The following is a 121,896-nucleotide window of genomic DNA, read 5'->3' as shown; positions in this document are numbered from 1 at the left end:
GTTGTAGAGAGCCTGATAGAAATTATAAATGCTTTTTTGAGGGAAGGCAGGATACCTTGTCTTAAGGAGGCAATGATTAGACCACTTCTGAAGAAGCCTACCTTGGATCCTGCAGAGTTGAGCAAATACAGGCCTGTCTCCAGCCTTCCGTGGCTCAGCAAGGTAATTGAGAGAGTGGTGGCTTCCCAGCTCGAGTCTTGGAGGAAACTGATTATCTTGACCCATTTCAGACTGGCTTTCAGGCGGGCTATGAGGTGGAGACTGCCTTGGTCAGCCTGATGGATGATCTCCAATTGGGAATGGACAGAGGAAGTGTGACTCTGTTGGTCCTTTTGGACCTCTCGGCGGCTTTTGATACTATTGACCATAGTATCCTTCTGGAGCGTCTGAGGGGGTTGGGAGTGGGAGGCACTGCTTTGCAGTGGTTCCACTCCTAACTCTCAGGCAGGTTCCAGATGGTGTCCCTTGGAGACTGGTCTTCTGCAAAATCTGAACTTTTAAATGTTGTGCTCAGGGCTCCATATTGTCTCCAATGTCATTTAACATCTACATGAAACTGCTGGGAGAGATCATCAGGAGATTTGGTGCAGGGTGCTATCAGTATGCTGATGACACCCAAATCTATTTCTCCATGTCAGCATCATGAAGAGAAGACATAACCTCTCTAAATGCCTGCCTGGAGTCAGTGATAGGCTGGATGAGGGATAACAAACTGAGACTGAATCCAGATAAGACGGAGGTACTCATTGTGCAGGGTCGAAACTCAAGAGACAATTTTGATCTGCCTATTCTGGATGGGGTCACACTTCCCCAGAAAGAACAGGTACGCAGTCTAGGGGTGCTTTTGGATCCCAGCCTCTCCCTGGTGTCACAGGCTGAGGCAGTAGCCAGAAGTGCCTTCAATCAGCTACGGCCGATACGCCAGCTGCATCCGTTTCTTGAGATGAACGACCTCAAAACAGTGGTACATCTGCTGGTAACCTCCAGACTGGATTACTGCAATGCGCTCTATGTGGGCCTGCCCTTGTATGTTTTCCAGAAACTACATTTGGTCCACAATGCAGCAGCCAATGCATCTCAGAGAGACCATATTACTCCCGTGGCTGCCCATAAGTTTCCGGGCAAAATGCAATGTATTGGTTATAACCTATAAAGCCCTAAACAGCTTGAGCCTTGGGTATTTAAGAAAACGTTTTCTTCATCATGAATCCCACCAACCTTTGGAGAGGTCCGTCTGCAGTTGCCACCGACTTATTTGGTGGCTACTTGCGGACGGGCCTTCTCCGCTGCTGCCCTGAGGCTTTGGAATGCACTTCCTACTGAAATAAGAGCCTCCCCATCTCTGACAGCTTTTAAAAAATCTTTAAAGACACATCTGTTCACCAAGGCTTTTAATTAAATATTGTTTTAATGGTTTTAATGCTGTTTTAAAATATTATTTTTAAAAATGTAGATTGTTGTAACATTTTAAACTTCTTGTTTTTGTTTTAACTAATGTTTTACTTTTTCTGTTTTTACTTTGTTGTAAACCGCCCAGAGACATAAGTTTTGGGTGGTATTAAAAAATGTTAAATAAATAAATATGAAGGAGAAATAAAAGTGGAGAATTATGGAGGATTCTGGGAGTGAAAGAAAGAGCATAAATGGGGAGAAGGATCCCACCTGCAGTTATGTCTTTTCACATACATTGTTCTATAAGTGACTGGAAAATCAGCTCAGCACAGAGCAATGGATCTGGGATAAATGGATCTACTGATAAAGACTCTGGTAGATCAATTAAGGTTCTGTTGCCAATGGGAAAAAGCTCTATCCTCATAAGTAACCTTCGCCATGTTTTCGATGTTCAGAACAGACCAGAGGATGAGAATGTGCAGGGAGTTTAGAGTTTCTTGGCCTGTCTCTCTGCATCAATGCTACGCATGGTGGTTTTGTCTCAAATTGTCTTGCATTGAATGGAAACAGCAAGATGCCATGTGGCTGAGACAGGGCCTCACCTATGAGCAGCCAATCTTCTTCTCTAGAGCTCTGCATACTTTTTCATTCACTTCTGGAGACTTGCACACATAGGCATGAAGCAGACAGATCCAATATGGTTTGTTTATTGTTTCCTTTTGCCTTCTGCCTCTCTCTAGAAGCAGAGATGTTAACATTAGAAGTATGGGATTGGGGCAGGAGTGGGTTCATGCTCTGTGTAGTGTTGCACAGCTGTGCTTTGGAGAGGTCACTGTGAGTGTGAGCCACCACTTCTTTCCACCTCCAGCATGGGAAGCTTCGCACCTGATGTAGGCCGGAGTACAAGGGCGTTTTCTTGCCCTTGCATTTGGTCTTGGAGGCGCTTGATTTCCAGACACTGCATTTCAATTATCCTCTCAGCTTCTTCCTCTGGATTCAGCCGGAGAATGCCAGGACTCTGTCGATCAGCTGAGGGAGCTAGAATAAATGGAAAGTCAACCTGCTTGATAGAAACTGCAGAGAATACCCCTTGGAATAATAGCCTGGATGGGGGATATTCAAGAATACAAGAGAAAGGACAAAAAGATATTCAAGAATACAAGAGAAAGGACAAAAAGACAGCTGCTCTCACATACTTTGTAATAACAACAGTGTCCATAGCATCATATAGACTAACATATTAATTGAAGCACACATTTTTGTAGACTATAGTCCACTTCAGAAGCATGAAGTACAATTTTCAGTAGGCAAGTGTATATATACACATACAAGGCTGAAGAGAAAACAATTAAAAACAGAGGTGTTGTATGGCAGGAAACGCAAGGGTCCTAGTCTTGTGATAAGTTTAAAAGCATACAACATAAGCACAGTGAAAATTCACAGTAGCATTGGTTAATGATGATAACATTATCCTATCAGTATTAAGTCTGCAGTGCAATAAAAACTAACTCTGTAATGCAATAATTAAAAAAAACCAACTACTATTCATTCAGTCCAGAGACAAAAGAATCAAACACTGTAATAAATACTACTTCATCTGTTTGTAGTCTAGTTTTCCTTTGAGGTTCTGTTTACCACTTTCATGTCTGTTGCAGTGTGTCTTGGAAGGTTAAGATGTTCTCCTTCTGGTTTCTGAATGTTGCCATTTCCAATGTTAGATTTGTGTTCATGAATTCTTGTGCTCAGGGACACTGTAATGTTCCAGAACACTCTGCTGAAAAGCTGAAAGTGGCATTTCCAGTAGAAGTACTTCAAAAGAAGACTAGAACGCAAAATAGCTGAATTAGAATTAACCACAGTATTTGGTTCTATTATCTCTGGTCCAAATAAGGACAATTTTTTTCTATTGGCAAATAGAAAAATGATCTCCAATTGGCAATTGACAGAGGAAGTGTGACTCTGTTGGTCCTCTTGGATCTCTCGGTGGCTTTCGATACTATCAACCATAGTATCCTTCTGGAACGTCTGAGGGGGTTGCAGGTGGAAGGCACTGTTTTACAGTGGTTCTGCTCCTACCTCTCGGACAGATTCCAGATGGTGTCGATTGGAGATTGTTGCTCTTCGAAATCTGAGCTTCAGTACGGTGTCCCTCAAGGCTTCGTACTGTCTCCAATGCTTTTTAATATCTACATGAAACCGCGGGGAGAGATTATCAGGGGATTTGGAGCTGGGTGTTACCAGTATGCTTATGACACCCAGATCTACTTCTCTATGTCAACCTCTTCAGGAGTTGGCATATCCTCCCTAAATGCCTGCCTGGAAGCAGTAATGGGCTAGATGAGGGAGAATAAACTGAAGCTGAATCCAGATAAGACGGAGGTACTTATTATGTGGGGGTCAGAACTCCAGAGACAATTTTGATCTCCCTGTTCCAGATGGGGTCACACTTCCCCAAAAGGAACAGGTTCGCAGTCTGGTAGTACTTCTGGATTCACACCTCTCCCTGGTTTCTCAGGTTGAGGCGGTGGCCAGGGGTGCTTTCTATCAGCTTCAGCTGATACACCAGCTGCGCCCGTTTCTCGAGATCAATGACCTCAAAACAGTGGTACATTTGTTAGTAACCTCCTCACTTGACTTCTGTAATGCACTCTACATGGGGCTGCCTTTGTACGTAGTCCTGAAACTCCAGTTGGTTCAGAATGTGGCAGCCAGGTTGGTCTCTGGGTCATCTCGGAGTGACCACGTTACACCTCTGCTGATGGAGTTACACTGGCTGCCCATAGGTTTCCGGGCAAAATACAATGTGCTAGTTATAACTTACAAAGCCCTAAACGGCTTAGGCCCTGGGTATTTGAGAGAACGTCTTCTTCATTATGAGCCCCACCATCCACTGCGGTCGTCTCTGGAGGTCTGTCTCCATTTTCCACCAGTTCGTCTGGTGGCCACACGGAGACAGGCCTTCTCGGTTGCTGCCCCGGGACTATGGAATGCGCTCCTATTGAGATACGATCCTCCCCATCTCTAACAATTTTTAAAAAATATTTTCAAACCCATCTTTTTTTACTCAGGCCTTTTCAGCTTCTTAATAATGTATAGGTTTTAATTCTGTGATTTTTAAATTTTTAGTTATAAATTGTTAGTTTTTAATTGTTTTTATGTGGTTTTATATGTGTTTTAACTGTTTTATCATTGTGAACCGCCCAGAGACACGTGTGTGGGGCGGTCTAAAAGCGTAATAAATAAATAAATAAATAAATAAATAAATAAATAAATAAAATATTGCAGTACAGAGTTAATTATAACTTAGCATCACTAAGATGACATTATTATAACCATGCTTATCTTGTGAACTTTCAAGCTTGTCACAAGACTAGGTCCCTTGCATTTAAATATGCCTGTTCTTTTATTTTCAAATTTCTATATACCCACGCACAGATATACCTGCCTACTGAGGCTTACACTTGATGTATCTGATAAATTGGGTTGTACTCCACAAAAGCTTGTGCTACAAAACATTTGTTCATTTTTAAGGTGCCACAAGATTCCTATTTTTGCTGCTACTGTTAGTTCAAATGAAAGGCTGAAGCACTTGCTAAAAAGGTTCAGCTATCACTCAACACATCTTTCTAAATAGTAATGAAAATAAGGCAAGAAGAGGAAGAGATGGAAAAATTTTTAATGAAAGAGCAGAAGAAAAGGAGAGCTGGAGAACCACAGTAATCACCTAAGAATTGTCCTGATTGCTTCTTGCGTTTCTGAAGGAGCCCCAGTGTTGACTGGAGGTCGTGGACTTGAGTGCGGGTAATCTTCAGTTCCCGCCGCAACTCATTGATTTCTTTAATGAGGCTCACATTTTCCTGTAGCATCAAGATACAACACAGTCTGAAATGGCATCATGTTATACAGCATCCCTATAGATCCCAAAAGGAGATAGCTGGCATGCTGGGCATAAGTGTGGCAATAGTATGATAAGAAATGTGTAACCAGCAGATGCGTTGGAGTATGAAGGAATGAAGCATTTGTCTGTGCTCTTGTGGACTCAACACCTGTCAGGTGTTATCCCCCTGGCCTAGTGCAGGGATATATTGAGGGCATATCCCTCAATATACCCCATCTACCCCTTGCATAGCCCTGCCTACTGGAGCAAGTGGCAAGTAAAACCTGTTCAGTGGTCACCTTCCCCACTCTAGGAGACTGGCTTCTCTGGACTTTCTCAAAATGTGTAGAAGGAATTTACATTGAGTGAGCTGAATTCTCCCCACACACATTTGGCTGGAAGTCTGGATATGCCCCCTTTCCCATCCTGTCTTAGTACCTGCATGATGCGCACATAGTCTCCACGATGGACTTCACCTTCTTTTACTACCTTCTTCTTCAGTGTTGCCAGATTGCGCTCAAGATGCTCTCGTTGCCGGGTGTACTCCTGATGCAGATCTGTGTCAACACCAACAATTTCCACCTGGAGAAGCAAAGGAAGTGAACTCAAAGGAGGCAGAGAGGGGGCCCACTGTGGAGAGGGGAGACCGCTCACATACCATGTCTGCCTTCTGTACATACTTCTCGTAGATATCTCTGATGCTTTCCTTTAGTTTCTTGGGCTCCTGGATTAGGCCTACACAGTCATGAAGGTCTATTTTAAATCGCTTGACAAGTGCTTCCATGTCTCGCTCCTGCAGTCAGAGAGACATTAAAGCTTGACTCACCAAAATACATTGCTTGTGGGTAGGGGTCAAATGGTGTTAATATTGTTTGTGGGACACATACCGGCCAGAAGGTTCGCAATTCAGAGATAATGACCCTATAAGCCATTTCCAGCTCTCATTCTTAATGGGCTAACACTGGGCCAATTTGTAGACATGTGTTCATTGCATTTCTGGATGAATTATTATTTGATTACTTACAGATGAAAGTGTGAATTGCCTCCAAAGGAAAACAGAGCATTGTGTTTGAGGGGATATGAACCAGTACAGAAGCCTACAGTGTCTGAAATATGATGGCCATGTCATATATGCAAATCATCATTTGATTTTGCAGTCATTCGGTCATCAATATACATATATGAAACTACCCATGAGAGTTATGCATGTGCCACTCATTACACTGTTTACATTAGAGCAGCCACAAATTCACCTGGGAAATGCAAACACCAGGTTGAGTAAATTTATTATTTTACTATTACTATTATTATTATTAACATTTTATATCCTATTCTTCCTCCAAGGAGCCCAGAGCGGTGTACTACATACTTAGGTTTCTCGTCACAACAACCCTGTGAAGTAGGTTAGGCTGAGAGAGAAGTGACTGGCCCAGAGCTACCCAGCAAGTATAATGGCTGGGGATTTGAACTCGGGTCTCAGTCCAGCACTCTAACCACTACACCACGCTGGCTCCTATTAGAATGACAGAATCATAAAGATGGAAGGTAACTTCAGAGGTCATTTAGTTTATGTGTGAAATCCAAAAGAAGGAGCAATTTTAGCTTTTCTGCCTCTGTTGATAATTCGCATACGTATTTTTGAAACCCAAGACTGCTTTGATACTTGCACTACTAAAAGTTATCTGTTATAAAAATATGTCAATGTACTTGATAAAAGAAACAAATTTACAACATAGAAATGCGCAACTGACATATAACTGCTTTGACATACTTGATGCCAATAGTAGAGTTGGGTTAAGACAACATTAGCCACATGCTTAGTGAATGGGTACATGCAGATCTCTCTTTTTCAGACCAGTATCTTTTGGCTAAACACTATAAAGTATTTCACATTTCCCAGAACTCTCCCTGCAACAAACACAAGTCACTTTGCCTATTTTGGACACGCCATCAAGAAAGATACATCACCAATACCATCCTTTACATGCTAGGCACACCTTCTGCATCTCTTTGTGCATCTCACGGTCTGTGGCTCTCAGCTTTAGCCGCAATTCTGACATGTTCAGCTCTAACTGTGTGTTCTGCTTGTGGAAACGCTCCAGTTCTCCCTCCATCTGCATAGATGTATGAAAAAAGATGGAACTGTGAAGAAGGCCTATGCCCTGATGTGCTCTTCAAGCAGATCCAGCCTTATTGTGGGAAGTAGGCCATCTGATCTACTACTCACCTCCTCAATCTGCTCCTTCATGGCTTTGATATCATTCTCACGTGGCTCTATTTGCTTCTTCAACTCCTTTATTTTGTAATCTAGTACAAATTTAAATTTCTCCAGCTCCTGGTTTTTCTTCTTCAGATCGTAAATTCGCTTTTCCTGGGACAAATTAAAATGCTACATGAATAAGTAGTACCTAAAGAGACTAGATTCAGCAGAGTCAGAGAGAAGCAGTTTGTGTGAAGCAATGATATAGCAGGAGGGAGGAGTGTGTGGAGAAGGAGAACGGAGTCACAGTTATCAGAGCAGGAGTAGAGTACTCCAAGCTCTGGCCCTCAGACTGGGAAGCAAATTGATGAGGTGTCTCAAACAAGGTGAAGGAGCACAGACCAAATCTCCCCAGGTGCCTCACCTTATCTTGAATTGTCTCATCTCTTTCCTGAATTTCTTTCTTCAGTCCCTGGATGTCCTTCTCTAAGGCCTTAATGATCCCTTGCAATTTTTGCTGCTCTACCTTCATTGCCTCAATGTCACTGCTGCGCTCTTCAATCTCTTTCTGGAGACTGTTGAACTAGCAAGACAAGCTTAGGGTTATTTGCTAGGCTGGAGACTCAATCAGCAGCCAGCAATACAGCTACTCACAAAAACCAATCAAAATTGCCAACAAACTGGCTTGCTCCATATCCCTGTAGACAGTAACAGCACTAACAGATGACCACATTATACTGAAAGGCAGATTCCTTTATTTTATACATTTATACACTGCCCTAAACTCAAGTCTCTAGGCAATTTACATGATATACATTTTTATTAAGGATATGTTAGAAGTATAAACTTATATATTAAACATAAAAATGAATATAAATATATCCAAAATTAGATATTAACATACAGAGGTCAGTCAGAGATTATTCCTAAATGCAGCCTGATATAAGTGTTAACATAATACCATGTGTTTATATACCTCTCACAAATTTTATTCTGTCAAATCATCTGTTATAGAATAGTAAGTACTTCTGGTTTTACATTTTTCTGGGGGTTAAGTCTGCTTCAGCAAAAACCAAAATGAAACAGAACTTGAAAGGCAGATTCTCATCAAGTATATTCAGTGATCAAAAGTCAGAGTTGGAAACTGGGAGACAGAAATCATACTCCAAAACCAGGGAAGCCTGACTGTGAAAGCAATCAGGAAAGGTGAATGCCTGAGAGATGCTATGGCTATTCACATGATAGCCGTAGGGGCAGGAAGGCAGAATTCCACTTACTTCCCCCTCCCCTCCCCCTGCCCCAGATAATCTCTAGTCTTCTCATGGGTGCCCAGTTGCATGCCCACATGATCCACACTGCTCTGTGCAGCATGGATTGCTGGAAGCCGGGACTTGTTTTCCCAGCCTCTGGGAATCCTTCGACGCACCGCACAATGAGCACCTGATTCTACGTGTGCTCTGGCTGTGTGCAGCTAATGCTCTTAACCCTGGCTAAAGGACGGGGTTAAAAGTTGGGCTACCTGCGAGGACAGAGCTGGGATCAGGCTCGATCCCGGCAGTGCACACAGGCTGCCCTAGCCTGGATTTGGCTGCTTGTGTGCATAGCCTTGCTCTCTGCTCCAGTCAGGGCTGTCCTTAGGGCAGGGCGATCGCCCTCAGCTCCGCACTAGAACAGGACCCACACTGGCCAAGCAGCCTGCTTTGCTCTCTCTATTCCAGAAGTTTATCTCCAACCCCCCAGCCCACCGCGCAGGCTTGCCTGCTATTCAAAGGCTCCTCCCTGCTTGACGTAGGCTGCTACAGCACCCTCTCCACCACCATCAACTCTCAGCTGTTCGGTGGGTGGGCGGGCAGGGCTTCCAGAGGCCTCTCTCTGCTGGCCTCCCTGAAGCTCTCCAGTGCTGGAAGAAAGGTGGGAAGAAAGGAAGGAGGCAGAGTGGCCAACCCACCACAGTGCTGTGATCACCCTCTGCCCTGAGCCTGGGCCTGCCTCGGACAGTCAGACTCCTCCCCAGACCTAGTAATGGAGGGATGTGATTTCCTTTTTGTGGTTATCCACCCCACTTTGAATATTTATGGGTTTGCCATAGGGCTGTGCTATCTAGCACAGATATGGGGCAGGTTTGGAAAGCTCTTAATATTTAATTTGAAATTGATTGGGTATTCTGTTGATTTTTAATAATTTTTTTTGAATTTAAAAAAAAAAGTCCAAAGAAGTGGCTTGTTTAATGGCAGAAAACTACAAACACTTCTGGAACTGAAGCCCCCACTTGAACCATTATTCCACCCTGATGTGGAAGAATCTGCCCTCTGCATTTTAAAAAAGGAAAGAAAGGAAAAGATAAATCACCCCCCTTTCTGTTCCACCCTTTAGATCACCTGGAATGGCTTGGCATAGGACTTTAATATTGAGCACAGATGTAGGGCAGGGTAGGAGGGCTATGCATATTTAATTTGAAGAGGATTGGACATGGTGGTTTTAAATAATTTTTTGGATTTTTTTTTAAACCCATCAAAAAAGTCCTATAACTGACTTGTTTCATGGCAGGAAATTACAAATACTTCTGGAGCTGAAGCCCACGCTTGGGACCATCATTCCACCCCAATGTGGAGGAATTTGCCCCTTGCCTTCATAAAAAGGATAAAGCACACACCCCTTTTTGGTCTACCTTTTAGATCACCTGGAATGGCTTGGCATGGGGCTTTGATATTTGAGCAGGGTGAGGTATCTGTGCTCTCTGTATATTTAATTTGAAGCCGATCGGTCAATCTATTGGTTTTTAATACTTTTATTAAAATCTTTTTTTAAAACCCATTTTAAAAGTCCTATAAGTGGCTTGTTTCATGGCAGAAAATTACAAAAACCTCTGTAATATACAAATAATATCTGTATGCATGTATGTATGTGTGTGTGTGTGTGTGTGTGTGTGTGTGTGTGTATATATATGCGGTGTGTGTGTGTGTGTGTGTGTGTGTGTGTGTAAGTAAATACACTATGCTCAAGTTGGTTTGCAATCCAGAAGGTCTAAGTGAGAACTGTGAAGCATGGAGTATGTATTGTGCTTTTATTCCTGCCTCACCTTACAAATGCACTATATGTCCAAGCTGGTTGGACATGTCCAAAAACTTCACTCACTCACACTATTTACACAGTATGTCATCAGTCAGTATGATTCTGTAATCATATGAAATGTTAAGGTGGCCCTGCACATGCTGATTCACCCCCAGCCCCACACACTTCTAGGAACAGCCCTGGCTCCAGTACCTCAAAGAAATGCAAAGTATATACTTGCTCAAGTCATCAGAGTGTGCACAAGAGTTCTCACACAAATGATGAAAGAATAATGGGAAAGAATGACTGAAGTTATGTGGAAAATCAATACAGGATCATCAAGTCTGTTAACACTCAAGGATGGTGGTAGCAATTTAATTAGTTTTAATTTAGTTGCACAACTTTAATTTCACCCACCTCTCATACAAGTAACTCTAAGCAGCTTAGAGTACAAGAAATTTTAAAACAATAAAATATAGCAAATGACAGCAGACCAGCAGCAAATAATCAGAAATCTCCTATCAAATGCCAGCAAAAACAGACAAATCACTAGAAAGTAAAATCAATCAAGTCTGAAAGCTTGTGCAAATAGCCATGCCTTGGCAGATCCCTGAAAGTGTACAATGAGCAGGCCATACAGGCTTCCCTGGAAAGGGCATTCCACAAGACTGGTGTCACAACAGAAAAGATCCTGCTCTGAATAGAAAACCATCACCAGTGGTGGAACAGGCCTAAGATGTTGAATGGAGCAGGGCCTTTTCCGTACAAGGAAAATGTTTTGTATGTATAAGGAGACATAGAAAACAGTCCTTATGGTTACACAGGCAATCTAAATTTTGGCACTCTCTCATTTCAAAGATGTCAATGGGCTGCCTTTGAAGATAGTTTATAAGTTCCAAGTAGTGTAGAATGCTGCAGTCCACCTCTTGGTGGGGAAAGGCCAATCTGTCAACAATGCTTTTTAATATCTACATGAAACTGCTGGGTGAGGTCATCAGGAGATTTGGTGCTGGGTGTTACCAGTATGCTGATGACACCCAAATCTACTTCTCTTTTTCATCTGCATCATCAGGATATGGCATTCATTTCCTAAATGCCTGCCTACAGGCAGTAATGGGCTGGATGAGGGATAACAAATTGAAACTGAATCCAAGCAAGACAGAGGTGCTCATTGTAGGGCCTCAGAATCTGAGAGATGAGTTAGATCTTCCTGTGCTAGATGGGGTTACACTACCCCAGAAGGAGCAGGTGCGCAGTTTGGGAATACTCCTGTACCCAGGCATCACCCTGGTATCTCAGGTGGAGGCTATGGCCAGGAGTGCTTTCTATCAGCTTCAGCTGATTCGACAGCTGTGTCCATTCCTTGAAGAGGACGACCTCAAAACAGTGGTGCATCAGCTGGGAACCTCCAGGTTTTACTATTGCAATGTGCTCTATGTGGGGCTGCCTTCGTACATAGTTCAGAAATGTCAGTTAGTTCAAAATGCGGCATCCAGATTGGTCTCTGGGGCAACCCGGAGAAACTATATTATGCCTGTTTTGAAACAGTTGCACTGGCTGCTGATATCTTTCCGGGCAAAATACAAAGTACTGGTTATTACCTTTAAAGCCCTGAACGGCTTAGGTCATAGGAAACATAGGAACATAGGAAACTGCCATATACTGAGTCAGACCATTGGTCTATCTAGGTCCAGGTTACTTTAGAGAGCGCCTTCTTCTGCATGATCCCCACCCAGAGGCGTAACTATAGGGGGGGCAGGGGGGGGCACGTGCCCCGGGCGCCATCTTTTCTGGTCATGTGGGGGGCGCCGCCATGACAAAAAAAAATTTTTTTTAATTTTTTTTGTTAATACAAATGTTTCCTGCTCAGTGCAGCAGCGCTGCAGCAGTCAAGGGAGCGCGTCGGCGCCCCCTCCCCCATGAGCGGTCCCTTCCGCGCCACCCGCACACCCCCCCCCCCATTGCTTTGCTGGCGCCTGGCAGCCAGTCAGTGGCCTGGCTTGGTGGCGGCGGCGGGCGCTTGTGAGGAAAAACCTAAGTATAATGTAGTATGTTGCGGGGATGGGGGGGCGCCATTTCAGTGCTTGCCCCGGGCGCTGTTTTCCCTAGTTACGCCTCTGTCCCCACCGCACGTTAAGGTCATCTGAGGAGGTCCGTCTCCAGTTGCCACCAGTACGTCTGGTAGAGACTCAGAGGAGGACCTTCTCTGTAGCTGCTCCTGGGCTGTGGCTGTACTCCCTGCAGAAATCCGTATCATTATTGGCCTTCAGGAGAGCCTGTTTGACCTGGCATTCCAGGGTTTTTAACTTGCTGTAACCTGGTTTTCCAGGGTTTTTAAACTGTTTTGAATGTTTTTACTGTTAATTCTTTTATGGTATTTTATAGTCTGTTTTTAACTGTTAGTTGATTTTGTTTTGTTTTTAATTGTAAACCATCCTGAGCCATTTTTGGAAGGGCGGTATAGAAATTTAATACAGAAATAATAAACAAACAAACAAATAGCTAGCAGCAAATTGCTCTAATTCTGCCTCAATTGCACAAGCTCCTTATCTGCTTCTAGTAGCAATTCAAAGTTAATTATGGGCCTGTGGGGTCCAAGTGCTGCATGTCTTAGGACTGTAAGGACATGGGGACAAGCATACTTTGGAACAACATGCTTATGAAAGTATGCTTGGCTACGCCTTTGCTGGCAGTTAGTGAAAAACTGGCATTTAGGAAAGCATTTTGAACTAGTTAAGACTGATTGAAGCTGGTTTTTATTTTGCTGCTAGAATATTGACATTTCTGACACTGGGGCTGTTCACATGAGCAGCCCTACCTAGGTAGGACTGCTTGTTTGCAGCACCTAGATCGGGCCCGATCCTGGTGCTGTCCTGCTGGGTAGCCTGCAGTTTCCCCCTGAGCTTCTACCAAAGTAGAAACGTGCGAGTGCACCCTTCCACCCTGGTCCCTGGTTGTGTGGCTGCTCTGGCTGCCTGTAGCTCAAGCAGCCACAGAGCCAGGCAGCTAGAGCACCTGGCAGCGGGGAAGTCCCCCAATGCATTGCGCTCCTTGCATGGTACATTGTGGGATTTCTGGAGGCTGGGTTGCATTTCCCCAGCCTCCAGATGCCCATGCTGCGCCTGGCAGCATGGCTCATGTGGGTTCACAAGCAGCACAGCCCAAGCAAAGGAGATGATGGCCTTGGGGCGGAAGGTAAAAGCAATCCTGCCTCCCTGCCCTGCCCTACAGGGTTGTGTGAATGACCTTACTGTGTTTTTAATATAGTTTGATAGAATGTTGGATTTTAAACTCTGGTTGTTTTTAAAAGAGCTTTATTATCATTATTTATTATTGTTGTGCCATTGTGGGCAGAGAATGGTATCTTAAATAAACTAAAATAAATACAAACCTGAAGTGTCATAACCCTAAAAGGTTGAGCATACCTTCTTCCTCATGATTCCTGTCTCCCCCTTTAACCTTAGATTGGATTCTCTCTCCTCACGAAGCCGCCTCTCATATTTAATTTTAATGTCCTGAATTTCTCGATCCTCATCTTCTTCAATCTGTTTCTTGGTTTCCTCAAATTCTCGAAGCTGCTGCCTTGCCTCATCCTGAGCCTAAAAGACAGGAAGGACAAAAGGAGTGAAAGGATCCTGAACAACACTATTGGGGATCAGGATGAAATATTAGGGGTAGCCTTGGGGTGGGGTGGTAAGCAAGACCTGGAGTAGGTTCAGCATGCAGACTGGCACCAGCCTGTGGGATGCCAAAGCACCAATATGTCACAGTGCTGGAGGTCTCGATGACATGTGTCTTCAGATACAGGGCCCAGTTCAAATCAGTGAGTTGTTATCAAAGTCTCAGTAGTTCCTGGCTTTGATCTATAGGTTAGGACACCAGGAAATCTTGATGACATTGGGGAACTCAGTACCAATTTCTAAAGAGAGCATGTGTGTGTGGAAAAGTAAGATGTGCAGGTACATTATCCTAGTTAGCTATGCTGATACCGAATTCAGTGTGGATGGAAAAATTGGAGCTGTAATCTGTAGTATTCAGGAAGGTCACATTAATGAGGTTGGACTGATATTTATTGAGAATAGCTTTGTACATGTACCATATAATGTGATTTAGGAAACACAATTATCAACTTTTGTTTGGGGAGAAGTACTTTAAGCTAGCATATCTGTAGTTGTGAAACTTGCTGGGTGCAATCACTCTCCAATCATTGCAGTCCTGTTTTTACCAGCAATTTTGTTGCTGTGGCTCTGTATTTTATGGTCTCGTTATGTATGTTTTAAAAACTTTTAATTAGATGTGTATAAGTTGATATGTTGGCAATGCAATGCACATAATAACTCTCAACTCTCAACAAAAGATTTGTATTTTTATATTCCAATTTAATATTTTCATTCTGTAACTGTTTTCATAGTTTTATATTGTTTTAAAATGTTATGTAAAACACCTTGATATTGTTTTAATGAAAGGCAGTATAAAAATCTAACAATAAATAAATAAACAAACATGTGTACACACTACTGCTTTACAAAGAATGAGGCTTGTCTCCTACAGATGAAGTACAGTGAGCTCTAAGTTGGAATGAGGCCATCCTGTGCTGCCCAGAGATTTCTGATCTGAATGGAGCATTGGTCACTTACCATGAAGGCTTCTTCTGGTTGCTGCAGTCAAGGCATCTCATTGGGTTATCCTCGTCACGTGTTCCTGGTCAGGACTATGTAACAAACTAATAGAAGCCGTTAGAGCCTGACAGAGATAACCCCACCCCAGTTCTTATAGGCCGAGTTACCCAAAGAAGGTACATGAATTCCAGAAACAACATAGATAGAAACAACAGAACAGTCAATCAACATCACGGCAGAGTAACTGCCTGTAACCCAACATGAGAAACAGGACAGGAGAGGGAACCCAACTACTTTCCCCTACCCATCTAATACGTCATTCTCCCGGAGTAGAGCAGAATTTCTAACATATCCAGTTTGTATTAATCGGGTGGGCTGACATGCCTTGACTGCAGCAACCAGAAGAAGCCTTCACGGTAAGTGACCAATGCTCCGTTCTCGGTTGCTGCAATCAAGGCATCTCATTGGGACATACCAAAGCAGTACGTCTCCGGGAGGGAACCCACATAGTGCTCTACTCCTGGGGAAGAACTCCTTGGAGAACCCGTCTCCCAAAAACCACTTGAGCGGAGGCATATAAGTCCAATTTGTAATGCCTTATAAAAGTGGACGGGTTCTTCCACACTGCCGCCTTACAGATCTCCTGAACAGGGGCATTAGTTGTGAAGGCAGCCAAAGTTGCCATGGACCTGGTAGAATGGGCCACTATGTGTTCAGGCGGATGGAGCTTTTGGACCTCATATGCTAGAGCAATTCAAGCGCTAATCCATCTGGCAATTGTCCTTGCAGAGACCGCCTCTCCCATAGAAGCCGGTAGATACGACACGAACAGTGCATCTGTTTTTCGAAAACTGGCTGATCGTGCAATATATTTCTTTAAGCACTGACGAACGTCCAGCTTATGCCACAACTTCTCTTGAGGGTGTGTTGGATGTGGACAAAAAGAAGGTAAATACACATCCTGCGCTACGTGAAAGTCAGATAATACTTTTGGCCAGCAAAACTGGTCTGGAATTAAACACACTGCATCCTCTGAGATAATACAGAAGGATTTATGCACTGATAAAGCCCTCAACTCTGACACCCTCCTTGCCGACATCATGGCTACCAAGAAGGCTAGTTTAATTGATAGTCTCAACGGTATAGATCGGATGGGCTCGAACAGTGAGTGTTGCAAAGACTTCAGCACCAAGTTCAAATTCCACGTTGGAAAACGGTGTGCTACTGGTGGTGATAAGAGCGTCGCCCCTCTCAGGAAACGCTTTAGTAATTGATGCCCCATGGATGCTTTTGTAGATCCCCCTGAGATGAGTGATACGAAGGAGGCCGCCTGTCTTCTTAGCGTGTTAGGTCTCAATCCTTTATCCAGACCTTCCTATAAAAATTGTAGAAGGTGGTTAAGGTTTGCCTGTCCCTTAGCAACCTGGTGATGAGAAGACCAGCGTAGAAACGCCCTCCAGGTGCATTGGTACACGCGATTTGTTGATGGGTGACGAGAGGCCAGGATGATAGATGCCACTTTTTCTGCCACCCCCTGCTTATTCAGCAGCCGCCGCTCAGTCTCCATGCGGCAAGCTGAAACCAAGCTGGGTTCGCATGTTGGACTGGGCCTTGCGTTAACAGATCCGGTGTTACTGGTAGATGCCACAGTTTGTCTATGTTGAGAGATATCAGGTTGGCGAACCACGGTCGTCTTGGCCAATATGGGACCACTAGAATGACTTCTGCTCATTGTTCCCTTATGTGTCGTAATACGCGAGCTATCAATGGAATTGGAGGGAACGCGTACAACACGCCTCGTGGCCATTGACTGGACAGAGCATCCGTTCCCACCACCACGTGACAGGGGAATCTGGAGATGAAGCGTGGTAATTTTGCATTGAGAGGTGTCGCAAATAGATCCAGCCAGGGGCATTCCCATTTTTGGGCCAGTTGATCGAATACATGTTGATTCAGTGCCCATTCCCCCGGAAGCAGGTCCTCCCTGCTGAGCCAATTGTTAATCGAGTTGAGATCTCCCTGTACATGGTGGGCTGCAATCGATCTCAGCTGACTTTCTGCCCAAGACATCAGAAGCACTGATTCCTAATATAGGGATCTTGATCTTGTGCCCCCCTGGCAGTTCATATGTGCCTTTGCCGTGGTGTCGTCTGTCTTTATCAGAACATCGCGGCCCTTCACGTGAGGTAGAAGGTTGAGCAAGGATAGTCGGATGGCCTCAACTCTAGCCAGTTTATTGAATGTGCTTGTTCCTCCGGAGTCCACTTTTCCTGAACCGAGTATTGATGACAGTGGGCTCCCCAACCTCTGTGGCTGACGTCTGTTGTAACAATTGTCCTTGGAAACTCTAGAAAGCTCTTTCCCTTTGACAGGTTGCTGGGTAGGTTCCACCAGCGAAGAGACATCCTGACGCCGGGTGGCATGTGCACCAATATGTTCCACTTCCTTGAAATGAATGGTTGGTACGGCAACAGGAACCACTGAAGCTCCCTGAGATGGAACCTCGCCCAGGGTACCACCTCCAAGGTGGAAACCATTAGGCCCAGAAGCCTTGCCAGGGACAGAACCGGTGTCCTCCATGCCTGGAATGCCATCTTTGCCTCCGCTACCAGTGTTTGAATTCTGTCTTCCAGAAGAAAGAGACGATCCCGCATGGTATCTATAATGACCCCTAGATGTAGAAGCCTGTTGGAGGGTATCAGATAGCTTTTCTTTTCGTTTATCAAGAAACCGTGCTGTTTCAGAGTAGACAGTGTCACCACTAGGTCGGATGTTGCTGCCTCTGGGGACCTTGATTTCACTAACAAATCGTCCAAATAGGCAAAAACATGAATGCCCTGCATTCGCAGATGTGCCATAATGGGTGCCAGAACCTTTGTAAAGACCCTGGGAGCTGAAGTCAGGCTGAATGGGCCTTGTATTGATAGTCGACTCACGCATATTTGAAGTGTAGGAGCCGCCTGCTGTTTGGATGGATAGGGATATGTAGATAGGCCTCCTTTAAGTCGATAGAACAGAGTAGGTCTCCGTGCTGAAGAGCTTCCATGATGGAACGTAGTGATTCCATGTGGAATTTCTGTGGACGTACGCTCTTGTTCAAATGTTTCAAGTCCAACACCGCTCTTTTGGACCCGTCTCTTTTGGGGATGGTGAACAGAATAGAATAAACCCCCCTCCCCGCCTGAGGAGGTGGAACTCTTTCTACTGCCCCTATTGCCAGAAGATGTTGAATGGCCAAATTTACGTCTGAATGTTTGGAAAAACAATGAGATCAGGGGGTAGGTAGAAACCTTGGGCGTGAAAGAGAGTTCAGTTCTATTCTGTAACCGGACTTGATCAGATCCAGTACCCATTTGTCCCCAATAGTCTGTTCCCATATGTGAAAGAACTTTGTGAGGCGTCCCCCAAGCGCAGGCATTCCTGCGTCAGAATTGCTGTTTTCCCTGTTGTTTTCCTTGGTTGAACAATTGCCGGTTTCCAAAATTCTTGGGGGGGAGGGGGAAACGCTGGCGAGACCAGGCTCCTTTCTGTGTTCTGAAGTCTCTATCCCGCCCTCTGAATGCAGGACAAAAGGAACAAAATGGCTGGAATGGTCTGTGGAACGTAGGTCTATCACCTTTCTTAGGTGCAGTTGGCATAGCTTTCCTTTTATCTTTTGATTCCACTAGCACATCTTTAAGGGCTGCATCCCCAAAGAGTTTGGAGCCGTCGTAAGGCACGGCAGAAAGGTTTGTCTTCGAAGTCACATCCGCTTGCCAGCCCTTAAGCCACAGGTGGCGTCTGCCCACGACTGCGGCCGCAGATGCCCTGGATGAAAAGCGAATAGAGTCCATAGTAGTATCTGCCACAAATGCCTGGGCTCATTGGAGCTTCACTAATTGCTGTCGTAGGCGGCCTGGGTCAGAGGGGGTCTCGTCGAGCAGGTCATTAAGCCACAACAAGCTGGCCCTTGCTGCCATAGACACCGTTGTAGTGGATCTCGTTGCTAGCGATGAATTTTTGTGCACGTGTCTTAAGGCAAATTCTGCCTTTTTCTCCGACAGGTCCTTCAAGGATGCTTCCCCATCTCGTGGGATCAAGGACCCAGTGACCAGCTGGACGATTGGCGCATCCGCGCTGGGCGTTTTTAGCAGGTCAATGCATTCTTTTTGGAATGTGTAAAAACGTGTAGTTGCTGGGACAGCCTTCTTGTTCAATGCTGGCGTAACCCACTCTCCTTTTATTATTTCTGTAAAGCAATCTGGCATGGGTAATAACATATCACATGGTATTGGTTTTGGAAACACTAAGTCCCCTTTGTGGGTTTGAGTAGGTTCAGTATCCAGTTTTGACTGAAGTCCAATGGTAGTGAGGACCTTAGTCAAAAGGGGATTGAAATCCTCTGGAGTAAATAGGTGCTGTGATACCTGAGCAGGTCTAGGTCCTCTGCCCCAGACCACTCACCATCCTCTTTATCAGGGTGCGGATCCTGATCAGGGTCCTGTCCTCCCCCACCCAGAGGGCCAATATCCCCGGTATCCTCTAAATCTCGGATGGGCACTGACTTTTCTATAGTCTCAGTTGCCTTGGGCCTAGTCTCCCTGGAGGTAGGATCCCCAGATTCCTCCCCTGAAAGGTCTGATGAATGAATAACAATGGATTTCTTAGACTGCTTCTTTTCTATTAAGTGTTTTTTCTTTTGTTTAATCTTTCTAGGTGAAGGGGTTGGGGAGCTGGAATCAGAAGAAGTCTCTGGGGACGGGGAATGGTGTCTACGCTTCTTAGACTTTTTTGCCTTGCTTGTTGGTTTAAGTTGGAACACAGTGTCTATAATGGCATTTTTCAGCCAAGCTTGCCACTCTGGTGGTACAGACTTGGGAATAGACTCTGCACCCAATTGACTAGTCCTCAATGAGGCAGTCTTTCCAGACCCCACTTCCCCCTGAACAGGGCTCACCACAGCTTGGTCTGGCTGATCTCTGCAGAACTGCTCCTCAGCTTGCACAGTTTTGGCAGGCTTTTCAGCAACCGTTTTTTTGTGGCCGCCATTTTGTCTCCCCTCAGAATCGCTCTTTTGAGCCGCCATTCCCGCATCTCTGATCATTGCCCTTATTTCAGCATGCATAGGAGGAGGTTTTGCGATCGGCTTGATAATGCCCGCCTCTAGATTAGCTTTTAAAAGGTCGAAAGTGGCTTGCTCTTCCTGGCACCACGTTGTTGCCAAAGAAAGCGCCGCAGCAGTGCTGCAAGTCAGGCACCTAGGCAGCAATTCGGCTTTGTGCTCCACGTCTACAGCTGCCCAGCCCAGACTGCTCCGCGGCGGTAAAAATGCTGGGGCCTCTCGCGCTGCCCGCTCGGACCGTCTCAAAACCGCCGAGAAAGGAACAGGGAGGTGGGAGACTCTGGCAGGGGCCGTATAATTAGCGAGTGGAGGCGGCAAACCAGGTGCCCTTTCCCCCCTCGGAAACTCTGTTTTCGCCTGCCCAGCTGGCACTAAAACGTGTCAAACCCTCCCTGTGTGCTCCATACACAGGAGACAGTTCAGGAGTAAAAAGGGGGGAGAGGAGGAGGGGTGTAGGGGACAAGGATACCACAACACGACAAATATATATAAAGACAAATATAGGTGACTTACGAGGACGACAGGTACAAAGAAATTAACATCAAGGATCACGGACAACTGTGAAGAATAGTAGGGTACAAGTGAGAGAAATATCTATCCTGCCAGGAGCAACACAGGACTATAAGAACTGGGGCAGGGTTATCCCTGTCAGGCTCTAATGGCTTCTATTAGTTTGTTACATAGTCCTGACCAGGAGCACGTGACGAGGATAACCCAATGAGATGCCTTGATTGCAGCAACCAAGAAAGGGAGATCTGTAAGGAAAAGACAAAAACACTTGGGTATCAAGGGATGAAGGCCAGAAGATCTGAGTTGGGATGGGAGAGAATCACCCACTCAGGAAGTAGCGGACACAAATGAAATCTCCACCTCAGAGCAGAAAGAATCTGGGGCACACAGAAGAATGATAAAGAGTTTGAAGTAAATCAAGTAAAATTGGGAATATATAATGCATGCTCATTATTGCTTTGCTTAAGGGACAGGCATCCCCAAGCATAGCTCTACAGATCTTTATTGGCTCAGAGAAGGTATCTTTAATAGTGAAGGATTTGCTATGGCTCATTTGATTGTATATTAAATGGAAACCCTTCCCGACTCCTTAGACAGATGCTGTCTTTCATTTAGCCCCGAGTTCAAAGACAACATGTGCACAGCTCATACCTCCTCCAGCAAAGTGGTTTTCTCAAGTAGCTTTGCTTCATAATATTCTGTCAGTTCCTCCAGTGCCTGGCTCTTGTTCTCTTCCATTTCATGCAGCTGTTTTTCATACTCCTCCTGCATGCGCTGGGATTTCATTTGCAGCTCCTGATACTTCTCATACTCGAGCAGCAGTTTCTGGTTGTTGCCAGATTCTGACCAGAAGAGAAAAAGAAAGAAAGCACTACAGAGTGCCAAGGTTTGCCTTGCCCTCTCCTTAGAAACATCCTTAGACCTCCATCTCCCAGTGCTTGCCCTTGTGAAACCCACATTGTGCTATGATGTGGGATGACCCACATCATCCCTAGATCACTACTAGCTTTGACTCTCCATTTGTCCTTATGGATATGTCTGCACAAGAATTTCCTAACTAGGTTTCTTTCTTTAAAACGAAATACATCCACCCACTTCAAAACAGAGTGATGTGGTGCTAGGAGAATCCTGTGCAGACATTTCTGTTAAGCTAACATGGACTGCCCCACTTGCTGGCTCTGCAATCACCCTAACGTGCAGATGGGCGATGAAGGAGTGCAGAGTAAAACCCTGGCTCCATATGGTTTGCAGAGATCAGATGCATTGAAAAACAGCTGCTAATCTTTAAAAATGCACTGTCTGACCATGCCTGTGTCTCAATCACCATTTGCAAATTTCTTCATCTTTGCCTTCTTTGACAGGGATATAGATCTAGTTAGACTTGGGTCTTGTGTGAGATGCCATGCAAGTTAAAAATATATATATTTCTCTCTTCATCTATTTGCATAAAGACTAAAGTCCTTTCTCACATTCTATAGGCAAGTGAAACAGAGTCCTCCTAACCTAAGTCTTGCACCTCCCTTGACTGCTTCTCCATTAATTCTGCAAGTTGATCCTGGTGCTGCATTTCCTGTTTTTCTTTCTCAGATTGTAAAACCTGAAAAAGAGAGATGAAAATTTCATCTGAAACTAGCTGTGCCAATCTTTAAATCTTCAGGTGACTGAGTGACAGAAAATGCCAGGCTTATTCATGGGAGCTACAGCAATGCTATGTCCTGGCATTTGGCATTATTGTTTGACCCACACCTGGTTTTTAGTTTTCAGCGACTCCATTTCATGGATGAATTTCTCAGTCAATTCCTTAATCTTTTCATTATAATTCATATCCTTGAGACGCAGCTGGTATTCGTTTTCCATCTTCAGTTCCTCTACACGGGTTTTCAGTTCTAACATGATCTGAGTCTGCAGGGGAAAGTATTTTAAGAATGTTAGTGAAAGAAGGCAATGAATAAACTGTCAAGTATACGAATTATCATATGAAATAAAAAAGAAAATTCTCATGGACAATATTATGCCAGAACTCTTTCTTAGTGCTGCTCCACATAATATTTTGAATGAATATACACAAAACATTGTATGTATATTGGTAAAAATGCCATTGTTAGGGTAGCATATGTGCACACAGGACACATATATCAAACAGGTGCATGCCGAAACAAACATGTGTTTGCTGCTATATTACACATAAAGCACCTCTCAGGCACGTGGAGCAATGTCACTCAGGAACTAAGCTTTAGGTCTACCATGTCTGAATCCTGCATCATAGGCTTCATTCTAAGCTGATGTAATCTTTTTGCTTGAGTCATGGCTCCTGTTGAATAGATTTTGTCCACGAGAGGCTCTAAAGCACACTAGGACTGATATTCAGACTTCTGATGGTGTTTCCATCCCCACATGAGGGGTACTGTGTAATGGCAAACTCATCTGGGAATTTGTATCATACTCTGCTGGGTTGTACTCACCTTCTCTTCCATGTCTGTTCTAGTGATCAACACCTCATCAGAGTATGGTATGTCTCTCTCCCTTTTCAGCCCCCGTCCCTCTTTGTCATATACTTTCCAGATAATCACACAGCCATCCTCTGCAGATGTTAGTAAGAACTGATCATCAGAAGTTATGGACATCTGGACATAAAATAAAAGAGGCATACTGCGCTCTGAGAAAAAACAGCTGGAGAGTCAGTGAAAAGGTAGGGCCAGCTGAATCAACAGATTTTTCTAGGTCCATAGGGACAGATATGATCAATACTATATAGGTTGAGCCACTACTTAGAACAAGGGTGTCCAACTGCAGCCCTTCAGCTGGTTTTAGCCTACTCCCAGTCCCATCATCCCCAGTCACAGTGGCCAGTAGCCAGAGATGATGGGAACTCTAGGGCAAAGACAGCTGGAGGGCTGCAGTTGGACACCCCTGACTTTGAAAACTTTCTCACCCCCAGGGATGGCTTTGACCATTACAAGTAAGTACAAAATCAAGAGTTAAGTCACATTATGTCTTCATGCACTTCCAGGGCAATGTGTAAATAGAGAGTTTGTGCATTTTTCTGATGGTGAGATGTATGAGTTCCAAATACAAGGATAATTACACATCTTATTTTGGATGAGATACCTGAGTTCTCCCTTCACACGCAAAATAAGGAACTGTTACTTATTTTTACTTCCTCATAATTTTTCAAATTGTTTTGAGTCTCCCATGCCTTCTCAAAACACATCACATGCAGCCATGAAGGCTGAAAGCACATGCAACCATGAAGGTGAAGTCTGGACCTTTCTTATTGCTGCTGCCACAATCGAAGGGAGTATGTTGATATACATGCATTATGAGGGAGTTTTTTAAAGGCCCAGTGCATACAGATTGTTCCTACTGCTTCCCTCTCACTACTATCGGAAACTAAGTTGTCTGAAATCTAATAATTCCCACTGTTACTTTAATAAATGATATGCATATGTCATTCAGATATAACTGAAGACTCATTTGAGTCTCATCTAGCAATGTTGTACATCCTGTAGTCTGAGAAAAAGAAGGAGATACAAAGGCAAGGGTAATCAAGATGTCTCAGAAACAAGGTAGAAATACACTGGGTCTTTACCTTTGTGACTGGACCAGCGTGGGCTTGATACTCATTAAATTCTTTGTGCACAGGCAGTGGATACTTCATAGAGCGGATGGTCCCTGTGGAAGTTCCAGTGAACACCATGCGCCCAGAATGAGATACCACAATGCAAGTGTAGGCAACATCAAAAGTTGACACTTCCCGAAGGATCTGAAAGACAGAAGATCCATCATGCTCTACAATACTGTAGTTGTTACCATGTGTAACAAGCTACAGAGGAAAGGATTAATTTTTAACTGGATAGTGGCTGGGTTGTCACAGAGAATGAAGACTGAAATGTGAACACCACTGGTACCGTATCAAATAGATAGACAACCTCAGATGCTGGTAGTTAAAAAGTGAATGCTGCAGGCTTCAGCACTGGGTTCAGGCAAACAGCACTTTCTCCCACACTGCTTGCTACCCTCTGGTTAACTCCATGGGAGTATGACATGAGCTCACCGAGGAATCACAAATCTCCTTGATGGTATGATCAGATCCAACAGCAAAGATGACTTTTGCATCAGGTGATATCGCTACTCCACTGTAGCTGCAGGACTTGAGCACACATTCAGATTCCCTCTTGCCATTCTGGAGATTCCATTCATACACTGCTCCATCTGAACCACAGGAGATCAATTTATAATCATCCATGCTCCAGACAACTGAACGCACCTGGTGGTGGAGACACAGAGAGAGAGGATATGTAGGATGTCCAGGCAGAGGACCATTAGTCACAGGAGGCAGTTTGTTCTATGGAAATGTGCCCATTTGCTTTGGGGTGGAGGGGATGGGGAAGATAGCTTGCACTTGTGTCCTTGAATGTAAGGAGGTGCCTGGTGTGGTTCGAGCACTTTTTGGGAGCGGTGTGGGGGAGTATTAAGAAAGAAGAGAACCAGTCCTTACCTGCTCTCCGCTGCCTCATGTAGCTTCCTGCCAAGAACCCACACACGGCGCAACAAGCACATGGTACCATGAGCAGGTACCATTTGCATGGTCAACATGATGTTGCTGACCATGCAAATGGTGCCCACGCATGCGAGGAAGCCCGGTGCATGCTGGCACCACACAGGGGTTCTTGGGTTGAGTGCCACCCCAGAAGGAAGCTGCATGGGGCAGCAGAGAAATGACCCACTATCCTCTTTCGTAAAGCTGCCCGACACTATTCCCAAAAGGTTATCGAACTGCACTTCGAACCATGCTTTGAGCACATCCCTACCTGCATGAGTGCTGGATGGCATGCATTTCTTCTGACCAAAGCCATTGCACCTAACAGATGAGAAATCTAAGGAACTAATAATTGTGCTCGTGAAAACTGGTTCAAATTCTATTTCCGCTAATAGAGAACTATGGTAAGGGCCTTAACATACTTGTTGATGTAAAGAGCACAAACCTTTGCACTTCTATAGCTTCTAATAAAGATAAGAATGTAGCTCTTGTTTCAAAGCCAACTTCCTGGGTGATCTTGTTCTTTTGTAATGTCAGATACATTCTGCTTTAACATACACTTTTACCTCTGCTGTAGGTGTTGTTCACTGACCTTCCCATTGTGTCCTTTCAAATTAATGACATTGTCAAAACTTGTGGAGGAGTAAATATGAATCACATTTCCATTTACTGCTGCAAAAAGGTGACCCCCTGTACTGAATGCACACTGTAGAGAGAAGCAGGACATACCATGAAGCAATGAGAATCCACAAGGCAAACATGCTGTGTAAATACCCAGAATTTGGAGGCCACATAGAAAGCAGCCTTTGATCATTCACATCTATCTACCTTCCCTGCAACTAGATAAAACCTACTAGTCCCAAGATGTTTTCCCCTTCCCAACAACTTCATTTTTCAATATGCTCCCAACACTTTTCTCCACATTCCTTCCTCCTGGTGCTCCCTCTACAAGCTCCCCAGTCAGTTCCTCTCTCTGTACTCTTTACCTCTTTGCATCCTCGTACAGTGAAGTCCTTAAAAACCCGAATGTCATCAATTAGCAGATTCATAAGTCGAAGTTTGTCAGCAAAACCAACCAAAACATACAGGCCACCAGGGTGAAGGGCAAGTGCATATGCCTCTTCTTGGTACTCCTTGTACAGGTCCAGGGTGCTGCAGTGAAAGCAGTCATGGTAGTCAATGCACAGCCAAGGCTTCTCCCCAGTGAAGTTGTGATTAGTGCTATTCTTGGCCATATTCTGTCTCCCTGAAGAGGCCAAATGCTGAGAAACAGACCGCAAACGTGAACAAGGACAATTTGGCAAGACCAAAGCCTTACCTGTCCAATTCAACACATACAAACAGGATAGTAAAAAAAAATAAATCAGGTAACATGTCACACAACAGAACTATATGATGTGACTGGGGTGTTCATGCTATTAAGCAAATTAATTGAGATCAATTGTCATTTGATGTTATGCCATTTTTTGGAAGGTACCCACAGAAAACTACTTTTCTTAAACATACTTAGAAAAGAATTAATCTTCTAAAATTAGTGGCTGACATCCAGAGCAGGCTTCCAGAAGCATGTCAGGAAGATGCATCAGCATGAAGGAGAACTTCCCCACTACTGTTCCAACCACGCAGCAGTGCCCTGTGTCATGCAAAAGTGTGTCCCCGAGAGTTGCACAGCCCTCAGGGGGTTTGGGTGACACAGGGCACTCCTGGAGTCAAAGCAAACTGTCAGTATTTGCTCCCCCTTGCTGCACACCCAAGGCCACACAGTCCCAGTGCAGCTAGGGTCTTCCTGGTGCACTACTGGAAGGCTGCTCTCAATGCCATCCAATCTTTCTAATTGGTCTTTTACTATATAACAGCGGTTCCCAACCTTTTCATCAAGGTTGGCACTTGCTCCTTACAGTTGTACTCTGGCACTTCAGGGAATTGGCACTCATGTTCTGTGTAGTGAGATTACACTTGTACAAATCAGAAGACACTAATGCAAAACATGGCCCCTTACTTGGTTTCATAGTTCCAGATGCGGACAGATTTGTCCAGTGAACAAGTGGCAACTAGGGGCTTGCGAATGCAGGTGTCCAAGCCAGTAATGGAAGACGAATGTAACGGGTAGTTCAGGTATTCAAAGTGAGCTGTCTCCCCCTAGTGGAATATAATACAACCATTAGTGAGAAATGTCCATGTGACTGAAGTCTGCTATAAAAATTGTTAACATCAGGCAATATTGAACTTCTCCCTACAGAGCAAAAGAAACATTTAATATGCACCAGATTTATCAAAGCATTGGAAATACCCAGGGACAACAGGGCTATCTTTATTAATATATTTTTAATTACCAGTAAGGGGGGGGGATTTGAGTGCATTTGCAGAGCAGTAACTGTGTACACCAGTGAGTTAAGAAAAGTATCCAAAAGAAGCATAAACAGCAATAGCCACTTGCTAAATAACTGCATGAAATTTGACTGTGGTTGACACCCAGAGCTCCAAGGTCTGCAGCAGAAGCTGCTCTTGATGTAGCCAGGTGCTTCCTGAGCAGTAGAGCACCCAAATGGAGAGGGGGGCCAATTATTGCTCATCTCCCCTGCCCCCAGAAGTGCTTCCTGCCTTCCAGAAATGTCCTCGAGGGCCATGCAGTCCTCAGGGACATATTCCTGGAAGGCAAAGAGCACTCCTGGAGGCAGGGGACACAGTCTCTCTCTGCAAGGATGCTGCTCCTGCTGCTCTGGATATTGTCCTTGTTGGCCTTGGGGATTTTTCTGAAATACAGATTTGAGATGGATGAGATGTGCCCTTACTGCCTTGAAGGGGATATGAAATGTTGAACTTTCTGTGAGAAGCCTCTCTCTTTACGAACAGAACTAGAGAGATTGCCTAAAAAACACAATTAGATTATTGCAAATATGGAGTCATATTGTGCACACAGAGTCTAGCTTCTTAAGACCATATATTAAAAAAAAAATTTTAACTGTAGGCTTTAAAAGATTTTTACATTCCCATTCTTCCATGTCAGTTATCAGTATACTGAAAACATTGACTGTAAACAGAGCTGGTGGAAAATGGCTCCATGTATCAACAGCAAAGTTAATTCCTGTCTCTCAGTCCCTGATATAGCATTACTAATTACTTGGTTGTCGCATCAGGACAGAGGAAGCTGCATCACAAAGGGCTGCCATAAACACACTCTAGTCAGTTTGAAGGGCGGCACTAATAAATGGCTCCTAAGTGCTGTGATTCATGATGTCGCTGCATGGTGACTGGTGCTTTTCATGTGTAGTTCCTACAGTAATTGTCCAGTAGTGACATAATGACTGGTGGGAGAACTGTGCTATGTGAATGGTTTTTACAGTTGCTTATTCTTTCTTCAACATTGTTAGCATTGTACAGTGAACAGTTTGGTGCTGATTCGCTTGCCGCAGTTATTAGCAGCAGGCTGCCAGTTTTTTGCATCAAAGGTATGTAATATATTCCTTTGAATGTTGAATGATCCTTTCACTGTTCTGACTATAGTGGTCAGAATGAACACACCTTGCTCAACTCAGCTGATGACATGGAGAGAAGATAGAGCTGATTCTTATTTGTGCTGATGAGGAGTGTCTCCTCTGCAGGGCTGAAGGCAATACACACAACCTCCTGTTTGTCTGACTGGTTTGGATCATTACTGCACTGATCTTGTGGAATCTACAGAATAAACCAACACAGTTAAACTTATTACTAGCATAGATGCTTTTTTTTAGTACAGAGAAGTAATAAATATATCTGCAGACAATCTTACCTTAATGAAGATTTCCATCTCTAAAGCATTTCACTTTTATATTTTGAAAAGAACAGTAAAATACCTTGAGCAGTGCAAAATCAGTTTTACCTTAGATGAAAATGGTTTTCCCTAAATCAAATATATTTGAAGTTTCCTGTCCAGCCTCAGGTAAGGAGAATATCAGGGTTAGGGTTATAATGGATCTCCTAGAACCATCTGGGGGTCTAAACAAAGAAGAACACTCTTCCTGCACTTTAATCCATTCCATCATTCAAAGACAGTATTTGAAAAAGCCAGTATTTCAAAAATCCAGACATTAAGTTAAGACCTTAAGTTTTGGATATAAAATGCAGGACAGATCCATCTTCAGGATACCTTTTCATAAATTTTTGCAGAGGAAGTACAGTGTAATTAGCTGGATTTATAACTTCTGTCAACTTAACCAGAGAGGCTCCATGGATCAATCCAGATGGTGGTTTATTCTAAAATGACTGCTGATTCTTAAGAGTTATGTGGGTGATCTAGATGGCATTTTGCATATCACATAACTTTCTTGGGCAAGCTGCCTGTCAGTCTAATGAAGAGACCAGTGTCTCTTCATTACACCTATTTTTCTAACTTGATCATGGAACGGAGCATTGGTTCACTTACCGTGAAGGCTTCTTGCTGGAGTCAAGGATATCTCTTTGGGTTATCCCCCGCATGAGCTCCAAGGCAGGAAGGTTTTGATTAGCTAAAAAGAAAATACACACCCCCTCGAGCTGGAGGGGGATAGCCCTGCTCCAGTTCTTTCAGGCCAAGTTATGAAAGGTGTCACAAAAAACTGTCATGCCAAAAGGACAAAAACAACACAGGGAACCATAGTAACAAATGGCCAATAATGAACAAACATGAACAAGCACAGCGAGCTTGATGTGCTATAGGAAATGCCCATCAGGAAAAGACTTGTATTCTGCTCCGCAGTATATGTGAGGGTTTTGCAGACTCTTGCTGCAAACAGAGTAAAGACTGCTGATAAGATAGTCTCCTAGAAATAGAGAAGTGCGCCAAGCTGGGTGGGCCAAGATGTCCTTGACTCCAGCAACCAGAAGAAGCCTTCATGGTAAGTGAGCCAATGCTCTGTTCTCAGTTGCTGGGGTCAAGGACATCTCCATGGGACATACCACAGCTTGTGCATCACCTGGGGAGGGAGCATCCTTGTCTATTCCTGGGGAAGCACCTGCTGTAGCACTCTTCTTCCGAATGCTGCTGAAGCGTAAGTGTCCATTTTATAATGTTGTGTAACAGCAATGAATATGCAATGGCATCTAATGAGTAATCTACTGGAGTAATCTACTATACTACTGTACATTTGTAAAGTTATTGTTGCTATATTTATGGACCTGATTTTGCCCCCCCCCCCTTCTTGCTTCTGTTCTGGTCAAAGACTGTAATAAAGTTTATCTATCAATTTATAATGTCTGGTAAGAGTTGAAGGGCATCTGCACATTGCTGCCTTACAGATTTCTTGCACCGGGGCATTTGTGGGGAAAGTGGCTGAGGTTGCTGCCGATCTTGTAGAATGAGTGCAAATGTGCACCAGAGGACAGAGATGTTGAGTCTCATATGCCAGCGCTATGCAGGCCCTAATCCATCTTGCAATGGTAGATGAAGTAACAGCTCTTCTCAAGGTACCAGGAAGGACGGACACAAACAGTGAATCTGTAGTTCTGAAGAACGCGGACCTCTTTATATATCTTTTAAGGCACCTACACACATCCAACATATGCCATCTTTTCTCCATCGGATGCATGGGGTGTGGACAAAAGGAAGGCAGAAAAACATCCTGTGATTGATGAAATGAAGAAGTCACCTTAGTATGTACAAAGGGATCTGGGATAAGGCGTATAGATTATTGTTGGAATATACAATATGATTTATGAACAGAAAGGGCCTGTAACTCTGACACCCTTCTCGCAGACGTAACAGCTATCAAGAACGCCAATTTAAAAGACAAAATCCGTATTGTGGTGTATTTTAGGGGTTCAAAAAGTGGAGACTGTAAGGCCTCCAACACTGTATGTAAATCCCAAGTGGGAGAGCAGTGTACTGTCGGTGGAGAAACAAGGGTGGCCCCTCGGAGAAACCACCTTAGGTGAGGATGTGCATGTATAGACTTTGCCAAAATGCCCGAAATGAGGCCTACTAAGGAAGCTGCTTGCCTCTTAAGTGTGTGTTTGGCTTCAGGCCCTTCTCTAAGCCTTCCTGAAGGAACTGCAGGAGGTGTTGTATAGATGCTTCACCCCGTGGAACCGAATGGAATGCCGCCCATCTTAAAAACGCTCTCCACGTACACTAGTAAATCCGATTTGTTGATGATCTATGTGACGCCAAAATAGCACCCAACACCCTATCTGAATAACCCTGCTGACTCAGTATTCTGAGAAAACTCTCAGTTTCCATGTGGCAAGCCACAACCAGCCTGGGTTGGGATGTTGCACTGGGCCCTGCATGAGTAGGTCTGTTGTTACCAACAAGAAACACAGTCCCGCTGTCGATAATGCAGTAATTCTGCAAACCACGGCCTTCTGGGCCGAAACGGTGCCACTAGAATTACACTTGCCTTTAGAAGACATATCCTACTCAACACCCTTACCAGAGGAGGAGTTGGTGAAAACGTGTAAAGAAGTCCTTTTGGTCACAGTGCTGTCAGTGCATCTACGCCCCCCTGCAAGGGAACTGGGACATGAATCTTGGGAGCTGGGTGTTCCGAGGAGTCAAGAACAAGTCCATAACTGGCATTCTCCATATCTGAGTTGACGGTAGGAAGACCTCTTGGTTTAGGGGCCATTCTCCTGGCATCAAGCCCTCCCAACTCAGCGAGTCTGCCAGCTGATTGAGAGCCCCCTTGACATGATGTGCTGATATGGACATCAGATGACTCTTCGTCCAAGTCAACAAGAGGACCGCTTTCGCGTGCAGGGATCTGGATCTTGTTCTGCCTTGCCGGTTAACATGAGCACTAGTGGTTTTGTTGTCTGTCTTTATCAAAATATGAGCGTCCTGTAACAGATGTTGAAATGCTCTCAATGCCAAGCGAATGGCCCTCAGCTCCAGCCAATTGATGCTGTGGATTCTTTCCTGCTCTGACCACCTTCCTTGTGCTGAGAGCTGTTGGCAGTGTGCACCCCTGGTCCTGGCCATCCCCTGGTGCTGGCGTCTGTTGTGATTATCACCTTTGGTGGATCCAAAAACTGCTTGCCCTGCAATAGGTTTTGTGGTATCAACCACCACTGCATCAAGCGATGGAGCTGGTGAGGTAGATGTAGTAGCAAGCGTTGCTTCCTGGCAATGGCCATCTGATGTGGAAGGAGCAACCATTGCAGCTCTCTCAGGTGGAATGTTGCCCAGGAAACAGCCTCCAAGGTCACCACCATCAGGCCCAAGATCCTTGCAAGTGTCAGGAGCAGAACTGCAGAAGCTAAAAGCGCCACCCTTAATTAACTCTGTTGAGATAGTCTGGAACCTGTCCTGAGGAAGAAACAGTCAATCTTGCATGGTATTGATCACCACCCCCAAAAGCTGAAGCCTTTTGAGATGGGACCATTTGATTTTTTTTCCAAGGTTTATAAGGAAATCATGTTCTTGTAATGTCTGAAGCATCATTTGCAGGTCACTTTCCACTGTCATTCTTGAATGTGATTGGACCAAAAGGTCATCCAAAAATGAAAATATCCAATTCCCTGAAGATGGAGATAGAGCATCAGCGGTGCCAGTACCTTTATAAAGACCTGAGGGGCTGATGACAGACCGAACAGAAGGGCATATTGGTAATGCCTTCCAACATACTTGAACCTGAGAAGGTAGCTGCTGCGATGAATCGGTACATGTCAATAAGCCTCCTTCAGGTTTATCGAGGATAGGAAATCTAAGTGGTGCAGCGCTTCTGCCACTGATAAGAGTGATTCTATCTGGAATTTTTTCCACTTGACCCATCTGTTTAAATACTTCAGGTCTAGTACAGCCCTTTTTGACCCATCCTTTTTGGGGAAGGTGAACAAGATATAGGTGCCCTTTTCCTCCTGGCAGCGAGGCACTGTTTCCACTGCTCCAATCTCCACCAGATGTTGGACGGCCTTTGAGCTCAATGTGTTTTGTAGAAGAGTGAGAACAGGAATTGGAAGGAACCTGTGGGAGGGAAGGACATCCAATTCTATTTTGTACACTTTCTAATGTATGTTGAAGACCTATTTGTCCATGATGGAAGGCTCCCATGCATGGAAGAACTCTGACAACCAGATCCCCAGCCTGGAGAGTCCCGAGTAATTGCTGCTGCTTGGTTTGCTTGAAAGATTGTCTGGTATTGCTGAAGCTCCTGGAAGGGAAACGCCTTTTGAATCTTGACCAGCTGCGATCGCATTTTTACAGGGTCAGCCGGCAGGTCATTAAGTAAATTGTCTACCCACAATAAAGCTGTCCTAGCCACCGTGGAAGCTGCTACTGAGGAACAGGTAGCTATTGAGAAATTATCATGCACTCTTCTCAGTGCAAATTCAGTTTTTATCTGAGGGATCAATAAGGGTGACCTCTCCATCCCTTGGCACCAGAGAACCAGATATTAATTGTACAATTGGTGCTTCTGTGTTTGGTGTTTTTAATAACTCCAATGGTTCCTGCTGGGAAGAGTAATATTGGTTTGCAACAGCCATCAGCTCCCTATTGATTGCTGGTAGCTGCCATGCCCTTACCTTTGGATAGTGAAGAGTAGGAGGAAGTTGGCAACCCTCCAGCAGAGCAAGAGGAGAAGAGTTCATCCGTCGGGCCACAGGAAGAAGCTGAGGCAGGCCAAGTTGAGGCTGCAGCTCCTGAGGGGCCGTCAGAAGCAGACAGGATGGGGGGTCAGCAGTCAGACTCGGAGATGCCAGAGGTACAATCAATAACCCCACAGGAAAGAAGGTGTAACAGACGTCAGCAGCAGCATGATGCATAGCTGCAGGCTTCAAGGCGAAGTGAGCCTCTCTGTAACAAGGCAGATAAATACTGAATTTACAGCAGCTGGCTGTGGGAGGAGGGCAATTAGCCAGGCGCTATAAATCTGCCAACAGACCACAACCAAATGGCTAGAAGCAATAACATGTCCCTGGGTCTTCCCTTAGGAAATATGAGGTCCCCCTTAGCCAATTGAGTAGCCTCTGAAGCTACCTTCGATTGCAGACCAATGGTGGCTAATAATCTCGTCATGAGAGGATTGACGTTCTCAGACACAAAGAGGCTCTGTGAGATATTGCCCTGTCTGGATCTTCTCCTCCTACCATTCTCCTTCCTCATCTGGAACAAGGTCAGGGTTCTGATTTCCACCATCTGCCCCATCTGGATCCCCTTCAGGGTTAGCCTCCAAGTCAATCACAGGGGTTGGTGTGGCCTTATGCTTATCTGGGTCCAATGGTTTCTGGTTCTGATTGCTTGGGTCCCCAGAAACAGGGCCCGAAAGGTCTGAGGAATGCTGATCATTACACTTACATTTGGAAGATATGGATTTTTGCTTTTATTGGAATGTGAACCCGTGATGTGTTTCCTCTTTTTCTTGGCTTTTTTGAGATGGGCTGGATGAAACAGAAGAGGTTGTGTCCTCAAATGAAGAGACCCTCTTATGCTTCCTTGATTTTTTACTCTTTTTAAAGGTCTGATCTGCTCAATAGTGTCCACTATGGCATTCTTAAACCATGCCGGCCACTCTGGGGGAACTGTCTTGGGTAGGCTGGGACCTGGCTCTGAGGGACCCACAGTGAGGCTGCTCTCAACAAGGAGATATCTCACCAGCTTCCTCGTGTGTCCTTGGTCCTGATTCCAATTCCGATCGGTTGCTGCTGGTGCAGTTTTTGAAAACACTGGCTGCTGAGGCACCTCTCATTTTTTGGCACCATATATCTCTGCTTGCACCTTTTCAGGGCCTTCTGCAGCCACCACTAATGCCTCCGATGTTCCCCAGGCCCACAGCTCTGCTCCCAGGGGCAGAGGCTTGGCAAGGGGAATTGCCGCTGCCCTTTACAGCCTGGCTATAAAGAGCAATGAGAAGACTCTCCGCTTCCTTCCTCTCCTCCACTTCCTGTGGCGCGCTGGGCCACTCTGATGAGAGTTTCATGGCCCAAGAGCAGGAAAATCATGGTGGCCTCGTTGGTGTTTGGACTGGCAGCATTAGAGTGGCCGGTACAGACGCTTGTTGAGGCGGCGATCCGGGGGCTCTGGCAGCCGATGGGAAGCTGTTTTCCCCCTTTGGCATCAGAATCATCTGATATACTCCTGCGCGCTCCATGGCAGGAGGGAGAACGGACAGGAGAGAGGCAAGATCAGAAAGCTGAGTGAGGTAGTTTTTTGTTCATTTGTTTTTTAAAGGTTAAGACACGGAACAACAAGGAAAGACAAAAAGGGGCTAAGAAAAAAGTCGGTTGAAGATAGAGAAAATAAGGAAAACTAGCTGACATGGCACAGAACATCTGTACCCCTAGTTCTCCCTTCCCTCTTCCCACCTACTTGCTTGCCAGCTGCCTCTGGCCGGCCTGGCACCACCTCCTCAGGCCAGTGTGGCTTTGCCCGCCCGCTGCCTCCTCAGGCCACTGACCGCCAACTGCCACCGGCCAGGCACACGACTCCACCACCTGCCAATTCTGAGGAGGCAGCTGGCCAGCGGGCAAAACTACGCTGGCCTCAGGCCAGCGTGGCTTTGCCTGCCGGCCAGCCTCCTCCTCACACCGTCGACTGGTCAGCCGCCACCTGCCGGGTGCGCGACTCCACTGCCCGCCAATCCCATGCGTGAGAGCTCTGTCCAGAGCTCTTGTGAGATTTCCGCCATGCATTTTTTCCAGCACGTCTTGGAGAAATAAGTATATGGATACTCTGAATAGAAAAGGCTTCAGAAGATTTTGGAGCTGCCTGGAGCTATGCAGGACAGAAAGAACTGGGGCGGGGATATCCCCCTCTGGCCTGAGTGGGCGTATATTTTCTTTTTAGCAAATCAAAACTGTCCTGTCTTGGAGTTCATGAGGGGGATAGTCCAAAGACCCCAGCAACTGAGAAGGGGAAAATATTGCTCAAAAAGAAAAGGTAGGGATGGGCCATGTACAATCTGTGGAGAACGGAGCATTGGTTACTCACCGTGAAGGCTTCTTCTGGTTGCTGCTGTCAAGGCATCTCATTGGGTTATCCTTGTCATGTGCTCCTGGGCAGGACTATGCAAATTTTATTTAGAAAAAACAGTCCTATATAGCCCTGACGGGGATAACCCCGCCCCAGTTCTTATAGGCCGAGTACACAATGCCGAATGAATAACAGGTAGAAAAAACATAGAGAAAAGACCAAACAAGAAATAACATTTTAAACAGAGCAGAAGGGGAAGGCTAGGGGAACCCTGCCTCCCTTGCTCGAGAAAAGGTTCCCCCGGAGAAGAGCAGCGAGCAATAAACAGTAGGGTGGGCTGAGATGCCTTGACTGCAGCAACCAGAAGAAGCCTTCACAGTGAGTAACCAATGCTCCGTTCTCGGTTGCTGCTATCAAGGCATCTCATTGGGACATACCCAAGCAGTACGTCTCCATCTCCGGGAGGGAACCACCAGCTGCTCTACTCCTGGGGAAGGACCCTTTGCAGAACTCGCCTCCCAAATGCCGTTTGGGTGGAGGCATACAAGTCAAGTCTATAATGCTTTGTGAATGTGGATGGACTTTTCCATATTGCCGCCTTGCAGATTTCCTGAACGGAAGCATTAGTTGCAAACGCTGCTGAAGCAGCCGCGGACCTGGTGGAATGTGCCCAGATGTTAACAGGTGGGGGCGTCCTTAGAGTCTCGTATGCCAGTACAATACACGCCCTAATCCACTTGGCGATGGACCTAGATGAGACAGCCTCACCCATGGATGATGGCAGGTAGGAGACGAACATAGTGTCCGTTTTACGGAAACTTGCCATTCTTCTAATGTACTGTCTCAAACATCGTCGTACGTCGAGCTTGTGCCAAAGCTTTTCTCATGGGTGTACAGGATATGGACAGAAGGATGGCAGGAAAATGTCCTGCGTGATATGAAGTTGTGATACAACCTTTGGAAGAGCGAATGGATCTGGGATCAGCCGGACTGAGTCCTGGGAGAACACACAGTACGACTTGTGCACTGACAACATCCTCAGCTCGGACACCCTTCTGGCTGAAGTTAGCGTCACCAAGAAAGCCACTTTTAGAGAGAGGAGTCTCAGTGAGATTGACCGGATGGGTTCAAACGGTGCCCCTTGTAATGCTCTAAGCACGAGATTCAAGTCCCACGATGGAAAGCGATGAACTACGGGCGGTGACAACAAGGTGGCTCCCCGTAAGAACCTTTTCAATAGAGATTGACTCGTTAACTTTGCAGAAGAGTCCTTTGCCAGCATTGGTAGCAGGGATGCCGCCTGCCTTTTTAGGGTGTTAGGTTTCAACCCCTTGTCTAGGCCATCCTGCAAGAATTGTAAAAGGTGTTTAAGAGAGGAGCAGTCGCTAGGTACCTGGTGTTTCTGTAACCATCAAAGAAACATCCGCCACGTCTATTGGTAGATTCGGTTCGTAGACACACGCCGCAAGGCCAGAATGGTTTCAGTTACTTTCAGAGAGATGCCCTGTGCGAGCAGCCGGCTCCGCTCAGTCTCCAAGCGGCTAGTTGGAACCAAGCCGGGTTGGGATGTTGTACCGGACCCTGAAGTAGAAGGTCTGGCCTCGCAGGAAGGTGCCATGGCCGGTCCACTGCCATGGCTATTAACTCTGCGAACCACGGTCTTCTTGGCCAATAGGGGGCCACCAGAATGACCTCTGCCTCTAGAATTCTGACTCTTCGGAGGACTCTCGTGAGAAGGGGAATCGGAGGGAACGCATATAGGAGGCCCCTGGGCCAGTTGCAGGATAGGGCATCCGTCCCCCATGCCGACTGGCAGGGAAACCTGGTTATGAATTTTTCCAGTTTCGCGTTGAGAGGGGTCGCGAAGAGGTCTGCCTCCGGGCGGTCCCACTTGGATGCCAACTGATCGAAGACTTGCTTGTTCAGCAACCACTCCCCCGGGAGCAGGTCCTCCCTGCTCAACCAGTCCGCGATGTTCAGGTCCCCCTTGACGTGGTGCGCTGAAAGCGAGCCGAGGTGAGTCTCCGCCCATGACAGAAGCAGCACTGACTCCTGAAATAGGGACTTTGAGCGCATTCCCCCCTGCCTGTTCACATGCGCCTTCGCCGTGGTGTTGTCCATTTTGATCAGCACATCTTTTCCTTGGACTGTCGGTTGAAGGTGTTGCAGGGCGAGCCGAATGGCCCTCAGTTCCAGCCAATTTATGGAATGGGATTGTTCCTGCTCGTTCCATTTCCCCTGGACCGAGTGCTGGAGGCAGTGGGCTCCCCAGCCCCTGTTGCTGGCATCCGTTGTAACTATTAATTTCGGGAATTCTAGGAAGCGTTTCCCCACGGACAAGTTCTGAGGGCGGCCCCACCACTGTAGGGACATTCTGGCCTTGGACAGGAGGTGGACCGAGATGTTCTGTTTCCTGGAGATGTAACTTTGGAAGCCCAGGAGGAACCACTGTAGCTCTCTCAGATGAAACCTCACCCACGGAACTGCCTCCAAGATTGAGACCATGAGGCCGAGGAGTCGAGCTAACAATAGGATCGGGGACTTCCATGCTAGGAAGGCTATTCCCGCTTCCGAGATGATGGACTGGATCCTGTCCTCTGGAAGGTAGACCCGGCCCTTCATCGTGTCTATAATAACGCCCAGATGACAGATCCTGTGGGCAGGTGTCAGATGGCTCTTGGTGTTGTTTATTAGAAACCCATGTAGTTCTAGGGTTGATAGGGTTATTTCTAGGTCTCTCTTTGCCAGGTCTGGAGAGTCTGATTTTAGGAGAAGATCGTTGAGGTACCAGAAAACATGTACCCCTTGGAGGCGCAGATGTGCCAGGACGGGTGCTAGGACCTTGGTAAACACCCTGGGTGCCGATGAGAGGCCAAACGGAAGGGCCCTGTACTGGTAATCCATCCCCGCGTACCTGAACCGGAGGAAGCGCCTGCTCTCTGGATGGATGGGAACGTGTAGGTAGGCCTCCTTTAAGTCTATCGAAGAGAGCAGGTCCCCTTGCTGTAGCGCCTCCAGTATTGAGCGGAGGGACTCCATCCGGAACTTGCGCGCCCTCACGTATCTGTTGAGGTGTTTCAGGTCGAGAACTGCTCTGCGGGAGCCGTCCTTTTTGGGTACAGTGAAAAGAATCGAGTAAACTCCTTTCCCCTCTTGTCCGGTTGGAACACGTTCTATCGCCCCAATGTCCAGAAGATGTTGAATGGCGACGGACATTGCTGCGTGTTTGGTAGAACAGCGTGAGCGCGGAGTGGGTAGGAACCTTGGGTGAGGAAAGGAGCTCAGTTCTATTCTGTATCCCGATTTTATCAAGTCCAGAACCCAGGCATCTGTAATGGTCTGGGACCACGTGGGGAAGTATCTGGTGAGTCGACCCCCTAGGAGCGAGACTCCTGAGTCAAGAGTTGGGGCTTCCCCTGTTGTTTTCCCTGTGTGTTGGTCGTACGACTGTAGGAGTTCCTGACGTTGAACCGCTGTCGGGGCCACGAGCCCCTGGAATCCCGAAAGTCACGATCCCTTCCCCTATAGGAGGGGCGAAAGGAACAAAATAGTTGGAAGTTCCGTTTGAATGGTGCTTTATCAGGCCTCCGAGGTGCAGAAGGCACGGTCTTCTTTTTGTCCTTAGATTCCACTAGGATATTTTCCAGGGCAGAATCTCCAAACAGTTTGGAGCCGTCGTATGGTAGGGCGGAGAGGTTGTTCTTTGAAGCCGAATCCGCATGCCATGCCTTAAGCCACAGGTGGCGTCTGCCTACGACAGATGCTGCTGAAGCTCTAGAGGAATAGCGGATGGAGTCGAGAGACGTGTCGGCTATTAGGGCCTGCGCCCGTTGCAGCTTTAGGAGCTGTTGTCTAAGCCGGCCAGATTCGGGGGGCGTGTCATCAATGAGGTCGTTTCGCCAAAGAAGGCTGGCCCTAGCTGCCATAGACGCCACTGCCAATGACCGGGTTGCCAGGGATGAGTTGTCATGAACGCGGCGGAAGGCGAGCTCCGCCTTCTTGTCAGATGCATCCTTCAAGAAGCCTTCGCCGTCCCTAGGGACTAGAGAGCCGCTGGTCAGCTGTGAGATGGGTGCGTCGGTGTTAGGTGTCTTCAACAAGGAAGAAGGTTCTTGTTGAAAGGAGTAAAATCTGGTGGCGGACGGTACTGCCTTCTTAGGTACACTCGGTGCGGCCCACTCTGCTTTGATGACTTCTGTAAAATAAGCTGGCATAGGTAGTGATAACTCATGGGGCTGTGCCCTCGGGAAAACCGCATCACCTTTGGGATTTTGACTAGGCTCAGAGGGAGTCTTTGATTGTAAGCCAATGGTATGTAACACCTTGGTCATGAGAGGGTTAAAATCTTCTGGGGTAAACAAGCACTGTGATACCTGTGATTGCTCAAGGTCTTCAGCCCCCGACCAGTCCCCCTCATCTCTATCTGGTCCGGGATCCCGCTCAGGGTCCCGTCTGCCCCTTTCCAGATCCCCGGGGGTGTCCCCTGCATCCTCTTCCAAGGGGGGGGGATGGTGCCAGCAGCCTTTTATCTTTTACAGGGCGTATGACTCTAGCCATGGGTTCCCCTGAATCATCCCCAGAAATTTCAGAGGAATGAATTGAAACAGGAGTCTTAGTAGACTTTTTTGACTTTTTTACGTGTTTTCTTTTAGACTTGGCTTTTTTGGGTGGTGGGGATGGGGAACTGGAGACAGACGATTCCTCAGAAGAGGAAGTGGGGGCATGCCTACGCCTTTTAGACTGCTTGTGCCTTTTGGAGGGCTTAAGGTGACTAATGGACTCAGAAATGGCTGATTTGAACCAAGTCTGCCATTCCGGGGGAACCTGAGCAGGAATAGTGGGCACAACTTCCTGTATCAAAGGCCCCTCCCCGCCACCGACTGCGCGGATCTCACCAAATTGCAAGTAGAGGGCGATGCAGTGGTGCCGGGCTCATTTCCCGCCCTTTCGGGGCAGGCGCCATCTTGGACATTGCGGAGATCGCTAGATGAAGCCGCCATCTTGTCCAAGCCCGTCAAAGCGCGGATCTCCGCTTGTGAGGGTGGTGGATCTGGAATGGGACAAGCCTTTCCCGACCGCAGCCGCTCAGTTAGATCTCGAAAGAGGGGATCCTCTGGGGTAGATCGTTGCTCCGCCGCCGAGCTGCGCGTAAAGCGCCTCGGTCTCTCCACACACTCTCTCCCTTCCGTGCTGCCTGAGGACTCGCCACCCGAGGGGGCGATCGACCGCAGAGCCTCTCCTACTGCCTGCTCGGACGGAGACCAGTCCGCAGACCGGGGCAGGGAGAATTGGGGCGTTAGATTTTGGCTGGAGCAAATAAGCGGCAGGAAGCGGATCCCCGGGTAGCCTCGAGCGCTTTGGAAAGTGCGAGAAGGGGTGTCCTGTCGGCACCAATACGTTAATGATCCTTCCCTGCTTTTTAAAACTCCTAACTGCATGCTCCATACATCGATGGCTGGGGATGGGGAGGGAAGGGGAGATGGATAAATGAGGGTGGGTAGCTAAGGACGCACAGAGGGGTTCTAGCTAAGCGAGGAAAGTCTAACAAGAATAATATATTTTTATTTTTATTTTTTATAACCAGAAAGACAAACACTGATGGACTGAACAACGGAAAGAAATACAAGAGGAAAAAGTACAAGCCTGCTAATGAGGAACAACGCGAGGAACAGCCTGCCAGGAGCAACACAGGACTATAAGAACTGCGGTGGGGTTATCCCCGTCAGGGCTATATAGGACTGTTTTTTCTAAATAAAATTTGCATAGTCCTGCCCAGGAGCACGTGACAAGGATAACCCAATGAGATGCCTTGATAGCAGCAACCGAGAAGTGGTTACCTGTGTAAGTGATAATGTGGGAGGATTGGCTCCCAAGAGTATGCTCCACATGCCCCCTCACTTCCACATCTGAGCATACTTTTCTTCCATGTCTTGTATGGTTTTTTTGCCTGGAGCAAGTTGATCAATATTAAGATCTTTTGGTTCCTTCTATTTATTTTTATTGACTTTTTTTTTTTTGCAGTTGTACTCTTCTTTAGACTTTAGGGAAAGAAGCCTTCCTCCCTCCCCTTCCTCCCTCTCTCTGATTGTTGCTGGTGCTCTTGAATGCAACCAGGAGAACTCTGTCTAACAGAAAGAACAAATAAGGGCACTGGAAACATTGTTTCTCTCTCACTCTTCCAAGAGATTGAGAAGATTTAGATGGCCAAAATTAAAGCCTCAAAACTTTAAAATGCGCATGAAAGCAAACCCCAGACATATCTGGCTGACAGTGTATGGTATAATGGCCTCACAAAGGTTCACAATGTATTCAGTTTTTATCCCCTTCTCACAAGAAACAAACCAGCTATATGCATTTGAGTGATTTCTCATCCTAGGCTACAGCTGCAGCATCGGGGGGGAGGGAGGGAGGTGAAGACAGCTGAGTAACAGCCTCCATGCCTGATTATACAGTTTCATAGCAGCATGGCCACTCAAATCATAGATATTTGTATGAATTCTTTGTATGGCTGGCATGACCGCATACCTTTCAATTTCATCCTTACCCTGAGAATCATCTTTGTAAGCTGATCTGGTTGGTTGACAGAAAGTTTCCTAGTAGCTAAGTCAAGGATCCAAAGACCTATTACTAACATCTCTTACCTACCCGTATCTCTCGGATCTCTCTGTAACCATCCTTTTCTTCTGACTTCTCAAACAATAGAACAATCCCTGGACCAGCTGAACAAGCAAAGCCCTTGGAATATGCAGCAACAGCAGAGACTCGGGGCAGAGGTACTTGAGGTTGTGCTTCAGAGTCATAAACCATCTCACTGGAGAATTCAGGTGAACTGGCAGCAGGAAACTCAATGAGGCTTCAAAAATAAGAAAGTTAATTAGCAGCAACCAGACAAGTCAAACGAATTTCAAATGTCGGGTGTGTGTAAACATAAATTCCTTCTGTTCATTTCAAACTTCTTGTGTGTTAAATGTTAGTGGTGCTATTGTGTAATTATTGAACAAATAATTCTCTCCAACCATTTGTGATATTAAGGCTGCAATTCTGTGTACACATAGTGCACATAATTGCACTTACAAGGTAGGTGTAACATACCGCAGGATGTAGGTCTGAGTAAATATGTTTAAAATATGTTTATATTCTAGTGTATCTCTGAGTTATCTTGAAGCAACTAAAACTTCAATCCTAGACATGTTTCTTGAGAAAGGATTCAAATAATACACAAACATTTATTTATATGGATTTTCAAATTTTATTTTTATAGCTTGAATTCATCCCCCAATCTTTGTGAGGCAGATCATTATTATCCCTATTTTACAGCAGAACCAAGAACGAGAGCTACGGTAGTAATTTGTCCAATGTCACCTGTACAATCATGACCAAGATCCAGTTTTCAGCCCCAGACTTCAGATCAGACTATCTACAGCACTGATATAATTCTGGCCTTCAGTGACTACTCCAAAATAAATGGTTTAAAGACTGCCTCACCTTTCTGATTCGTGTGGTGGCTCCTCCTTCACTATTTCACTGGTTACCTCTTTGCGTTCAATACTTGTCTCCCAGCGTAGATCACCAGAATCAAATAAGAAGAGCTTGCCTGTGTCAGTGCCCACAATCACCTTCTCTTCAGAGAGCCAAGCATGGGACAGATAGTTTTGAGGCTCCCCACGTAAGAAGTTGGTTTGTTTTAAGGTTCCCTCTGTGTATCTGAATAGTTTGAAAATGCCATATCCTGTAACACAAACTTGGGTGTTATCCTGTGGATTGAAGCTCACCTGGAAAGCAACATACCACAAAATAAGTAATTAATTGAGGAACATGCGTGTGCAATTGTCAGTGAACAGTTTTCCCTCTAACAGGGATTCCCAGATGTTGTTCACTACAACTCCCAGCATCCCCAGCTGCAATGGCCTTTGGCTGAGGATTATGGGAGTTGTAGTCCACAACATGTAGGAATTCCTGTTAGAGGGAACACTGTCAGTGAGTTAATTTTATTGTTTGAAGACCACAGGTCATCACAGTATTATAATATAAAATTTTAAAATTATGCAAACTAAGGAAAACAAACAGGAACAAAAATAATAAACATCTAATCAGGATACTTCAGTATAACTGGTCCCCATGATGAGATACTATAATCTATTTTATATTTATTTCTCTATCACATTTATAAACTGCCTAACATATAGATCTTCAGGCAGTGTACAACTGTTTAAAATACTGCAAAAACACACACAACAAAACAATCACAACAGTTTAAAAATATTGTTAACAAATAGCCTGAGAAAACTGAAACATCTTACTGTTTGAAGGCAGTCAAGAAATGGAGAAGCTCTTATAGTGACAGGGAGTGTGTTCCAAAGTCCTGGGGCAGCCAGAGAAGGTCCAATCCCACACTGCCACCAAATGAGCCAGTGGCAACTATAACCAGATCTCCCTACACAGGCTCAGTAGGCAGAGGATTCATGACAGAGAAGGCACTCTCTTACATACCCTGGATTTCGTATTTTGCTTGAATTTGTATTTTGGTGATTATATCAGCAACCAGTGCAGTTTGTTTAAAATCAATGTTATATGTTCTTTTTGGGTTATCCCAGAGACATAGGAACATAGGAAGCTGTCATATACTGAATCAGATCATTAGTCCATCTAGCTCAGTATTGTCTACAGAGACTGGCAGTGGCTTCTCCAAGGTTGCAGGCAGGAGTCTCTTTCAGCCCTATCTTGAAGATGCCAGAGATGGAACTTGGAACCTTCTGCATGCAAGCATGCAGATGCTCTTCCCAGAGAGGCCCCCATCCCCTAAGGGGAATATCTTACAGTGCTCACATGTAATCTCACATTCATATGCAACTAGGTCGGAACCTACTTAGCAAAAGGAACAATTCATGCTTTCTACCACAAGACCAGCTCTTCTGCTGGTCAGCCAGTCTGGCTAGCTGAATTCTACTCCAATTGCAGCTTCTAGACTACATACAAAGGCAGCCCCACGTGAGCACATTGAAAGATTCTAACCTGGAGGTTACCAGCATATGTACCACTGTTTTAAGGTCATTTACCTCCAGAAATAGATGTAACCAACATATCAGCCAAAGCTGATAAAAAGCACTCCTGCCCACTGCCTCAACTTAGGAATCCAGGGAGAGCTTTGGATCCAAGAGTACTCCCAAGCTATATACTTGTTTTTTCCTGAGGGAGTGTAACCCCATCCAGAAAAGACAGAACAGGCTCTAGAAACATCTCTCAAGTTCCAGGCCCCCACAATCAGTACTTTCGCCTAATTTGGAGTCAACTCTAGTTTGTTATGCCTCACCCAGCCCATTACCACCTCTGGGCAGGTGTTTAGGGTACTTATACCATTTCCTAAAGAGGTTGATATGGAGGAATAGATTTGGTTGTCATCAGCATATTGATAACACCCTGTACCAAATCACCTGGTGATCTCTTCCAGCAGTTTCAGGTAGATGTTAAAAAGCATTGGAGACCTGCAGAACTCCATACAGTAGCTCTTGTGTTAAAGAGCAACAGTCTCTAAGCAACACCATCTGAAATCTGCCCAAGAAGTAGGAACGGACCCATTGTAAAACAGTCTACCTAATCTCAACTCTCTCAGGGGACGCAGCAGGATACCATGGTTGATGGGTTCGAAAGCCACCAAGAAATCCAAAAGGATCAACAGAGTCACACGCCTTCTGTCAATACCTAATTGGAGATCCTCCATCAGACTGACCAAGGCAGTCTCAACTTCATATTCCACTCAAAAGTGAGTTATGGGTCTAGATAATCTGTTTCTTCCAAGACTGCCTGGAGTAAGTTTTAGACATTTACAGTAGATTCTTCCCATGACCTGGACAAATAATAACATTTTAGACGTAATAAATTCATCCATATTAGCCAGCAGAATGCTTCTAGTCAAACCCCTAAAATTAGACAAGAAGATAAACAAAAATATTTCTCTGGGGATAATGTTTTATTTTAAGGAGCTTGTGCGGAAGAAAACTTGTGCAAAACCCATCCAAAGCACAATCCCCTGCACTCCCCGCAAAATATATCCACATTTGAGAGTAGGGGAGCCCTCTGGAACAGGATTGTATGGGGAGAGAGCAGAAGGGGGAAGGGGAAACTATTGAAAATTGCTTCTCCTTGCACAAACACAATATTTCTGTTAACATAAGAGACACTTGGACACACCACTTACTATATATAAGAACAATGAATAATATTGTCAACTAACTCCTAAAGATGCTTCCACAGCTGAAAGGGGTTTATAGTTCAAGCAGTCAAAAACATTACAAAAAATGTTGCCAGGTGTCAGAAAAAGTTCAGTATATTGTATATAGGGTTGCACTGTTATAATAGCTCTGTTTTTCTTTGTAGATAACTATACAGTTCTACTTCAAGTAGAGGCTTCACTCATTAGTCAATTCTAAAGTGCATAATCTGCAAAATAGGCAAAGACTTCAGAGTTGGGCGACTACCACTCTTAATCCCGGGGACAGAAAGGGGGCAATGCTATGTTAAGTGCAATTGCTGATTTGCAATACCTGTGAATAGCAGATCTGTTACTTCACAATAAGAATATTTTCAAGTGGCAGCTTCTTGTACTAGGGCCTCCAAAGATGGGGGCACAATTTTTCCACTTAAGGTAATGACTAGTCATGATAATTATTTTGATTAATGTATCTGAGATGCCTGCCTGAAACAGTTTTCTTCTGTCTTACCTGATAGAGAGGGTTGTTTTGAACATCAACCTTGACAACTGCCATTGTTCTTTGCTTTTCCCACATCCAGTAGGCAAGGTTTGATTCAGGGAGTCCAGTCTGAGCCACTAGATATTTGGAATCAGGGGAAAAACCCAGGCTGATAAATTCCTGAACAGGGAAATCAAAGGTATTCAGGATCTTCCGTTTCTTGCATGGGACAGATGACAGTTCATAGATTGTGATAGTAGGTTTATCTTGTAATATCTCTGAAATTGCCAGATAGCGTCGGTTTGGACTAATTGCCAGTGCTAGCATTCCTTGGCTCTTTTCTGAGCCTATAAAGCACAAATAAAAAGTTTCTGTGAGCTTAATGTAGCATTAATGTAATGTTTTCATGAGCCGAGACTAAAAGAACAATAGATAATTCTAATGCTAAGGTTGCCCATGAAGTCTTTGCCTCATTTACAAAGGCTTCAAAATAAATACTTTAGGAAATCACTAAGTGAAATTAAATAGCTATGGAGATAGGAGTGAAGAACCCAGGAAATCCCACTAATTCCCTTTCTGTGGACACTGTGCTTCAGCCATTAAAGATTAGTCCACACAAAAGCTAAAATTATGGCACTGCACTGTAGTACGGCCAGAAGTAGGAGATTACTCAACAGACTTCAACAGACCCACTTGCTAGGCAGTGAATAATGTTTTAGCTAGTGGTAAGTCATGGATTTTGCTATTATTGCCAAACAGTCTAAGGATAATCTGTCAAATTGCTGAGAAATCCCTAGACGTAGGTTTCAAAACATAAGTCTGGTGTGAATATAGTTGTATTTTGGAAAAGCATGATCAAGATATGAACCTGGAAACTAAAACTGTTTATATTTGACTTATGGATAGAATATAACATGGGGAAAAGAAACCACTTTCCTAGCAAGTATCAAAGATCTGTGCAAACAAGTGGGTTCACAGATAGTTGAACAACCAACCCAAGTGCTTATTAATGGTTCTACATCAACATGGAGGAAGGGATCGGGTGGAGTGCCACAGAGCCCCCGTGCTGTTCAACATTTTCATGGACAAAGGAGTAGAGGTGGGGATGCCTAACAAATGTGAGGATGACATGAAGCTGGGGGAGATCATGAACATCTTAGAAGACAGAATCAAACTTCAAAATGATCTTCACAGGTTTGTACACTGGGTCAAACCCAGTAAGATGGTGCCATTTCCGGTTTTGAGCAGTGTGTGGGGTGGGGGTGGGGGGGTGCAAAGGTAGGTAGACCAACTGCACTCCCTCTTCTTTCACCCCTGGGAAAGTAGGGAAGGGTTAGCACGAGGGAGGAGGCTCGTTTACCTGAAATGAACTTCTGCCATTTCTGTTCTATATGATATTTCACGCAGCTATTCCCTGCGGGATAGACTATTATCTGCTCATCAAAGAAACAAATATTGTTCGCTACTCGAGACTGGAACCCAAAGACGTGGAGAGACTGTGCCACAATCACCGACATGGCGCCTGAGATTCAGCAGACTGTGCTGGAAGAGGAACACAAATGTCAGAGAGAGAGGGAGAGAGAGAGTCAGGCTGCATCCCACCGACTCCTACTCCCACCACGTGCGCTCTGAGCTCTGAGGATCCTCAGCTTGTCTCGCCAAGTCACTTTCCGTTACAGCTCTTTCTGTGCACCCATTCCCCTTCATATTCTACCCCAACTCTCACTTGCTAAAATTGTCACTCCGCTCTTCACGAAGACGCGGTGAACAACAAGCCACAGTGGAACTGGTCACCATGGAGACGGCGTCCAAGAGGCGAGGCTGCCTGACCGGAACAGGAAACACGTAAGGCAGCAGCGTCCCAGGGACCGGAAGCAATAGGATGCCTCGTGGTTTGTGAGAGACGGGCTAGCTGTCGTTATTCCGAGGGTAAGTAAATGAAGAGTTAAGTGAAAACTCAGCTGGTGAAAGTTTTCTCGGCCGGTAAACAGGATCATAGTACTTTAGAGTTAGAAGGCACCTTGGAGGTCTTCTAGTCAGTGCTCGAAACTGCCATAGCATAATGATGGGAGAAAGTTTTATGTGATGAATTTCTTAATTCTATTCTGTGTAACTGTTAAAGGTACAGCGGCCCAGTTGAAAGAAGGTAGTTGACAATTCTACCCCTATTTCCTGTCATGGTCTTGAGCATACTGCCTGACTGTTATTTATTTCTTCTGTAGGTTGGTGGGATCTGAGTCAAAACAACCCAAAGCATCAAGTGCAATGCCTCAGGTGGAGATGGACCAAGACATGTCAGCATCATCAGATTCTGAAGAATCTCTTATTACTGATCAAGAGGTGTGTTTGTGGCAGTACTCAACAGAAGTGAAGGCAGCTTGAATTTCACCTGCTGAGGACATGCAGGGGTTCTAGTAGTATGATGAAGCTAGGTTCCAAAATAGCCCGTGAGGGCTGATGGTGTCTTAATCTTGTCTGCTATTTTATTGTGGTGGGTTGTTTTTATGTTGTTAGTTATTGTTTTATTGTGTTGTGTTTTATTGTAAATGTCTTGAGCAGTGTGCTAGAGGGATGAGATAGAGATCTTCTAAATAAATAATATTGATATTATTCACAGTGGCCCTGTAAGCTAGGTTAATATCTTTGTCTCAGGTCTAAGACCAAAAACAGTTATTTTAGTTTGGTACTGGAGTGAGATTTGGGCTAGGGGGTTGCTGACTTGCAGCCACTTCACTGTGCCAGTTCTCAGTGGTACAGTGCAGTGTCTGTTCAGTATTTCAGATTGACCATGTTTATGTAGAGCAGATAGAGAGCTCTGTTGCCCAGCAATCCCTTACTGTTATGCTCACCTGTGTGCACACGCTCTCTCTTTCTCTCTCTTCTGTAATCAAGGGGTATAGGTGGGTGGCCTAACTTCTCTGATATTTGTGTGTTTCAGTTTCCTGGAGTGCTATTAATGTATCTCCTTTCTCCAATATAGCTGCAGGAGGCGTTTTCTAAAGGCTCACTAAAGCCAGGCCTAAATGTTGTGCTAGAAGGACGGCCAAAACCTTTCAACAATGTGGTGAGTGCTGGGTGATTGTGGCCTTGGTGGGATCAATGTGCGTGGGCATAATGAGCTTCTGCATGATATAAACTTAGCATTTAACAGGAATAAAATAGTCACAGATCAGTTATTCAGTTCACTCTGTACAATGAACCAGTACGTTGAGCTCAATAGCTGATAGCATTGCATTGTTGTTTTGGCATGACTTGGGGTTATTTATATGATTATCTGAAAGATCTTGCCTTTGAGAATACCATACACCAGAAATATGGTATTTTCTGTTTCATTCCCTTGGACTATGGGGACCTCTTGGAGAGAAGGCCAAATACACCGCGTTAGCATTTGACTACAAAAAAATTGGTATTCTGCATCTACTGTATCTCAGTTTATGCTGCCATTGTTGTAGCTGGATATTGCACTTACTTTTGCTTGCAGATGTTGGATAGGAAAAGCTTGAGGCTAAAAGAAACCCTCTATGACATCCATTTGGATATGGAACTCTTAGACGTATGTGTTGTCTCAGGGGAATCTGATCATTTAGTGGGGATACATGCCAGTGCAAGGTCTAGTTTATGGCTCTAGGGTGCATGTAGACAGAAAGTCTTTCAGAATTCCAGTGCTGTTTTGGTTGATGTGCTAGTTATCTTCCATGTTGAATTTATGCTTAATATGTTCCTCTCTAGAATGGATTGAAGCAGTGCCTGTCTGAATTTCAGAGGCACCTGGCCTGGGTGGAAAGGCTTGATGTTACCTCTCACCTGGCATTGAATGCCATTTCTAGTCAATTGCCCAACAACGATACTGTCAATCCTGAGGATGACTTCAAGAGAGAGATGAGCTTGTAAGTCTGTGTATATAAGGTAGATGTTTTTCCTGTGAGCCTGAATTGTTGCATTTGATCCATATGCACAACTAAAAAAATCACATCTTGCACATTCTACGTATTTCTGTGCTGCTCAAGTAGCTATTTGTATAGCCCACTGCACAAATGTAGCAGTGTAATCACTGATTTAATGTACATACATGAAGTTCCTCTGAAAACGCATACTAAATGGATCTTGATGCTGATGATATTGGTCTTACTTATCTAGATTGTGTTTAAGACTATGGATCATTTCCTTTGTATAAGATGACTATTACTTGCCCATTGAAAAGGGAAAATGCTATATTATGTTTTTGCTTTGCACTTGGTTTGGTTCTTTATGCTGGATGGTCACTGTGCCAGAACATTTGCCAGTGCAAGATAATTGCAATCCCAGGCACTCACAACAGCATAGATAACTGCACAACAGCTGCAGAAGCAACTGTTAATATTGCAATACCAACAGTCCCTCACACAACATCCCTACAAAACGTGTGTGCGCGCACACCTTAATCATGAATTGTCAGTGCACAACAGTCCTCATACTAGTGCTTTTATTGTGTGGCTGATTAACACATGACAACTGCTTCAGTGCCAGGATCTTGCCCTATCTTGTCCACATCCCCTTAATAATGCATAAATAGGCTGGCAGTGAGAGCCTACAGTGCCCCCCTCCCTATCAGAGGTCACCCATAGCCCAGAAGTTAAGAAGACAGCAACTGATGCCTGGGGGCACAAGCTTTAGGGCTCCTTAAACAGGGTTTTATAGCCTGGACATAGCAGCAGCCTGCAAACCATCTTTGGGCCAGAAAAAATGCTAAGGCTAAATGAAGGCAAGCAGGCAGGACTGCCATTGCAGTTATAAGATAAGCTGGCCACCTCTATAGCCCTGTGGTTAGGAGAAGGCCTATGTATGGAATCAAAGGGCCACAGTAACCTTGTAGAAGAGTTTGAGTCATGCTCTGGGACCAGGGATTCAGCACATACATTGCTGGGAATGCTACACACGTTTTGTTGGGGTTTTTTTTGTGTCTGTGGAAAGGGAAGCATTTGAAAGGGAGTCACATGGAGACAAAAGAATGCAAACTACAAAAGCAGCAAGCTCACAGAAAGCAATACCATGAACTACCCTGTAGCTCCGAGTGAAAGAACAAAACAGTGGGGAAGCAGGAGGTGAGGGTTCAGGCCCCACTCGTAGAGATATGAATGTGGCCTCCACAAGGCCATGCCTACCACTTGGGCATACTGCTGGCAAAAGTAATGTTTGATGGAAAATGACAGTGGGACAAAGATGCTTTTATTTTGTCTAAATCTATACTAGTGTTTGGCACTGTGGCAGCTAGGTCATAACACCTGCATGAAACCTACCTACGTTGCCAGAGCATAAAATATGTAGCTGCCAACAGGATAGAAAAGCTTTAATGTGCGATCCTTTTGTTTTCCCAGTTACCATCAGGCCCAAACATCGGTTCTAGAAGCCTTACCTCAGCTACATCAGCTCAAAATCCCTACTAGACGACCTGATGACTATTTTGCAGAGATGGCAAAATCTGATCAACAGATGCAAAAGGTAGAATGTGTAGCCCCTCTAATATGTTTGTCTACTTCTATAATGGATGTCTTTATAGTTTCAGATTCAAAACTGTGGCATGTGCTGTCTGGTAGTTTGATAATGCCCAATGGTAATGCCCTAGAAGAAGATGGAAGGAGAAAATAACCGCTTCTGCATAGTTCTTTTCAGTATGAATGGTACTTCACATTATTAAGTGTTAATCAAATTGGCCATAAGTTGCTTCATTCAGTTTGAATTGGCTCAAGTCCTGAGCCAATTCACTGTATACCAATACACTTGGTGTACAATTCAATTGGTGTACAATTCACTGTACATCAAGTGACTGTACAATGATTTTGGATTGAATCTCTATATAATTCTCTAAGTAGTACCCATGGCTAATCCTGTGTGTGTCAGCTCTCGCGAGAGTTCGTGAGCAACTGCTGGGAGTTGTGAGAGCTGGTGAGGAGGGAGGGAGACTGAAGAGGAGGAGGTGCTGCCATTGTGAGCCGCCGAGGACGACTGAGCAGGCGGTGAAAACGGGGTTGCTGGCCTCCTTGCGAGAACAAGAGCTGGCAGAAGGCAGGGGAGGTTGAGGAGAAGGCGGTGGCGCCTTCTAATTTTCATTCTGTGTTTAGTATTATTTATTTACACAGTCAGACAGGTGTTATTGACTGGTTTGTTTTATCCAGACATCGAGTCCTTCCCAAGGACCTGGGATGGCTGAATTTTATTGTCAATGTTGTTGCTGTTATAGATATCGTCGCAGAATATAGGCTGTTCCCAGTAAAGTTGTTTTTTGTAATTGGCTGATGGTGATTTCTGTGGCCCCTATGGTGTTGACGTGCTCTTCAAGGTCTTTTGGAACTGCACCCAGGGCACCAATTACCACTGGGATTATTTTGGTCTTTTTCTGCCACAGCCTTTCAATTTCAGTTTGTAGATCTTTGTATTTGGTGATTTTTTTCTATTTCTTTTTCTTCTATTCTGCTATCCCCTGGTATTGCTATGTCGATAATTTTGACTTGTTTTTCTTTCTTCTCGACTACACTTATATCTGGTGTATTATGTGGCAGATGTTTGTCTGTCTGTAGTCGGAAGTCCCGTAATATTTTTACATCTTCATTTTCTTCAAATTTTTCAATTTTATGGTCCCACCAATTTTTGGCTACAGTTTATTATTTAAACTGTATTTAAACTATTATTTATAGTGTTTATTATTATTATTAATTATTATATCCCTCTCTTCCTCCAAGGAGCCCAGAGTGGTGTACTACATACTTGAGTTTCTCTTTCACAACAACCCTGTGAAGTAGGTTAGGCTGAGAGAGAAGTGACTGGCCCGGAGTCACCCAGCTAGTATCATGGCTGAATGGGGATTTGAACTCGGGTCTCCCCAGTTCTAGTCCAGCATTCTAACCACGACACCACGCTGGCTGGTTTAGACATCCTTTCAATGTTTCTCATTCCTTTTCAGCTACTCTGAATGTCGTCTTTGATCTTATATAAATAGTACTGTTCCCTAGCTTCTTTATTATTTCCTAGTACCTAGGAAACTGCCGATTTCCTACTCCATTGTCAAAGTGATGTAACTAAGGCTATAGCAGCAGCACTCAGACTAAGATGTGTGAATAGAGTGCATCTGCTAATGGAGGACCACTTTTCACTGACACTGCCTTCTCTCTGCAGTCCCCTGTACCTGCCAGAAATATGTCTCTAAGAGTCTCCTAACCCTCGGAGACGTGTTTTCATTAGGCACAGGAGACTGCTGAGAGAAGCAGGGTGGGTATTGATAGCAATTGCCCTTCCTATGTGCAAGCAGAAATATGTTGCTTATGCAGCTCTTAGTCTGGATGCTGCCCAGTGTGCCTGATAGCTGTTGCTTTTTTCTTCTAATCATATATTTAAGAAATAACAGTAGGTTGCTAGTTCCTAACATGGCCATTGTCTCATCCTAGAAGTCCCCTCTGGAAAGAGGTTTTTTAATGAATAGCTAGAGTCTGAGTAGTCCTAAAGGGCTGTAGCAAATGTGGAATGCCATATTTAGAACACAGCATTATTAAAAAGATGTATAAATATCTGTTGTCATCATAGATTAGAACAGTTCAGAGCTACTAATTGCAGGAGCCTGCCTTCATCTGCCCAAGAAACATGTTTGTTTGCTTTCTCCTTACTAGATTCGCCAAAAGTTGAAGAGCAAGCAAGAAGCAATGGAAAAGTCTGAAAGGGCCAAACAGCTCCGTGCTCAGAGAAAATACGGCAAAAAGGTAAAGAGAAAATCTGGGATAAAGTCCCTTGAATTGGAGGAGAAGGCATGCCTACTGTTTGTTTGGCAGTCTAGGAAGTGGAATTATTTGGGAGATGGGTCCAGCTACTGATTCACACATAGGACTCCTGATCTGCAGAGTGGGGTGTATGTGTGTGCATGCGCAAAAGGGGACATCTTTTTGGAAGAGACTGGGGTTCAGGGGAGAACAAGTCTAATATGCTATTTCTTGTTGACAGGTACAAACTGAGGTGCTTCAGAAGAGGCAGAAAGAGAAGTCCACAATGTTGAGTGCAATTAAAAAATACCAGAAAGGTGAGGCTCTTTCTCCCTCATCTTTTACTAGAAGAACCAGAAACAGGGTATGATGTATAATGCAGGAACTTGTACTTGTGGAAAAATATGTAGGATCTCTGGCAACTGCTCCATTGGAGAAGCAAGATAAGCATGGCTCTCTTACTATGAAGAATTGTCCCAGTAGATCTTGATCCTGGGTTCCAAGCTCGGCAGCCATAGCTTTACTGGGTAACAGGCAAGTCTCTGTGTCAGCATCGCTTCATCTGTAAGTGGATATGGGATCCACCAACCAGATGGCATTTGTTAGCATGGGAGGTTAAATGTATGAGCTCTATTGACAGTTATGCTGTGTTAAGAGTCCATGGTTTTTTTGTTGCCCGTCAAGTTTTTCTGCAGACTTGCTCTCCTGCTCTGCAGCACATTGATCTAGTTATATCCCTTAGCAAAATATTAATTTGCATGTATTTTTCCTCTCTAAAAGTAATTGGTCATTTTAAGCTCTTGCCTGAATTAAAGTTTCTGAATCAGTACATTAGACAATCATTTGTTGCTGTATATTGGGACTTTATGGTTGAGAATGCCAGAAAGGATAGGCTGTATTGTCTCTTCACCTTTCCTGATGCACTTATCATACTCTTATTTTGAGGCCTTTGTAGTAATTGGTTACTATCCTGTATTACCTTTGTGTTTGGCACAGTATCACCTAGGTGCTGCCACCAGTTCATAAAACTCTGTCTGGTAATCATTCCCATTTTATCAGCACATGAGATTGTTAGATCATGGGACATTATCACACTGCTTATATGCTGTTTTATATGTGGTCCTAACCCTCTGGGGATTAAGGAGGTTGTGCAGTGCTTATTCTGTAGCCCATCTCTGGCATGGCTTTAATGTGCCTCATCCATTGTGCCCTTCATGTAGGTCTTTCAGACAAGCTGGAATTCCTTGAGGGGGAGCAACAACCAGCTTCTCAGGGCAAGAAGAAGGATACAACTGGAAACCAACTGAATAAGAAAGGGTAAGTTCCAAGATGTGGCAAAATTTAGGCAAGATCTATATTTCTTTGCTTTGTCACCAGGAACAGGAATTCTATTGCATACTTCTTGTTTGTGAAGGAGCACTGTTTTGTATTTTCAAGTTAGTTCTTTGTATAAATTAAATGCTTGCATTCTTCCAAGAACAAAAGTTGATCCACTAAAAAGTATTTTACTGATGTTTATTCTGTTGCTGTTCAGCCAAAACTTATGTGTATACATACACACACACACACGAATCTTAGTAACTGGATGTAGAGAGGAGATTCATGTTTTAAATCAATAGGTATGAAAGGAGGTGGATCATGCTTCTGAACATCTGGGACTAGCATTGCCAAGGAACATGATCACCACAGCTAGGTAGAAGGCTTAGCGTATATATTGGAATTTGCTGAGAACCAGAGCCTTGATACCCATGCCATTTGTGTACATAGATGATGCAAATTGGCTACTGGTTTCTGTTGTGTACAGTGTTTCTTGATGTTGACTGAGTAGCTTTTGTTGTTTTAGAACATGGCATAGTTTGTTGCTATTTCTGTGTAGGAGCTTCTTAAAGTGAAGCAGCAAAGAGAGTATTTTCTTCTTTCTCAGGGTGGGAGTGGCTGGCAGGCAGGCAAACTACATGCTGAGATGCAGTCTGTGATATAAAACCTTGGTAAGAGGTTATTCTGTGGTTATTTGAATATGACCCTGGGTGTACTTGGTTTGTTTTTCTTTCAGACCAAATGCCAAACGACGCTACAAGAATCAGAAGTTTGGTTTTGGTGGGAAGAAGAAAGGTTCAAAGTGGAACACTCGAGAAAGTCACAATGATGTCTCCAGTTTCCGTGCTAGTGTGGCTCACAACAAGGGCTCTGGGAAAGCAGGAAAAAGGGGTGCCAATGTGAGTATTCACCATGAACAGGAATGGGCTCTTGTTGCAGTGGAATGTAGTATGACTGTATTCTAGATAAGCTTGGCAGTTAAGGTAATTCTGTAATTTTAATGAGAAGCAATCATCTCAGAATGTCTAGCTATGACTGGGATGTTTGGGGAGTATTCATTTTGGCACACAGCTCTCTCTCTCTTTCCTATGTAGAGTGGAAATAAAGTGGTGAGATGATAGCCAACTCTGTACTTTTTCTCTTTGCAGAAGAGGCCTGGCAAAAAGATGAGGCAGAAAATGAAGAACCGTTCCCGCTGAGAAATGAAATTAATAGACTTTTCTTCTTTGTGAGGTCTGACTTGCTTCTAGAATAAAGGCACGTAGCCGTGATTTGAGGTTAGCCTTGACCTACCTGGCCACTTTGTCTGCTATGAAGTTGGCAGATGATATGGTACTACCTGACGCTGCAAATACCAGTGCTGGTGTGCAGATAGTCTCGGATAACTTCCTACTGCCTCTCTTTCTTGTTAAACACCAACTTGGTCTTTCCTGAATCTCCTTGAGTAAGACTGTCAATTAAACCATTTTGAAAACGGTTGACCAATTCATCCATACTTTCAAGTTGGAAAAGATCCCCTCTTGTTGGCATTGGGATGAACTCACGTATACCTTAAATTATCCGGGCAAACTAATACAGGGCAGTGGCTTGTGCACCAGATGCTGCTAACCACTCAGCAGCTACGTGTTCTGTTGGAAGAAATCTCTATGTTAATGGAGGCCTAACCCAGCCATAATGCTAGAGGCTGCCCTCTCAAAGCTATTTCTAGCTGCACAGTGTTGAAACAGAAGCTTCCATGCTTCTGCTGCTTCATTATTCTCCCTGCTTAAGGACATTGGATCCTCCTCCCCCATTCAGTGTCAGAAGCTGGCGGTCTAACAACAAGCTGCCTCATGAGCTGCTGCTACCATTGCTTCTTGCTGGGAAACGGATTCTCCCATCTCTCTTCACTAAACAGATTCCTGCATAAAATAAATACAGGAGAACCTCCATATTTGCAGGGGTTCCATTCTCTGCTGCTACTATGGATATGGAAACCGTGAATAGAAGGCATTGAAGTAATGGGATTGCAGGGCTTAGGGTCCTGGAGGTTGGGGAAAATGTCCAAAATAAGAAAATTGCCCTAAAAGCACGGTGTGTGTGTGTGGTGGGGGAGTGATCTACCATGATCCTTGAGTCCCCAGCAGCACAGCAGTGCCCCCAATAGCAGAGAATCGGCCACAAATCACGTTTCCCCCCGGTTCCTACACACACACACACACACACACACACACACACACACACACACAGTTCCCTCTAACAGGGATTACCAGATGTTGTTCACTACAACTACCAGCATCCCTAGCTGCAATGGCCTTTGGCTGAGAACTATGGGAGTAGTAGTCAACAACATCTGGGAATCCCTGTAAGAGAACACTGGTCCCCATTCTGAGGCTCCCAATCCCCAAAGAGGCAGAAATTTTATTTATTTATTTGATTTATATACCACTCTTCCAAAAATGGCTCAGGGCGGTTTACACCAAAATAATGTAAATGATCTCTAAGGTCATTTCTGGCCACCCCCAAGCTGCAGATACGCTAAATTCAACCCCTTAGTTGCCCATTTTTCCACATATACCGAGGTCAGGTGCCAATTCCCCAACCACGGATGTGTGGAACTCCAGATATGGCGTCCGTGAATATGGAGGTTCACCTGTAAAGTAGGAACAGCAACAGGTAAAATTTTGGGTCAGGTTTACTGTAAGCACTAAGTGTTCCAACAGTGAGGGACCTTCCTTACTTGAAAGCTATTCTGCTGTACATGACAATTGGGAGACTGGGAAATTGCAGGTCAGAAACCCTGAGTTCGTGTCTAAGCTTATTCTGTTAAGCCCCACCCCAATCATATGGTGCCCTTATCTCTTCTCTTTTGGCGGCTGCAGACGCCACACGGCGGCCATGTATCTGCTGATTTCAGTGCTCCGACTTGGGAAGTACAGCCTTGGATCATTCCGGTTGATACTGGTCTGCAAAGGAGAGTTTGATCAGAGTGTTAACAACTTATGACATAAGGGAAGAACAAGCAATTGGTTACTTAAATTGAAGCTCTCTTCATCCCTATTTGATTAAATCTTTGACCTCTAACTTGTCATTAGTATCTGTTGAACTTTTTCAAGGCTGTTTCCACAGCTATCACAGCTAGGATTCTTAAGATGTTGAATTAAGTAGTGGTGTGGCAATCGCCATTCTTCTTTGTCACCACCACCACCACCACACATGCACAGGCAACATTTGCTTCACACAAACTCCTTGAAACCCACTCACCAAAGGTGTGGTAAACCAGCCAATTTCCTGGCTTACTGTTTGTGGTTCTGTGTATTTTTTGGTTGGTTCAAGTGCAGCATGATGAATAAGTTTCAGGAACTTATCTGTTGGGAAAAGAATTGAGGCTGGGAATGATGAAGTCTAGACTGTGAGTGCAATGCACCAAAAGTTACATACGTATCAATTATATTATTTACTGTGGAAGTGTAGACCTCTATAAAATGTTCAGACCCCATTGATTTAAATAGGACTTGTCTGCTGGGTTGTGACATTAGTCAGTCTGTTAGATTATTTGAGCATGTTACTGGGTCCTGCTCCTGGGAAATAGGCTGACAGTGATCTAGACCAGGGATTCTCAACATGTGGGTCCCCAGATGTAATTGGACTTCATCTCCCATAATTCCCAACTAAAGGCCGCTTGGGCTGGGGATTATGGGAGCTGAAGTCCAATAACATCTGAGGACCCACATGTTGAGAAACCCTGAGTGACGACATCAGCGTCTTGCATGTTTTTGTGAATCAGTGTTGTAAGAAAATGTTTTCCTTACCATATATGCTGAACTGCCAGAAATATGTTGGCAAACCAGTAACACTGCAATCAACAACACTGTTTCTCGAATGGCAAGATCATAGGATAGCCAGTATTCTGATAAATCCTGTGTAGTTTAGATACATAAACTATGAGTATACCTAATTCTAGGGATGTGTATGGAACCGGCGGGGACCACTTCAGGGGGTGTCTAACTTTAAGGGCAGGGGAGGGTTCACTTACCACCTCCAACCACGTTTCCCTCGCTGGTGCTTGGTTTTCCAAAAGCCCTTCAGGGCAGCAGCGTACCTCCCTGCTACTTCATTTGCCCCATTGTCTGGATGTGACCAGAAGTAGTTAGCGTGCCTGCACGCGCATGGCGCACTCATGAGTATGCATGCTGAGTGTGCTCGCTACTTCTGGTCACATCCGGGCAAATGGGGTGGCAGGGAGGTATGCTGCACCCTTCCCCACCCTTAAAGTTAGACACTCCAAACCGGCAGAATCGCCGGTTCCATGCACATTCCTATCTCATTCATAAAGTGGAAATATGAGACAAACTTAGGAAGCTGCCTGATACTAAGTCCATCTAATTTGATATTGTCTACACTGATGACAGCTGCTCTCCAGGGCTTCCGTCAAGCAATCTTTCCCAGCCCTAACTACCAAGGAATGAACCTGGGATTTTCAACATGCAAAGCATGTTCTCTTTCACTGAGCTAACCAATAGGAACTAGTACTGTATTATTAGGCTGGCCTTTGTCCTGAGGTATAGGTAGCCAGCCTCTGGTTCAGGTGCCAGAAGTAGCACAAGCCACAGAACTATGTAGTGCATGCAAACAAAAGCTTACTTCCACATTTTAAACTCTAGTTGGTTCAAATAAAATTATCTCTCACTTCTGTGCAATTCTTTTCCTGCAAGTTCTTCTTTATTATGGCTCTTATCAGCTTGTTGAGAAAGCTTCAGATTAGGGGTGTGCACAGAACCGCACAGTTGCGGTCCGGCACTGTGGAGGGGGTCCCTTTAAGGGCGGGGAGGGTTTACTTACCCCTCCCGCCGCTTTGCCCCCTCCAGCGCCCGTATTTTCTGTAGAAATTGGGGCAGCAGGATACCTCCCCGCCGCCCCTTCTACCTCCTCATTGCAAAAGGCTGCAACAAGCCTTCTGCGCACGCGGCACGGCGCGCGAGCTTCACTTTTACCCGACGCGACGGGCAGACTGGGCCTCCGACCGCCGGAGGCCCGGTCTACCCACCGGGACAAGGCCGGGTAGACCGGGCCTCCGATCACCGGAGGCCCCGTCTACCCGGCCTCGTCCCAGTCGGAGGCCCGGTCTACCTGTCGCGTCAGGTAAACGTGAAGCTCGCGCACCGCGTGTGCAGAAGGCTTGTTGCAGCCTTTTGCAATGAGGAGGCAGAAGGGGCGGCGGGGAGGTATCCTGCTGCCCCAATTTCTACAGAAAATACGGGCGCTGGAGGGGGCAAAGCGGCGGGAGGGGTAAGTAAACCCTCCCTGCCCTTAAAGGGACCCCCTCCACCCGGACCGGCCAGGTCCGAACCGGTCCGGAGGCCTTTACAATGGCCTCCGGACCGGTCCAGACCCACCCCTACTTCAGTTGCAATTTTTCTATCTATACATGCTGCCTTGTACAGAATTCTGCTTACCTTGAAAACTTAGATAAGTCATCTTGCAGTGACAGAAACTGATCCAATAAAATATAGCTTCCTTGTTTATAGTTCTTTTCTCTAGGAATTGCCTATTGACACATTCACAGAATGATCAAGGGGTTTTTTTAACATACAGAGAAAAACATTTCATCTGTGAAGTTCCCTATATGCTCTACCATCCCTTTCTGATACATATTTAGAAGACAGTTCTTAAGCAGTTTTGAATAATCTCAGCATTAAAAAGCAAAGGCTTCTTACCATCTGCAGGCTCCTCTAAGTTATCATGCCAAGCCATAGGCTTTCCAGCTATGGTATGAACTGTGCAAAAGCAAGAAAATATAAGTTAGGCACTAGTGGGCCTCCAGCAGTAGGCCTAGCAGAAGTCTGGACTAACAAAGCTAGAAAAATAGTAATTTTTCTATTATGTGCTTGAGAAGAAGAGCATTTTCTCAGTGCAGGTGTCTAACTAGCAGGACCAGAAAGATGTATTTTGGGTAACTGATGCTTATGTTTGGAACACAGACAGATGGTATAGGGAGTCTCTGAAGGGTGCCCATCTTTTTAAGAAGGAAAATCGGGCTTGTGGGCAGGGGTGCAGCTATAATTGAGTGGATGGGTTCAAAGAACCTGGGGGCCCCAACTCCACCCCTCCCTATTTTCTTCACTGTCTCCCTCACTCAGAGGAGCCTCTGGGGAGAGGTGTGAACATGGCTCCCTGTCCCTTAGCTACGCCCCTGCTTGTGGGGCAAAAAGTCAATTCGGAAAGGATTTCCAATGGGTTTCAGATTTATGTATTGGTTTTCTACTCCTGTTTTTTAAATTGAGCCTCTGGGTTACAAATTCAGCTACATAAAGAACCGTGAAGATGTGAAGCCAAATACTGTAGCTTTCTTTTGTAGATTCCAAAGAAATTCAACTTGGACCCGAGGATGTAGTCTATACATCCAGTGGTGCTTTTGTGCAGTCCCATCTATCTATGCAAAATTAGGAACACCCAATACTGCAGAGGACTGATACTCTAATTTCCATTTGGGCACTAAGACTCGCCTTATAGATACACGCACACACCCTACACCATCTTAATCTGCTTCGTCTAATAAAGCAGGCTCTTGCCTAGAAAGTCCACGCTACAGCAAATGAAGGTGAAGTTTTATTTGTATGCGACGGAAACTCGGCCCAGCACTGGAAGTTGCAGCTTGGCATTGCCCTATAAAGATGCTGTATGGGAAGGGTGGCCCCTTCCCGGGGCACACTCATGCCTAGCTCAGCCCTGTGCTACACCCCCTAATACCATACCCTTTAGGAGTGGGTTCAGCCCGAACTCCGTGTGCAGCCGCTGGCATCGCAGTTCCTTCCGGACCGTTTCGCAGAAGATCTTGTTCTGACTTACTGGGTCAAGCGGCTCCTTTGGCAACCGCGCGGCCCCGGCCATGTGCAGCAGTACCCGAGAGGTTATGCTCACAATCCCCGACTCCCCTTCTGCGGCTGGCTTTTTTTTTTTTTTTTTTTTTTTGGTCTCCTAGCAACAAAACAGGACGTCGCAAGGGCAATTCTGATCCCGCCCCTTCTCTCTCACTGGCGGAAAAGTTAAAGCTCCCAAAGCGCTGATTGGCTATTGCGTGCAACCCTGCCGGTTTGAATCAGTGAGGAAGGAGTTTGGTTCTACCAGGGCTGGAAGACCGGCTTTTACGTCCCCAGGAACAGCAAGGGGCTGTAGAAGTCAGTGATGCAGGCAGGCAGTATTGAAAACCCGATATTCTGCTTTCTTCTGGTTCCTTCTCCGATGCGTGTAGTGTCTGTTCTGCAAACCGCAACCCATAGTTCTTAGCTGCTGGGCTTCATCTTCAGAATCTCTGCCTTTCCCCCACCCACCACACCTCGTTTCCTCGGTCTTGCAGCCAGAATGGAACCGGACTTCGAATCGGACGGGAGGATTCGCTGTACAATAGCGATCGAGCACCTGGCGGCGGCTGCAGCAGCAGCGCGGACTCGGGTGGTACTTCGGGATGCTTGGCTTACTCTAGGTCGGGACGAGTTCCGTGAGCTGGTGTTGCAAGTGACCAATACCAGCGGCCCAGGACGTCCTCAGAATTTCCCATTGCGGCGGGATGAAGTACAACTGTTCACCCGGTTCGTGAAGGATGGGAAGAGCTCGGTCCAGCTGGGTTCGGGGTCCAGCCACGTGCAGTTGCTGCTCTCCAACTGTCCTCCGGGCCAGTTGCATCGCTTCGTCCGGACGCTCCGCCTCAAGCTCAGAGCAACACAGGAGGGCATCAGGCCAGTAGCCGAGCGCACGCGGCTTCTCTCTAGCATGCCACGCACATTTGACACAATAAGCCCTGTGCAGGCCCGCGACTTGCAGCAGACGAACGGCAGACAAGCTCTGGCTGATGTGGCAACCACCCCGGTGAAAGGCCAGGCACTGCACTGCGCCTCTCGGAAGCGCGCCCGGAATGAACCTGTGGAAGGAAACCAGGTGAGGGTTCTGCCTGCACGCGCAGGCGAGGGTTTCTTTCTGCCCCCGAGGGCAGGGGTTAGCTTCTCAAAGAGAAGTAAGGGATGGGCTCAGACGTGATTAAAAGCCAAAACTTCTGACGCGAGGATAGCTCCGTCCATTCTCCAACCCCAGATGTTGGAACCAGGTGGTAATTATGCCATGGAGCTAGAAATTCACTTTGCATATGCTCATAGACATTCTTTTTAAAAGTATTTCACATATTCCTGCTAGGCTGTTGTACTGAAGCAAGGCTGTCCTTGGAGAGCCCTGGCAGGGGGCAGGGCCTGGGAGCAAATCAGCCAATGCAGGGGGGCCCTCCAATTAATTTTAATGAGGGTTAAAAGAGTGGGGGCCGGGGTGGTTGCCCTGCCCTAAGGACACCCCTGCACTGATGGGAGTCCTGATCCAGATTTCAATTTAAGCTCCATGAAGTTGAAAATCCAACTGTGGATTTTCAGGACATATCAAAATGTGTGTGTAATACATGTGTGTATTATTTCTGAATCTAACCAGGCAGGTGCTAGTTGGGTCAGCATTGTTGTCTCTATTTTCAGCACCAAGGCGGACGGGAAGGAAAGAATGCAGTCTGTGATTGTCATGATCACCAATAATACAGCTGCCTGATGAATGAATGAATGAATGAATGGGTGTGTTGAAATGGAAATAGGGAGCTTCTGGCTTGTAGCTTGTGGTCTTCATCAACCTGTTACATCATCAAGCATAACACATGAAGACCTGGGATAGGGCCTTCTCTGTTGACACCCCTAAGTTGAGGAACATACTCCCCATGGATATAAGAGGATTGTCTTTCTTGGAGGCCTTCAGGAGAGCCTTGAAGACCCATCTTTTTAGCCAGTCTTTTAATGATATCTAGTTTTAATGTTATATTGTTTTAATTGTAATTTTAATCTGTTCTTAATTGGTTTCTGATTTTAATTATGTGTGTGTTTTTTAGTGTAAAATTACCCTGAGCCACTTTAGGAAGGGTGGTATTTAAATTAAATTAAATTAATTAATTTCATCTTGGATGTACTTACAGGTTGATTAGGGTAAAGTGACTTAGACAGCTATGCCTATGAATCTGAACAACCATCTTTCATAGAACCCAGGTTGAAAATGGTCTGTGAGGACCCCTTATGATGAATCAATATTGTGCGACCCTACTGTAATTGGACTCTGTTGCTGTGCTAAAATGCAGGACCCCTCTAAGTGTGGGGCCCTGGGTAACTATCTCCATGGCCCCCACCTTCAGATGGGCCTGCCTCTGGGCAGAGGCATTTCCTTGCCTCTAGCAACTATACACAAGAGATGTAGGGGTTGGAAAAGTTGTCCTGAACTCTTCAGATTTGGTGAGATTTGTGTATGTGTGTGATTTTGTTTTTGTGAGGGTGCCAAGTCACTGTGTAGAATTTTCCTTCAGGTGTCTGAAAGACGGCAAGTGAAAAAGCCTTGGTCAATGTGCTCCCGAGCAACTCTGTCCAAGGAACAGTCAATGGTGTTGCGTGCCGTGCTGAGTGGAAATAATGTCTTCTTTACGGGCAGTGCTGGTGAGAGAAACGGGTCTGGGAGGCAGTGTTCTCTCTAATTTTTTACATCTCTGTGCAAGTTTTGTTCTGGGCAGCAGTATCAAGGCAGTGTGTATGCACATGCATTCAGAGTGGGGCCTTCCTGATTCAGCTTGAGTGGGATCTAAAATTAACTGAACGGACATTAAAAAAAACTTGTGAGCATGTCATCAGCACTATTCACATGCTATGTTCAACATGTGTACAATCTAGCTCGGTTCAAGAGTCATCAAAACTGAGGATGCTATATACATATACAGCATCCCTGACTTGCAAGCTCCAAGGCTGCTCAACTTCAGCTCTCCTATAGATGTTAACCTACAACTCCCATAATCCCTGGCTATTGGCCACTGTGGCTGGGGATTATGGGAGTTATAGTTCAAAAACAGATGGGGGGCCTAAGTTGAGCAGGCCTGCACTCACATTAATATGCTTTGCAGATCTACCCTCCACAGTCCATGATTACAGCTTTTGTCTTCAAAAACAAGCACTGTACTCATGGAGAAATTCTTCCCATGATAAAGAACCTGGGATCACTGCCACAGTGGGAAGATCATGGGAAGAATCTTTCCATTACATTGCTTGTCTCTGCAGACAAATGCTGTAACTGTGGACAGTGGAGAGTGAGACTCTATTATTGCACTGATGTGCCTTGAGCTTGCAAGTATACTCTAATATGCAAATACAGCATCCAAAGCTTTAATAACACTAGAAAAGAGCTATGCACAGCATATGCACATACAGTTATTCACACATTCTGCACAATACATGTATAATATTATACTTCCTATCTGGAAGGGCGGTATAGAAATATTATTATTATTATTATTAATATCTGTAACCTGTATTTGAGGGGGCCTATACACAGATTCACTTAAAAAACAAGCATATGTACAGTCATTACTACAAAAGCCTGTACATGTGCATTTGTACAACTAGACATTTGTACAACTTAGTATCTGATAAGGGCTATTGTGAGTCTCGGATACCTCCTAGAGCAGGCTAACTAATTATCTCCCACCACTAATCTTCATGAAGCTCTAGGCTGGATAATGCCCCCAACTTGTACTGAAACCTACTTGATAGTTTTGGTTTTTTGGGAGAGTGGGAGGAGGGATTCTTATGGCCTGCAGTGCAATGCTTACTCAGAAGTAGGTTTCACTGAGTTCAGTGGGATTACTCCCTAGTAAGTAGATTTAGGGTTGTAGCCTTGAATGAGACTCCCAGCCTAACGAGCAGGGCTGACACCAGATAGGGGAAAGCCCATCTCCCCACCGCCCATGGTGCCCAGCTAGCTTTCCCAGCACTAGCACAAAATGGCACTGCACACTCACTGGTTCCCCACTCCCTCCAATAGTACTTGGTGCTGGGGCAGTTAACCAGGTGATGGATACACTTCTCCTTCAGTATTGCCACTCTGGTGACATTGTGTTAGGGAAATCAAAATGGCATCATATGCTGAAGAAGAAGAGAGACATCTGCTGCTCACCATCATTGAAGTTTGCCTGGGGGCAGGGCCCATCATGGAGGTTTACCAGGTGACAGTAGATGCCCTTCTCCCTGACATTGGCCCTACTAGCCTGTCTGTCATCTAGTGCTTGTCATTTTAAATCTTTTTGATTTGATGCAAGGTTGCAGATGGGCAGAGAGTTGGTGTGGGTGGGTAGCACCCAAAGGAAGGCTGAACTGAAATTCAGATTGTGTATGTCTCAAATGACTTTCTCCAAAGGGACTGGAAAATCCTTCTTGCTGAAAAAGATCGTGGCCTTGCTCCCTCCAAACAGCACTTATGTTACAGCTAGCACTGGAGTGGCAGCATGTCAGATTGGTGGCACCACACTCCATGCCTTTGCAGGTAAGTAGGGCCTTGGGAAAGAAGCAGGTCAGGAAGAGACTCTTGCTGGGATACCATTGGCATGTTTTCTTCTCAAATCTTTGCAGGTATTGGGTCTGGAAATGCCCCCCTACATCAGTGCATCGAGCTGGCTCAGAGGCCTGGGGTGCGACAGCAGTGGCTGAGCTGCCGCCATCTGATCATCGATGAGATTTCTATGGTGGAGGGTGAATTCTTTGATAAACTGGAGGCAGTGGCCAGGTGTGTTGACGCCTTCCTTATTGGGGTACTCCTGCACTTGAATTAGTCATGTGTAGATATGAATAGAGGAGGAGACAGAGCATTGCATGGTTGTGCTAAGTTCTGTCTGAGGAGTCTCTTGATAGACCTTGTGTTGAGTCTTCAGTGGACAAAGGGGTGGACTGAATGAAGGAGCACTTTTCTCGAATGCTGTGGGGCATTTCTTCTCCTGTAGCAAGCAGTCCCAAGACCATACCTCTCCCCATGCATGTTTCACAACTGGTATTGGTACCCCATGTTTTGGAAAGGACTCTGCCACTTGTGCCATCTTAATCCTCCAGAAAACTGGCTTCACTTCTCTGTCTGGTTCCCATGCTTCTGCCAACATGCCACAGTTAGGGATACAGGCTCTGGCTGAAGCTATTCCTGGAGGCTTACCCCCAATGTTTTTTTCCAGAATAGCAAGCCATTGACATCTCCAGGATTGCTTTCAATCATCTCCTGGAGATTAATGCCCATGTGTAGATACTCTGGGCCAATCCTAGAGGGTTTGGCAACTCTAAACTGCAGTTCTAAAACCACTCCTTGGGCACAAAGAGAGCCGAGGAAAGGGAGCTTGTACCCAGTTGCAGTGGCTTAGTTGCTGAACTACACAGTGAGCCTTCCTGCCTCTCTCTGAGGCTGCAAGCTGGATTCTGTCTTCTGCGCTTCTGGTCTTAGATATGTAGGCATTGTAAGAGAAACTTAATACAGAACATTGTATGGGTTCAACAAGGATAGATGTCTTCTCATGACAGTCATCTGAGAGTGTGTAAGAACTTGGAGCTTTTCCTAATTTCTTCAAGCACACTATCTTGGCAATCCTGTAAGGCAAACCACTGTCATTCTGTATTACAGGGTGGGGTGGGAGGGGTCATCCAGTAAGCTCATGGACAAGCTGAGATGTCAGCTCTGGGTCTTAAGCACTATGTTGTGAGCTTGTGCTGTATGATGCAATGCACTCTTGAGTGCATAAGTTTCCACTGATTTTATCCCCACACTGCCTTCCTGACATGGTTTATTTGGCTATATTCTAAAGCTCTTTGTGGGTTCTAGCAGGGAGCTTTACCTTTGTATGTTTTGCCTTGAGTCTCTGAAAGAATTGTAGGCTTGCATATGGAATCCAAGGGTTGTGGGTGATCTGAATTGTACTGTATGATGTCACTGAGCCACTGCTGAGATGGAAAGTACCCCAGGATCAACAGTGTTGAACCTTTGATGGTGGAAGTGTGTGCTTGGCTGATGTGCCATGAGCTTGACTAGTTCTGGGGTATTGCATTACATTCTCCGGGAAAAGGGTAGGGGCAGCTCACTGAGGGATGTTCCATTCCCTTTGCTCTCTTGGCAGAGCTGTCAGAAGATGTGAAGATCCATTTGGAGGAATTCAGCTTATCATCTGTGGAGACTTCCTGCAGCTGCCACCAGTCAGCAAAGCCAACAAAGAGGTCAAGTTCTGCTTCCAGGTATGCTACTGTCTCTGTTTCTCACGACATACCCTGCTGTTGGCTGAGCTAAAACCTGAACAAGGAGTTCCTCTTTCATAGGCAAAGAGCTGGCGGAAATGTGTCACTTTCAACATGGAGCTGACAGAGGTGCGGAGGCAGACTGACAGAGAGTTCATTTCTCTTCTAAATGCTATCCGCCTGGGCAGGTGAGATGCCATCTCTTTCCCCAGTGGACTCTCTAGCTAGGAGAAGGAAGGGTTAACCTCTGTGGGTGGGGGGGGTCCTGTGTCCAGAGGGAGTTTTCCTTCTTGTTTCACATTTCAGTGACGATACAGGTTGCTTCCTTCTGCCAGATTTGAACATTGGCTTTCTTGCTAGGACTTCCTTATAACTTATTGTACTGCTGGGAGATTGGGTCCAGTGCTCTTTCAGTAGAGGAACCATAGGGAAATGTAGGTAGGTTTCTTTGCCACAGTGTTTTGGTCCCTTTCAAACTAGTTTGGAGACTGGACTACTTCCACATGCAAGTGCTGTGCTTATCCTACAGATAAGATGACCATATTCCTACACATACATGCATCCTCACCCATGTATTGGTGATATCTAATAGTGTCTGATATGGCCATCACGTTTGATGAAGGATCTATGACCTCTTTGTTGGCATGGAAGCAAACAGTAAATTGGATGCAGCTAGTAGAGTATGTGTTAAGCATGTCTCTAGATGGGTTCTCTTGGATAATGAAAGATTTTTGCCCTTACCCAAGAGGACCTATCTAGAGGCATGTTCTCTCATACCTTTGCTCTCTCAGTTTATAATGTCCCCATCAACATCTGCCAGATGCACAGACGAAGTCACCAGACAGCTGACTCTAACAGCTACTCACAAAGTGGAGCGAGATGGAATCCTGGCAACCCGGTTATGTACCCACAAGGATGATGTGGAGCTCACAAATGCTAAGCGGCTGCAGGAGTTACCTGGTGAGAATATTGTCCTGTTGGAACAAATGGCACTTGCCTTCAAGAGACAACAAGGCTTCCAACTCTGGTGAGAGCTGCAGAGGGTGGGAACCAACACTGGGGAACTCTCCAACCAGCAATGTGAGAGGCCAGCATAAAATTGGGCAACTTGTGTCCCATCAATACATTAATTTCCTTGCTGTGAGATTTTGCCATGAGCTTTTGATAGGGGAATGATATTACATGCATATTCCCAGCAGAAGCTAAGGGAGCAAAGGGTTAGAACTGTTGTCACAGATGCAGCAGAAATGGGAACCTACTGAGATCTCTCTCTCTCTCTCTCTCTCTCTCATATATATATATTCAGGGTGTATGTGGATTTTATTATTTATTTCTGCTTTAAGATTGAAGATTTCTGCTTTAAGAATGACATGTGGCATCTGTTACTCTTGGAGCTCACAGTGTATAGAGCTGTGGAAGGATAAGCGGGTGGGTCCCTACAAACATCTGAGCTGGACGGTCTGTGGGCTGTAGCCCTTTCAGAAGTCATTAAGGATTGAGAGAGATGCAAGTTATTTTCCATTTTTAGGAGAACCAAAATCCTTCAAGGCAGTGGATAGTGACCCTGTGTTGGTGAAGACTCTTGATGCACAGTGTCCAGTAAGCAGCATGATTGAGCTCAAGCAAGGTGCCCAGGTGAGCAAACCCGACACTGCCTGGACTAGAGGCAGCTAAGTGATTGTTGATGGGATTTGGCTCTGCTTGGAGTGGGTGTTGTTTCTCTCCTACTCTGCTCGCTACCAGCATAGTCCTGATTTTATTTTTAATGGGATCTTACAATAGGAGGCCTCAAGCCCAGAAAATTAGAGCCTCTCTGGTGTGGAATATGATCTCATTGCACATCCTAGCTGAATCTGGTAGGAGCAGGCAAGGACAGTGGTAGTAAAAGGTTGTGGACAGGTTTCTGTGTCTATCATGCAGTCAGAGTAATGGCTGCAGTTATAGATTATCACCAAGAGTACTCTGGAATATCAAAGCTGCAGATGTTGAGAGATCTGAAAACTCCTTAAATATGTTCGGTATTCTGCTTGCTCAGAAATTACAGGCACTCCTTCGATTCTGTTAAGGCTGCTGCCAGTTGACAAGTATCTGCAGCTGGCTAGAAGTGATGTAGCCTCCCAGGCTAGGATATGAATTGTGCTACCATAGATGGGTTAGGCAGGTCCACCTGCAGTTCATTGCTAGAGCACATGCATTGCATGCAGAAGATCTTGGGTTCAATCCCTGGCAACTCCAAGCAGAGCCGAGAAAGACATGTGCCAATAGCTGACGAAACCGTTGACAGTCAATATAAACAATATTGGGCCAGTGCTCTGACTCAGTAGAAGGCAGCTTCTTATATTCAGCTGTCTTCATAAAATAATCTATAGTAACAGCTCTGTGGATAGGAGCTGCTTAACAATTCCCTTGAGTCACGCAGAGTGTAAATCTGTATCACTTCCAAGTACTCTGAACTCCGGGATTCAGATCCAGACATTCCTTGACTTTCATACCTGCAGCCAAACAGCTGAGCTCCTCAACAAAGAGGATTTTCCTCCTCATGGATGTGGAGAGAAAACATTGGTCCACGTACCGTGCAATGCAATGTGCGCATTGTGATGTGAGCATGCAGTTGTGCAGCTTGTCCTCTTGTGCAATTCTTGTGATTGCTCAAAACACATTTACACAAGTGCAATCATATCCAGTGGGGTTACTCTTGTGTAAAAATATTGTGAGGTGGTGGTGATTACACAAGGGTGTCACTACACGTTTGCAACAGGCACTTTGCCTTGCGTGGTATGTAGGCCATTCTTTTTAGTTGCCAGTGGCAGTTCTGTAGCCTGCTCTGGATGCTGCCAGGGGAAGGTGACTCCTCTTTTGTGACTTCTGTATTTCTTCCACTAGGTGATGCTTACTAAGAACCTTAATGTGTCCCAGGGTCTGGTGAATGGGGCTCGTGGAGTTGTGATTGGATTTGAAACTGAAGACAAAGGTTGGTTTCTAATTGTGCACTTCAAAGGCCACTGGGTAGTGTCTGTTGCCTATTGGGTCTGTGAACTGTTCCTGTAGAAAATGCTTGTTGTGATCAGCTCTGCTCTGGGCAGCAGCATTGCGAAGGCTTTGGTGAGACATGTTCCCACAGGCAGCCCTCCTGCGGCATCAGTGCTGTGCTTCCTGTGCCAGATGTGATGATGGTGGCCAGTGTTCCCTTAACAGGAATGTCCAGATGTTGTTGACTACAATTCCCATCATCCCCAGCTGCATGGCCTTTGCCCGGGATTATGGGAGTTGTAGTCAACATCTGGAAATCCCTATAACAGGGAACACTGGTGGTGGCCTCCACCTATTCAGCAACAGCAGTGGCACACTCCTACCACCTGCATGCCATGCTTCAGGTGGCTCTAACCCTGGGAGGATGGGAATGAAGAGCATGCATGTGCCCTGATGACACAGATTGCACGTGCACCCTCATTCTCAGCCACCTTGGAACCCTGGGCAACTGGAAAGCAGCAGTGGGCTGCAGGAATGCTGTGTGCAGTTAGGAATAGGCAGCACTGCAAAAAGAAAGCTAGAAGTGTGGGAGCGGGTGGCAAAAGCACAGGGGAGAGTGGCAGCAGGAGTGGCTTGCTGGGGAGGGGAGTTGAGGGGGGAGTTGAGGAGGGATAGCCCCCAAGGAAGGGTGAGGTGACTCTGGAGGCAGAGAGTGGTGTGTGTTATTAGGATGAGTCCAGTCAATTATAGCTCTGGCTGTGGGCCATAGGGCCTTTTTTGTTTTTAAGACTTGTTCTCCTTGCTCGCTCATTTTGTTCTGTTCTCTCAAGTCTTGTCATTATGCTGCTCAGCATATTCCCTTAGAGTGCCTGTCGAAGGCTGCTCTGCCTGATATGGAGGGACTTTAGTCTGCTAGATTCCTAATGGATCCCAAAAGCCGTGATAGTTTGGGGATTGCCTGCCTTTAAAGCTAGGGTGCAGGAGTTACTTGGGATCTGATTTGAATTCTTCCTTCAGGGCTGCCGAAAGTGAGGTTCCTGTGTGGCATCACCACTGCTGTTGGGCTGGAACGATGGACCTTCAAGGGACCAGCAGGGATTTATCTGAGTCGCCAACAGTTACCTCTAAAGCTTGCATGGGCCATTTCCATCCACAAGAGCCAGGTTAGTGATTCACTGTCTGACATGCAAGAAGCAAGGGTGGTGCCAGTGGCCTATCACTTGTACAAGCAGGACCTCTAAGCAGCACAATACTTTGACTGTATGTAACTGTACTCAAGGCACCCCAAAAAGGTTCTGTGCCTCTTTTCAGGGTCATGTAAGAGTCCTGCTAGTTGGCTCTCTCTTTGCAATGCTATGCACACTTAGCAGTGTAACGGAAGCCTAAAAGACTTGCAAGCTGTTCTACTTCTGAACCGGCAACAGGTCTTGAAAAACATCTGTGCTCCATTTAAAACAAGACAAAATAGATGGTAAGGTGTAATGACCAGGCTCCCATCTCTAAAGAGTTAACAGGAAGTGAACCCTTGTCTTGACTGACAGGCTGGTGAACTCCAGGGCTCAACCAATCAGTCGACCAGGTGGGAGGGACCTAGAGAGCTGTTGCTAGAAATTCAGGGCAGAAGGGAGTTCTTTGTTGGAGAAGCCTGGCTGGAGGAGTGCAGGGGACATGTGGCAATGGAGTTTGCTGCAACAGGATGACTGCAGCTCTTGGAAGATTGAGTCAGCATTCCTTTCCCTCACATGAGTTTGCTCTGAGAAAAAGGCTTTAACCCACTACATAAGGGAATATGCTCTGCCTTGCAGAAGGGCAAAGAGTGCAGAAAGCTCATCTGCTCATTGAACAGCTGCTATTTCAGCCATATTTCCTACCAATGATGGTCTAATCTTCAAATCATGCAGAGAACAAAGTGTGCCTGAGCTATGTTATCCCCTAATGAGATGCAATATAGCATTTTACTGCACATTTGCATGAATGTTACCTATACACCATAGCTGTTAACAATGGCTGTTTCTTACCTTACTGACTATAGATTTTTTTCTTCCTCCTGTACCAGGGTATGTCTCTAGATTGTGTTGAGATCTCCCTGGCTCGTGTCTTTGAATTTGGCCAGGCCTATGTAGCACTCTCTCGGGCACGTAACCTTGCCGGTCTTCGTGTTCTAGATTTTGATCCCAAGATAGTGAGAGCCAATTCATATGTGTTGCAGTTCTACAGTCACTTGAGGCGGGACAAATGCCCAGTTCAGGTATGTAATCGTTCTTTGGTTTCTGTAACCAGACACACAGTGCAAACCTTCTGACCTTTAAATTGCAATGAGGAAAGGCTGGGAGGGAAAGAGAGAGGAAATGGCAATGCACAAAAGTGAAACAAAGGGGCACAGATGCCTGGTAGCACTATAGAGCAGAGGTATCAGGCCACTATCTCTCTCCAGTCCCAACATATGCTCTTCAACAGTTATCAGTTGTCTGTATTTCCCCCTTCATACCCTTCTAATGATGTTTGCAGTAAAGAATTTGCAAGCCAATTCTGAATTAAACCTTTAAAAAAAAAAAGTATATCATGAATCCCTTTTATATGCACAGTCTGCTTATCTTATATATAATTGGTTGCTTTTGCTCTTTAGGCTTCTCTGTTCTCCTACACTGATAAGGAAAATGAAGACGCCACCTAAATGGACACTGTTTTGAGCACCCTGACAGAGTGTTGTTGCGCCTGATCTTCTTGAATCATTTTATAAGTGCCACTTGGGAAACAACTTCCATAAATTGTGGACTGACTGCTGTCTAGCAGTAAAATAATGGACTGGAATCACTTTATACAAGTATAGAAAATCCAGCTATCTTCTGTCACAGCCTACAAGATGAACACTGAAATAAAAGTTTTCAAGCTTGTTATGAGATGAATTAGGATAGAATCCAGGAATTGCTTGAGGCTGTCACGTCTGAATATGCAGGTTCTTGCTATCATATTTGATTCAAATAACATCTATATTGTATTGTTAAAGGGTAAAAAACATCCTCTGTATATAGGAACTCATTACTTCCTTGCATATCGAGTTTTACATACTAAGCTGTAATAGGTTCATGGTTAAAAGTGAACCAAAAAGCATTACTTGCTCAGGAGCAAGCCTTGCTTGGGTCTCACTATTTGCCAGAACACCTACAAACACCTGTATTTATAAAGATAACAGGTTGTTCTACTAGAACTTGCATGTGTCTTGATGCTATTTCTCAGTGTCAAATCTAGCAGAAGTTTTTTTTAGAATAAAGACAAGTGAAAATATTATTCACGGTTAACGGTGTCACATTAGTTCTAAAGGATAAAGCTTTTTTCCTACTCAAGCAAATCATGTGATTTAAGCAAAACTATTGTAGCCTTTCAAACATGAAGCTATGAAAAGTTCAGTTAAGTAACTTTTGTATTGTACTTGCTCCATGAAGGAAGTACATTCTTCCCTTGTCTTTAGGGCAACCTCCCTTTATGAAATGTGGGGCACCAACAGAGAAGGCCATGTCCCATGTGTGCAACAGCTGAACCCCCTCAGATGACCTTGTCAAGCAGGCAGCAACCCTTGGGAGCAGGTGGTTCCTCAGGTATCCAGGGCCCAAACTGTTAAGGGCTTTAAAGGTCAAAACCAGCACCTTGAATTGGACCCAGAAACAAACGGGCAGCCCGTGCAGCTCTTTCAGAATGGGTGTGATGTGCTCCCATCGGGCAGCTCCAGAAAAAATCCTACCTGCAAACTTAAGTTTGTTCCATCTTGTTGTAGGATTAATAGTGCTACATGCTCATTTTGTTATCTGCATGCAATACATCTTTAATGGCTACATACAACTGTAAGGACAGTATAATTTTGCTAGTGCAGGCAGTTAAGTGTAGATATAAAAGTTACTGTTATCTGATAACTCAGTGGTGGCATTCTGGTCTGTTGAATCCATTCTTTTGTTACTATGAAAGCTGCATGAAGCAATGTGAAAAAAGGGAACAGAGCAATGACAGTTTATTGAGGGGTAGGTGACAATGTGTTGAGTGAAAATTCTTCAAGGGACTTAGACTGATACAGAAAGATTGAGAGTGAAGTTTACAAAAGTTATGTAGAAGTTGAACACTGTGCCTTGTAAACTGAGTTCTCATGTTTCTCTTGTAGTTCTTGTTTTTACTCTATATCAGTCTATTTGAGTCAAGTCCCCTGAAGAAGAGTTTTCACTCTAAATGCATTAGGATCTTCATTTTAATAGGCTGTCACTGCACCGTTTCCTTCCTTCCGGCGTGGTGCTTTCCCCTCCTCTGTGCATCTTAAAGTGTCATTTATATAACAGAAAAATCTTGCTCATCCTCTTTCAGAGCTGAATCAAACTAGAAATATATACATGGTTGTACACACAACTATTAGCAGCCAGGAAGAAAAGTGTATTTAAGAACATGATAGTATACATAGGCCAAGATGCAAAAGAACAGGCCACATTACTCAAATATAATACTGTTTACAGCAAACTCAGAGCTGTCTCAATATCTCAAAGTATAAGGATAGTTCTTGGAGAAGAAACATGTAGTTCATCACAGAAACTTGGCAATGCAGAATCCAATTCCCTCAGTCAGAGCTCTCTTTCTTTTGTGCCAGAATATCCAAGGGAAGTAAGAATGAATTTAAAGGGCAGATATCCAGAGTCTTCCAATCAAAGGCAGAAGGCTGTGCCGTATTATCTGAAGTAGTAGTAGAACTAGAGCCCTCTTGATGTGGAAGATGGCTGTTGGCTGTCTGGAGAGGGGAGTCATATAGCTTCCCACTACTGTTTGCAGACTGGCTGGACTCTGCTTGCTTTCCACTTCTCTCGCCTGCATGGCAGGCACTCAAGTCCATATAACATTTGTGCATGTGGCTCCTTAGCTTCTTAAAATCCAGGAAGCCCAATTCTTCAGGCAGTGACAGCAGCAGATCAAGAAGCACAGCTGATTCTGCAGAAGACAAACAAAACATGGGAGGGGCAGTAGTAGCTATCCCTCATTTTGGCAGAACCATCTGCAGGATTTGGCATCACCTGTTCCCCAGTTGCAGATTCGCAAGCCTTTCCAACCCTCCTATAGCAGAGGTCACAAGGAAAACAAAACACTCTCCCTCACATAGCCTAGCAATTTCTTTAAGTTTCTACCACACTATCCTAGAGATATGGTGTGTATTTTCATATTTCTTAAGTTTTAAAAGAGCACAAACATTCTTAGATGATATCCAACCAACCTGCCTCAAGTTTCCAGTTGTCTCTAGTCTCCCTACGATGCTGCTCCTTAACTTCTCACCTAGGAAAACCTATCCCCTAAGCTCATATCTCATCTTTATCTCACAGAGGACAGGAGAGAGAATGTTTTCCCTTGAAATCTCTCCATAGACTCAAATCACACTCTCCACAATATTAACAGTCAGGAACTCCATGCTCCTACCCACCTCCCGCAGTCTTGTCTCCTCTTCCCAATATAATCCATCCTAGCTCACACAGCCTTGTCTCACTGTAACAAAATGTAAGCTTCAACTTGGCCCAAGTAGACAGTACTGTGGGAAACATCCTCAGGGCAAGCAAATTCCTTAAAAGCACTGTGGAAATTGGAAGTACAGGTAGTACCGATGTAGTCTGAACCCAAAGTAGGGAGTGTTTCCAGTCCTAGGTCTACTCTATTTCTGAACAACATGATGCTAAGTTACTTGCTTATTTCCAGCCACCCTTCCATGCAGGAAGTGGGACCAGTGCTACAGGGCTGAGAAAAAGTTTGTGAATCCCTTAGGATGGTCTGTATATTAGTACAATTCTTAATCAAAATATGATTAGATCCTAAGCTAAACCCTGATGAGAGAAAGGCAACCCCATTGAATAAGTAACTTGGGCAAAAAGGATATATTTTGAATATTCACTCAATAGAAAGTCAACAACCAACATCCTTATGTGAAAATGTACAGAAGCCTGCATTCAGTAATGAATTGAACTTTTCAGACACAATCACACAGGTTTGGTTTTCACCAAACACTGTCTTCCAAAGTAAGAACTTCATCCCGACTGTCAAACATGGTGGTGGAAGCATCATAGCTTGGGGTTGCTTTGCTGCATCAGGACCTGGATGACTTGCCATCATTGACGGATGAATTCAGCTGCATATCAGAAAATTCTAGAGGACAAGGTCAGGCAATCTGTCCGAGAGCTGAAGCTGAGCCAGAAGTGGGCCATGCAGTAAAACAATCCTAAACATTCAAGTAGGTCTACCACAGAATGGCTGAAGAAGAGATTTTGTATTTTGGAGTGGCCAAGTCAAAATCCTAACCCAAACCCTCTTGAAATGTTGTGGCAAGACTGAAACAAGCTGTTCATGCAAATGTCACATGAAATGTCTTTCATCACACAGAGATAAAAAACAGAGAATAGGCTAAGATTCCTCCAAGCTGATGTGAGAGTGCTCACCAGCTACAGGACACGTTTAAGTTGCAGTTAATGCTGATCAAGGAGGTGGCACCAGTTACTGAATACAGAGTTCACATTTTTTCACACAAGAATGTTTGTTGTTGACTGTTGGGCAAAGAGGATATTTTTCATATTCACTCAAGTTACTTATTCAATGTGGTTGCCTTGATTTCTCATCAGGGTTTAGCTTAGGATCCAATCATGGTTTTGAATAAGAATTGTGCTAATATACAGACCATCCTAGGGAGTTCAAACTTTCTCAGCACTATATCTTGTTCACAAATTATCTAGAAACAGCAGTAAAGTGGCCAAGTTTGCAGCTGAGTCCCAGTTATTCAAGATGGTGAAAACTCAGGAGGACTGCAAAGAACTCCAAAGAGACCTCTCCATGGGTATATGTACAATGGAATGACAAATGACCAGAGATGCATATTAGGGCAAAAAAAGAAAAAAACAACCCTTCACATATACAGCAATGAAGAGCCCAGAAAGAAATCTTTGAGTTACAATGGATATAAAAAGAGGGAGCTCTGGAGGAAATAAGGCATGCCAGAAAGCAACCTGGTAACGCAGAATTCTGAAAAGGGAAAATGAGTGATTCTAAAGGAGAGAGTTCTACTTCCAATGAGTCAGAACCTGAACCTGCATCTGCACCAGAACTAGAGAATCCTGAGGATCCAATTTATGCCATAGTGCCAACAATAAATATCCAAGATGAAGGTTCCATTGGTGTGGCTACAAGTCCTGCATTTCATTACTTTGATGAGCAAGCTCAGCTCTTGCCCACTGCTTAGGAAACTTGGAGAAGGCAAACATGATCAGAAGAAAGGCAAAGTCACACATTCAGATTTAAAGATGGAAGTGAGATGAGTCCGAAAAATGGATATCTGTTTAACAAAGTGGGATAGTTGCCAGGTCTGGTTTTATATCAGCTGTATCATTTTGATCTCAGGACTACACGTGCATTCTGTGTCGGAGGAAAGTTTGGTCTTTCAACGTGAAAAATTAGACCCATTTCCTCTTTGCTTTACAAGCAATACCTTTGAATAGAATGAAGTTGATTTATTAGATTATGATAAGTAAAATTTAGTCTTTATGAACATTCTGATGCCCATCAGCCTGTGTTGCCTGTTACTTTATTATTACTATTACAATGGATAACTCAATGAAAACATCAAAACCACCACCAAGAAAGGCAAAGGAAGTAGTGAAGAAAGTGTAATCATTTTGTTTGCCCCTATCTCCAATGGAGGAAACTATAGGTTTCTAACAAGGAAAAGGGACACCTGGCTTTTGAAACTTCAGGTAGAAGCAGTACATGCCTTACTCCAATAATTAGGAGCACAAGAATAAACCAACATTATGTAGTTGCATGAATGACTTTAAACTCAGGGAATTGTGCTTCTAGCTTTTCTCATTACATAATTCTTGATTCCTGCAGCTTAGTACCTGCCCATTCTTCCTGTTCTCACTTAGGCTCCGACTTACCACCTGGTGGGAGTTGTGGTGCTTTAGATCCACGTGAGATCGCAGAAAGGTATTTGTAGATCTTTTCAAAGTCTACATGGAATCCATCCTGTTCTGCAGGAGCTGCTTTCTCTGCATTTGATGAGGCAGCTGCCGCCTCAGATGATTTTCCCATTGCCTGAGATTTTCCCTCTGCATTTGATGCAATGGCTACTGCCACAGGCTTTGGGGGCACAGAATGAAGTAAGCCGAGAGGCTCTGCAGAAGCAATTGTCAGCACCTAGGAGATTAAGGAAAGACACAGGACAGTGCAAACTCCATAGCTGGAAGGAAGCCTTCTCAATTGTATAAAACCCAGCAGTCAGGTTTTCTCTATGGATATTCCTATTACTCAAGAATGGCTTAGGCCTGGAAATATCTTATACTCTACCCCAAACTGTATTCTCACATGGTGCCAAGTATCTCTTCCAAGATTGCTCTCCTTTCAAAACATTTGTCCTCAAAGGCCTGGGCATTAACTATGAATGGTAGCCAAAATAGGCAATGACAGAGCCACACTATCATGTAGGGATGTGCACGGACCGCTGAGGTGCGGTCCGGCGCCAGGGTTGTGTGTGTCTTGCTTTAAAGGCAGGGGGGGTTGTGCTTACCCCTCCCGCCACTTTTCCTCCTCCGGTGTTCTGTTTTTCTGTGAAGTTTTTGGGGCAGCAGCGTTCCTCCCTGCCACCTCTGCCCCTGTTGTTGACTGGAAAAAGCGTAAGTAGCTTCTGCGCATGCGCCCACCGCCACCCATGGCGGGTGCATGCATGGAAGCTACTTCTGCTTTTTCAGGTCAACAGAGGGGACAGGGGCGGCAGGGAGGAATGCTGCCTCCCCGAAAACTTCACAGAAAAACAGAGCACCGGAGGAGGAAAAGCAGCAGGAGGAGTAAGTACAACCCCCCCGCCCTTAAAGCAAGACTCCCCCGCCCCAGCGTTGGACCGGGCTACGCTTGAACCGGTTCGTAGGCCTCTAAAATGGCCTCCGGACCAGTTAATGCACATCACTACTATCATGGAGACACACACGTCTCTCAAGTCACTTTTTTCATAGCAATACCCATCATATTAAGATCGGATGGCAGCACACACAACACTATTACCTGGGAAAAGGCATCTGTCACAGCATTCTCAAGACAACCTGTCAACTTCTCAGCCAAGTCTGTCCATACCTAGAAACAGGAAGTATCAGATAAAGATCTGAATATCTTTTAGCCCACTGTATACCATATTTCCTTACCCACAAACTTCATCTTCTCATACCTCAATAGGTGCTGGAACCGGGGCTTTTTTCCATGTTTTCTGGCGATACAGACACTGAGCCCTGATTGCTTCTCTTGCGACACGCTCTTTCAGCAGTTGCACAAAGGCCAAGATCTACAACCACAGAAAATATTCATGGAGGTGGTTTGGGAATTGTGACAACCCTACCTTCTGAAGATACTAATAGGCTGGTTATTTTCCCAACACATACTTGCAGGCTTCTCCCATGCACATGTGAGAATTCAGGAAGGAACTGAGTCAGTGGTAGACCACATGCTTTGTATATTCAGTAGTCCTAGGTTCAATCTCTAGCATTTCCAAATAAATCTAGGAAACAGGGACATAGCTACAATTGAACAAAGTGAGACAAGCATCACTGGGCCCCTTGAGGGAGGGAGGAACCTCACTGGCTGGGCAACAGCTCACGCTTCACTCATGTGTATGGGAAGTGTGTCATATCATTTGCATAGAAGCATGAGAAAAAGGTGTGTGGATGTGTTTTTACCATGTCCTTACAATTCTGCAGCAAAAAGATGGGGAGAGAAGGTGGGGGGGGCAGGGGATTAAGGCAATGTCCAATCTTAACTCCTTGTCCCGGAGCCCCCTCTAATCTTACTACATTGATGCTTGGGGAAAGCCCTATCTAAAGCCCCAGAGAGCTGTTGCTGGACAGCGCACTCAACATTGAGCTAAATAGATCAATTGTCTGATTTGTTAGAAGACAGCTTTCCATGTTCAAACTCTAATCACAACAATATTTATATATGCTTTATCACATTTGTATCCCTCCTTCATGGGGAACAATTACAGTTTGCAAATCTTGTGATGAATGGGGTTCTTATACCTGGCAGGGAAGTAAAAGGCAGAACCTTGGTCAACATGAGCATATTTATTTATTTATTTATTGTTGCATTTATATACTGCCTTTCATTAAAAACAATCACAAGGCAGTTTACAAAAGTTAAAATGATATGATTCATATCATTCTCTTGAGCATATGATTCACCATTCCTGTGAGGAAGATCAAAGTCTGGAATTATTTCCCCCAGCACCTGTAGATCATAAACTCGGTTCTCTCAATTCACAAGTCATGATGCATCCAAGGCAGGCTTGGACTGGCCCACAGGGCAACAGGGCATATTCCCAGTGTGCCCCAACCACGGGGCGCCCCTGCACCCTGGCTCCCACCCTTAATTACCCATTCTGCTCTAAACCTGGTGCCCTCCCCACATACTTTCCACCGCCCTCTCAGTGCCCCCAGTCCGGCCCTGATCCAAGGCCACTTATCTGTGCCTTCCAATTTCACCTCGTGACTCAGCAGCGATGGATCTCTCACCATCAACCCATTCCTTGTTTAGCGTTCGTTATTGGAATTAGGCTGCTATTCCACCGATTAGCGTTGTGAAGCCCGCAGCCTGTCCAGGCTGGCTCCGAACCCTCTACGAGGCTACGCCTGAACCTACCTCTGCTTCATCTCTCGAAGGAACATATTTCTGCAGCAGTTCCGGCCGCAAAGGGCCTTGGCTCTGAGCTCTCAAGGCTTTAAGAAGGCATCGCTTTTCAGCGTCCGTCCAAGCTCGGGCTGTGGGGTCCAACCTATAGCGACTAGGAGCGGAACGCTGCCTCGAAGGTGGCTTCATAGTAACGAGAAAGAGAAAGAACGAGGAAGACGACGTAAAATCTCCTCCTTTCCTGTGCATCTGAGCATGCTTAAAAGCATTGGAGCATGCTCAGTATGGTCAAATGAAGCTCCTGCATATTTTCTGCCCACAACCTCTGTCAAATTTTCATTCCTTCTTAAAATATCGAAAAAAGGAAATCCAAGTTCTGCAGAAAAACACCAGATATTATTGCATGTGTTATTTTGCATCAAAATAACTCTGAAACATAAAAAAGAATGACAACAATAGTGTATCAAAAGGCAAATATGAAGTGCTGTGAAATGCCTGGATAGCTGGCAAGAAAAGAGCATGCTCAATCTCTCCAGTTGAAGCCAGTGCCCTTACCCTGAAGGTAAATCTATCAGAAACTCTTACATTTATCTTGCACGGCGACATTTTGAATTCTGGCAAGAAGAGAGCATGCTCAGTCTCTCCATTTGTAGCCAGTACCTTTAAAGAAACCTTTCAGAAGCGCTTGCATAGCACAGTTTTGAGTTGCTCCTTGATTTTACTGAGTTTAAAATATATGAGTTAAAACATAACAAGAAATTTTAACTTCTCATTTAAATACTGGTATCCTATATTACATTATTCGAGTAATATAACATAATGTTACATTGTTGTATTATTTTAAAAATTAATTGCAATGGTAGGGGGGTTGTATTATGGAGTCTGTTACCAGAAGAGCAGCATCCTGTTTATCTCTGGCAAAACATTTTTTGAAGGATTCCCTTGTCCTAACAGCACAGCCTGGGTGTTCAGAACTTCACAGTTAGTGAAGAGACTTGTATAGTCCACAAGCTTGCAAGTGATTGTCTGTGAACCCAGCAGAACCTTTTGGAAATACATTCAGCTATTAGAGGTTTGGTTATTAACACCAGCAACATTTAATAAGCTTGACATTGGCTGACAGGCATTGTCTGAAAACCTTTAGTCCTGCAGGAACACGGGCAAGCTTAATCAATTGTGGAACTTTGCTAATGCAAAGCTGCATCTGTCAAGTTCCTTTGTTAGCAGGTGAGGAGCTGTCATTATGTGGAAGAACAGCAAAAGGAGTACTGTGCATGTGCAGGTCCTGAGTTCCAGTTCTGGACTGGACTCCAATCAGTTTTCAGGGACCATACTTCCACTCCTGGGCTGGGCTCCAACAGATTCCACTACCCCCACATTTTAAACTCTGATAGGTGCTGTTTTCTGATGGACTAGAGCAGGCCTGCTCAACTCCCCCCCAGATGTTTTTGGACTACAACTCCCATAACCCCCAGCCATAGTGGCCAATAGCCAGGGATTATGGGAGTTGTAGGCCAACATCTGCAGAAGGGCCAGTACCCCCAGATTCCACTATTCCTACTACTAGCAGATTCCACTACCCCCACATATTTCACCAGGGTTAGCTTTTCTGATGGGTACTGTTTTCTGATGCACTAGACTGTCTGTTTTCAGCACCCTTTCAGATTACACTACCCCACATATTTCACCAAGGTGAGCTTTTCTGATGGGTGCTAGAGTGTCAGTCCACCATGACCCCAAGATCCCTCTCCTGGTCAGTCACTGACAGCTCAGACCCCATCAGCATATATGTAAAGTTGAGTTTTTTGCCCCAATATGCATCACTTTGCACTTGCTAACACTGAAGCGCATTTATTTATGAAATTATTTGCTTATTTGTTTATTTGCCAACTTACTTCATTAATACATTTGTATGCTGAGCAAAACTTACATCTCTGGGTGGATCACAATACAATACAAATTAAAACAAAATTAAACTGTAAAAAGTTGAAAATTAAAACAATATTAACACTATTAAAACCTGTGAATCTAATTAAAAGCCTGGGTGAACAAATGTGTCTTAACTACATTCTTAAAAGTTGTCAAAGATGGGGAGGCTCTAATTTCATCAGGGAGCGCACTCCAGATTCTCAGGGCAGCAATGGAGCAGACCCATCCTTGTGTAGCCACCAGACGAGTGGGTGGCAAATGCAGACAAACCTCTCTGTGCTAGTCTGTGATCGTAATAAAGGAATTGATTGAATTGAATTGATTGACAAACCTCTCCAGATGATCACAATGGGAGGTGTGGCTTATGGCAAAGAAGATATTCTCTGGAATATGCAGGGCCTACACTGTTTAGGGTTTTATAGGTTCTAACCAGCACCTTGTATTTTGCCTGGAAACTTATTGGCAAAGTTTATCAGTGTAGGTCTTTCAAAACAGGAGAAAAGATGTCTCTCTGAGATGCCCCAGAAACCTACCTGGCTGCTACATTCTGTATCAACTGCAGTTAAAAAGACTACGTACAAAGGCAGCCCCACATAGAGCGCATTGCGGTAGTCAGGTCTGCAGACTACCAACATTTGTACCATCATTTTGAGGTCATTTATTTCAAGAAATGGACACAGCTGACATGTCTGCCAAAGCTGATAGAAAGCACCTCTGCCATTTGCCATTTTGTCACTCACTCCCCCATTTTGGAGGGATCCTTTTGGAGCTTCTTGCAATCTCATTTTTATTTTTTATTTCAGTACCCTAAATATGTTGGTGTCATCTGTAAATTTACCTCACTTCTTACCCCAAGTTCTTGATGAGGAACTTTGTTGAAAGCTTTTTGAAAATCCAGGTATACTAGATCAACAGGAACACCTTCATATATACACATGCTGATAAGTCCAAACATAAATGTCTTAAAATAAAAAGAGAGATTGTGTCCACAGAGTCATACCCAAAGGCTCCCATGATGTTTAACCATATGTGGAAATGTATCTAGGTTGCTGTGAAAACCAAGTTTTGATCACAAAAAATTATGATTTCTTATCCATAAGAAATCATAAGACTTATTCAGTCTTATTTCAACATCACAGATCTCCACATGTGATGTCTGCCAGAGATCTAGTGTTTGCTCAAATGCTGATACAGAGCTGCACAGTGTCCAAGTGAGTACCCATTACATATCCTTAGATAAAGAATAGCACACCCAATTTATGTTAAGAGCATTCAAGTACAACTCTGTTTTTATTTGAATGTACAACACTCTGAACATTTTCCCTCAACCGCCCTCTATGAGACTGAACACAGATCACCACAATAGTTTGAGGCTTGCCCCCTAAGATGTAATCATGAGCAAGCAATTGTAGGCAGTGTCCAAATGATCCCAGCACATGGCAGATCTCTGTGTACTTATTAGCCTGAAATATACGATTGTTGTTGTAGGTAGCAATCTTTGCACCAAAATTACACAGAACCATTTTTCATGCAGATGATATGAGAAATACTGCACCATGTGTGGCAAAGAAGGCAATGAGGATGGCTCAAAGAAAAGCGCCTGGGTAAGAGTTCCTGAATGTGAATGCTGCTTGGCAGGGGCAGTTGTGTCATTGAACCTGAATAGATAGGATTGCAATGTTAGATATATCACCTGCCTGTTTCCCCCCAAAGAAATACATCTTCTCCAGCGTTAAATCAAGGTCACCTAGGAAATGTAGGAATGAGCAACATTACTCCTAAATCAGGCCCTCCAACCAGAAGCTTTCCCTAGAGAAAGATGGACTTCATATTCCAACTTAAGACATTTAGGAGTGTAGGTCAGGCATGGGTTTGGATGATTGTGCAGAAGACGGAAATATTAAGGTGATCTTGAGTTCTTCCTCAAGATTGTCCATCCAGGAGTCACTTTTGAGGACTGTATTGTGGAGGTCTGTTGCTTGCATGAATGCAGATGATTAGAAGTGCTTATAACCACCCCTCTCCTTGGCACCTCCCAAGCTCTAGCAACAGCACACCCTACACAGAAAATATGTAATGCTGCAGTGTTGAGGCACACAATTCATATGTGATTTCTTGTGTTGAAGGTGGAATGTCCATTATGCAACCGTTTCACACACAGTAGGTGTGTGCCTACAGGAGTGGCAGTCAATGTGAAAGGACGGAAGGCTGAGTGTGGCACATGCAAGTGATCCTGTAAATCCGCAAGCATTTCCTGCATCACCACTGTCTTTTTTCTGTGCTTTTCCTAGTGATGTAAGATGACAAGAATAAAGAACTAGGGGATTAGTACAAAAAGAGTGTGTGTGTGTGTGTGTGTGTGTGTGTGTGAGAGAGAGAGAGAGAGAGAGAGAGAGAGAGAGAGAGAGAGAGAGAGAGAGAGAGTAATTCCACTGATCTATTGCATTCAATATGAATGGGCAACTGTGTGGTCACATGTTCAGCTTTCATACACTGCACACGGATGTTCAGCCCGGCAGCAAAGGACTCAGCCTTCTCAAATGTTCAAAAGTAAGGAATCTGAACGGTTTAATGCCCAGGGTTTCCCCCCATGTGTGCACACCATGCATACCAGAACCCACCATCACAAGGGACGCTTGGGCCATTTCCACAGCAAACAGTAGTAGAATATGATTCCGTTGGGGCCATTACATAACAGAACTTCCGCCTGTTGGATTCCTAGCACAGGGCCCACGGGGGCGTGGGGGAGGGTTTATGGATGAGGTTCTGTAACAGGTTCTGAGAGGCTCCTGAGAGGTTACAGTACCTGAATGTTGTGAAAGGCAATGTACATCAGAAGAGCATGCCAAAATAAATGAATATAGAAGGGTGCTGGGAAATTACAGGGTTAAGTCCATCATTTCTTACTCGTTTCAGGATGTGAGAAGGGATTTCAAACTGACAGGGTGCTGAAAACTGATGCTCTAGCCCATCGGAAAATAGCACCCCTCAGAAAAGCTCATGTCAGTGAAATATGTGGGGGTAGCAGAATCTGACATGGTGCTGAAAACTGACAGTCTAGCGCATCAGAAAACAGCACCCAGAAAAATTCACTTCAGTTAAATATGGGGGGGGGGTTGGTTAGTGGAATCTGACAGGGTGTTGAATACTGACACTCTAGTCCATCAGAAAACAGCACCCATGTGTTAAAAATGTGGGGGTAGTGGAATCTGTTGGGGCCCAGCCCAGAAGTGGAAGTATGGTCCCTGAGTCCAGTCAAGGACTGGAGCTTAGGACCTGCACATTCAAACAGTACTCCCTTGTGGTTATGCTACATAATGTTGCATAACTGATAAAGCTTGCCCATGTTCCTGCAGGAATAAAGGTTTTCAGACAATGCCTGTCAGCCAATGTCAAGCTTACTAAATGTTTCTGATGTTAATAACCAAACCTCTAAAATAGCTGAATGTGTTTCCAAAAGGTTCTGCTGGATTCACAGACAATTATTTGGAAGCTTATGGACTACACAAATCTCTTCACTAAGTGTGAAGTTCTGAAAACACCCAGACCGTGCAGTAGGGACAAGGGAATTAAAATGTTCATTCATTCATTTGATTTCTATACCACCCTTCCAAAAATGGCTCGGGGTGGTTTACACAGAGAAATAACAAATAAATACGATTGATCCCTGTCCCCAAAGGGCTCACAATCTAAAAAGAAAAGTAAGATAGACACCAGCAATAGTCACTGGAGGTACTGTGCTGGAGGTGGATAGGGCCAGTTACTCTCCCCCTGCTAAATAAAGAGAATCGCCACATTAAAAGGTGCCTCTTTGCCCAGTTAGCAGGCGTAACTGTTGTGGTAATGTTCTGCCACAACACTCTTTAATACAATTTGAGCACATTACATAGTTCAAAATGCTTTAAAGCAAATGAATTACATAGTTTAAAAAAACGATTTCAAACATCTTAAGCATATTAAAAAATAAATTATATTTTCCAAAAAATAAATTTTTGACCAATTTTTAATTTTTTTTACAGTAACAAATTTATTTGAACTTTTTTAAAAACAATAGTTAATGCAGAAGAAGAAATGCCTGTTTATTTTTATGCAACTTGTGATTCAAGGGTAAGAATTTCTGATAGATTTATCTTCAGGGTATGGGCAACAAACACGGAGACTGAATATGAACAAACTCAGAAGAAAAACTGATAGGGTAGGGAATAAGAACATTCTAGTGTATCAAGAAAGGAGGAAATTTGATGAGGTAGGGGGAAGTTACACTCTATCACAAAATCCTTCAAGAAAGGAGGTGTTTTCAAGTAAGAGAAACTGTTACTACACTCCTCTTCCACAAAAATCCTCCAGTCCCACCACAATCACACATTGATGACGTAAACAGAAAGCGCGACACGGCCGTCGACTATAAATAATCATAAGCATGGCTAGCCGAGCCACGCCTTCTGGTCCAATCGCGGCAAAGGTGTGGTGTGGAATGCCGTGATGTCACCAAGAACGCTTGTTATGGCAGCAGTGGGGAAACTGCTAACATTTTGTGCAGATAGCGAACTTTAGCCCAGAAGGGAATTCCCAGGTCCCGTTGCCATAACGACAGAGAAGGCGGGACAACCTGTAAGCGCTCTGAAGCAGGACAGATTATTCTTCTGTCTGGCCACGTCTTGCCAGGCGATCGACAGAATCACTTTGGGTCCCCTGCTTTGCGAGGGGCTCGGTATGGAGGAGCTGCGGCAAGGAGGCTGTTTTTCTTCCCATTGCTTTGTGATTCATTTTCCCTACGAGAATGTGGAACATATGCCCCGCCCAGATCAACAGTCAGAAAGACTTATGGAAAGAGCAAAAATTTGGTCCCTTTAATAGACAAAAAATCATCAGGTGAAGCTTTTCTCAGTACTACGTCTCCATGCTGGGGGGAACGAATACTTAACCCGTTGGTTTCTGCTTGTTCTGCAGATGTTAAAGGTTATTAGACCATTCTGTCCATAAACAGTACTAGTTGATTGCTCAGATGCATAATGGTTCCCTATGTGAGGGGTCACTGCATGGGTGTGAGCATCTGGGAGCTACATGATGGCTCTCAGACCTCACTGTGAAGTACAGCTTCATGAGTACTGAGGCCCAGCAACCTGGACAGTTCTGTTACTTCCAAAGATGGCAGTTTGCTGAGCTTGCTTGTCTCCTTCTTAAGTTGTGTTCCACCTCCACTATCCGCTCCTGCCTGGGAACATCACCTGCTTTGCCACCTCAGATCAACCCCTGGATGAGTTCATCCTCCAGGTAGAGCTAAAGGTCAGAACCAAGAGGAAAGTACAAGATTTTCCTCCTTTTGTGGAGGAAAGTACAAGACAAGATGGCACAGGAAATTAGGATGCTTGGTCCAATTACAGTTTTAGTAAGCAGTGACGTTTAGAGTACTGGAGATTCATGCAGAGAGGCAGGATCTACTGGCAATGGTTGCTTCCTGAATACAAAAAGAAATGAGTGTTGTTTGAAAAAAAGTGTCTCTTTTTTCAGTGCTTTGCAAGGACATTCCTTTAGTGAAGGAAAAAGCAGGGTCTTCTGGTCAGGACACAACAGGACTGTGTAATGTATTTGCCTCCCCCTCCCCCTCCCCCAAGTATCTCCCTTTGGGGAGGGCTGGGATAAGTCCTGCTACTTGCAGATTAAGGTGTTGACATTAGAATGTTATTGCTCAGCTGTCCAGACCAATCTGCAGCAGGGGTGTCATCAAAGGCTCATCTCTGCTCAACCAGAAAATGGTTTGCCCAGGTTTTGCAGCTACATGTTTGCATCAAATGCCAGCCATATAGCTGCTTCCCCAGTGCAAAGCACAGCCTTGTCTTTTTATCTGCTGGGCCAACCATCCAACCTGTAGCTCAGTGACAGAGCACGTGCTTTGTATGCAAAAAGTCCCCAGTTCAATCCCTGGTATCTCCAGGAAGGGCTGGAAAAGACCCTATCTGAAACCCTGGAGAGCCACTGCCAGTCAGTGCAGACCATACTGACCCGATGGTCACCATGGATAAGTCCAGAATCTCTTTTGCTGTCTCAAGAGGCATCCAACCCTATCAAGTAGAAGTGCTTTTGTTTTCCATGAATTTGCTTCCTTGGTTTGTGGGGAGACAGGTAGGGTGGTCAGCCCACTTTCCTAAGGTATCCAGAGAGCAGAGCTCAAAAGAACTCTGGGATAGCCTGAGATAATGTCCTTGGACTTCAAGAGCCTCCAAAGGGCCTCACCTATTTTTTTTTCATTTTTTCTTCCTTTTGTGCAAAACCTGAAGCTATCAGCTGAAGCCGAATCCTTTAATAGGCACAAGTATTCTTGCCTTAGCCAACTCCATATTCCTGGGCCTTGATTAGCTGTGTATAGAAGGAATTACCACTACATTAACTGACTACAGCTGTAGTTCAGTGGGAAAACTACTACTACTAGGAATATTAATATACCGCTCTTCAACCAAAGTTCTCAAAGCAGTTTACATAGAAAAACAAATACATACATAAGATGGTCCCCTGTCCCCAAAGGGCTCACAATCTAAAAAAACATAAGGCAGATACCAGCGACAACCATTGGGGGGATGCTATACTAATGCTGGATAGGGCTAGTTGCTCTCCCCCCTGCTAAATATAAGAGAATCACCACTTTACAAGGTGTCTCTTTGCTCAGTTAACAGAGGAGTCAGCAGGAAAACATTAGCTTTGCATGCTAGAAAGCCTGGGTTAAATTCCTGGCATCTAAATTATCATGATTTAATTATCTAGGGTTAATCCCTGGCATTAAATCACCATGAAATTGATTGCCAAGAAATTTAGGACCAGCAAATGGAGGTACTTTTTCACACAACGCATAATCAACTTGTGGAATTCTCTGCCACAAGATGTGGTGACAGCCAACAACCTGGATGGCTTTAAGAGGGGTTTGGATAACTTCATGGAGAAGAGGTCTATCAACAGCTACTAACTGGAAGGCTATGGGCCACCTCCTGCCTCAAAAGCTGGACTAGATGGACCTTGGGCCTGATCCAGCAGGGCTGTTCTTATGTTCTTATCTCCAGGTAGTGCTGGGAAAAAAAACCCTTGCCTGAAACCTGAGAGAGCCGCTGCCAGTTGGTATAGATAATACTGAGCTAAATGGTCCAAAGGTCTGATTTGGTATAAGGCAAGTTCTTATGTTCCTAAGAACATTCAGGGGACACCAAAATAACACAAATGGGGAAAAAAACCTGCCAATAATTGCTATATATAAAAAACATGTTTTATTTGGAAAAAGCACAGCAATCATATACCACAATTTTTGGCAGAAACACCGCGGTGCATAAGTGTTTAAAGGTTAATTTTCGACACCTGTGACACTGATACGGTACTCACGTGCAGGTTTTCCCTACTCCTCCTGTGGAACCCAGATTCATAGTAATCTCTGGGCTTACTATAAGAAACCATACATAAGGATTTGAGTCCCTGTACTGATATCACCAACGCTCATGATGTTCCATTTGGCTGCGGCGTTTCTGCTTTTTTTTTTTTTTTTAAAGTCAGCCTTTTTTCTTTAGTGAGGCTTTTCTGCCACAAGATACGGTATATAAAAATTACAAATATACAGTAAAAAAAGGGCTTCATTTGGTATTTAAAATATACCTGTTGAGATGATTTTGTTATGCAAACAGCATACAAGAAAAAAACACCAGTAAAACAAACTTTCTTCTAATGAATAGAAGTTGATAACACTCATGAATTACCATTAGTGGCTTAACAGAACTCATGGCATAGATGATTTTGTAGAATCTTGTTTGGCCACTGATCACCAACCTCATGGTGGCTACTTAAAGAGACCAGACACTTGCTGGCTCCAAGCTAGCTCTAGGAGAGCAGGTCATCTTTAGCCTGTGGCCACTCAGTTAGCAGAATGTCACTACACCCCCATCATTTGCAAGAAGGTAAGAAAGCCACATGGCTCGGTGGTCACCAAGGGTTGACACCGACTCGATGGCACAACTTTACTTTACTCAGTCAAATTGGGTATTTACTACAGGCTTGAAAGACTAAACAGGACACCAACGTAGATGTCATAACCAGGGAACTAATTCCTCAGCAGGGGCCAAAATGAAAAGCAGCCTCTATGCTTTCCTCAGAATGAAAAGGTGCTTCCATTTTGATTGGGCCCATTCAATGAAAATGAATCCAAAGAATAATTCTCAAGAAGCAGCTGTACTCTTAAGATGTACTCTCAAAACACATGATCTTTAAGGTTGTACCAGCCTCAAGAGCACACCAGTTTGTCAGAGGGCTTGCCAGTCAATGGGCTTCTTCCCAGATTTTGCTAGCAATCCATTCGTTCTGGAGAAATGCTTGCAGCCAAAGAAACCCCGGTCCACAGAGAAGGGTGACGGGTGGACTGTCTGCAGGACATGATGACGTTTCTTCAAGAGAGCAAAGATGAGAGAGGTCAGTTATTCCTGCCTAGTAGATGGATGACACTATTTGCAGAATCCAAGTGTTGCGCTCACATGCAGGGACCTACATAAGAGACATCCCGCGCCACCCCTAATTCTGCAGTGCCAGAATGTGACAAGAGAGAGTCAACACAAGGGGGCCTTATTTCCTAATGCCGCTGTAGCACTGTGACTTCTCATTTGGACTGACAATTTTTAGTGATAAGACCTCCAATGTAAAAGGGAAGCAATGGCATACAAGTCACTAAGCTTTACCCCCATTCCTTCACTCCCCACCAAAAACAAACAAACAAACCCCAAAAAACCCCACCACCAAATCCAGGGAGGAGGGATATGTGGTGGTGTTCTTTGGAACACTAAGAAACAGTTGAAAAAGAGGCTCAAAGATATGTGTATGCACAACACTGGGGAATGTAAACATTGTAAGGTCAAGTGACTAATATAACCCTGTTTTCTACTAATGGCCAGTCAGGAATATCAGAAGTAGGACATGGCGACAATATTATCCTTTGATGTGTGATCCCAGGATCTACACAAAGTCTACACAACTTTGGCCCTTCTGTAGATGTTGGCCTAGAACTCCCATAAACCCCGACTACTGGCCATTGTGGCTGGGGATTGAGAGAGAGAGTCCAAAAAACAGCTGGAGGGCTGGAATTGTGCAACCCTGATCTAGTAGGCAGATATAGCCAGAGAGTCCCTTGCTGTTTCTTGCCTCCAGTGCTCACCACTGTTGGAGTGGCTATTGTAGGAAAGCCAATTTCAGGCTCAAGTTTAGATTCCAAGTCATATGCCACAGTACACAAAACCCAGCTTAGGGTTTCCTCCATCCCCAAGTGGATGTGATTTTCCTCCATCCCCAAGTGGATGTGACTTTTGGAAGGATAGGAAAGATGGCCTATTTACCCTGTTGATGGAACTGCCTTTCTTCTGAGCATAGGCTCCCCAGAGCATGAAGACCAGGCCATCCAAGTTTTTATTTAGCCAGGACACCACAGCGTCAGTGAACTCCTCCCAGCCCCTCTCCTTGTGGGAACTGGCTTGGTGCGCTCGGACTGTGAGAACAGCGTTGAGCAAGAGCACTCCTAGAATTGCAGACAGAGAAGTCACAGACATGAGCAGGAAAGGTGGAAAACACAAGCAGGGTGCTTTGTCCCTACTAAGGGCTGACCAACACTTTATGCAGTTGAAGTGCATGTCACTTGTCTGTTGTGTGTGAAGTACTGTGAGTATTTCTACCAACCAATGGATAGAGGGAACCCCCTCTGTCCTTCTGGCGACAAATACACCCAATAGCAGGTGAGTGAAGCCCACCCAAAGAGGCAAAGCAGAACTCCCAGTCACCCTGTTTGGCCCATCCAGTCAAATCTCCATGGCCAGGATGAGAAAAGTCTTCTATATCTGAAGCAAGTTCTTGGTAAATATTCTCCAGGCTGCAAAAAAAGAAAAGAAAAGAAAGTCTGGCAAAAACTTTTACCCCAAACCTCTGATACACATCAGTTCCACACATTACACGTCTCAAACAGCGCAAACACATTATCAGTTCAAACAGACAATCAGTGGAAAAATCAGTATGCAGCCCTGATCTTAACCTACAACTACAGCTTTCACACAGGTGATTGCTAACCTTACCTGGGTGGAGGTAGAACTGGTTTCTGGACACTGAAGCAGAGTCCATGTGCCTGGCTGGGGCCATGATACGGGTCTTGGCCCAGGATGACCACTTTTACCTGAATATAATTGACAAAAACAGAAGAGGTTAACAGCCATGGTTGGCCATTCTTACTCCCAACTGACAGTGCAATACAGAAGGAACCCATTTTGTTAGAAGGACCCAGGCTGAGATATCTTTACTCTTTCCCCTTGTGTTCCAGTGAACGTATGAAGCTACCTTGCCCAGAGTCAGACCCTTGGTCCATCTCACACAGTATTTTCTACTTTGACTGGCAGTAGCTTTCCAGCAGAGCTACTTCCTCCATCACCTGCTACCTGATCTTTCAATGGCAATGCTGGGGACTGAACCCAGGTCCTCCTGCAGACCAAAATGTGCTGCCACTGAGCTATGGCTCCTCCCCTTGAGGCCTGTTAGAACACCAACAAGCTAGTCATAATTACACTAGAGTTTGTGCAACTCAGTGGTGAGGCCAGGAGCACAAGTCCTCTTGTGTTGCAAAGTCCGTATTTCAAATCTCAGCTCAGCCACAGATATACCAGGTGGGCTTTAGCAAGCCTCCCTCTCTCACCCACCATGAATAAGATGAGAACTGGAACAACAGCCCACCTGCCTTCCGACTCTTGCTAGGCACCGAGTACACAGCTGGGGCTATATTAATGCCGGGTATTATTGTATTAACACTCATATCTAGAACGTGCATGTAACAGAAACCTGCACTAACAAGGCCAGAAGTACCAAAAATATTTAGGAATGACCAGACCAAAAAGAATCAGACATATCTAGCAATTTAGCTATTCCTGGAAGAAACGTGCAGGTTCAGCTAATGACATGGCTTATTATGATTATGTTGATTTGATTCTACTAGATTCACTCACGTGATGGATATCACACATCTGGGTCCAGGTGAAGACTTGATGAGGGGGTGGGTACACTGTGTAATGCTTCCGTTCCTCAGCAACAAAGGCCATTAGCTGGTTTGGGAGACAGAATAACACATTTCAAGCCCTAGCTAAGAGAACAGCAGGAGGGCAAAACAGATTAGAGATATATGGTGCAGCAGCATCAAAGCCTTATCAAGCCATACACATGATTACATTCCAAGCAACTATCTCCATGTTTCCATTCAGTCGACGCAAAAAACTTGCTTGCTCCCCCAAATATATGTTAGGCACTTCATGAACATAAAAAAATACAATCTTTTTAAAAAAGCAGTTAAAACCTTCACCAGCATTCATTGGGCATTTCTGTATACATTAATCATTGGCTCTTAATTCTAAAATGGTCAATCTGGGACATTGTCACTGACACCCCTTACTGGGGTGCAAATCCTGCAAATAACAGGCCATTAGAATAAATGGTTTGGCCTCTGGTTAAAAACTGCAAGGTTTCAAACATACCATACTAGGGGATCAGTTGTATCTTGTTGACTTGCAGAACACCCACTATCTCAGTGAAATGTATTCTTCATTTGCCTCCACATGTTTTGTTTGGTTGACCTATGTGTCAGGGTGCATCCAAAGTTCACCATAATGGCAGGTTTGTAAAATTTTAAGCATTTTTACTTCTTAGCAGCTAGCAATGTTATCTGACCCTTGTGTCTCAGGAAAAATTTCATTATCACCTGTTCTCAAGAGGAAGGCGCCTCTTTATTTTCAAGAATGCCAAGTCATTGCACTTTTGATCTTTCAGAATAAAGAATCATATGCCAGCAGTAATCTTTGCCAATAAATGTGGGCTCCATTGCCACTTTCCTACCAGCAAGAACAGAAAAAGCAAGAGCAAAGATCAAGCAAAAGAAGGTAACTCCTATGTGCCTGTAACCAAGCCCTGGGGTCCTCAGCTGATTAGAGGCCAGCCTGTGAGGAAGAGTCTTATGGGGAACTGATAGAAAGGCATCTATGGGTTGGATTTGTAATGAGTTGGAAGCCCATGCTAGCTATTATAGGAATGATAAAGCTTGGATAAAGTGCTTTCAGATGTGTCAGGCAAGCAAGTTTTATTTATTTATTTAGTACATTTATATACCGCCCCATAAAACAAAGAAAAACAAACCCTGGGCAGTTTATAAATAAAGTGCTCTCAGATGACATGGCAAGCAAAATGGCAGAGGTTGATGAAGAGGCTGAGAAATGAGAGGAAGGAGAATCCCAGGTACCAGCTGCAGTGTGAAATAGTGTGGAGCCTGACCCAATGCACCACCTCATTAAATGGAGGAAGAGGGCCAGATTGACTGGAGGAACAAGAAGAGGAACCTCTCAGGCACTCCTTTGGAAGCAACAGGCAATAGATTGCCCATGAAGTAATGTAGCGACCAACCTGAAGGGCTCAAGGAAGAGGCAAGGATTTGGAGTCCTGTGAAGAATTAGGGACGGATATGGGTTCTTAGGGTGGCCCCCTCTCACCCCAGAAGATTTTTGTACTCCAATAAAGTTCAAGAGATTGCACCTGTCTTGTCTGATCTGTTGAACCATACTCTCAGGTAACACTCTGGATCTCTCTGATGTACAACTCCCACCCTAGCGGGAGGAAATGCCCATGGTGCCTCTCTGCTATGGTTGCTAAGACTGGCCTTCTTCCCTGGGGGGAAGGCAGTGCTATTTCTTATGTTTCATTGTGGCTGTGCATTTGAATCAGTTTTGTTTTTGTTTTTGTTTGCCTGCATTCCAGAGAAGCATATATACAGATATTGGTGCAATTGGTAGCTTCATAGTAGTTTGTACAGGCAACTTCCCAACTGGAATAAGTAATAATCTAAAGGAAGACGGCATCTGTTTTGACTGAACTTGGACCACTGTTCCCTCTAAAGGTGTGCACTAGTGCTCACAAGTTTTCCCATGTCCACTCAGTTAATTTTAGATCCCGCTCAGGTTGAATTAGGAAGGCCCCACTCTGAATGCATGTGCGCACACAGTGCCTTGATACTGCTGCCCAGAACAAAACTCATTCTGCACAGAGATGGAAAAAATTAGAAGGACCACTGGCTTGGATACCAGCTGATCGATGCTCAGATCAAAAGACAAACATTAAAGCAAAAAGTTCAGCATCTGATCAAGTCTATCAGAGCTGCAATGAGTGCCCTACAAATGCCCAACTTGCCAATCTGCAAACTGAAAAAAAGGATGTTATAGTTTTTGCCCAAAAGCATTAGATCACAAAGCAAGAAGACTGCTGTAGACTTGCTTGTACAATGCACTCACTACAATGAAACTATGTGCTGACTGTAAAATGAAAGTGTCTACATGTGTTCTGATGGGTTTCCCCCCCCCTGAGTTCTTGGCTGCAAATAGTTTAAAGTAGAAAATGTGATATTTCTAATTTTTAAAAAATTGATAAAAGTAGTTCTAAAAAGCACCCCCCAAGTTAAAATGTTAATATGTTCTTCCTAGATTAATTAATACTAAGAAAATAAATAGTGCTTTTTCAGTTATTTAATACTGTTGCTGGTTTTTTATTGGGCAAATGGCTGGGGTTTTTAGTTACTCCATGATTACAACAATGTCATTTTGTGGGGCACAAACTACCAACTTCACCGTTTATTTTGATGAGGTCCTGTGACGTTTAACCACGTGCATGTAAAAAAGAAAGAGTAAGAAAAAACAAAATACAAACCTGCAGATTAAAGTACACACCTTAAGGTGCGAACTAGGAAATATTTGTTTTAGTTCGGGTCAACTCTAAGATTTCAAGGGAAAGCAAGAAAGGTTAAAGGAAAAAGCCGGAGAAAATAAAATAAACACATTATAAGGCTACTAGTATGTTTGAGCCCGTTATAATAACGGGCGCTAGCCTTCCCCCCCCCCTTAAGTCTTTTTCATCTCTTTTACTTTTTTTTAACCTGTCTGTCTGCTTCTTTCTCTCTCTGTTTCTTCCTCTTTTTCTCTTTGTTTTTGTTTTCCTGCACCATTTCCCCCCCTCTTCCCTCTCCCTTGTTCCTTTTTTGAAGTGCTGCCTCTACACTCTTCACTGCCTCTGACTCCCAGCGGCTCTCGCAGCCGCTTTGCAGCTCCGTTCAACGTTTGTAAAATGCCGTTTTGAAGTGCTGCCTCTACAGTTTTCGCGGCGGTCCTGGAGCCGGCGCCGCCTCTGACTTCCAGTGGCTCTCGTAGCCGCTTGCTTGCTCCCTCGCGTCGCCCGCTCTCCAGAAAGGAGAGACGGCTGCCAACCTTTTCGTTCTCTGTGTCTGCTCTTCCTCCCCCTCCTCCTCGGGCTGGCGCACCTTCTCATTCTGCAACCCGAGCCCCCACTCCCGCCCGCGCTCTCTCCCTCCCTCGAGTCAGTTTTCGAGCAGAGAAGGAACTTTCTCTCCATCTTTTCCTCTCTCTCTCTCTGACGGAGAGGAAGGGGCAACGGCAAGGTATTCTTCAGCACCTCCTTGAACTCTCACTTGATCCTCTGCACCGCGATGTTGGCCTTCTCCGCAGCGGGCTCCCACGGCCCGCACAACCCCCAGGGCGCTGCAGCCACCTCTCAGCCGAGCTGGGCCAAGCACCGCCACCTGTCACCACCACCCCCGCTCCCGGTGGTTAATCCCCGGCCCTTCCTAATCGGCGCCTCCGCCAAGCATGAACGTTATGACATGCGGAGCTTGCCCGGCCCTCCGCTTCCTTGTTCCCTCTGCTTCCTTGTTCCACCAGGCCTTAAAGCAGCGACCTCTCTGGGGAACGGAAGGGAAGCTCGCCGGGCAGAGTCACAAACATGGGCGCCTGTTCCCTTTGTCCGTGCCTCCCTCGGCCGTTCTGCGCCTGCGCTCCGCGCATGCGTAGAACGGCTGAGGGAGGCACGGACACACGCTTGGTTGTCCACGGACGGACACCAAGCGTTTTATTAGAGAGGATAGAGGATTTGACTCCCTGCCTCTTGCCCACCTGGGCGAAATAGGGTTTGGAAAACTCCCCAGACAAAGCGATCCTCCAGCTCCGCCCGATCTCGGCGGGGATGAGGCTTCTGGTGCGAGCGGCGAGCCTCTCCAGGGCCGCTTCTTTGTTCCTGCGAATCCGCTCGAGCTGCTCCGGGCTTAGAGGAGGAGATCGCGGGGACTGGGCGTCAGTCTTCAGTTTCTTGGGGGAGGCGGCGGCCTGGAAGAGGGAGAGGATTTGGGTGAGGCGGAGAAACGGAGAATGGACATAATCCCGGCAGCCGCCGCCAGTGCCACTGGGACTCAAGCAAAACACCACCGGCCCCGCAATAGGAAGCGCTCATGGCCTTTCGCGGGAAAAAGCTCCAGCCTCCCTGTTGGTCAGCGGCAACCAGACCACACTTTTAATTGGGTAGTTTCTCCAGTTCCAGCGTCTCCCGGGTCTTCCGCTTTCCAATTAATTGATAGCGACTTTATTGACCCATCCTTTCTTTTCCTAATTGATTTAGGATTGAATAATAAGTGATCACAACTCCTATTATAGTTCTCTCCCCGCCCCTCACAACGGTTGCTAAAGAAACACCTGGGATTACTGGCCAAAAGCGGATGACGTTAAGTGGGGGAGCATTAGCCCATCTTCCACCGCTTCTCATTGGTCAGGGCATAATAAGGACTCTTCCCATTGGTCAGTACTTCAAGCTGGCGCCTTTTTCTAACCCGCTGGACTAGAACGGAATCGAAAAACATCTCTTGATTTTTTTCCTCTGGCCACCCCTTGCTTTTACCTCGAGGTTTCTGCCCGGTTCTGGCAAGCGGGTTCGCTTCTTGCTGGGTGCCGCTGTAAAAAAAGAGAGCAGCGTCTTCTGTTCTAACATGGTGGTGGCTCCCTTCCCAGGCGCGATCCGGCGCTGCAACTCGGCCAGCTCAGGAGGAGAAGCAACTGCCCCCGCCGCCTTTTCTTCCCTCACTGAAACTAGCGCCAAACGGGGAGCATGCGCGGCCGAGCAGCAATCTATGGTAGTGTTTCCCGCTAGTTTGCTCTAGCGCAGAACGGACAAAATCGACTATAAATAGATTTTTAAATTTAGATGTTTAAATTAATTTCAGATTTTATTTTTAAAAAACTTTACATTTATAACAAACAGTTAACAATAAAAAAAATTCCTCCAAGCATTCGTGTTTAATAGACTTGGGACTGGTAAAAAGTTGACAAACATTGATCTATGAGGCTGGCATAACAACTTGCTTTGCACATGCAGGCATGGAGGTGCAGCATGTGTATTGCACGCTCCTCCTGTCCAGAGCTACTTTTCACCTTTATTGCTTTACTGATGCCATCACCAATAAATATCACACTACAAAAGAGACACTAGCAGGTGTAGCTGCAGCCAAAAAAAGTCTTGTACCAAAGGTGTTTATATATAACACTGGACATGCTTTTCTCTTGACCTGCATGTCTGACTCCCATGTCAGGTGAAAAGCACTGTGTGAATGGAGACTGTCTTTAGCTTCCCCACTTTCCTCTTTCTTAGTTCTTTTCTTCTTTCAGGGAAGGACAGACTTCTGTGCTGCTTAGGGGGCCTGCTAGATGGGGCTGGAGGCCCTTTTGAGAAAGAAATCAGCTGCCACTTTGCTTTAGGCCTGGCAGGGGTGGGAGCTGAAGGCACCACAGCAGCTGACTAGGTGGTGGCACTGACTCCTACAGGAAGGAAGGAAGGAGCGAGCTGCTCTGGCTGGAAGCTCCTGGCCCAGGGTGCTCTCCAGACTGCACCGGAAGTGGGGTAAAATCTGACAATTAGCCCTAACGTTTTGAAGCCAGTTAGAGTTAGCTGCTTTGGATTTTACACCACTTCCTGCCTCACTGAGGCTTGGAGGGGGAGAGTAAGCAACCCCGTCCTCTGCTCCAGGATCTGCACACAGGTAGGGTTGCCATATTCTGGCTTTCCAAATCCAGCTGCCTAATTTGCATATTAGGTACATTGGCTTGAAAATAATTTTTGATCAGAATAGTGACTGCATGTTTTGCTCAATAACTCTGCTTCTGCAAGGGCTAGAGCTTAGCTTTTCTTCTTTTTTAATGAAAGCTGAAATCCAGGTGAAACACAGAATTTCGGGGGGCATGGCAACTCTACACACAAGGCACTTCCCTGAGGGAGAAGATGAGGAAGCGGTAGCAGCTGGTGAGGGCACCGGTGGAGGGGCGACGAGAGGCACCTTTAAGAGTAAATGAATTGGTGCTTATCTCCATTCCTGCCACACTTGACTGTTGCTCGGAGAAGTAACATGCCGCCCAGCACCCCCTGCGGTGGGGGATCGCCTCTGCCACTCACCTGGCTTCTACGGAGCTGATCCCCCACCTGCGGACAGGGGAGTGGTGGAGAAGATCCCTTGCCTCAGGGGGTGCTGGACAGCACACTGCTTCTCCCAGCAGCATTCAGGTGTGGTGAGAGTGGAGGTAAGCGCCAATTCATTGACTCTTAAAGGTGCCTCTCGCCGCCCCTCCACCGGCACCCTCACTGGCAACTACTGGGAGGAGGGGGTGGGTGACTGAAGGCTTTCTCTTGCTTCCTCCTCTCCCCAGTGAATTTGCACAAGGCAAGGGCAGTGGACTCATGCAAAAATACATAAATAAAAAATTGGGGATTGACACACACACACACCTCTCTAAAAGCAAGCCACACTTCTACAGCTGCAATCCTATGCACTCTTACCTAGGAGGAAGCCCATGGAACTAAATCATTTATTTCTGAGTAATCCCAGCAAGCCTGCAAACTGTCCTCAAAACTCAGAAAACCAGCGACTATTTTATGAGGCACATATAAATGTGTTACCCCTGAAACTTCAAGATAAGATCCGAAACAGGCTGTGGCTATGCAAATGGCACCCTGCTGTTCCTGTATGCATGACAGTGTTAAAACCCAGATCATACAAATGGACAGCAAGCCTATATGCAGTGAAGCAATTTCAAGGTACCATTTGGAAAGTATTCAGAAGTGAAGTTGGAGGCAAAAAAGCCTGGTTGCGAGTGGTGCTGCGTGAGACTTGGAATGGAATGGAAACTTTATTTCAGACATTGACCAGACAAAAATACAACACAATAGATAAGTAGTAACCTCCAGCAATCATGATTCTGCCAGTACTTTCTTACAAAACACCATTTACAATATAACAATTTTAGTTCAGTCGACACTTATTATTTTACCAATTGCTTCCTTACACAGCTTGCAATGTGGCAAAATTTTACCACCCTGGTGGAAACATTAATATTATTGTCAAATAAAAGGAGAAACACATAAAAAGCTAATGGCCTACCTGGGAATCTAGACAAAATAGGTGACAAAAGTGCTAGCTGAATATCTCTATAAAATAAACAGTGAAGCAACATATGATCAATTGTCTCAGCCACTCCTGACTGACATGGGCATAACCTTTGACCAAAAGGAATATCGAGATAGCAACCCTCTAAAAGAGCTGATAGCAGCACATTCAAGCATGCCAGGGCAAATGCCCTTCTCGATTTGGCAAGGGCAAGCTATATGTATATATTTCTCTGGTCAGTGACCATAAAGAACATAACTGAACTGAATGTTAATAATGTGGCATAGTGGTTAGAGTGCTGTTGCAGGAAAGAACAAGTTCAAATCCCTGTTCAGCCATGAAATTCATTGGGTGACTCTGGGCAGTCACTTCTCTTTTAGCCTAACCCATCTCACAGGCTTGTAAGGATAAACATATCCATGTACACTGCTCTGGGCTCCTTGGAGAAACAGAGGGATATAAATGTAAACATTGAGACACAAAGAAGCTAAAGATAGCAGGCATTAAAATGCTCAACAAGCTCTTTGTAAGCAAGTTCTGCAACATCATGACTGTATCATTGTCAGTATATTAGGAGAGCACAAAAGGAATTGGACTTAATGCTTTTAAGATAGGATGATATGATGTGTTTTCTCTATGTTAACATATTCATGACGGAGACTGATTTTCATAAGCCCAGGTGATTTTTGCAATATCATGATCCTTCCTCAACATCAAGTGTTCCCAACCTTTTTAAAAACAAGTGTACACCTTTGTTTGAAAACCTTCAGCTCAGATACTCCATAGATAGTTTATTTTTACACACAAATTTACATTTATGAGACAGGCTATTCCAATCACTGGCTTATATCCAGACTAAATTACTCATGAGTACTTCTATTGAAATTAAAGGGACAAGTTTCCTTGTCCTATTAATTTCAGTGGGAGTACTTAGTACTAATTTTCTGAATTACTAGAAACCACACCAGAGCCCTTGATGATGATTATGATGATACTAGCCAACCCACACAAAGCACCTGTGCTCTCTTTGGGGCTGGCTGTTCCTTTCTCCCTCCTGCCCCACACTCTTGCCCTCCCTCCCACCCACCCCACTCTCTCTTGCCCTCCCTCCCCTCCCCCTCCCACCCCTCTCACCCTCCTGCCCGTCTCTCCTGCCCCTCTCTCCTGCCCTCCCTCCCCTCCCCCTGCTCCTCTCTCCTGCCCTCCCCCCTCCCCATCCCTGCTCCTCTCTCCTGCCCTGCCCCACTCCCTCTTCCCCTCCCCCTCCCCACCCCTCCCTCTTCCCTTCCCCCACCCCCACCCCCACCCCACTCCCACTCCCTCTTCCCCCACCCCACCCCACCCCACCCCTCCCCCCACCCCACCCCCTCTTCCCCTCCCCCCACCCCCTGCCCCACTCCCTCTTCCCCCCACCCCCACCCCCTGCCCCACCCCCTCTTCCCCTCCCCCACCCCTGCCCCACCCCAGCCCGCCCCAGCCCGCCCCAGCCCCCACCCCATTTAAAAACCTCAAGTGGTACTATCCATACTACCACCTCATTCTTTGACATGTATACCCAGGCCACCTTTTCCCAGTTCTGGGGGACTCAGTGCCTCTTCCTCCCTCCCTCTGCTCATCTTGCTCAGCTTGACTGGCTCAAATGTCAATTGGCACAGTGGTGTGTGTGTGTTCTCTTTTCCAGGAACAGAAACTGAGCACACCTGTAGGGGTGTGTGTGTGTGAGAGAGAGAGAGAGAGGCTCTGCTATTTCCCCAAAGCTTAGTAAGTTCCTGAGCAGCTCTGATAAATACGGCACCCATCTGCCAGCTCTTGATAAAGAGCTCACAGAATGTCTTGCTAATGGGAAAGAGGATAAATGGGCCTGAATTGAGGCTCCATTTCAGACAAAATGCCTGATATTAATCTTGTCAATGAGGATAAGAAGGGAGGCAGGTTAGCTGAGTGCATTGCTGGCAGAAAGTCAGGCAGCAGTCTTTGCACTGTTTTGTTTGGACTAGGACCTGGGTCTAAATCTGACTCAGAATTCTTTAACTTTGGTAATATCATGATGACCCAGCCATCAATCAACCATATAGTTGCTGAGGGTGTATTTCTAATGACAATTGCAAGACTGGAATCATTGGTCCTATAATTCCTCAAAACTTGGCACCCTGGGTTGCCAACTTTTCTATCAACCTCTGCTCCTGTGCCTGTAACAGCAGACATTAGCAAGTAATAATACTTATGTCCATGCCGGGGAAAGCATCACCTGCTGATTAAGCAGCTATTAAAGGCACAAAAGCAGGCCAGACTCCCCCCACCCCATGTCAACTGGCAGCCTTAAAAGCATTGTTGGGGTCAGAAGATGGCTAGCCAAAGTCTTCATTGAAGGACTCTCCAGACTCTTACATGGACTATTGCCCTAGATGGAAAGCACTGGAGACTTATTTACAGACAGTTCTATGAGCAAGTTACTACTACTGATTCTTGCAAAACCAGTGCCACTATCCCATGCTGCACATAGGTTGATGAGAATGGTTCTGTTTTGTTAGGATTGTTGCAGAATCTCACTGGGGAGATATCTATGTGAACAACCCCCTGGTATTTTATAGAATGTTAAAGATGCAAGGCACCTTGGAGGTCTTCTAGTCCAACCCTCAGTGTTTTTAAAAAACATCTTAAAGCACACCTTTTTAAGGAGGTGCTTTTTTTTTTTTTGCAGTGTAGCCAGGAGTGGCTCTCCCTGCCTTTAAAAGATAGGGAGAGTCACTCCAGCTGCACTGAGAACACAGCGCTGGCTGACTTTGCTTGCAAATGGGGCCATATGGCCCCGTTTGGGAGCAAAATCACCCGGCGCATCTGATGTCAGACACGGGGGGCATGTCTGGGGGTATGAGGCACAGCCTCAATTGGTAGCAGCCCAGGTTCTTTGAACCCGCTTGCCCAATGATGGCTCTGCCCCTGTTCCTGGCAGATGGTTGTCCAGCCTCTGTTTGAAAACCTCTAGTGAAGGAGAGCCCATCACTGTACAAAACAAGAATATTTTTATTTTCTGTGTTAAAATGCAGCCTGGGTCGCTTTGACTTAAGCTAAGTAGTAGGGATGTGCACGAAACAGTTGGGCAGTACTTTCCAGACCACCAGTCCGGTTTGGAAGTCAGGCTGGTTCGGTGGTGGGGAGGTTATCTTTAAGAAGCAGGGAGGGTGCTCATCTCCCACCCCGCTGCATTTCACCTGCTGGTGCTGTCTCCAAAACTGGCCACTTCCGGTCTGATGCTGACCGGGGCAGCAAGGAGGTATGCTGCCGCCCCACATCAGTGGTTTTGTAGACAGCGCCGTGGGGAGGGGGGACCTGTCAGGGAGGGATGATCACCCTCCCTGCTCCTTAAAGGTAAACCACCCCCCTGCTGCCGAACTGGCTGAGTGTCAGTTCGTACACATCCCTGTTAGGTAATAGGTGCATATACTCTCAGGGCATAAGCAGCTAAATATATTTAATGGAACAAGTACTACTAATCCCTTAGGAATTGCACATATTTTTTTAAAAAGTAGAGAATTTACTGGACTATGCTGACAATTGTCAGGCAAGGTTAGTAATAATGACCATCTAATAAGACTGAAAGTAACAGCCTATTTACAGAACAATTCCTTCTGTGCCACCATGAAATGCAGTGCCTGCTTCATGTATAGGGCTGGTGGTTAAAAACTCTAGACTAGAAACCTCAACCTTCCCTTTCTGTGTACAACCATACATGCAAGCTATGATCTGCTGTTTTTCCTTCCTGCAGTTCTAGTCCAGTTTTCCCCTCCTTCCCAATTCATATTGCCATCCAACTGGCCAGAAAATTGGACATGGATTCAGTAGCCCTTTCCTCCTGTCCTTGACAAGCTTCTTACAGGCTGTCTGCTTTGAGAGAGAGAGAGAGAGAGAGAGAGAGAGAGAGAAGCACTGCCTGTATGTTTGTTCCATTACATGGATACTCATCTTTAAAAAAAAACACAAAAAACTGTTTCAGTGAGGAGCGGGGTTAGTGACTATAAGTATCCACACAGCTGACTCCTGCCATTTAAAATTAAAAAAATACGCAGAGCCATTTTCCTCTGAGCTTGATCCAGGGCAGAAAATTGTACAGGTGCCTCTCGTTATTGTTCAGGTGGCCTCAATACAGGTTTTGCAGATCCGCAGTTGGGTCTCAGAGACCCAGTTTTTACATCTGCAGGCAGAAGAATAGACTAGCCTATCAGCAGTTTTGAGTGGCTGGAAATGACCCAGAAATGACTTCTGGTGTCATTCCTGCCATTTTGTGACTCTCTTTAAAAATGTGGCAAATATTCAACTAGTTGGGGGGTTTGTGGGGCATTGCTGGAGACTTGAAGAATAAGGTACAGTGCTTTTCTCTTCTTATTCCTGCCTCCTTTGTATTTTAAAAAACCAAATAAATAAATAAATAGAAAAGAAGGAACCTATCCCCTAGATTCTCATAGGGGTAAGGTTTTGTTATTCACAGTTTCTGTATTCGTGCCTATAGGCGAGAACATTCAGAAACCCTGTGAATAATGAGGGCCACACCCACCTGTACATCTAAAAAAAGGATAAAGAGTTCACTTCCACAGGAAGTGGAAGTTCAAACTACATATGTCTGTATGTTCAATTCTGAATTCTACCCAAGATGTTCACAGGCAATAAAAATGCCAGAAATAAGTACTGACTGGTTTTAAAATAAAATGTAAATTTTATTTATTATTTATTTATTCATCACATTTTTATATCACCTGATATGTAAATCTCTAGGAGGTGTACAAATCCCAACATTAAAATCACAGGTTAAAATACATAAAACACAATAAAAACAATATAAAACAAATTATTAAAATTCTAACTAAAAACTTGCGAAAACAGGAAAAAGTCTTGAGGGTCTTCCTGAAAACAAACAGAGAAGGAGATGCTCTTATTTCAGCACAGAGCATATGCCAAAGCCCTGGGGCTGCCACAGAGAAAGCTCGGTCCTGAGTCTCCACCAGACAAGCTGGTGGCAACCATAACTGCACCTCTCCAGAAGACTGTAAAAGGCAGGAGGGTTCATGACAAAGGAGGCACTCTTTTAAATAACCTGGTCCCAAGCTGTTAAGGGCTTTATAGGTAAAAACCAGCACTTTGCATTTCACCTGTAAAATGCCGCATTATTATGATCTAGCTGAGGTGAAGCACTTTAAAGTCTCAGAAATTTTAACTGGAAAAGTAATCTTTTGCTAAAATCTCTGCCACTGAAATTAGTGGGACTTCAAAGAGCTTAAATGCAGCTGGATCATACTTAATGAGTTTAGAATGGAACAAGTTTACAAGAAAAAAAAGGAATTTTAATAGAGGTTAACTGCAAACGCAGGTCTCATTTTCTCTGCTAAAGGTGATGCTAAATGTGAAAACAAATACTTTACAGCACACCATCTAACAGAAAGAAAGGCAATTTATACGCCCATGACAGTGATGCTATTTTTCACAATGCCTCAGGTGATGCAAGAATATATTTCTGTCTTAGCCCAAGGTGTAGAAGGCACAAGAAGGCTCAGCCAGAAGTGGGGTGGGGGTTGTGTGGAATCCAGTATTTTTAAGTACAGTTGAGCTGTTGCTTTTAGAAACTCTTAGCTCTAGTCTGGACTTCGGGACCTGTTAGTGCAAACTGTACAAGCCTGGCTTAATTTTGCGTACTCTGACTTGTGTCCAGGTTTCCTGACCAGCTGACAGATATTCAACTCACACTTTGAGGGATAATTGTCTATTTGGGTTGAAGGGGCTCTTCTTTCCCTGGACCCCTTAGCGATGGGAAGTTACAGGCCAATGTCCCTTGGTTGGACAAGGTGATTGAGAGAGTGGTGGCCGACCAGCTCCAGGGAGTTTTCCAGACAAGACCATACAGCGGGGTCAGGACATATCTCAGAAGTGTGCTTCCACACTTCCTGTGGCATGACACCGCAGTCCCTATGCGGACAGCACGGTGCCGTTCTCATTTCCAATGCCTTGTTGCAAATGTAATCGCTGCGATATAGAGCAAGGACATTGTATATCTGGAATGAAAAAGTTGCTGTTTTGTGGGGTTGTTAGTTTATTTTCTTTATCAGATTTGTACACCGCCCCAAACTTTCATCTCTGGGCGGTTGCTGTGAGAATGCTCCCCCTGCTGTTTATGTTCCGAATGTGATTTGCCCAAACGGAGACATTTTGCTGCTGATGAGCAGCCAGTCTGGAAAGCACCCAGGCAGTTCTGGAGGAAACTGATTTTCTAGACCCATTTCAAACTGGCTTTATTGCTGGCTATGGGGTTGACACAGCCTTGCTCGACCTGATGGATGCCCTCTACTGGGGAATCAGCAGAGGGAGTGTGACTCTTTTGGTCCTTTTGGATCTCTCAGCAGTGTTCAGTACTATCGACCATGGTATCCTTCTGGATTGCCTGTGGGAGTTGGGGATAGGGGGCATTGCTTTGCAGTGGTTCCACTCCAATCTCTCGGGTAGATTCCAGATGGTGGAGCTTGGTGACAACTGCTCCTCAAAATGGGAGCTGTTATATAGAGTCCCTCAGGGCTCCATTCTGTCACCAATGCTTTTTAATATCTACATATTAAAAATGTAGATATTTTTAATTTTGGAAGAGCAGTATATAAATCAAATAAATAAATACATACATAAAACTGCTGAGTAAGATCCTCAGGAGGTGATGAGTTAAATCTTCATGTGCTGGATGGGGTTATACTCCCCCAGAAGGAACAGGTACACAGCTTGGGAGTACTCCTGGACCCAGGCCTCACCCTGGTATCTCAGGTGGAGACTATGGCCAGGAGTGCTTTCTATCAGCTTTGGCTGATTCAACAGCTGCACCCATTCCTTTAAGAGGATGACCTCAAAGCAGTGGTGCACCAGCTGGTAACCTCCAGGCTTGACTATTGCAATGTACTCTATGTGGGACTGCCTTTGTACCTAGTTCAGAAATGTCAGTTAGTTCAAAATGCGGCAGCCAGACTGGTCTCTGAGGCAATCCAGAGAGACCATATTATGCCTGTTTTGAAACAATTGTACTGGCTGCCGATATGTTTCCAGGCAAAATACAAAGTGCTGGTTATTACCTTTAAGACCCTTGAATGGCTTAGATCCAAGTTACCTTAGAGAGCACCTTCTTCTGCATGATCCTCACTGCACATTAGGGTCATCTGAGGAGGTCTATCTCCAGCTACCACTGGCGTGTCTGCTGGTGAGTCAGAAGCAGGCCTTCTCTGTAGCTGCTCCTGGGCTGTAGAATGCACTCCCTGCAGAATTCTGTAATTTGAATTCTTTATTGGTCTTCAGGGAAGCCCTTAAGACCTATCTGTTTGGCCTGGCCTTTCAGGGTTTTTTAATTGCTGTAAGAGATCTGATTGGATGTCTCAGTGTTTGATTGTTTAGTTAAGATCAGCCATGGGGGGGTGAGGGGGGCTTAATTGGATTGCAACAGTTGTGGTGGTGGTGGAGGTTTGACCCTTCCCCCCATGCAACTTCTCTAATTTAAATTGCCCTTAAAAATGTAATTGCTCCCTTAGCAGGGGCAAATGACAGCATCAGCAGGGATTTGGATCAGGAAAAATGGTGACTGCTCCTCCCCACCCACAGCCAGTGCCACCGCTCTCATCAGAGCTGCCCCCCTGCCACAGCTGCTTTCAAGTGAAAATCAAAACAACAGGAAATCCATATGTGCAGTTTGGCCCTCAGAGGTGGGCCAAAGTGCCCCATGTTTTGTGTTCAAAACCTGATGAGTTCCAGCTCTTCCAACTGAGTTCCAACTCAGTGCAAAGCAAACAAAAACTGATCCGTTACACTTTTTTGTGGGATGGAGACGCAGTGATGTAATAAGCTTCCTCTGCTTTACCAGTCATAAAAGGTGACAACTATGAGCCAATCTAGATGTGACGGCAGCAGAGCCACATGTTTAAACACAAAACATCAACACATACATAGAAAAAGGGGTGGTTAGGGGGCCTAGTTTTAATAGCAAAAGAGGCACACAGTTCTGTGCAGAGCCCTTTCTCTGCTAGGGATGTGCACGGACCGGTCCGGAGGCCATTCTACAGGCCTTCGGACCGGTCCAGACACGGGGCGGTTCGGTTCAGCAGGATTGGGGTGGGGGGTTCCATTAAGGGGGGGGCTTTACTTACCCCTCCCGCGTTTTCCCAACTCCGGCGCCGTATTTACTTGAGAAATCAGGCGGCAGGATACCAGGATATCAGGCGGCCAAGTGGGGATTGAAGGGGGCGGCAGGGAGGTATCCTGCCGCCCAATTTTTAATGGAGAAAGGAGCCAAGCGGGGATTGAAGTGGGCGGCAGGGAGGTATCCTGCCGCCCACTTCAATCCCCGCTTGGCTCCTTTCTCCATTAAAAATTGGGCGGCAGGATACCTCCCTGCCGCCCCCTTCAATCCCCACTTGGCCGCCCCCTTCAATCTCCCTGCCGCCCCCTTCAAGTCCCCTTCAAGCCCGTTTTGTCCTTAGAAAACGGGCGGCAGGATACCTCCCTGCCGCCCCTTTCCCTGCTTGGCGCGCGCAAAAGGCTTCTTAAAGCAAGTAGATGAAACAAGACACAAATCTAATTATACTGGATATGACATTTTCTATCCAGCAGGTGGTGTTCTCCTCTCAATCTGGACAGATCCAATATTTATCTTTTTTAGCCTTTCAGCATGTTGCACTTTTCCAGCACATGGCTAATTTATTTCATCTAGACTATGAAATATTTCATTATAATTTAGAAAATTATGTTGGAGTAGCTTGAGAGTAGCCACACATCAGTTGATGCCTACATATTGCTTTACTCTCTTCCTTGACAGGGTTCTCAACCTTCAGCCACTATAGCTGGGGAAGATGAGAGTTGGAGTCCAACAACATTTGGGGACCTAAGGCTGAGAACCCCTGGACTAGAGGGAAACATACCAGGAAGGTTCGGGATCCTTGGGCATTAGTTCCTGCTATTGTGCTGGTATCTCTCAACTCTCCTTCTCTTCACATGTACAAGAGTCCAAGCTGCTCCTCAAAATATTGAGGAATTGTTGTGAGCATGAGAGGTACCAATTGACATACCTTGGCAAGCCCCATAATAAAAGAGCAACTGTGTATACTACTTTCCAGCTAGTGACATAAAAAAATTCTGAAGGGGTTTGCATGCAAGAATTGAATATGGACCCCATCAGATAATTTCCCCATAGGATCAATGAGAAAAGATTAATAACTGAGAATTAGAACTCCCAGGATAGGACTGGTATAAAACACTGCTTCTTTGGGTGCTGTCTCCTACTGGAGGTTAGCTATCATTAAGACTATTCTAACTTTGGATAGATGTGTTTTTTTGATAAAACACATAGAAGCTCTTAACATGATCAATGTGAAGAGCTTCAGGAGGGTTTGTGGGGAAGGAGGGTTTTGCTTACCTTCCCTGCAGACAATCGGTGGCAGCTCCCTGGGCTGACAGATCATCTGCCTGGACAAGCAGCAGTTCTCCTGCGGGCTACCCGCACCTCACCTGGCCATTCCAGGGGTTGGGTGCAGGGAAGCGCTGCCATGCGGCGCCTCTGCCGCCGGAGCCCCAATAATGCACTACGTGAGTGCATGGTGCATTATTGGGATCTCTGCCCCACTCCGAGTCTAGAAAAATGGGGTTAGGAGAGCACTCACTCTAAATGGGTAGAGCACTCACTCTCCTAACCTCGTTTAACTGGGAGGCTACCTAGGCGGGTTTGCCGCCTTGTAGCCATGAGGTTTGGGTTTGAGGCTGGTGGTTCACACACACACAGCAGATACCAGGCTGGGCTCCCTTAGCCCGGTTTCTGCTGTGCATGTGAATAGCCTCATACTTTATTTACTTGAATCCAAGACTAGGAAGCTATTCTCACGATCAGTGGAAAGCGGGCTAAGGGTGCTTAGCCCACTTCCCACCGATCGTGAGACTCACCAGGCTCGCAGCCGAGCCCGGTTTAGTCAAAGCGGGTAACCTGCTTAATTGCCCCGCCTTAAGCCCAGGTTAGCGGAGCGAGCGCTCTGACTTGCTGTGACTTGCAACTGCGGCGCAGCAACTCACAAATAGACTCCCGACTGGGAGGCTGAAAAGCAGCCTCCCAGCTTGGGGGTCTCTCCAGCATGCCCTGCGCTCTCGCACAGGGCATACTGGAGCTTCTGGGGGCCGTGTGGCCCCCCCATCCACTCAGCCCCCACCGGCTCCATAACAGAGCCGGCAGTCGTGTGGGTGGCCGGTTCGGCCGCCCGGAGCAGAGTGACTGCTTGTGTGCAGGGAGAGCAGGCTAAGCCCGCTCTCCCCACTAACCCTCCCCAGGCAGCTCCCACTGATCATGGGAACTGCCTCTAGGTTTTTTCCAGGTTCTTTCATGTTATAAATTAGGGGATCATCTTAATTTCAAAGTCCTCTTCCTTCTGTGTAAATGCAGAAATAACCTGTATTTAGCCTCTATTTTTATGGGAGTCGTCTTAAATACAGAGTCATCTTCTGTTCAGGTAAATACGGTATTTATAATAAGATAGGAATTTTGTAGTGTAGATAGGTGTGCACCAACTACATCTCCTCCCATTGCTGAAGGTTGATACTTTGCCCTCAAGTATGACATCAGCTGTGGTTTCTCTATTATGATGCGCTCCACTCATTGTCCCCTTGGTGATGGCTAAAGTTCCATCTCCAAGCTTTAGCCATAAATGTGTGGAGGATGCAGGAGAAGAGGCAGCATCTCACAGGGGAAGCTTGGTTCTCCTTCTCTTATCCCAAGAATAGAAGGGATAATCATGGCAAAGCAGCTGTATGCTCATTTTAAATATACAAATGAGTGGTAAGGCTGCCAGGTAAGAAGTATCTTTCTGTTCTAGAATAGGAATTTGTAATGGCTGGAGGCATTTTGAAACCAAGCAATCCAGCAGATAAGGCAAGTATTTCAGCAATAAATTACCAGCAGTAGGTATTGTCCTAAACTATAATTTCTATTTCATTAGGATTATTATCATGTGGTATATAGTGACTGTGGTATGTACTTTTCCTTTTTTCTTTGTTATAACCTGCTGTTACAATAATAAAGTTATGACTGACTGACAGCATCTCTAAATGTCAAATATCTTGCCTCCTTTCTTTGACTCTGTAAATAACCTTTGTTAAGGCTTAATTCTAGAGACAGGAGGAAAAAAGATAGTGGGGTGATTCTCACGATCAACAAAAATTGGGCTAGCAGAGGCTAGCCCAATTTTTGTTGACCGTAAGAACCACCGGGCTTGCAGCCGAGCCCGGTGGTTCTTCAGCGGGTAACCCGCTCGAGAACTCCTGCTAAAAAGCAGGTTTGTGGAGCGAGCGCTCCAGCAAACCTGCTTTTTAGGATCGTAAGTAGCTGCGGCGCACCTTCGCGCCACACCTACTCATGAGTAGACCCACGGCCGGGGGTCTCCCCAGTATGCCCTGCAAACTCGCGCAGGGCATACTGGGGCTTGCGGGGGCCGCATGGCCCCCGCTCCCCCCACCTGCCGCCAGCTCCGTCACGGAGCCGACCATCGTATGGGCGGCCGATCTGGCCGCCCAGAGCTTCCTGCCCGCTCGTGAGTGGGGAGAGGCTTAGCCCGCTCTTCCCGCTCACTGCCCCAAACCGGGTCTCACTGATTGTGAGACCCAGTCCAGTATGTTGCCTGATAACAAGTTTATTATTTACAAGATTGAAATAAAGATCTCTGCAAAGCAGGGCACATCAACCTGGCATGTATAACTGAGACCTGGTTGGGAGAGGCAAGTGGTCCAGTGTGGGCTCAGCTTCTCCCTCCAGGTTACTCTGTTGTGGAGCAGGCTAGGGGAAGTGGGCAGAGGGGTGAGGCTGGAGTGCCTGTGGCCCATAAGAATACCATCTCCCTTACCAGGGCCACTGTGAGACAGTTGACTTATATTGAATGTGTATTTCTGAGGCTTGGAACTAGGGGTAGAGTGGGGATTCTGTTGGTATACCTTTCACCCCGCTGCCCAACCGATTCCCTAACTGAGCTGATGGAGCTGATCATGGAGTTGGTGTTGGAGTCTCCCAGGCTTCTGGTGCTGGGGGACTTCAATATCCACTTTGGGGCTGGCTTGTCTGGTGTGGCTCAGGAGTTCATAGGGCCTATGAATGATTAGTTTCTGAACCATCTCATATTGCTGGCCACACACTTGATTTGGTCTTTTGTTCAGATCAGGGGGGGTGTTCCATGGGTGGGGGATCCGGTGGTTTCCCCATTGTCATGGATGGACAACTGCCTGGTTAAGGTTGGTATCACAGCCACAACCCACCCCTGCAGGGGTGATGGACCTATTAGGATGGTCCGCCCAAAAAGGCTGCTGGACCCAGCAGGTTTCCAAAAGACCTTGGAGGGTTTTGAAGTTGGTGCTGCTGGTGATTCTGTTGATGCCCTCGTGGGAACCTAGAATAGGGAACTTACCAGGGCAATAGATATGATTGCTCCTAAGCGTCCCTCTCGACTTGCTTCAAGAATGGCCCCTTGGTATACCGAGGAGCTGCGAGGGCTGAAGCGGCTGGGTAGGCAGCTGGAATGCAAGTGGAGGAGAACTTGGCTCAAATTTGGCAGCATAGGACCCATTTGAAGGGTTATGCAGTAGCAGTGTGTGAGACAAGAAAGGGATCTTGGTCAGCATGCATTGCATCTGACAGATCATGTTTAGCAGAGCTATCTTGGGTAGTGAGGAGTTTAATTTCTGCTCTTTCTGCTTCAAATCAGTCTCCAGAATTTTTCTGCTGTGATGTTTTTAATGGGTTCTTTGTGGACAAAATCTCCTTTATTTGGGCTGACTTAGACTCCACTATTTCTGCAGGGTCTATTAAGGAGGTGTCCAGCAATTCCTCTTGCAGTATTAGGTTGGATCAGTTTCAATCTGTGACTCCTGAGGGTGTGGACAAGCTGCTTGCGGCGATACGGCCTACCACTTGTTCTCTGGATCCTTGCTTGATGTGGCTGCTTCTATCTAGCAAGGAGATTGTTGGAGGTGGCCTAGTTAATATCATAAATGTATCACTGAGGGAGGGTTGGGTGCTTCCATGTTTGAAGGAGGCAATGGTTAGACCACTTCTTAAGAAGCCTTTCCTGGACCCCTTAGCGATGGATAGTTATAGGCCAATCTCCAATATCCCTTAATTGGGTAAGGTAATTGAGAGGGTGGTGGCCGACCAGCTCCAGGTGGTTTTGGAGGAAACTAATTATCTAGACGCATTTCAAACTGGCTGGTTTTGTATGTTTTAACTGTTATTGTTTTATGGTGTTTTACAACCTTTGTTTTTAACTGCTAATTGATTTTAATTGTTTTGTTTTAATGTAAACTGCCTGGAGCCATTTTGGAAGGGTGGTATCGAAATTGGATAATTAATAATAATTAAATTATTAAATAAACTTCAGCTGTTGGACTCAGTGTTTTAACCTTCTTTACAACTGTAGCTTTTAAGAATGGTAAATAACTTGGGACAGATGTGTTTTAACCTTGTTTGTGGAACTTGGTGTGTTTACCCAGACATTTTCAGTCTGTTTAACCAGGGGTATTTGCCTCTGGGTCCCTTTCACTCTCAGGACTCTGTCCCCGCTAAGGCTTATTAGTCCAGACTCCCAGAGCACTGCACCAGTACTCCACTGGCCATTCACTCTGTACAAACTCTGACCAAGAATTCTCAGAAACCCTGAACAATTTCCTTTGTTCCATCACAAAACCACTCACTCCCTTAGATCTATCCTGTCCGCCTCTCAACTCCCAACTAACTCTCCAACTGTCACCACCTGTCCTTATTTAAATCCCTCCCTGAACATTCCATGCATGGTTGCTATGGCAACTCTTGCTCTCTCCCTTTCCCTCCTTCCAGAGGCGTAACTATAGGGGGGCAGGGGGGGCACGTGCCCCGGGCGCCATCTTTTCTGGTCATGTGGGGGGCGCCGCCATGACCATTTTTTTTTAAATTTTTAATTTTTTGTTAATACAAATGTTTCCTGCTCAGTGCAGCAGCGCTGCAGCAGTCAAGGGAGCGCGTCGGTGCCCCCTTCCCCACAAGGGGTCCCTTCTGCGCCACCTGTGCCCCCCCATTGCTTTGCTGGCACCTGGCGGCCAGTCAGTGGCCTGGCTTGGCGGCAGTGGCGGGCGATTGTGAGGAAAAACCTAAGTATAATGTAGTATGTTGGGGGGCGGGGGGGCGCTATTTCAGTGCTTGCCCCGGGCGCCGTTTTCCCTAGTTACGCCTCTGCCTCCTTCTCTCCAGCATCTGCATATATGTTTCACCACAGTCCACACAATTAATCCTACAATCATGTAGGAACACCATTTGAAATTTCAGAGGTTTCTGCCAAACCTTTTGGGAGTTAATATTTTTGAGTTTCCTATTTATTTCTATGGGGAAAGTATGATTTAAGTCAGAAATTCAGGAATAGCTCCCTCTAGCGGCAGCCCAACTTCATTGCACACTTTTGTTCAGTTGTAGATCCACCCCCATGTTCAGCCCTGCCCAGTTTAAAATAGCACTCCTGCACACACTCCTCTCCCATGTGTAGGACTGTCAACTTTTTATTGGCCCTTGCTCTTGTGCCTAACAGCAGCTTGATTTGCAGACATTTGCAGCTGATAATGCTTATCTTCATGTCATGAAAAACTCTTCCTTCCTATTTCTGCATATCAAGCTGCTGTTGAAGGCAGAAGACCATGCCAGGCCATGCTTTTTTGCTTGGAGAGCTGACAACTGTACTCATGTGTCTTGAAAGGGAAAAAAAATTACACTTTCAGATCTCTGTGCATTGCAGGCCAGATAGTGTGGAACATGCTGGAGACTCAAAAGTACTGTCTCAACTCCATCTAAACTGAAGCATTAAAATATACTTTTATGGGACTGAAAATGCATAATATAAATTGTCTCATGGGACTAGAATGATATTTTCAAAGCATTCATATTTACCTCTGTGAATTGCTGTCGAAATGACATCTCTTAAGGAACCACATCATTCCTCCGACTCCAAATATTCTAGTGGCTATAAAGAATTTCAAATAATGAAGCAACACATTTTTTAAAAGCAAGCAAAGGAACAGCAACACCATTACTTTCCTCCCAGAATATATCCCCCTTGGATACTTGGATCCACTTTTCGTTTTGTTCAGTTGCTGTTTCATACACAGCAGTGCTTATCCATCAGTCCACAGAAAACTTCCCAAACTCTCTGGAAAATTCTTTAAACCATTTTGCTGTCACTTGATGATGATCTCCACATCCCCAGGGGAGAAAACCAGAACTAAACTGCTTATGCATTTTTTTATCCAGTTGTTTGACTATTTGCCTAAGAATACCACAACAGTCTCTACTAGTTTGGAGGGCCATCTCCAGCCTCAAATGCAGGATGCCTCTGAGTACCAGTTGCAGCGGAGCAACAGCAGGAGAGAGGGCACGCCCTCAACTCCTGCCTTTAGGCTTCCAGTGGCATCTGTTCGGCCACTGTGTGAAACAGGATGCTGGACTAGATGGGCCAAGGGCTGATCCAGCAGGGCTGTTCTTGTGTTCTTATGTAGTTTCTTCATCTATGCATCAGTATCATTCTTATTCAGTTTGTCACAGCCTGGTAGTAGCCCGTCCTGTGAATGAGGCAAGGTGTGGGGGAGGCAAGCAAACCAAACTCTTGGTTTCCGTACCTTTTGGACTTTACCACTGCCACTTAGTGGAAGCTTTCATTCCTTGACTATGTCCACCAAACAGGTGGATGGCAAGTAGGATGGCTCTACTCAGGTAGAGTAGGATGGCACAATCTTTTAGATTGCGAGCCCTTTGGGGACAGGGATCCATCTTATTTATTTATTATTTCTCTGTGTAAACCACCCTGAGCCATTTTTGGAAGGGCGGTATATAAATTGAATAATAATAATAAGTAAGCGTGGGGGCAGTGGGGGCCTGTCCAGTTGGGGAAGGAGTGTGTGTGCGCAGGTGTAGCTTGTTCCCATTCTTCTCACTCCACTCTAGCTGCCTCACATGCTTTTGTCTCACCGCTGTGTTAACCCCAGGCACATGGGCTGGTCATTTATCCAGTTCCCCGAAAGAGCAGTGAATGGTCAGCCAACACACCTGGGGCTAACACACAGCAGTGAGACGAGAGAGAAAGAGCCAGGGCAGGGCAGGAATATCGAGAACAAGCCACCCCTGCAGCTCATTTGCTGCCCCCGCCCCCCACTCAGAGACAGGCCACTGCTGGCATGGGATGGGGAACAAAACTCAGAGACCACAAGAAAGCTGAACAAAGTTATGTCTTTAGTAGAAAGAAAACAAAACAAACCAATTTATATTCCTGGAAATTGTTTTGCCTAAGGCTGTGTCTTTCATACATTCTGTCTCACCAGTTCCTCAGGCCTCCAGCACCTTTCTTCTTCCTGCAGCTCCTCTGATCTTTCTTTTTAAAATCTCCCTTTGACCAAAACCCCTCTTCAACTCTGCCTTTTCTGCCTTAAAATGATGCCCCCCCCCAGCTAAAATAGTCAATCAGGAAGGCAGATTTTGCATTATTTGTTTCCTGGCTAATCTTTTGAACTTAGGCTGCCATTTTAAAGCATACAGCATAACCATGACAGAACACAAAATGCAGGATTTAATACCAGTCTTTCATACTATTCATCGGACATCTTCGGTTCTGCCTGTCATGGTGATATGCTGTGAGATATTTATGGCCTAAATTATAATTAATGCAATGAACAGGTTATGGCCCCCCAGTTTCTTCATTCTTTGCCATGAACTTCCTTACAAGTTCAATTGGGCCTCTCCGTAATGAGTTTTTTTTCTTCAGAGATGATCTTTCTCTAGAAGATTCCCAATAAATAGAATTGTTTTTAATTATCTCATTATAAATGTCTGCTTCTGTGGAATCCCTCCTAATCTGATTTGCTTAGTGTTGACATCCATCTCTATTATACAGTTCATAAACTGTTGGTACTATTCATAGGACAATTACTGGCTCCAAGCAATTGTTAGAGGACCTGATAGGTGCTGCTTCAGATGTGTGACAGAAATGCAGAGTCACTCAAAAATGAAGGGTGGTGGTATGAAGACTGAGACAGGTTGCTCTGGTTTGGTGTCCATTTGAAGGTGCCTTTGTCATCTCAATCCAGAACGAGAGATGATGGAATGGCACAGCAAATGAAAAAGGGAACATTCACCCAAGGGTGTAGCAATTCCTGGCATAGTGTTTTTGTGTGTTTGCAAGCAGAGCTCTTTTCAGGCAGCTAGCACGGCAGAGCATCTTCTCAATGATTTCTTGAGCTGGTGGGAATCAGCATCATTCAGCTGATTTCAGTGAAGTGACACAAATAGATATTATCTTGGGATATGGCCCTCTTTGTTTTGAACAGCAGATTTCTGTAAGTGACTCCTTTGACATTTTAGTGATTCGCTGCAAGGCATATAGAACAAGAGCAGGTTTATAGGTTGTCACATGACATGCTCCTGCTGCTCTAGAAATATGTAGGACACAAGTACACCAAGGAGGTGTTATCCTTGATTTAAAAGCTTGGGAGTTACTGATCCTTTCTTTGTGATACTTTCATTTATACTTGTTTATTCATGATGCCTCTCCACTGATAGTTAAGCAAAAATACTGCATCTCTTCCAGCCCTGAAGCAGAAAACATCAGGTGCAGCAGTAGAAATAACAAAGAGAGGAATGGATGCTACTGCTGAAGCAATTGACAGGTGTGATGGCTGCAGATTAATGGTTTTAGTATCCATCTCAAAATATGGAGTTGACATCTGTGTGTGTGCTGCCAAAATAAATTTAGGAGTTGAAGCAAGGGAAAAAGCTAAAAGTTTGAGAAATCCAATGAGAGGAAAAAACACAATAGGCTACAATCTAGGTTCTCTGGCCTACTGAGAAGACCACCCCAGGGGATGAAAATGTTGGAACCCTAGGAGAGATCAGAGCCACCACTGCTGAAAGATAAACAGCAGTTAAAGATTGCTCCCTCCTTGGAATTTTTTGTCTGCTTTCCTTCGCCCAGCCTCCCTGCTCCCTGAGCTCTGGTGTGATAATGTGTGGCATATTTCTTGACTGTTGGATCCTGTACTGTTGATGGTTGATCCTAAAAGGCAGAAGCTATCCACCACTTCAATGTCCATTATCAATTCTGAGGCTCGTTGCTGTACCCGTTGTCATTAGTTTAGTCTTCTTTACATTTAGTCGTAGTTCCATTTTTTCACTGTGCTCCTTGACTTTCATTACTAGAGCTTTCAGATCATCCTGCATTCTCAGCTCTCAGGGTGGTGTTATCAGCGTAGTGAAGGTTATTGATGTCCTGGAAAAAGACCTGATTGCAGTGAAGAAATCACACTCTTCTGTCACAGATTCTAAGCTGACTGGGTCTGGGGGAAATGCAACAGGTAGGAATGAGAGAACTTCATCCTTAAACCTGGGTTTTGCAGCCATCAGCATAACTTATTAGTAGTTAGGCAAGACTTTGAGAATGAGACCAAAACTTTGAATTCCCAGGCAAAGTCAGGAGTAAGTTTTCAAAGTTATTTATCAGAAAATAGAAGACTACAAGCACATAAACATGCTTACGCTTTAAGAAAAAAACACAAATGTGTATTCATTTATTGTACATTTGCCCTGAGCTAAGCAGACAGTGAACAAATGGGAATATGATTAAATGTAAAGACTAAACTAATGACAACAGGTACAGCAACCAGCCTCAGAATTGATAATGAAGACATTGAAGTGGTGGATAGCTTCTGCCTTTTAGGATCGACCATCAACAGTAAAGGATCCAGCAGTCAAGAAATACGCCTCAGACTAGCACTTGGTAGGGTTGCAATGAAGGCCTTGAAAAGGATATTTAGATGCCATGACGTGTCTACACCTACAAAGATTAGAATCTTTCGAACAATGGTTTTCCCCATGACATTCTATGGATGAGAAAGCTGGACTTTGAGGAAGCAAGATATAAAAAGTATTGACGCTTTTGAACTTTGATGCTGGAGAATACTTTTGAAGATACCATGGACAGCCAGGAAAACAAACACATGAATCATAGAACAAATCAATCCAAAATTTTCACTTGAGGCA

General features: G+C 45.1%; 6 protein-coding genes across 15 annotated transcripts; 2 read left to right on the top strand and 4 right to left on the bottom strand.

The window, feature by feature from the left end:
- Positions 1-2,083: 2,083 nt before the first annotated feature.
- CFAP57 (cilia and flagella associated protein 57) lies at positions 2,084-48,716 on the bottom strand. Of its 4 annotated transcripts, XM_053243442.1 has the most exons (23): positions 48,569-48,716; positions 48,203-48,384; positions 46,873-47,189; positions 43,640-43,926; positions 42,800-43,007; positions 28,813-28,965; positions 27,290-27,429; positions 26,277-26,442; positions 25,883-25,996; positions 24,805-25,017; positions 24,340-24,513; positions 23,213-23,374; positions 22,497-22,652; positions 22,254-22,347; positions 21,402-21,592; positions 13,946-14,119; positions 7,894-8,052; positions 7,497-7,640; positions 7,267-7,383; positions 5,928-6,062; positions 5,708-5,851; positions 5,117-5,249; positions 2,084-2,430 (listed from the first exon to the last, which is right to left on the bottom strand). In XM_053243442.1, exons 2-23 carry the CDS (start codon positions 48,357-48,359, stop codon positions 2,222-2,224), a joined length of 3,747 nt encoding a protein of 1,248 aa, XP_053099417.1. In that variant the 5' UTR covers positions 48,360-48,384; positions 48,569-48,716; the 3' UTR covers positions 2,084-2,221. The 4 variants fall into 4 exon arrangements, with proteins under 4 accessions (XP_053099417.1, XP_053099418.1, XP_053099420.1 ...); XM_053243443.1 differs by lacking the exon at positions 48,569-48,716 and having other exon boundaries at positions 48,203-48,560; XM_053243445.1 differs by lacking the exon at positions 48,569-48,716 and having other exon boundaries at positions 46,873-47,022; positions 48,203-48,333.
- Positions 48,634-57,164, top strand: EBNA1BP2 (EBNA1 binding protein 2). Of its 5 annotated transcripts, none has more exons than XM_053243449.1 (10): positions 48,634-48,771; positions 49,065-49,182; positions 49,823-49,906; positions 50,572-50,729; positions 52,197-52,320; positions 54,480-54,569; positions 54,808-54,883; positions 55,787-55,883; positions 56,620-56,782; positions 57,032-57,164. In XM_053243449.1, the coding sequence occupies exons 2-10, from the start codon at positions 49,108-49,110 to the stop codon at positions 57,080-57,082; spliced, it is 918 nt and encodes a 305-aa protein (XP_053099424.1). In that variant the 5' UTR covers positions 48,634-48,771; positions 49,065-49,107; the 3' UTR covers positions 57,083-57,164. The 5 variants fall into 5 exon arrangements, with proteins under 5 accessions (XP_053099424.1, XP_053099426.1, XP_053099425.1 ...); XM_053243451.1 differs by having other exon boundaries at positions 48,766-48,786; XM_053243450.1 differs by having other exon boundaries at positions 48,766-48,825.
- A 1,375-nt stretch (positions 57,165-58,539) lies between these two features.
- On the bottom strand, positions 58,540-62,850 carry CFAP144 (cilia and flagella associated protein 144). Its single transcript, XM_053243455.1, has 4 exons — positions 62,618-62,850; positions 61,580-61,639; positions 59,127-59,230; positions 58,540-58,828 (listed from the first exon to the last, which is right to left on the bottom strand). Exons 1-4 carry the CDS (start codon positions 62,751-62,753, stop codon positions 58,718-58,720), a joined length of 411 nt encoding a protein of 136 aa, XP_053099430.1. The 5' UTR covers positions 62,754-62,850; the 3' UTR covers positions 58,540-58,717.
- A 102-nt stretch (positions 62,851-62,952) lies between these two features.
- Positions 62,953-75,217, top strand: PIF1 (PIF1 5'-to-3' DNA helicase). The gene is made up of 12 exons (XM_053243447.1): positions 62,953-63,797; positions 65,239-65,365; positions 67,113-67,238; positions 67,325-67,478; positions 68,845-68,959; positions 69,041-69,147; positions 69,780-69,919; positions 70,488-70,594; positions 71,843-71,930; positions 72,947-73,092; positions 73,986-74,177; positions 74,556-75,217. Exons 1-12 carry the CDS (start codon positions 63,225-63,227, stop codon positions 74,601-74,603), a joined length of 1,923 nt encoding a protein of 640 aa, XP_053099422.1. The 5' UTR covers positions 62,953-63,224; the 3' UTR covers positions 74,604-75,217.
- Positions 75,218-75,904: 687 nt separating this feature from the next.
- SNAPC2 (small nuclear RNA activating complex polypeptide 2) lies at positions 75,905-82,998 on the bottom strand. Its single transcript, XM_053243448.1, has 5 exons — positions 82,607-82,998; positions 81,144-81,257; positions 80,984-81,052; positions 79,864-80,122; positions 75,905-76,888 (listed from the first exon to the last, which is right to left on the bottom strand). The coding sequence occupies exons 1-5, from the start codon at positions 82,841-82,843 to the stop codon at positions 76,524-76,526; spliced, it is 1,044 nt and encodes a 347-aa protein (XP_053099423.1). The 5' UTR covers positions 82,844-82,998; the 3' UTR covers positions 75,905-76,523.
- An 8,755-nt stretch (positions 82,999-91,753) lies between these two features.
- Positions 91,754-100,476, bottom strand: LOC128325210 (uracil-DNA glycosylase-like). Of its 3 annotated transcripts, none has more exons than XM_053250756.1 (7): positions 100,286-100,474; positions 99,511-99,720; positions 95,521-95,616; positions 94,603-94,700; positions 94,285-94,403; positions 93,877-94,055; positions 91,754-92,937 (listed from the first exon to the last, which is right to left on the bottom strand). In XM_053250756.1, the coding sequence occupies exons 1-7, from the start codon at positions 100,373-100,375 to the stop codon at positions 92,797-92,799; spliced, it is 933 nt and encodes a 310-aa protein (XP_053106731.1). In that variant the 5' UTR covers positions 100,376-100,474; the 3' UTR covers positions 91,754-92,796. The 3 variants fall into 3 exon arrangements, with proteins under 3 accessions (XP_053106731.1, XP_053106732.1, XP_053106733.1); XM_053250757.1 differs by having other exon boundaries at positions 94,315-94,403; positions 100,286-100,473; XM_053250758.1 differs by lacking the exon at positions 93,877-94,055 and having other exon boundaries at positions 100,286-100,476.
- Positions 100,477-121,896: the final 21,420 nt, after the last annotated feature.

The sequence above is a fragment of the Hemicordylus capensis genome, chromosome 4 (genome assembly GCF_027244095.1).
Source record: "Hemicordylus capensis ecotype Gifberg chromosome 4, rHemCap1.1.pri, whole genome shotgun sequence".
NCBI classification, from domain to species: domain Eukaryota; kingdom Metazoa; phylum Chordata; class Lepidosauria; order Squamata; family Cordylidae; genus Hemicordylus; species Hemicordylus capensis.
This window is presented reverse-complemented; position numbering and strand designations above follow the sequence as displayed.

What these genes read in the sequence shown, in the direction of transcription:
- CFAP57 (XM_053243442.1), bottom strand. Translation starts at nt 48,359, where the DNA reads ATGTCGGTGATTGTGGCACAGTCTCTCCACGTCTTTGGGTTCCAGTCT. An exon ending in ATGGCAGAAGTTCATTTCAG is followed by an intron (nt 47,190 to 48,202) that starts GTAAACGAGCCT and finishes TGTGCTTTATAG; the next exon opens with GCTCAGAAAAGAGCCAAGGA. An exon ending in CCACCACACGAATCAGAAAG is followed by an intron (nt 43,008 to 43,639) that starts GTGAGGCAGTCT and finishes TTATTTTTGAAG; the next exon opens with CCTCATTGAGTTTCCTGCTG.
- EBNA1BP2 (XM_053243449.1), top strand. Translation starts at nt 49,108, where the DNA reads ATGCCTCAGGTGGAGATGGACCAAGACATGTCAGCATCATCAGATTCT. An exon ending in CTCTTATTACTGATCAAGAG is followed by an intron (nt 49,183 to 49,822) that starts GTGTGTTTGTGG and finishes TCTCCAATATAG; the next exon opens with CTGCAGGAGGCGTTTTCTAA. An exon ending in CTGATCAACAGATGCAAAAG is followed by an intron (nt 52,321 to 54,479) that starts GTAGAATGTGTA and finishes TCTCCTTACTAG; the next exon opens with ATTCGCCAAAAGTTGAAGAG.
- CFAP144 (XM_053243455.1), bottom strand. Translation starts at nt 62,753, where the DNA reads ATGGCCGGGGCCGCGCGGTTGCCAAAGGAGCCGCTTGACCCAGTAAGT. An exon ending in GCTGAACCCACTCCTAAAGG is followed by an intron (nt 61,640 to 62,617) that starts GTATGGTATTAG and finishes GCTTTTGCACAG; the next exon opens with TTCATACCATAGCTGGAAAG. An exon ending in GCTGGTTTACCACACCTTTG is followed by an intron (nt 58,829 to 59,126) that starts GTGAGTGGGTTT and finishes TCTCCTTTGCAG; the next exon opens with ACCAGTATCAACCGGAATGA.
- PIF1 (XM_053243447.1), top strand. Translation starts at nt 63,225, where the DNA reads ATGGAACCGGACTTCGAATCGGACGGGAGGATTCGCTGTACAATAGCG. An exon ending in AAACTGGAGGCAGTGGCCAG is followed by an intron (nt 67,479 to 68,844) that starts GTGTGTTGACGC and finishes CTCTCTTGGCAG; the next exon opens with AGCTGTCAGAAGATGTGAAG. An exon ending in AATGCTATCCGCCTGGGCAG is followed by an intron (nt 69,148 to 69,779) that starts GTGAGATGCCAT and finishes AACATCTGCCAG; the next exon opens with ATGCACAGACGAAGTCACCA.
- SNAPC2 (XM_053243448.1), bottom strand. Translation starts at nt 82,843, where the DNA reads ATGCACAGGAAAGGAGGAGATTTTACGTCGTCTTCCTCGTTCTTTCTC. An exon ending in CTTCGAGAGATGAAGCAGAG is followed by an intron (nt 81,258 to 82,606) that starts GTAGGTTCAGGC and finishes CTGTGGTTGTAG; the next exon opens with ATCTTGGCCTTTGTGCAACT. An exon ending in CGGTTCCAGCACCTATTGAG is followed by an intron (nt 81,053 to 81,143) that starts GTATGAGAAGAT and finishes TCCTGTTTCTAG; the next exon opens with GTATGGACAGACTTGGCTGA.
- LOC128325210 (XM_053250756.1), bottom strand. Translation starts at nt 100,375, where the DNA reads ATGTTAGAACAGAAGACGCTGCTCTCTTTTTTTACAGCGGCACCCAGC. An exon ending in GTTCTGCTTTGCCTCTTTGG is followed by an intron (nt 94,056 to 94,284) that starts GTGGGCTTCACT and finishes CTGCAATTCTAG; the next exon opens with GAGTGCTCTTGCTCAACGCT. An exon ending in AAGGCAGTTCCATCAACAGG is followed by an intron (nt 92,938 to 93,876) that starts GTAAATAGGCCA and finishes GCTCTCTTGAAG; the next exon opens with AAACGTCATCATGTCCTGCA.